Source organism: Anoplophora glabripennis, unplaced genomic scaffold (assembly GCF_000390285.2).
Source record: "Anoplophora glabripennis isolate ALB-LARVAE unplaced genomic scaffold, Agla_2.0 scaffold222, whole genome shotgun sequence".
In the NCBI taxonomy this organism is placed as follows: domain Eukaryota; kingdom Metazoa; phylum Arthropoda; class Insecta; order Coleoptera; family Cerambycidae; genus Anoplophora; species Anoplophora glabripennis.
The window spans coordinates 64,849-205,653 of record NW_019416366.1 but is presented as its reverse complement, the minus strand read 5'-3'; the positions used below and the strand labels follow the sequence as shown (position 1 = coordinate 205,653).

Below are 140,805 nucleotides of genomic sequence, written 5' to 3'. Positions count from 1 at the left end.
ACCATGGGGTAAACCAAATAAATTACTGGCTAAGTGTCTTTTTGGTAGTAGAAAATGTCAGGTTAATTTCAATATTGTAACTTGTTTAGTGCTTGTGAAAAAAATTGTTAAACAAATTTTATGTACCCCCTTTAAGGGGCTGTATCTTAACAAGGGATGTTCCAATGAAGTTTCTTTATATGAAAGATCCTATCTTTTTTTCGATGAGGAATCACCCCCTTAAATGTTTTACACTTATTTAGTTACACCCTGTATTTCCTGGACTATATTTTGATATTTTGCCCCATTCAAATACCTTAATATAAAAAAAGTAAATTGCAATGAAAAGAAAATTATGGATCACTCGGTACGCGAGACATGCACTCTTACATTGTTAACGGATTGTACCACTAGGTACTTCATCTTCTGTCATTTTGTACCAGAACTGGATCACGTCCATATTTAGATGGCCAGACGGAGACCTGAATAATGACTCAATCCGGCGCTATTGTCGGGACATAATCGAGCGTATAATTATTGATGTGTCCTTACGACGCAGCATGACCCAGTCGCGTAACACAATTTTACACCTACCCTTTGTGCCGCAATACAGGTTAATTTCAGCCTTCGCAGTTGACCTTACTCGGAGCTTGCTTCCTCGCTTAAACGATTCTTGCATCACGTCCTATCATTTCGAGCCACAAATCATATCTGTCGACGGTTAGTTTATAGGATGGATTCGTATTCAGTTATCGTCCCGTTTTTAATGAGACCGGTGTATTTATTGACCATATAAAGCGGTATTGGTGGTACTGGGGATAAAAACGCAGATAGACGGGTCACTTGCTACTGATTTCGCTACTAAGGTCGGATGATTCAGTCTTTTGCGTTACAGAATTTCGCGCGTTCTCAGAATTTTAGCCAGATCATACGTAAAGATTTATAACTAGGTTTACTTACGTACACTGGAAAAAAGTAATTGCTGTACGGATAGGCAATTTCGTTACATCCTTCATCGGAGAGGATTTTTTTCATATGCATTTTTTTACTTTTATCCTGAAATTTTTAAATTAAAATTAAGATAAGTAATTTTATAGACTAGGCGGGATCAGTTTCAAAACACCCATGTATGGATGTTTTCTATAGTATCGCTAATTTTTGTTTTAATGACTTCAAAATGATATAACAAAACATAATTTCAACACAGTTCAAAAACTATTCATTTTAGAGAAAAATTGAAAAAGAAAAAAAGATTCGTAATTAAATTTTACACATGATATATCTATTTTTAAATAAAAAATACAACACAATTACTGCAAATATAGCAAAAACAACAAAAAAGTGAAAAAAATTACAATATTTTTGCGATTTTTTTAAAAGTACTTATAGGTAGGATCTTCATACTTGGCCAAAAAAAATTGTAGTATAAATTTTCCTAAGATAATTTAAAAAATGTATTTATATAATTACCTATTGTTTGAACAAATTTTGAATGTTTAAACAAATTGAATACAATGTAGGGATTATATAAATTTGAGTAATATTCATTAATAGAATAAAGAAAAATACGAGAAAAGTAAATCAAACTAAAAAGTAGTAATTATCAATAGGTTAACAGGTCGATAATTAACAATAATTCGCATTTGAAAATGCGATATTTGGACTTTTCAGCTCGCGAGACACAGATTAAAAAAAAACATCAAAATCGGACCACTAGAAGCCGAGATAATCAAAATTTATGAAAATCCTACCTATAATGTAAGTACTTTTAAAAAAATCGCAAAAATATTGTAATTTTTTTCACATTTTTTTGTTATTTTTGCTATATTTGCAATAATTATGCTGTATTGTATATCATGTGTAAAATTTAATTACAAATCTTTTTTTCTTTTTAAATTTTTCTCTAAAATGGATAGTCTTTGAACTATGCTGAAAAAAAGAGAAAAAAAATGGAATTTTTTCCAATGTTTTCACTATTTGTTTAATAGTAAGTTTAGCACACGTTTTGAAGCGCCCGAGTAGTGAAATTATGTTTTGTTATCATTTTGGTGCCATTAAACCAAAAATTAGTGATACTATGTCTAGGTAGGTACACTAAAACAGATCCCGCCTGGTCTATTAAGTAATATTCAAGATGCGTTACATACAAAGTAATTAGGAATTTTTTAAAATAAGAAAATAATTTTTTTCCAGAACCGATTTATTTTGTTCAAAATAGGGAACTATTTTGAACAAAATAAATTGACTCAATACAGCTGTTTGAAAGGTATAAAAGCATGTCGGATTAAAGAATTGAAATTGTTGTTAACTTTTTTATTAAAAATTAAAAAATGCATATACCTATTTCTATGAAATTAAAGTTTACATCTTTTTGAGTAGCTTGAAAAAAAATTACAAAATTCATTTTTCAGCTTATGATTTTTTTAAATTTCTGAAATTATCCCTTAACTTCTAGCCTCCCTGACTGTCACTAGACCATTTCTATGTAATATTTTATGCTCTAAAACTTTTATAAGATTAGCTTTTACCCATTTTGAGTTATCTTAAAACCCCTTTATTTATCTTTTTTTACCCCTTGCCGGGAGTTGAAAAAAATTACTGTCGCTTATTGTTGTTATACAGGGTGATTCACAAATGGTGACCAAAAATGAAACCTCGTATTCTTTGGTGAATTTTAAGGGGAGTGTTTCTTATAAAGTTTTTATCTAGGACGTTTCGTTAAAAAGATACAGGGTGTTAAACTTTAAAAAATATTTTAAAAACTAGTAAGTGAAATAATTTGAAATTGGGCACATGTTTTATGTAAATATTGTCCAAAATCTGAGGACTTTTTCTAAAATTTACACGATCCAGTGGCGGAGATACAGGGTATCGGTGGCATATTTTTCTAAATAAAATAGTGCGCCACTGCTTTACATTAACAATCAGGATATTTTCGGATTCGTCTTTCAATTTTCTACAAATTACTACTCTTTTATGTTTTTCGAAAAAAACCTGATTTTCGAGTAAAACTTAAAAAACGAACTGAGAACACATTTCGACGTTCGAATAAAATGCCGTTTAAAATTACGTAGTAGGCTGCGATAGTAATTTTGATATTCTGAGCAGTTAAAAGAAAGAATAAATAATGCATCATATTAAAGCAACAATAAATTTCGAACAAATTACATTTTCGTTACTAAAAGATGTCGTGCCCGTGTTCGTGCAAACGGAGGTATTTTTGATTCATTCGAATAAAATAATTAAAATGATGACTATTGTTATTAATTTTTTTATTCGAATAAATAACCGGATGATTAGTGTTTGTCAGGTCATTTAAATAGAAGTGGTTTCAGTTGATTTTTTAAGTTTTACTCGAAAAGAAAGTAGTAATTTGTAGAAAATTGAAAGACGAATCCGAAAATACCATGATTGTCACCGTAAAGCAGTTATTATCAAAAGCGAAGTAAAATTATTGATATTTAAAATACGATAATAGTTTTAGGGTTGTTCGGCCGTCGTAAATGTACCTGGTAGTTGTAGACTTAATTGCACTTTCATAACCTTACAGCCCTTGCTGTTCTCGGGCTATGTTCTGTGGGGGCGTCTTTTTCGTTCCAGTTAACTGTGCCNAGAATCGTAGCCTGATCGTACGTAAAGATTTATAACTAGGTTTACGTACACTGGGAAAAAGTAAGTGCTGTACGGATAGGCAATTTCGTTACATCCTTCATCGGAGAGGATTTTTTTCGTATTCATTTTTTTACTTTTGTCCTGACTTCTTTAATAAAATTTTGGAGATAAGTATTTTAATTAATAGGTATTCAATGTGCGTGCAAAGTAAACAGGAATTTTAAAAAATAAAAACAAGAAAATGTTTTTTTTAGCAAAACCGATTTATTTTGTTTAAAATAGTCCCCTTTCGACACAATACAGCGATTTGAAAGGTCTAAAAGCATGTCGGATTATTAGGCGAGCGGTTCACCCCTAAAAAGGCATGAACCGACTAAATCTTTAAAACTTTTATATTATAAAGTGTACTTTTCTGATAATTTACATATTTTTTTTATATTTTTCGGCGTGGTCAGTCAATTATTACTAACAAAACAGTTGTAAAAAAAATACTCGCCGAATTTTAAAATGGACCAAAATAAATACTTTTTGTTTTTTTTACAAAAATTCGAAAAATGCATCGTTTTCGAGATATTTACAATTTAATGTGAAAAAAGTGACGTAATCGAATAACTTTCGGAATTTTTTTCTCAAAAACTACTGAACAGTTTTTAATTCTAAAAAAGTATAATAATCGGCAGATTTTCTACTTTAAGATATATTTTTTTGGTATGAGTCAATCATTTTATTGAAGGTCTAAAGCGAGTAAAAAAGTCTTTTAAAGAAAATTATGATAACACATACAACAACACAACAAATTTAAAGTTTCTTTCTAAATTTTTCTATAAGCGTACCTACATGCGTATGGATATCGAGCAACGTCTTTCTGCTATTATCAGGCGCAATAAGAGGTTATGATTAAGAACAAAAAAGTAAGGCGCTAATTTCGAAAAAACTTTTACTTTATACTTGACGAACAGGCTTGAGATTAATTATTTTTTTAGTATAATCAAATAGTATAATTTTTTTAAATATTGTAACATTAATTGTAATATAATTCTAATCATAAATATAATTTTTGCATTAAAAAAGCATACAAATAATTGCAAAAATTATAAAAAATAAAATTATAAAAATATTATAAAAATAAAATTATAAACTATTATAAATGTGGAAAAAATTATGGTTATTTCCGCATTAGCCGATTGAATCATTAAGTGTTATTGTTATATATCGATTAAAAATATTCTAAAAACTATGTTTATTGTAAATATAATCTAGTCCAAGATATTGTAAAAAGAAAAAAAGTGTTTCGCGCGCGTCGTAGCGCCACTGACACCACCATTTTGATGCGTATGTTTATCACGATTTTCTTTAAAAGACTGTTTTTTTACTCGCTTTAGACCTTCAATAAAATAATTGACCTATACCAAAAAATATATCTTAAAGTAGAAGATCTGCCGATTATTATGCTTTTTTTTATAATTAAACTCTGTTCAGTAGTTTTTGAGGAAAAAAATCCGAAAATTTGTCGATTTCGTCACTTTATTCATATTAAATTGTAAATATCTCGGAAACGAAGCATTTTTCGAATATTTGTCAAAGAACAAAAAGTGTTTATTTTGGTCCATTTTACAAAAACTGTTTTCAAAGCCATTCGGCGAGTAATTTTTTTACAACTTTTTTGTTTTAGACAATTGACTGACCACACCGAAAAATATAAAAAAAATATGTAAATTATCAGAAAAATACACTTTATAAAACAAAAAAAGTTTCATGCTGTAGGCTTTTGTTTTAAAAATTTAGAAGCATCTTAAATGTTTTTAAACGGTGTTTTCCAGATATCTGTGCAGTGTTTGATAATTGTTTGCAATGTGGTACTAATTTTTTTCCTCACGTTTGGCATTCAAAGTTCTGCACTGTAGTAGGTTCAATTATTTACAAATTATAATAAAAAAGGTGCCTTTTATACAAGCATTTCTTGGTTTCATATTCACATTTCCCTTCTGACTATTCTATTGTACTGTACCAAGCGACAAATAAATCGGTTGTTAAAATTAGCAAAAGAGAAGTAAAATTATTGACATTTAAAATACGATAATAGTTTTAGGGTTGTCCAACCGTGGTCAATGTACCTGGTAGTTGTAGACTTAATTGCACTTCCGTAACCTTTCAGCCCTTGTTGTTCTCGGGCTAGTTCTGTGGGGGCGTCTTTTTCGTTCCAGTTAACTGTGCCGTTTTGACAGTAGGAAACAAAATTAAATTATCATTCCACTTCATCGCTCATTTAAAATATTTAATTCATAAGGTTGTCAGACTAGCGTACAACTTGTTAANGACGGCCGATTATTAAACAAATTAGGTTGGTAGCGGCAAAAAAATACTGTCATAACCGGCAACCCGAGTACTTTCCCATATAAAAATATTTTATTTGTGGAAGTACGTTAAGTGCATAAAAAATATTGTCAAAAGTCAGTGGGTCGCTTGATTTTCGGCGAGCTGTGGCGCGGCGGAAGGGTGGAGTAAGCGAACGACAGCGAGTCTGAAGAAAATAACGATAATATTCATAGTCCTGCCGTTAAATAAGCGAAATTCGCATGAAAATAATATATTTGACAGTCTAACTCCGTTGTTTTCCAACGAATCTTGACGATTTTTTTTTACTTAAAGCTCTTTTTATAAGTTTTCCGAACATGTAATAATATATAACTATATCACGCTCGTGCGTCTTATATTTCATTTTGCAACTAAGGCTAAAAAATAAAAAAAATTTCCAGGTTGCAAATTTGAAATAAAAAAAATGATAGATTTCAATGTATTATCATGAAATCTACCATGAAAAAAATCAGTGCGATTGTGGAAGATCCTCGGGATCGTCCAGANTTCTCGGGCTAGTTCTGTGGGGGCGTCTTTTTCGTTCCAGTTAACTGTGCCGTTTTGACAGTAGGAAACAAAATTAAATTATCATTCCACTTCATCGCTCATTTAAAATATTTAATTCATAAGGTTGTCAAGCTATCGTACAACTTTACTTGTTAAGTTTAAAAATTACTAGACGAAAATAACTATTTATTTAGTTATTTCAAAACTTAAGTAAAGTAGTCAAATTATACAGCTGTATTAACTAACGGGAAAGATTACCAGAAAAAAAATAACGATAAAAAATTTCAATATTAAGGTAGAAAAATAAATATTTCAAGTAATGGTGGAGGCGCCGGTAAACACCAAATTTGCTATTTAACTTCTATTTTATTAAAAAAAAAACGTATTGGGAACGAGTTTCTGTTTATGTAAAATAGACAGATAATAATTGTTGTTAAAGTGGATTCTAAGTTTAAAAATATGTTTAGTAATAATGAACAAGAAGCCTGTTGGTTAAAATCCAATGAAATCTAAGATTCTTACAAGATAACAAATTGTAACTTTTCTCAACAATGTTTCCAATAGCGAATATCTTATGCTTAAGATACACTAGATAGAAACGAAAAACAATAAATACTGCTGACAATGAATTTTAATTCTATTTTAAGTGCTTCTTCCACTAGGAACTCGTTCGTATGGCGTTGAATATCAAGGACAAAGAAACAAGGTTGATCGTCATTATCAAAACCAAGACGAATACCAATAGAGTGTGTATTGTAAATTCAGAAAGAGAAGTAATATGATTAAGGATTGCATTTTATTTATTTTTCATTTCCCACCATGGTACATTGTAAATTTGTATTAAAATGTGAAATTGCTCACAGATATTTAAAATTTCGCCAACAGTTTACATTAAACATTTTTTTGCTTTGTAATAGTTCTAGAAAACAATACAAAAGGTGTAACATCGCATATATTCTTTTTTTGGCGATTTAAAGATTTCTGCTTTTCGAAAGAAATGATCCTCTGTCCTTTAGAATATAAATCGTATTTAAAATCGGAAAAGCAAAATGTATTCTGAAAGAAAAGTTTGTAATTTCATCTGCTACAACACTTTCTTATTTGGCTGTCTAAATATAGACATGATCCATTTACATGTTTACATATTTGGACGGCCTGTGATTAAAAATTTATATTAATACGTATTTGCAATCACAGCTTTGACATAATGAGATTTATTTGTTTATTAGGTAATCGTATCTGTGTCCCATAAAACTGATAACTGTGTGTTGCCAATTTAAATTAGTCTAAGTTAGGATAGGACACAAGTCTCGTAGATATTATGCGATATTTACACAAATTACACATCAAAATATAAAATACTATTATATAAATTATTTTGAGTTAGTATTAGTATTTTAAATTTTCACTAATAGTTTGAGATTATTTGAGAATAGTCAGATACTTTAATTTCCCACCAGTTTTCTTTGGTTGAACACCGTGAATGTACTTTTTTATGTTAATGTTAATGGACTTTGGTCCATTGTTATTCTTAGCATCCAATAGCTATGTCGATAAGCCTTTACGGCCATAATAAAACTTATTAACAGAGAAGTTATTCTTGCAATGAAATCAAATATGTATTATACTTACCTACTTGTTCTCTCGTTCTATTCTATATATAATAGTTTTTTTGAAGCTTTGGAATGTTAATCTGTTTTGAATTTTTGGAGACCCATGTTTTTTGTTTTTCCAAAAAAAATTTTTTGAATTCTGTGGCGACATGTCAAAATTTACATCGTTCCGAAAATTAAAATGTATATTTTTTTCAAGTTTCCTTCAATTTGACCCGAAATCCTAGCGAAACGTTTTTTTCAAAATGTGAAGAATTTCATCAGCTTTTACGTTTTTTTTTTCAGAATTCAAATTACTTTAAAACTATCTGAGATAAATGAGAAAAATGGAAAAAAGTATTTTTTTTCATGAAAATTGATTTTCTCAAAAATCCCACCTTTTTTTCACCAAATTTCTGTATGTTTTTCAAGGCCAAATAAATAGCTTATTTGGCCTTGAAAAACCGAGTGAGTTGCATAACTAAATTTGGAGATAGGGCATTGCTAATTCAATGGGAAACATCGCCTTAATGTTAAAAATGTTGTCACCGCCGTTCTTGGTGGTAGAAATTCGAAATATTTAGATACCATTTCATAAAGACAATATTTCTACACGTTTAAGCCTCATGTGCGTTATGTATAAGCTCGTATCATAATGATTTTAACTTTAACACGGGGAATCATTTGTGAACGTAGAAATGAGTAAAAGAATCAGTATAAAACATTCAACGAGTACAAATCTAAACATAAATAACTACAATAAAATAAAGTATATTATTTATTAATTACAGTAATTTACTCTTGTGAAATCAGTATGATAAGTGGCAATAATAGAATACAGTCAGTCACATATATTAGTCAAAGTTTTCAATAGTAATATTTTTGAAAACTGCAGAACTGCAGAAATATAACCTTTGCGAAACTGTATCTCCCGAATGGAGCTAGTTGGCATATTTCCGGCTAACAGATTGCTTATTTGGCCTTGAAAATCGTATCCAAATTTGGTGAAAATAGAAGATGGGGTATTTGAGAAAATCAATTTTGAAAAAAATGATATTTTTCCGTTTTTTAAAGCAGTTTGAATTCTGAAAAAAAAACAAGTAAAGCTGATAAAATTCTGCACATTTAGAAAAAAAAAGTTTCGATAGGATTATTTGGGCCAAAATGTCGGCCACTTGAAAAAAAAATATGCATTTTCATTTTCCGAATCACGATGTAAACCCTGACATGGCGCCACATAGGTCCAAAAATTTTTTCAGAAAAAACAAAAAAACATGGGTCTCATAAATTCAAAGTAGATTAACATCCCAAAGTTTAAAAAACAACGAAGAGGTCGTTTTTTTTGTTCGTTGAATCAATATGATCATATGAAAACTTCCATATATATCATTTAATCAAATATCCACAATTAAGCAAAAAAATCAACCGCTCTTTTGCAGCTGGAAAAATTAATGTATCGTAACTTAAAAAAAACATTATTTTTTATAAAAAATGTTATCCAAACCTATGTCGAACTTCGTTACAAGACCTCTGCTGATCCATCAAGGGATGGGAGCGAACATCGACCCTGGTACTTGCATTTCAGTAACCAGGATCGGAAGTTGCATTATACAGGATGTCCCGGTACTTGATACAAAAAAGTCGAGTACAAATAGATGAGGTCAAAATAATATAAGTTCTTCATATAATTTTTTTTCATACGGGCCTTCGTTAACAAGTTACGGGTCCTGAAAAGTGAAAATTAAAAAGTTATTTTTATTTACAGTCTCTAAACTATTAACCACGATGCAAATTTGGTGATCAATAACACATGCGTACAGCTTGTTTTTGATGTTATAAGTGGAATTTCATTATCCCTAAAACGCCAGGGACGGACTATACCCAATGGTTAACAACCCAACATTTTTGCATAGATGACAATCGCAATCTGCCTGTATCAAAAATAAGTTGTCTGAAGAATTTGCCAACNAAAATCCCACCTTTTTTTCACCAAATTTCTGTATGTTTTTCAAGGCCAAATAAATAGCTTATTTGGCCTTGAAAAACCGAGTGAGTTGCATAACTAAATTTGGAGATAGGGCATTGCTAATTCAATGGGAAACATCGCCTTAATGTTAAAAATGTTATCACCGCCGTTATTGGTGGCAAAAATTCGAAACATTTTTTTAGCCGAGCGTCAATATGCCAACTTACGGGAGATACGATTTCATAAAGACAATATTTCTACACGTTTAAGCCTCATGTGCGTTATGTATAAGCTTGTATCATAATAATTTTAACTTTAACACGGGAAATCATTTGTCAACGTAGAAATTAGTAAAAGAATCAGTATAAAACATTCAACGAGTATAAATCTAAACATAATAACTACAAATGAAATAAAGTATATTATTTATTAATTACAGTAATTTACTCTTGTGAAATCAGTATAATAAGTGGCAATAATAGAATACAGTCATTCACACATATTAGTCAAAGTTTTCAGTAGTAATACTTTTGAAAACTGCAGAACTGCAGAAATATAGACTTTGCGAAACTGTATATCCCAAATGGAGCAAGTTGGCATATTTCCGGCTAACAGATTGCTTATTTGGCCTTGAAAATCATATCCAAATTTGGTGAAAATAGAAGATGGGGTTTTTGAGAAAATCAGTTTTGAAAAACATGATTTTTTTCCGTTTTTTAAATTAATTTGAATTCTGAAAAAAAAAACAGGTAAAAGCTGATAAAACTCTACACATTTAGAAAAAAAAGTTTCGATAGGATTATTTGGGCCAAAATGACGATCACGATATAAAATGTAGCTGGAAAAAATAACAGTGTATCGTAACTTAAAGAAAACATTATTTTTTATGAAAAATGTTATCAAAACCTATGTCGAACTTCGTTACAAGACCTCTGCTGATCCATCAAGTGATGGGATCGAACATCGACCCTGGTACTTGTATTTCAGTAACCAGGTTCGGAAGTTGCATTATACAGGGTGTCCCGGTACTTGATACAGAAAAATCCAATACAAATAGATGAGGTCAAAATAATATCAGTTCTTCATATAATTTTTTTTCATACGGGCCTTCGGTAATAAGTTACGGGTCCTGAAAAGTGAAAATTAAAAAGTTATTTTTATTTACAGTCTCTAAACTATTAACTTCACCATGATGCAAATTTGGTGATCGATAACACATGCGTACAGCTTGTTTTTGATGTTGTAAGTGAAACTTCATTATGCCTAAAACGCCAGAGACGGACTATACCCAATGGTTAACAACCCAACATTTTTGCATAGATGACAATCGCAATCTGCCTGTATCAAAAATAAGTTGTCTGAAGAATTTGCCAACGATAATACCGTATTGGTTCAACTCGGTAAAATTAACAGTTTAGCAAATATTTGTGATTTTATGTCACAGTGCACATCAAGCGGCGCCTCCACCATTTTTTGTTTTTAATTCTTAATTGGACAAAATTACTAGGTTAGAACCGTACATATTTTTAAAAATAAGAGCCTAGCAAATCTTACTATCTGCTAATTTAATTTCCACTAACAAAATTCGACAAACACACTTTACACACAACACAAAACAGGAATAAGTTAAAATAAGTTAAAAAAATAATTTAGAAGAAAGAAAACTATCATAATTCATTTTCATTATAGGTTCTTTTCACCTCCACATACTTCCTAAGTCTACGAATGTTATTTGTTTGTACACGAAAAATAGTACAGTCATTGAAGCTGAAAATCAGCTGTAACCTCCGAATTCTTTGAAACTGCATGGATTTGCATGAAAATTTAGAATAAGGCTCATCTTAGGCTCAAGTTCAAAAGTGACATAAGCTCGATTGACGCTTTTNTTTTTTTCATACGGGCCTTCGGTAATAAGTTACGGGTCCTGAAAAGTGAAAATTAAAAAGTTATTTTTATTTACAGTCTCTAAACTATTAACTTCACCATGATGCAAATTTGGTGATCGATAACACATGCGTACAGCTTGTTTTTGATGTTGTAAGTGAAACTTCATTATGCCTAAAACGCCAGAGACGGACTATACCCAATGGTTAACAACCCAACATTTTTGCATAGATGACAATCGCAATCTGCCTGTATCAAAAATAAGTTGTCTGAAGAATTTGCCAACGATAATACCGTATTGGTTCAACTCGGTAAAATTAACAGTTTAGCAAATATTTGTGATTTTATGTCACAGTGCACATCAAGCGGCGCCTCCACCATTTTTTGTTTTTAATTCTTAATTGGACAAAATTACTAGGTTAGAACCGTACATATTTTTAAAAATAAGAGCCTAGCAAATCTTACTATCTGCTAATTTAATTTCCACTAACAAAATTCGACAAACACACTGTACACACAACACAAAACAGGAATAAGTTAAAATAAGTTAAAAAAATAATTTAGAAGAAAGAAAACTATCATAATTCATTTTCATTATAGGTTCTTTTCACCTCCACATACTTCCTAAGTCTACGAATGTTATTTGTTTGTACACGAAAAATAGTACAGTCATTGAAGCTGAAAATCAGCTGTAACCTCCGAATTCTTTGAAACTGCATGGATTTGCATGAAAATTTGGAATAAGGCTCATTTTAGGTTCAAGTTCAAAAGTGACATAAGCTCGATTGACGCTTTTTGTTTTTTAGGGGTAAAAACTACCCCTAAGTGAGAAAAATTTAAAAAATTAAATTTTAAGCATTTTATTGATAAAAATTTTGTTCAAGCACAAAGATTAATTAATATCCCATGTTCTCGAACATGTTTTATGATATATTTAATGTGTTCGAATTTAACTCTTAAAAACTACCCCTATGCAAAAAGTAATGATAAAAAATTACTTTTTTTAAGATTTGGAATGATTAAATCGTGCAATTATTTAAAATAAAAGTTACCTTATAGCTAATAAAAGAATTTTTCCCTTTCAACCCCTAAAAACCACCCCTGTATTGACAAAAATGATAAAAATTACTTTTTAAAAGCTTAGAATGCTTTAACGGTGCAATTATTTAAAATGAACATTCCCTCATTGCTTATGAAATAATTTGTATCTCATAACACTTTTCAACCCATATAAATCACCCCTGTGCTAAATAATGATAAAAAATTACGTTTTAAATCTTGGAATGCTATAATTGTGCAATAATTTAAAATAAAAATTCCCTTATTTTGTTTATGAAAGAATATTTTACTTTTGCCATTTTCAACTCTTATAAACTACCGTTTTACCAATATTAATGTAAAATATTTTTATTATAATAGATTTTTAAATTTAATCAATCATAAAAATAAAATTGCTACGCTGCATATAAATAATCACAATAAATTATTTTATTTATTTTATTTGTTATTTTATTTTTTATTTGTTATTTACATTTGTTATTTGTTATTTATATTTGTTATTTATTTATTTAAATTTAAATATAAAAATGTTTCACAAATATAATAATTCACTAAAGTTCACAATCATTAGAATTACTGTCTAAAAGCTCTTCTTGGTTGGTTTTTTTACCATAACTCGGTTAATTTTGAAGCTATAGTATCCTACAGAAAAGCATTTTAAAGATAATTTCAAGAGCTGTAAGATCGTTAGCATGTAAATCATTTTAAATCCATCGTTTTTTAAAGGGAACGGATCGAAGGGCTCAAGACAGCTCGTTTTTTCACTAAAATGGATACTTCAAGCGGCGATATCTCCTTTATTTTTTATGCTATAGGAATAAAAAAACAAAATATTTGTTGAAAAAAAAAGCTCCATTTTTGTTGCCTAACATTTTTTACGTATCTTTTATAGTTTTAGAGTTATTATATAAATAAATACGTTTTCAACTTTTACCGTACATTATTCAAAAAATACGCATTCTAAACCGGTCTAACTTCAGGATAGTATGAAAAACACTAAAACAAAACTAATTGTAAAGGGTCTACGATTAATTATGATGGAAATGGTACAGCGTTTACTTCTCATTTTTCCTTAAAAAATATGAGCAACCCATCTGTTTTTGACGATAACCTTCAATTTTGCTCTAATTAACTTTTATTAACTCATTTTGAAGGTCATTTTGAGTGCTACAAAAAACTCCTGGAGCGTTATACACGTAAAATTAATCCTCTTTCCGTTATTTAACGTTGAATACATCGATTCGAGTATTCCCTCCAAAACAAGTCCCCTTCCACTAACCATATTTCGCTTTGTATAGGACATACAACACTTTTAAAAAACGATTTCTTTGTTTATTTATAAGCTACATTTTTGTTCATTACACTTTTTTTTAAATAAAATGCGTAGTTTTTGAGTTATTCGCGAAAAATACTTTGAAAAAGTGTTTTTTACTCAAAATTCCAAGTTTTCAATAGTGAATAAAAAACTATTGAATTCTCGAAAAAATTCTTCGAATATTTTTTCTCAAAATTTGATTCTCTATCGATTTCCTAATGTTCATTGACCTCTTCTCTAACTATATGTCAAATTTTAAGTCGATCGGTTCAGTTTCAAAGACTTCGGAGGTGAAAAGCTTCAATGACTGTACTAAAAGCATTTCTGGAGTATGTCTAATATCGCAATGGAAATTAATTGTTTGTAGCAATTCATTCCTTGTCTGTACTGGGGTTGCGTACACTAATCTTTTCAATTATCCCCACAGGAAGAAGTCCATCGGGTTAATGTCTGGAGAACGTGGTGGCCATGAAATTGGGCCTTCTCTCCCAATCCAGTTATTATTAAACACAGTGGATAAATAATTTCGTACATGAATATTAAAATGAGGAGGAGCCCCATCTTGCACGAATCAAACGTTTTTTCGAGTGCCTGAATTTCGTCGAATAGTGGCTGCAAATTATTTTGTAAAAACTCCAAATAGCGATGTCGATTTAGACGTTCCTCAAAAACGTAAGGACCTATTAAATTATTACCCCAGAAATGCTTGTTCGTGTACAAACAAATAACATTCGTTAACGAAAAAATTTATATGAAGAGCTGATATTATTTTGACCTCATCTATTTGTTCTCAACTTTTTTGTGTCAAGTACCGGGGCACCCTGTAAAAAGCTCTTTAGAAATCAAATACTATTTATTATAAATAAATATGTTTCAATAAATTCAAATTTTTTGGCTTCTTGACTCCCGAGATAAGTGTCCCAGTACCACCGGCAATACATGGGGATCCCGGTAAAAATGCCGGTTCCCACCATCCACGAAAGGAAAATAAAAATGATGATACGTCAATATACTCGCGCGCTGCGCAAAATAAATGCAAGTATTACACTATTTCATATGATAATCCCGCTTACAAATTCTCAAAAATGTATTCAGCTTACGTCCGAGGAGTTGCCTAAAACCACTCCACGCAAATCCGATACCACGCCGTTGCATTTTTCCATCTAGATTCTGTATTATTTAATATTTATGAGTTATATAATCCCGCGACACACAATAGCGAATGCCTGAGTTATGCTCGCAATGGATTTTGCGTAACTCTTGCAAGAAAAAGCTTTACCAATACACACCTCTTACTTGTCAGATGGAGGCATTACGGGAATGTGTTAAGTCCGACTGCATTTGTCAGTTATGCGAGATAAAAATTAGATCTTTAGCAATAGACAGGTGCAGCGCCTAGCACGAGCATTTAACACAGGCCGGTCCATGGGATTTTGTCTTCTGACCTTGGCTGGTATCGTTGCTCAATGCAATCGGTGTAATGTAACCTCCGGCCAGGTCCGGAATCAGGATCCTGAACGAAAACTAGTCGAATGCGATGGGTTTAATGTATGTTTATTAGACATCACCGAGAATAATGCTGTTAAACGTTAATTTGCGTTGCACAAGGCCTTTCACGGTGTTTTGGCATGCTTATTAATATATTACTAGTTATGTTAAGATGTTTAATTGCTGTTTTTGAAGGATAGCTTCGTTTTCTTCCGGTTATATGAGAAATAGTTGGAAAGTACTGTTTAATAATTTCTATAGCAACAGGAGAAAGAACACCCGGGAGGTATTTTCCTTTCATTTGTTTCAGATAGATAGATATTTATGTGACTGCGATCATATTACAAATAAGTTACAGTCTGGGGAGAATTCCCACTGTATTTCAAGCAAAAATGTTCACGATAATGGTGCGTTTAGCAGAGAATGTACATAAAGGTTATAAACATAAATTCATATACATATTCTGACAGTCAAGCAGCAATTAAGGCCTTAGACACACAAAAGTTAAGTTCAAAACTTGTGTGGCAATGTTTACAAATGCTGATTGAATTGGGTACCACTAATGTAGTTCGATTTTGTTTGGTGCCAAGTCACAAAGGCATTGACGGAAATGAGGAAGCTGATGGACTTGCTAGTATGGGATGCGAAACAGATTTCATTGGTACGGAGCCCTTCTGTGGCATATCTCCCAGTGTCAGTGTCAGAACATGAAGTACTGGGCTTCGAGGCCAAGACAAAGCCATGTGAAGGAACTTATGGAGCGTCGTTTGCAGAAAACAACCAGGTTTGTAGATTGTCCTCAGTTTGGTCTGCAGGGGATGTAACTTGGAGGATGGAACTTCTCTGCATATCCTGGGAAAACCCTTTTAGAAACCTGAGGAGTTGAGAGAAATGTCGGTAATGCCGCGATGCCGCGATGCCGCGATGCTATGGGACTTGAATAGAATCTAACCACATAAAAAAAGACGAAGAAGAAGGAGATATTGCAAATATATTTGTAGCAAGTCACAATTCAAGAAGTTTAAAACAAACAATACGGGAAGTACCTACATTAAAAAATCCTTTAGTAAGTTCTATAAACAGTGGTTTTACATAAATGTGAAAAAAAAATGGCAAATAGAAAATAAAAAAGTTATATAAAAACTGTTATTATGTCTCACAGAAATACACACAAACAATGTGCCATACTAATCATTCAGATAAATATTACAACTTGATATTATTTAACCCCCTTATAGCAAACAAGGAAAATGGAAAAATTGCTATAAATAATCATCATAGTGATGCCAAATTTCTTTCGCTTATATTGAACGGTTTTTGAGAAAAATTGAAGAAACTGTCCCCCTTTAATGAATTGTAACTTTTTTGGGGAGGCTCCAATTAAAAAGATTTATGTGAAAGACCCCAATGAATGTAGTCTTCAATTTTTTATACACACTTATGCAACACCCTGTATATATAAAAAATATTGTTATCTGGACATGTTCAAGCTGCTATGTCTTTCTAAGCAATTATAATAGACCTCTAGTTCATTAGAATTTTTTGTGATAATTTTAGCCGATAAAAATACAATTAACAGTTGAATTAATTAATTTTAAAAGACAACCAAAGTTTGATGCACCGACACTGATCGCGTACTACTTCGTAGGTGGATACATAGAATTTTTTTATTTACTAATTAACGTGGCTAAATTAGGCGCTATTAGCTTTACATGTCTGCTTGGTCTTTATTACACACATTTCCATATATTAACATAATCAGAACACCAAATTATTTACGACTTCTAGGAAGTCGAAGTTGGTCATTTCAAATTCTTGGAAAAGTGTCTTGCGTTCTAAAATTTTATACAGGGTGTCCGAAAACTAAACCGAGCAACGAAGACAGTAAATTCTAGGGAAGAGTACCTTTTTAATCTAGAATACTGAATGAAGTTTTCGATTTTGATGTTAAAAATGACAAAAAGTCGAAGGTTAAAAAAATAATTTAAAATGTCAGCGGACCCTCCCAAATGTGACGCCTATGGTGATAATTAAAAGATCGTTTTTACATCAAAAGGCTGTCTTTATAAGAGTTAACACATAACCTAAGTTTGATCCTTCTGGATAAATAGTGATCTGAACAATTAAAAGACAATGTCAAAGGACTATCTTCAAACCTACCACCTTTAGGAAGCATTTTTGTATAAGACGATGTCAAATCGTTGTGAAATCATCTCTAGAATTTGCTGCCTTCGTTCTTCCTCTTCTTCTGCTTCTTCTTCCAAGTGGTTGGTCCTAATAAGTCCCATAGCACCGTGGCCTAGTTAGGCCTATTGTGCGTCCCACTACTAGTCCCATTGAGCAAGTAGATTTGTCCTTTTAACAAAGTCCAAAATCTTCCTTGCTGACACTTCTCTCAGTTCCTTGGGTTCCAAATAAGGTCTCCCCAGGAGCGTCATTCTACTACGTGCAAATCCCGGGCACTCGCCCAGGATATGCAGAGAAGTTTCATCCGCCGATTCACATCCTCGGCAGACCGGATTGTCTACAAGCTTTAGCTTATGTAGATGTTTCCTAAAGTGACAGTGTCCCGTTATGAGTTCTGTCACTCTCCTGAGCCGAATTTTGTTCAAGCTCAGTAAATCTTTTGCTCTTTCCTTCGAAGGATACTCCATGAGCTCCTTCGAATGGCTATGTCCTGGCCTTGAAGTCCAGTATTTCCTGTATTCTGTCTCAGTCCATTTGCCCAGAGCCCGCCCGACCACACTGGGAGATGTGCCACAGAAGAGCTCATGGCCAAAGAACTGTGTCTCGGATCATTTCCTAGCAAGTTCATCCGCTTTCTCGTTTCCACAAATGCCTTTGTGCCCTGGCACCCAACACAGTCTGACTGTATTAATGTTGGCCAGTTCAGCAGTAAACGATCCCACACCAGCTTTAAACTTATCTTGTGTACGCCTAAAGCTTTAATTGCAGCTTGACTATCAGAGAATATATTGCTGTCTTTTTTGTCGATGTAGTTTCCGGACACACTGTATAGTATTATGCAGCTTTTTTTTATGAACCACTGATGGAATTTCATACACATACATACCNTACGTTTATAACCTCTACGTACATTCTCTGCCAGACACGCCATTGTCGCGAAAATTTCTGCTTGGAATACGGTACGGAACTCCCCCAGACTGTAGCTTGCACTCCATCTGAGTCTGAGTCCATATATTCCTGCACCCGTCTCTCTAGTCGTTTTGGAGCCATCTGTAAACCATACTAGGCTCCACCTCCCATTTGCTTTGTGATCCTCTTTTTGCTGTCTTTTTTGTCGATGTAGTTTCCGGACACACTGTATAGTATTATGCAGCTTTTTTTTATGAACCACTGATGGAATTTCATACACATACATACCATCAGGTCTTCCGTGATTATACATTTTTTTTCTACAATTCGTCGTAGGGACAATTTTATTTAGAAGTCCCTCTCGAAAAAGAATCCTGCTTTCACCCAAGAGAGACACACTAATAGGACTTTTTATATTCAACTTCGGTTGTTGCCCGCTGATAATGTCCTCCGTTACATCGAGTTTGCTAAAAGTAACACTTATCAGTGTCGTCGGGTACCAGTTGGCCGGGGTCACTGACCATTTTTGGTATACAAAATAAACTTTTGCATTTTTATGCAGCGACCATATGCAAATGTACCGGTAACATATTTATCGAACACTTAAAAACTGACTTTATAATTGGTATCTGAGATTCAGGGGTTTCGGTAAATACAATGGCAGGTAAATACAATGGCAGGTAAATACAATTGCAAATTATCATGTTGTTATAAGAATAACCACAAAGATTCAGATTTGACAGTCTGACTTGGGAGAAATCTGAGTTGAGTTCAATTGTTTTTTTTTATTTTTGTAAATTGTTTTGTAACTCAAAATGATACTTATTTAACTGGAACGAAAAAGTTTTTGTTCTAGAACAAAAATCATACATTTTTTTGTTTGACTATTTGTGGTATGGTTGCTTTGATAACACAGGCTGACAAAAATTTTTTTGTCTTTAGATGAGACCTATCATTTCTTATAGATTTCGATGTGCTAAAACCAAAGAACCCCGCACAAAATCAATGGAAAATGCGCCTCAGTCGATTTTTCTTAATTTGCAGTATGTTGTAGTTTTTGACTTTCTTATCAAAAGTTGTCATGGGCCCAAAGTGACCTTATGAATAGTTGCAGAGATATAGAGGGGAGGAAGTTTGTGACTTTGGCTGTAGGACTGAGTAAGCTTCACGAAGTATCAAGTTGATCAGGTGATCTTATAGGACTAAGCTATCCCCGAATTCAGCTTCAGCGACCTCAAAAGCATACATACTTTCAGGTTAACATTCGTGAAAGGCCCTTTTTTTACTTTGACTTTGAAATGATCTTGACTTGACCTAAAAGTGACCTTGTAGGGCTAAGCTATCCACGAACTCAGTTCCCCCAAAAAAAACTTAAGTACGCACTGGTTGAAATTCAATATGTACAAGCCTTTTCTTTAGTTTGATCTTGAAATGACCTTGAATTGACTTAAAGGTGACCGTTAGGGTTACGCTATCTCCAGATTCAGATTATGCGAGCCCAAAAACCTATACACTCACTGGTCAAAATTCAATACAAGTCTTTTCTTCAGTTTGACCTTGAACCGACCTTTACGTGACCTCCAGGTGACCTTAGATAGCTAAGCTATCCCCGAATTCAGGTTCAGCGATCCCAAAAGTGTTGTACCTACTGGTCAAAATTCATTACATGCCTTAGTTTTTGAATCCATCAACTTGAAACTTCGTGAAGCTTACTCAGGCCTACAGCCAAAATCACATACTTTCCCCCTATTTATCTCTGAAATTATTCATAGAATCACTTTGGGCACATGACAACTTTTGATCAGAAATTCAAAAACTATAACATGTTGCAATTTCAGCAAAATCGACTGGGACCAATTTTCCACTGATTTTGTGCGGGGTTCTTTGTAGTGTAAATAAAATTCATCGTTTAGATTTTTTGTAATCGCAGGGACAAGTCGCTTATACAGGGTGATTCACAACTTATCCAAAAAAGTTTGGGAATAGATGCAGCAAGAGTAATGGAATCAATATCGTAAAAAAATTTTTTTGTAAAATCCTTATAGTTTCCGAGAAAAAAAAATATTGAAGTTATAGTACATTCAACCACTACATAGCTGGACAACTGTAGCCTCTACCATCATTCGCCACGTGGCCTCAGCGATTCGGATTTTGCAATCGTCGTTGAGATATTTACCTGTTATCTGTGGTGTTTACAATATATTTTTAATAGTGAGTGTCAAAAATGGTTTGCGTGTACTCGGAGTTGATGAATATCGTTTTAATTTATGGTGAAGCATTTGTGTTATGGCGAAACGAGACAACATTTGTGTTAGTTCGTAGAAACGGACCCAGATGTGTTTACACATTGGTGGAACAATTGTTGTAACATCGGGTATGTCAAATGATTTTATTATTTAAAAACACAAATTAATTTTATTAATTAATAAAGGCAAAAGCAGTTGAATTTGCCGATATAAAATAGGTGCGACAAAATTCTATTTACATATTTTTTTCCTTGCGAAAGTTTTTGTCCGTTTTTATCACACCGCCGTGCCGGTCGCATTGTGCTAGGTCAGGTTTTACAGTGGACCAGTTTCCAGTGCCGTGCAGAAGTGTATTTTTAAATCATTTTCGAACTGCCCTTTTTGATTTTTTCTTTACAAAATTGTATTTGTAAGGGTCCCCTGTACATCCAGATTTTTTTTTTTGGATAAGTTCTGAATCACCCGGTATATTGAATATGCAGTTATCTTTATCTTTGGTAAATATGAAGAATATGATATTAAGTGCATTTTTTCACCCAAAAAGAGAGTTTTAACGTTACTTGCAAAAAATATATGGTCATATTAAGGATGGGAATATTGTTCCATTCCTGTAAATATAATTACTTCATTTAATACATTAAAAAGTTACGCCTATATACAAGTACCTACCATATAACAAATTTCATTTAAATCGAAAATATTATAAAGTTATCTGAAAGAAACTAAAATTTTCGACCAAACCTGACACTATTAAACAAAGCAATATTGATTTCTTAGATGTTCTAATAATATAGTCTTATTTTGACCTCAGAATTTGTGGTAGTTCCATGTACTCGGAATATTGGAACACACTATTTATAAAAATATATAATTTTTATTTTGTTTTCTTAGTTACAATCTCTCAAAGATAACAAATGCTATTTGTGGCAATGGTAAACATTTATCCTTTCATATACCTACGCAACTAGAAAAACTAGTATATCTCAATGATCCAAGTCCGGCCCTGTCCTAGATCTAGCCCTGACGCAAGACTATCAGTTCAGCCCCGATTGAGCAAGACGCACATACACTTGTGTCACTAACTAGTAATAATAAACAGATATTCAATTTTTATAATCGCCTCGAACGCAACAGCCGTTTGTTTTATGAATCACTTCTTCATAATTTTTCTAAGACCTAGCGATACGTCACGTAGGTTGCGACAATACCGATTTGCCTTTGTTACCGGGTCAAAAGGTCGATTTTTGCTCAATGCAGGTTTGGGGAATTTTAAATATCCAAGACTTTAATGATAGTTAAATGGTTCGGTTAAACAGCGACGCTGCAAGAGACTGATTCTGATCGCCAAAACGGGAAATTACACGACCAGGAAATGACTCATGCACTAATTGAACTGTTTCTCCGGCTGTATGGCATGTGGTACCGTCTTGTTGAAACCAGATGTCGTCTACATCCACAAATTGGGCACAAAATTGGATTATCATGTCGCGATAGCGAGCACCATTAACTCTTATTGCCTGACTAGCCGTATTTTCGAAGAAGAATGGCCCGATGATGCTTCCAGTCCAAAAATCGCACCAAACATTGACACGTTGAAGATGCATTTGTTTCTTAACAATTCCTGGTGGATTTTCTGAACCCCAAATGCGACAAGTTTGTCGATTAACGAAGCTATCAAGATGAAAATGAGCCTCATCTCTGATGTTGATTTTGCTCGAAAAATCAGCATCCTCTTGTTGTTCCATAATCCATTCAATAAACTCTCTTCGCTCTGCCTGGTCAGTAGGTTTCAGTTCTTGAGTCAATTTAACCTTGCAAGCATGAAGATCCAAGTCTTTCGTGAGAATACGCTGTAGAGAGCTTTTCGGAATGTCCAATTCTTAAATGGCCATAAAACAAACAAAAATACCTTATTGCGACCATTTAAAAAAAAAATGTTTCATACAAAATTTGTAGGGTGAAAAGGGGTCTTTCGGAGCATCCTGATGGTGAGAGGCGAGGGGACTCACCGAAAACCCCCAATGGGAATAAAAAACTACTACGTCTACGTTATATATATAGTAACTATTTTTTACGTCTTCATTTTTGTCAAAGGCGATGAGAAAAGTATGTTTTTGTATTAATCATAAAATTGGACATATTATTATCATATTTCGTTTTTATTTTTGATTATTATTTATTACTATTTATTTATTTATTTATTTATTTATTTATTTACCATTTTACCAACTAATTGATCACAGTGGATTTACCATTAATAATTTTATACAAGGCATCAAATAACATTTTACTATCAAAAATTATTATACAACATTTCTAATTTCATTTTTGCGATTTAAAATTAAGTTAATACTATATTGATATTCAGGGTGTCCCGATATTCATGCAACAAAATTTGGTCATAGATTCTTAAGACAAATTTAGAGAACCCGTATTTTTTCTTTTTGCCAACTGGCCCCCTTTTTCGGAGTTACAGCCCCCTGAAATCTGCCCCTAAGAAGTCTTTTATATCTCAAAACCATGTTGTACGAGAATCACTAAATTTGAACAGGGGTTTTATGACATGTGGAATCTCACAGTGCTACGCTTTTTGGTGAGAAACCGCCTTAAGACACTTTTTCGTGGGCCTCCTTGTCTTTGGAACCAGAAAAATTTGGTCGCAAATTCGATTTTTTTAAACATTATTAGTTAGCTAGAAAGCCATTGAATTTAGGAACTTTTTGTCTCTTGATATTTGTTTCGTAAAACGCAGTTTTTGAGGAAAATGGCAAATCACGATATGCATTCGATCACATTTTGACATTTTTCTCGAAAACATTGCGTTTTACGAAAAAAGTATAAAGAGACAAAAAAGTTACTAAATTTAATGGCTTTCTAGTGGACTGGTAATTTTTAAGAAATTTAAATATGCGACCAATTTTATTTGGCTCCAAAGACAGGAGGGCCCACGATAAATTGTCTTAAAGGGGTTCCCCGCCAAAAAACGTAGCACCATCAGGTCCCACATGTCATAAAACCCTTGTGTACCAAATTTAGTGATTCGCGTACAACAAGGTTCTGAGATATACAAAAAAAGATTATTCTTAGGGGCGAACTTCAGGGGGCTGTAACTCCAAAAGAGGGGGCCACTTGGCAAAAATAAAAAATACGGGTCTCCTAAATTTGTCTTAAGAATCTGTGACCAAATTTTGTTGAATAATTTCCGGACACCCTGTAGGAAAGGTTATTTGATTTGAGTAAAAGTGATTCAAGTGAAGCATTTATCAATATTAATAAACAAATTATTGTTTTTACAAAAAATTACAAAAGCATCAAGATCATTCTGAACTTTTAGACAAATCAGTAGGTAACATCAGAAATAGGTAAAAATAGCTTAAAAACGTCAGCATGTCCTAACAAACTACAATAAGTAAGGCATTATTTTATTTTATTAATATAAATTATGAACATTAAAGGTCCAAATGCGATCCCTGAGGTACTCCTGAAGGTATCATCGTGAAATTTGACGTGAATCCATTAACTTAAACCACTGTGATCTGTCCGTTAGATAAGTTACTGAATATTGTTGATGTAATTCAATGCTCATATAACGTTATTTCCTGCAATATCAACAGTCAGAAATCTCATCTGTGGAGTAAGATATCTTCTTCATACCTAGATTTCTGGCATCGAAAAGTTTGGAAAACTTAACCATTTCACATGTAATGAACCCATAAGAAGCCATTTTTCTCAAACACCAAACATTCCAATAAGAAATAGTAACAGACCTTTTTGCTGTAGAACAAACAGCAATGTAAAAAAAAGTATATTCATTTTGAACAATTTTCAGAGGCGTAGAAATTATATTAAAAACCCATTCCGGACGGCTATTTTCACAATAATTTGTAAAATCGATAGAGCTTTTCATTCTACACTTCATACTAAATATAAAACAAATGACTTTCATGGTTTAAGAAAAAATAAATAAAACCCAAAAAAAAGTTTTTTCAAGAGCTTATTCATCTCTAAAAGGAAGCCTTTGGAAGAAAAAGTGTATTTGTACTTCAAAATGACATTAGTTTGACGAGATCTATCGATGGCTAAAGTCCTAATCATAANTTTGTCAATATTAATAAACAAATTATTGTTTTTACAAAAAATTACAAAAGCATCAAGATCATTCTGAACTTTTAGACAAATCAGTAGGTAACATCAGAAATAGGTAAAAATAGCTTAAAAACGTCAGCATGTCCTAACAAACTACAATAAGTAAGGCATTATTTTATTTTATTAATATAAATTATGAACATTAAAGGTCCAAATGCGATCCCTGAGGTACTCCTGAAGGTATCATCGTGAAATTTGACGTGAATCCATTAACTTAAACCACTGTGATCTGTACGTTAGATAAGACTTTAGTTACTGAATATTGTTGATGTAATTCAATGCTCATATAACGTTATTTCCTGCAATATCAACAGTCAGAAATCTCATCTGTGGAGTAAGATATCTTCTTCATACCTAGATTTCTGGCATCGAAAAGTTTGGAAAACTTAACCATTTCACATGTAATGAACCCATAAGAAGCCATTTTTCTCAAACACCAAACATTCCAATAAGAAATAGTAACAGACCTTTTTGCTGTAGAACAAACAGCAATGTAAAAAAAAGTATATTCATTTTGAACAATTTTCAGAGGCGTAGAAATTATATTAAAAACCCATTCCGGACGGCTATTTTCACAATAATTTGTAAAATCGATAGAGCTTTTCATTCTACACTTCATACTAAATATAAAACAAATGACTTTCATGGTTTAAGAAAAAATAAATAAAACCCAAAAAAAAGTTTTTTCAAGAGCTTATTCATCTCTAAAAGGAAGCCTTTGGAAGAAAAAGTGTATTTGTACTTCAAAATGACATTAGTTTGACGAGATCTATCGATGGCTAAAGTCCTAATCATAAAAGTGAATCACGCTGTATAAAAAAATAATCGAAATCGTAAGACGCACTAAAATTTCCAGATCAAATCTGCACACCCCCATAGAACACCAACAAATTTAACAGTTTCTTTTTCCTGTCTTGAGTAATTCACGAGACACCCTGAAATTCCATCGAATTTGCCTGATTCCGTACTTGGCAAACAACGCCTTCAACAACATTTTTGTTTATAATGCTTGTGCAACTTGCGGTGTTTTTTTTCACTATTAAGGGAGTGGGACATTTCAATCTCCGTTTGCTTTTGTCAAATAAACTGCGTTCAGGGCCACGCGGCAATTTCGCTGATAAAAAAAAACAAACGTGCGCAACAATTACGCCGATGCATTTATTAAACACTTTTTTCCGACGGAGCCGACTGGTGCTTTGTTAGCCGGCTTGTGCAATATCAAATATTTGTACACGGACAATGGAGTCACGACCGCGGGGCAAGTTTAAGGTGAACAGGGACTGTCCCGGGCTCCCTCTGACACGTTGACCTCTGCCTATTAACTTTTCATGGTCTTTATGCAACACCGTGGGGCTTGTTAGTAACTGGTGGAACGATTGTTGCAAAGGTGACAGGTGATTAGCTTTTTTGTGGACGCAACGAGCTGGTATTGGCGGACAATCGATGTTGCGAGTTCGCTTTGTTGCGAGGTTCCAGGCTTTCGCTCCGGTTACGAGGGAGGTTCAGAGATTAAGTGAAGCGTTCAAGTTAATTTGTGAATTTCACGACACTTAGAGAGTATGATAGTTCAATAAACATAGAAATCTAAATAAAAAATTAGATAAATTTGGAAGGAATACATTGAAGATGAATTTTTCGAAACAAAACGTCTTAATGTGGATCGGGCTGAGGCAATACAGTATTAGAGGTCATGAAGGCTTGCAAAAAATGTAATAAAATTTCCAGGGCCGTATTTAAAAAAATGTAGTTGATGGTCCTGGAAAGACGAAAGGTTACATATGAAAATTGATTATGCCAATCGGTAGATGGCAAAAAATTGGCATGAGAAATGTCTATTCGTTAGCGTCGTGTTCCTCAATTCATTATCATTATTTATTTTTTCCACTACTAGCCTATAAGCGCACCACTATCGATCGACCTATCTTTGACGCGTAAACTTAACTTCTATCTTTTTGACCTGGATGAATAATGATGATCTTGATTTATTAAGCAAGGTAAATAATGAAAACAACACTTCATAATTTTGACACTTGACAGTTATAGAAGAACCACAGCACGCAGAACATGGAGGTTATGAAACACGTTTTTAATAGATAGAAAATATCCAGAACATGTCAACAGATAACTATTATCATTTCCACGAACTTATCGGAAATAATAGTCAACTGTGCAATTGTGGCATGTCATATTGATGCCTGCTCTTCCAATGTTGAGCGACGTAGTAGTGGCACCAGCAGCATTATTAGTCTAAACGGTATCTGTTTCAAAGAGTCCATATTTGGGTGAATCGTATATCCACGGAGATTTTTGGCTTTTTGGCTTTCAAATATCACTCGAAATTAAAATTTTTCGATGCGCATAAAAAAACGTGGGCTTAACTTTTGGCGGCACAATATGTTAAAAAATAATCTAAGCATTAATCTAAGCACCCACTGTGAATTTTGCTAAATCCTTGTTTAATGTTTATGGAAACAAGGCCTAAACTCTATTAACCTTGTTTATCAGGATATTAATCTAACCACTGATTTTGTCATTTATATAATACTACATATTACATAACAGTAGTAGTAGTATTACATATGGATTTTGTACAGCATTGCTTTATAAGCTACGCTATCTAGTAGGAATCTAACAAGACACGGACCCATTTCTTGGTTGCTTATATTCGCCAAATCACAAAATAAAACGACTGTAGACTGTAGGTCCTTTTGTATCTTTTCAAAATCTCGAAATTTATGCTGCATGATTTAGTGCTGTTGAGTAGCAATTAATATACTCCTGCTAGTCCTGCTTGCACCTTGCATAATAAAATTCATATAAGTAACTAAATTTACTCATAATATGATAAAATTCTTGGAATTTATTTTCAAATCAACGTAGGTACTATGTTGGTAGCCATGCTATTATTGGCAATGTTGGCGATATTTGTTGCCAGTCAGCGTTGGACTGCCATCTGGTGTCAACCTATCGAGTACAGCCACGTCACTTAAAAATCGGTTATTGTACATCAGACTCAAACAAAAAGGCTTGAACCATGAATGCTTTTAGGCTTACCGGAGATTTAGCTCACTTAATAGCTATAATAATCCTTTTACAGAAGATATGGCATACCAGATCGNATTAATTACTAATTTTCGACATATTTTGAAAATAATTGTTGTTTAAACAATTTTAGAATATTTAAATAAATTTGTTTTTGATCTTTAATAAACAGTATATAAGTTTATGCACTTAGTTTTGATACAATAAAAAAATAAAGTTGACAATTAAAGGAAGTTTAAAGATAAATAATTATCGGACTGTCCAAAGACTAATAATTATTAACGATAGGCATTTGAAAATACGCTAATTGTATTTTTTTAAATCGCGAGACATCGATTTAAAAAAAAACCTTAAATTGGACCTCTAGAAGCTGAGATACTAAAAATTTTTAAGCGCGTCGCGGTTTTGAACTCGCCTATTCAATTTCGAGCAGGCCGAAGCGGCCGCGCTCTCTGTTTCCCCCATCACCACCACCCGTACGATTTTCTTGAATTTCTCGTTTGCATAAATGACTAATCACGTTTTACAGTAGGTTGCCAATGAAGAAAAGTATTGTAATCTTAGACCTGGTAAGTACTCGGAATACCAAAGGTATTTTTCGAAAAATTAGCCCGGATGTCCCAGTACATTTAGTGTAAATGACGATTAACTTTGATCGGCTGTAACTACGTAATTAATTGACCAATCGATCTGTTTTTTTTTAAAGAAGCGTTTTTCCAACAACTTTTAAAACCTATTTTAAAAAATTTGTTTGAATATTCACAAACTTATTCTAATTCATGTTTATAAGTACAAAATTCGACCAATGGTTAAACAAACGCCAGAGCTCTCCTAATTGACGGATTCAAATTGTTCAAAAAGCGTTTGAAAGCTTGAGAGACCTTCTATATGTGATTAAATTTTCAAGTATCCTTGGTTTTTGCTGTGCAAAATTTTGAAAATTTGCAAATTTGGATTGCAAAATTATTATGCAAAATCTATCGAACCGATTTTGATGAAATTTGGTGAGATGATTCTACATAATATGAAGTTTTTTTGAGCCAAGTATGAAAGACCTATACCCAATTACCCCAAAAAAAATCCCTAAAAAGTAATGTTTTTTAACCCCATAAGCATGATTAATTCGATTTGTAACTAGTCATATTTTGTAAAAATTTTAATTGCAAACATTTTTTCCTCTTCCATTTTTGCCTAAAATCGACTATTGAAAAGATATATAATTAAATAGGAAGAAAAATATTACATTGTTCGAATTTTTTTAACATATTGTGCCGCTAAAAGTTAAGCCTACGTTTTTTTTATGCGCATAGAAAAATTTTCATTTCTAGTGGTATTTGAAAGCCAAATAGCCAAAGATCTCCGTGGATATACGATTCACCCAAATATGGATTTTTTGAAACAGGTACGGTACGGTGAAACAGTACGGGTACGGGTTGGTAAGGGCCTAACGTCACTTAAAGGTTACTATAATTCAATAAACATAGAAATTTANTATCTTTTTGACCTGGATGAATAATGATGATCTTGATTTATTAAGCAAGGTAAATAATGAAAACAACACTTCATAATTTTGACACTTGACAGTTATAGAAGAACCACAGCACGCAGAACATGGAGGTTATGAAACACGTTTTTAATAGATAGAAAATATCCAGAACATGTCAACAGATAATTATTATTATTTCCACGAACTTATCGGAAATAATAGTCAACTGTGCAATTGTGGCATGTCATATTGATGCCTGCTCTTCCAATGTTGAGCGACGTAGTAGTGGCACCAGCAGCATTATTAGTCTAGACGGTATCTGTTTCAAAGAGTCCATATTTGGGTGAATCGTATATCCACGGAGATTTTTGGCTTTTTGGCTTTCAAATATCACCCGAAATTAAAATTTTTCTATGCGCATAAAAAATACGTGGGCTTAACTTTTGGCGGCACAGTATGTTAAAAAAATTCGAAAAATGTCATATTTTTCTTCCTATTTAATTATGTATCTTTTCAAGAGTTGATTTTAGGCGAAAATGGAAGAGGAAAAAAATGTTTGTAATTAAATTTTACAAAATATGACTAGTTACAAATCGAATGAATCATGATTATTATTGTAAAAGTCGAAAAAATCGCCAAAAATTGGGGTTAAAAAATATTATTTTTTAGGGAATTTTTTTGGGGAATTTTAAAGTTGTGTATAGGACCTTCATACTTGGCTGAAGAAAGGTTCATGTTATGTAGAATCATCACACCAAATTTCATCAAAATCGGTTCGATAGATTTTGCATAACAATTTTGCATCCAGATTTTGAAAAAAAAAATTTGGTGTGATGATTCTACATAATATGAAGTTTTTTGAGCCAAATATGAAAGACCTATACCCAATTACCCCAAAAAAATTCCCTAAAAAGTAATGTTTTTTAACCCCATAAGCATGATTCATTCGATTTGTAACTAGTCATATTTTGTAAAAATTTTAATTGCAAACATTTTTTCCTCTTCCATTTTTGCCTAAAATCGACTCTTGAAAAGATATATAATTACATAGGAAGAAAAATATGACATTTTCGAATTTTTTTAACATATTGTGCCGCTAAAAGTTAAGGCCACATTTTTTTTGCGCATAGAAAAATTTTCTAGTGATATTTGAAAGCCAAATAGCCAAAGATCTCCGTGGATATACGATTCACCCAAATATGGATTTTTTTAAACAGGTACGGTACGGTGAAACAGTACGGGTGCGGGTTGGTAAGGGCCTAACGTCACTTAAAGGTTACTATAATTCAATAAACATAGAAATTTAAATAAAAAATTTAGATAAATTTGGAGCGAATACATTGAAGATGAATTTTTCGAGACGAAACGTCTGAATGTGGATCGGGCTGAGGCAATACAGTATTGGAGGTCATGAAGACTTGCAAAAATATAATAAAATTTCCAGGGCCGTATTTAAAAAATATATCGAACCTCTTTTGGCGTCAAAATGTAGTTATTTTTATGCTCTTCAAACTAACCTATAAAAAGTTGTGTATAATATATTTTTGGCGACTTACTTCTATCGCAACGATTTTAACAATTTGTACATTGAAACTTATTGGAATCAGTTCTTCTAGGTTTATACTAGTGAAATGAAATTTTATTTTGCATTGTATTTATTTAATTTTCTAAAAATTGTTGTTTTTGGTTCTTTAATTTTTTGTATTATGTATTATCAAAACTAGACGTTCCCATTGATGGGATTTGGAAAAGGAATGTTTAATAAGTTTATTTTATAATTACTATTTTCATAGAACTAATTTCTATTGTGTTTATTTTGTCTCGTACTATATCACCGTTTTTTACCGTTTTTTATAGTTTTCTTCCCTGTTGTTTTTTATTTTGTTACTAAATACTAAAATTCGTGGTACGATTGAGACTTGGTGTCATTGACATTGTTTTATGGGAGTTTTTACAAGTAAACATGGGTTCACCTTACGATAAATGCAAGGAAACACCGGGCATAACTTTGGCGCCAGCAACGACGATATGCGTCGACTTCCTTCGTTTAACGTGGCTGTAAAAGTTATATTTGTATCGAAATTCGCTTACCCAAACGGTGGCCAGGAACCAGAAAAACTAGCTCAAATTTTTTACCTAAATTCATTATAAATTTACATATTTTAAAAAGTTTATAAGAAACATGCAGCTCAAAAATCCCTATACAGGATGTTCTAATGAGCCAAACGTCACCAATATTTTTCACTATGAAAATCAAAGGGGGTAGTTGAAACAAGACTGTCGAAAAATTTAGAGTAATATAGAAAAAATTGATTTGAAATGAATGTATATTTTATTAAACCTGTATTACTTTTTTAATTAGAAGAAACATTTGTCTATAAAATTTTACAATTAGATTAATCTCATCTCACAGCAAAACGCTGATCTCAAAATCGAATATACTCACATCAAAAACTATTCTATTTCAACTATCTTCATTCTGGTGTTCTTAAGATTCTTCTCGCGTTGCCTCTGAATCTTATCAGCCAATTCTTGGGCAACAACGTTGTTAGGGTCTCTGCGAATCACAAAATTGACGCATTCCATAGCTTCTTCGTACATCTTCAAACCCTCCAGAGCTTCTGCCTTTCTCAGGCGAGCTTTCAAGTTGCCACTGTCACTCGCAAGGACTTTGTCACAATCATCTATAGCGTTCTTGTATTTTTTCAATTTGACGTAAGTGACAGCTCTGTTGTTTAGGTTGTCAACTGACGGTTTCGCGAGGACGCTGTGGGTGTAGCAGTGGAGGGCTTCGTCATAGTCTCCCTCTTTGAAGAATTCGTTGCCCTTCTCTTTCTCGCGGTTGGCTTCAAAGATTGCCTCGGCTTCAGTACCAAATTTGTTGAAAATGACTCCCCTTCTCTTAGGTTTCTCTTCTGTGGCAGCTTTTCTTTTGTTCTCTTCCTCCAAATCCATTTTTAGTATTTCCGTGTCTGGGTCATACTTGTCCCAAGCAGAATAATCTGTAGATTTAATTCTCTTGTCGATATTCTTTGTATCTTTATCGTCGCAGAAGCTTTCTTTGTACTCTCTAACTTTTGACTCACATTCGACGGTATTCGCCTTCCTCTTCTCTAGTTCATTGTTGTGTTTAGAAATATCCGTCATCCAGGATTCTAGGTCGTTGTAAATTTCGTTCATTTCATCTTTAACTAGGTCATTTTTGTTCATTACTGGTTCGTTTTTTCTTAACAGTATGCTTTTAGGTTTGATTACCTCCAATCGTTCTTCCGCCGCTTGTTTCAGATGAGGAAAATATCCTTCTTCTCCTGATTTAAGGACGTGTAGGATTTTCTCCAACTCCTTGCCATCGGTACATTTCTCTATGTACTCGTATTCGAAGTTTTGTATGGGAATCCTGTATTTTGACAGTAACGATTCTTTTACGGGGAGTCTGCAGGACTCCTCGTCTTCTACTAGTTTGGATAGATCGTCTACGGTGGACATTGCGATTATTTCTCACTGTTTGTCTTCAAAACTGTTGCAATCACTGACGTCTTGTCGCGACATAATATTCGAAACTATAGTAACCGTCTCGACGCTAGTATTGATTTAACAACCTTAAAAAGTCTAGGGAACCTCCCGAGAGAAAGCGAATGCTTTGTGGCAAATAGAAAGATATTACATATTCATTTATTTTAAAGGATGCCATTTGTACCTATACATATTTTGTTGGAATATTGACAGTTATTCAAATAAATTGCCAACGACATGTTTTATAAAGTTCTACAATTTTGTCAGGTTTCAAAAAAAATTAAGGAGCCTCGAAAGAGTAGAGAAAAATTTTGTTTTTGTTTTTTTTTCTTTAAATATGTAGAAAGCTGCAAATTTGAAATTACTTACATTTTCAATAGTGTTTTGTATACTAGAGATTTTTAACGACTTTATATATAGAAATATGTAGGATTTAAATCGGGTGTTTGAGGAGGCCAAAACTAATATCACGGTCTATTTAACAATTTCAATATGCTTTAAATATTGTGCTGTGTCATTAAAATGGACAGGACTCCTATCATGCATAAAACAAAACTGAACTGTCGATCGAATCGTCGCGAAAAATATTAGTAATAAAAAATATATGAAAATGTACATACATATTTGCATTTTTTCCTAAAATAGAGATGTTCACACATTTGCAATCGAGTTTTACTTCTAACTTTAAAATATATGATAATATGAAGATATTAAAAAATTATGAATATTTTTTTATTTGCAACTCGATGTTATAATTTCATTGTTTATGTTCAACTTAAAAGAGCACTTTTTCTATTCGCTGTTACATTGTGTGAGCCTCCTATCATGACGACCAAAACAGATAAAAGTGATACTACTGAAACAAAAAAAGTTAAAGCACTTAACATATAACAGGTAAAAGAGCTTCATCACTAGTTGGTGGTCCGTTCCGCAAAGTGACGTCACAGACACTAGTATCGTTTGCTAGTCTTGTTAACTTCGATGTTTTTATTTTCAGTTTGTTAAAAACAAGACAAATTTCAATCATTTTGACGTGTTTCTATTTCTTTAAAACTACAATTTTTTTTTTATTTTAATTGAAAAATATTGTCAACAAACGTATTGTTGGACTCATCGTTCTTAAAAAATCGTCTCGTGTAAACCAGGCTATAGGATATTACGAACATTTATCATTTATAAGACCTATCTCATTTGTTTTACTTGTTTGGAATCTTTTGGATACCTCCCAGAACATCCAAAATGATAAATTGGATTTTATATCGTTCATTAAAATTATCTTCCCATACAAGTTTTATTTTCATTTTTTTAATTTCAGAAGTAGTTATTGAAAAACGATTCGGACAAAGCTTCTTTCAAACTATTCCACGCTTTGATAAGAGAGGAGACAGACAGTCTTTTAGATAATGGCCCAATTTTGAATCGTTAATGGGGTTATATCTAGCTAAACACTTAAAAGTCTGTGGTATACTGGTACCTTTTTGATGTTGAAATGAAATATTTTATCGTTTCTAGACAGCTATAAATTTTAAAGTGAAATTTAAAAGGCAGAATAACGTATTTAAAACTACATTTTTTAAATTCTCTCACAAAAACTAAAAATAAATATTTTCGATTGTATTTGAATATAATTTCTTTCGATGTTTCTCAGCATTTTTTAACGCCGCAGCCATTGCGATCTAATTTTGAAATCAAATAATTTTTTTTTCATTTTCCGAACCAACACAGAACAATAGCCATTAGACATAGAAAGATCTTACTATTTCCCCATTTTAATTAGGATTACTTCTTCAGGTGGCTTACCTAGGAATGGATTTAAGATAGACAAATATTAAAAGAACAAAATATTTAAAAAGCACGGTAACATTAGAAAAAATTACATTTTGGTGTAGAAATTCTGTTTAATAATGGGACACTTATAGTCCAAGCGGTAAAGCATTCGGGCGTTTGTATTTGTCATCTGTTCTGTTGTACAGAGAAATCCCAAATATTATGTAGAATAAGAATCCGAGTTTGCCAATTCCAAAATAAAAATCAGGGCGGGAATGGGGAGACGCAGAGTAGCTGCGCATGGGTTTCAAAATGCGTATGCGCGATAAAAGATGTCTTTTCTCCGGAAGTAGTATTACCACTTATCAAGACGATTTTTTTAAATTTTGATGACAGAAAAAGGAATATGTCATCAAAAATCAATAAAATCAATAATTTTTGCACGAATTTTGAGTTTAAAGAATTATGCCACTTTCGTTTGCTTATAAAAAATAGTTATATTATTCCCGCTCTGCCGAGAAATCTCAGTGACCACGGTACCTTGCTTGATTTTTCTTTCATTAAGCTTTTATCTGCCGAAAATGCACTAAACGGATATTGAAAGTACTTGCAATTAGCTAGAAAAACATATATTTTTTTCTCGACTTTACGATTACATAAGCTATAAATTATTATTAACTATACGCTTCTATATTTCTGAATCTACTCAGTAGAAGGCTGTATATTGGGCTAAAAAGCAAGGAGTTACGACGTAGTTTTTATGTGTGCAAGATTTTGTCGATTGTATAGAAAATTTCCTGGGAAATAAATAATTGTTTAAGTATAGAGTAAAATGTTGAAAAATTAAAAAAAATCTAAATGGTTATAAAAATGCAAAAATAGGTATTTTTAATATTGATCATTGTTTATTTTTAAAAAATTGTGTGCCCTTTCTAAACCTTAATTTAAACCCACGGTACGCAATAAACTCTTTAAATTTTTCTTAATTAATAATCCTGTCAATCGAAAACCACTCTATCGATCGTTGCAAAATTTTAGGGTAGAATTAACAAATGTTTTAGTATTTGTTCACAAAGTTTCATCAATATTTATAAACATTTACTTATTTTAAAAATTGTTCCAAATATACATTCGATTTTACTATTTTTCACGCATTGTTAATGCAAAATTTAACTTTTTTTATGCGGAGTTGTAACTTTATAGAAAATCGTCAAATAAACAGAAAATAAAGAATGACTTTTTTTATTTAGGGCTTACATTCAATGTTACATGGAAAAATATGTCGAAAAACGGGCCATTTTTCGTTCTTTTTGTATGTTTCTTGTTCCCCTGAATTTAGCAATGGTTGTTTCGAATAGGCAAACTCGGATTCTTATTCTACGTAATATTTGATATTCTTCTTTACAACAAAATAGATGACTTCAAGTACAAACGCCAAAGCCTACTTTTACTGCTCTATCGCCTGGACTATTACTACCTGTTTACCACGTCACTGGTGATTATAGAGAAATTATGTCACCACAAGACATATATAATTTGGTTTCGTTAGTTCTTATGTATTTTGTATTTTAGATATCACGAAAACAGTAAAAAAATAAATTCGACACTGTTTTGGACTTTTCTACGAATGAATAAATATCGAACACAATAGTCAGTTACCAACGAAACAATCGTCTATAGTAGGATTGTATTCGATGCAAAGTAGAGCAAAAAGTTGTCGGTCTTTTATCAAAGGAAAATCGTGTCATCATTTTTAGGAGGCGTAAGATAAATCATTTCAAATTTAAAATGAAATTCAATGTAAAGTCTGAAATACCGCTGCATACGCACTGTGTTCTGGTAGTAGCTGTAGTCGCCCAGGTGCATCGAGTGTACGAACTGGTCGGTTATACGTCAAATACTAACCTGGCGAGCTTTGCCGTCAATTAGAGAGCGCTTCCAAAAAACAAGTAAACAATAGTGGCGCGTACAGAGGTAAAATGTGGTACATATGTGGAATTTAGGAAACAAATTGATTTATAATAAATTACATTTAAAATAAATAGTTTATGAGAATAAAGGAATTTTTGTAGGAACAAGAGTGCCAGACCTGAACTGATCCTCTCGTCCCTTCATAATGTATAAAGAAATTATTCAATTTGTAAAACCCTTAAAAGCGTACTTCATTGGTTCCCTTGACAGGCAATGATTTATTACTTTGCATCGAATATGATCCTACTATAGTCTCTAGTAACTGACGTCATGAATCTTAACCTTGTGTATAGGTACATTTCGTAGCCTCACATCGGTTGAACATTTTCAAATGATCAAAACTGCCTTATTTTTTGAAATATTTGACAAGACCATTTTTTATTGCACATTGATTTCAATTAAATACAAAAATAGCCGAACCTGGCTATTGCTTTACGCGAATTAATTTGTGAACTTATTTCTAATATGTTTTTTTTTTTAATGAAGAATTTTTTTCGCGCTCTCTTGCGGTACTTTGCGCTCACTTTTAAAGAAGCGCCTACTTTTCATGGCGCGCCCACAGATTAAAAAACACAGGATTTAATCAGAATTTAACAAATTCGTGAGACAGAATGAACCTAAATATCCTGGGGCAGATATCAGGGGCAGTTGTTTCACACAATTTGGCCGCGTGTGCAGGTACCCACGGAAATAGTCTAGCCTCTGTTCTGCATCTTTCACACACACACACACACTTAGCTCGAGCGGAAGTTGCAGCCGACTATCTTAAGTTCATTAACAAAATTAATACGGTTTAATTTTTCCAAGAACAAGCGCCTCTAATTACAGTAAATCACGTAAGCCACAAGACAGGACGTAATTAAAATCGTATCTCTGTGTATTATTGTAATTCTCCCAGCGGAGTGTAACAATTTTTCGAAGGCAACGTACTCCCGGCTCTCATATTTATTAATATCCAGCTCGGGCTATAATTGTAGGAATAATAGTAAGTAATTCTCTTTGTTAGAAATCTTGTTGGTTTATGGTGATTGCAGTTAATCGTGTTCCGAGCGGAGTCTCGCCGGATTTATGGGGGTTAGACTGGGAGGCGTAGATACGGGGGGTCCTCGATAAGTTCAGATGAAGTAATCTTTACAAAAATTGTGTACAATTTACACAATTTTTGAAGAGTTCAGTTTATTTCACTTGAAATCATTGAGGTGAAGTTGATATTAATAAAAAATGTGTTATACTATTATGTGTTACACAATAAAAGCAAATATTAATTTTAATCGTAAAAAAAGTTTAATTTATTATTTATTACTATTACCCGCAATCAAGTGATCAACCCTGAACAGTTTAAATTTGAGCAGAATCCGATCCTGAAACGAATATTTACTTGGGGTAGCGGAGGCTAGCTTCCTGTGATCAGTTAAAAACCTGTATTGATCCAGCGTAGCAAAGCCACAGCGGATCGAACTTTGTAACCCTTCAGATATTTGAATAACTGCACAACTTTGCAAATAATGAATAAACTAAGGATATTGACTGTAACTTTTTAACCTCAAAGTGTCCTAATGAAACCTTGATAATTTTAAAACGCTGCGATTTTTTTTCTAGTGCCCGGAATGTTTAAATTTGTCGTTTTGCTTAAAACCAGTGTAATAAGTAATTGTTCACTTTTTTTCATTTTTTAAAGTTTATGCAATATTTTATCTTTTTTCTTACCAACATTTTCACTTTTTTATCAAAAACCCATAATTACGACTTATAGAGAATACTTTGCAGTTTTCAAAACCCTGCTTGGATTTTTAGTACGACCATTATTTCCCGAGTAATTGATTGCTAAAGTCAAAAATGATTTTTTTTTCTTTGATCGACGATAATTCAGCAACAAATAATCGTACAAGGCTCCGGAACCGCTCAAATGAAAGAGAATTAAAGTATCTAAAAGAGCTTTAGTCTTTTTAACAGAACCAAAAATTTACAATATTTTTTCCATTGATTTTCCTTATGATTACTCAAAAACTTCTGCCGCTAAAAAATTTTAAACTGCAGATGTGAAAACTAGACACTTGAAGCTTCAATTTCCTTTTTTTTTGTATTCTCTCTACGACGATTTTCCTACAGCTCTTTGAAAATAACCCAAAATTAATTAAATACATTTCTGTGACTGGTGTATGTTATAAGTTCATGTAATTTGTTACACTGAGGTTTTAAGTAATGCTGTATACAAAAATATTATGTTCCTATTACAAATTCATGATATGACATTTTTACTTAAAAAATCCGAAAATTAAAAAAATCACAAAAAAATCGGAGTAGAGTATATATTACCTTTTGAATCATGGCAATGAATGATATCATTGTGCCAATATTTATCCTTTTTATTTGGTCTCAAAATTGAAGAGTTTAAAATTTCTGCAAAATAGTGAATGGTAGTTTGATGTTACACATGTTTAGTATAAAAACCATAACGCGACACGTATGCTCATGGTATCATTTTAATTGCTTTTTATAAATATTTCAATGTGGATAGTAAAAAAAATACACTTAAGATTTGGCAAAAGGAATTAACATTTCATTAATTCTTCAAATGGTTATTTATGATCTTACAACTGTCTTTCTTTGTTCAAATGCAAGCAATTTCAGTAACGAGTTTTCAGCTAAATAAAATTTTTGTTGACCTCCATGTCTAAGTTTTTAAAAACCCGCACGATGCTTTAAATGGGCCTCTAAATCGCAATTTTGGCCAACTTGAATGAATTTTTTATATAAGTTAGCTTGAGGTATATAATAACAATAAGTGACAGTATTTTTTTTCAACCCCCGGCGAGGGATGAAAAAAAATAGAATAAAGGGTTTTTTCAAGATAACTCAAAAGGGGTAAGAGCAAAAGCTAGAAAAAAAGTTTCGTATAAAAGTTGTAGCGAATTCCACATAAAAATCGTCTATTGACTTTTTCTTGTCCTATTAAACTTAACAGAGATAGGGAGGCTAGAAGTTAAGGGATGATTTCAGAGATTAAAAAAAAAATAAATTTATAATCATAACACTCAGAAAAATTAATGAGTTTTATAATTTTTTTTTCAATCTACTCTAAAAAAATGTAAACTATCTTTTCAGGGAAATATTTGTTTAATATTTAATAAAGAGATATATTCAATATTTCAATTTTTTAATAGTTAATTTTAATAATTTAACAACACTAAAACAATTTTGTTTGTATACCATTCGATATAGCGAACGAAATAACATATCTGTCATAGGCATGTCAGTTGTCCACGACTTCGGTACCATGAGTGCGACAAAGCGAACGTGATTTTTTTTCTTTGTCGTGGCAGTGTCGTAGAGCTAACTAAAATTCAAAAGGTAAGAAGGTAAATAAATTGTATCCGTCTAAAAAACAGAGAAAAATAAAATTTCGAAAGCAACTCTTCATTATTTTGAATAACACAGGTCAACATTCAGTTTGAAAAAAAATCACCGTATTCTACCTAGGTACCCAGGGGTTTTTGTGGTCGCTGATTCTGATGCTGAGGTGGGTTAAGCTTTATCCCGGCAGGTTCAAGATCATTTGAAGGTCAATCTAAGAGAAGGTGGTGGAAAAATTGTTAAAAAATTCATACATAGGTTTTTTGGGCCTCTGAGTTTGAATCCGAAGTCGGTTGACCACTATCACCCCATGTTCAAGGTCGTTTGAAGGTTGAAGTAAGAATAGGAGGTGAAAATGTTGGAAAAATTTTTTACGAATTTTACGTTTATCTGTCTGCTTCTTACCTGCACATCTGTTTGTTTGCTTGTTAGTCTGTATTTATGGTCCGCCTGTATCTTCCTGTAGATCTACCTGACATCCTGCCTTTCTACCTGTCTTTCTGTTGGTATAATTTTGTCTGTCTATGACAAATGACTAAATATTTCTAACTGTCTGTTTTTCTGCCATCCTCTGTGTTCAAATCCTGTAACTTAACCAGAAACCACGTGTGTGAATATGGGTGACTTGACTGACTTGGCAGACGAATTTACGTAAGCTCAAAATAACTTAAAAAACACTACAATCAAATTCACACCAAATTTTAGTAATTCACATTAAACAACTATACACTGTAAAAAAATCGATGTGAGTGAAAGCAATAAAGGTACGGAGTAAATCCATTGAGCGAAATTATTGAGTACATTTTCACTCAATATTAGGCATTTTGATCATTTTACTAATTCATTTGTGATTATATTTAAACTAAAACTGGGTACTTTCACTGAAATATAGGTACTCCTTAAATAAATACTTCACGTAAACTCGTATTTGGTGCACTTGTACCTAAATCAGAGTAAATGTCCTCATTACTAACTGAGTTTAACTGTATATTAATTTCGAGTAATTTATTGCTTTTGTAATCTCGACCACAGTTAATAGGGGCCCGTTAGATGCTCCAGAAAAGCGTGATCGCCAGAAGAACAGGCCTTAGCTGGCGGCGGCGGGTCTCAGCTGGTGGGTCTCAGCCAGGGCAGGAGGAAGTGAATTAATTTCAACACTGCATATCCTAATTAATTATTTATGAGTGATTTATTTTTGCACTCAATATTTAGTTAATTAAAAACGAAGTCGGACTAAAAAATGACTCAATTAAATTTAAGTCATATTTTGTCCAGTTACCCAGGGTTTTTACCTCCGAATTCTTTATAACTGAACCGATTGACGTGAAATTTTGACTGAATGTGGGGAATGCTTCAAGGAACAAAACTTATATAGTGCCGAAATGTGCTTTTGTCCTGGGGGTGGTTCCCACCCCTTCTTGGGGGTGGACATTTTTACGCCCAAAATAACCACAGGAATCGATAGAGGAGTCAATTCTAAGTAACAAATGTTATATAAAGTTTTTTGGATAATCCAATATTTTCCGAGTAATTCGTCATCGAAAATGTTGATTTTTTACTGAAAAAGTGCTTGTTTTCGGACAGTTTCTTGAAAATAGCTTAACGAAAGAGTTGTAGTGAACAAAAAGAAAGGTAATAAAAAACAAATCTAATGGCATTATTTTGTTTTTCTTTAATTGCAATATAAACCGACTTATGGATTTTTAAACATTATTATATGTTATAGCTAAAAACTAAATTGGAACCGGTTAACGTTAAATAACGCCAAAACCATAAATATTAGGAAAAAAACTGTTTGAACCTTTTTTAAAGTACTTTGAAAAACCTTTAAAATGTGCTATTTTAAAACTCTTTAGAATCAAAATTAACGGAAATATGATCGAAATAACATGATAGTCTCATTTTTTTAAAGAAAAAATTACTAAACAAATCAGTGCCTTTGGTGACAGAATTAAAAGCAATCCATTTACAGATTTCTTCATTTATGTTCTAAGAATATGTTCTGGGTCTTTGGCTGACTTACAAAGCATGATTTCGAAAAAAAAACTTAATTTTTGAATATGTTAATTATTCAAATTTTAAAAAAAAATCGATTTTTACGTTGTAACTTAAAAATTAAAGGGTGTACGAAAAAATACAAGAGTAAAAAAATTTAGCTTTATTTTTGCTGATGATTTTGCTTATTTTTATTATTCCTCTAAAATTAATATTAATCGAGATATCGCCATTTTAAGTTATCATATGAATGAGAGAACCACCCTCTTCGAGCCCTTTAAACCCTTCAAACTTAAAAATGAAGGGCTTAAAAAAGATCAACTCAACAATTCACGTAGCCCTTACAATTCCCTGCAAAATGAGCCTTTGTGCGATTAAAAATCTTATAGGTGATAATTTTAAGAAAATACATATAAATATATAAATAAATGTAAAGGGTAATTTTTAAGGGTTGAAAAGTTGCAATCGATTCAAAATTATTTTATCAGAAGGGAATAAATGTTGATTTAACACGAGTACACATTTAAAATGTTTCTACTCTTTCAATAAAATTTTTTCATTTTATTTTCGAAAGAAGGGGTATTTTTCAAGGGTTGAAAAGTTGCAATCGATAAAAAAAATTTTTTAATCAAGAAATCAATTTCAATTTGATAAGAATGCATGATTAAAACGTTTCAAGTTGAAAAAAAATTTTTTATATTATTTTCATTCAAAGGGGTGGTTTTTAAAGGTTTTTCCGGGTTGAAAATTTGGGATACTTTACGTTTCATGTTAGATAGCACATGAAATTACTCATACTGCATAAATAAAAAAGATTTGGTTACATAAAATGCTTAAATTTGTATTTTTTCTTTTTTTTCCAATAAGGGGTGGTTTTCACCCCTTAAGAACAAAAAGCACACCTAGCGCATATATAAGTTTTGAAGTGGGGGGTAAGATGAGCCTAATTCTAAATTTTGAGAAAAATCAATGCAGTAATAAAAAATTCGGAGGTATTACTATGTTTTCAGCTACAGTAACTGGGCTAATTAGAGAAAAAGTCAACTCTAAATTGGTTTTATATACTCAGAATAGAGTTAAAAGTCGCTCAATTGATAGTTAGCAGTAACTCGGATTTGAGTTAAACTCACTAATTTCTGATGCAATAGTTTCACTCACAATCAGTTGTACTCATACTAATAGAGTGAAAATTTCACTCATCGCGTGTGGACAGAAATTGATACAATATTGAGTAAAATTGATTGAAATTTGAGTGAATTGTGTTTACATGTACTAATCGTATGAAAATACCTACTGTATATGTATGTCCTCTTTATAGAAGGTTTTAAACAGTGCAGTTAGGAAAATACTATCCAACCGTATGTGATATTTTTTTACTCTATTTCCTGTTTGGATTAATTTCCTTATTAATGTTCCAAGTTTCAAAAATAATCGTAGATAGTCTTGATATCATTATCATTATTTGCGCTTTATAAAAGTTCTATTCATTATGCTTTTGAAATTCTAATCATATTTAATACAGTTTTTAATCTTATGGCGAAATTTTTATTGTTACGTGATTTCGGCACGTATACCTCAGTCAGGTGTTGAAATTAATAAGGCAAAAATAATGATAATTTAGTACTACTTTAGATATCGCAGATAAAAATCTTGTTCGAATATAAACAATGTGAAAGATTCATCTACTTTTGAGTAGGTACAACAGAGAAAAATAAATAATAATAATAAAGTCACTAGAAAGGGAAAAATAAATGTAAAGCCAAATCTTTAATAGTTTTTCTATCTGTACAGCGTTTGACGTAATAAAAATTAAATTCCCAAGAACTTCTATAATAAAGAGTCTTAGGTACATCAAAAACATATGCTTTCTTAAGTAAATATAAATTTTATTTATTTTTATTTTATGAATAAAAATCAGATAATTAATCACAGTTTTGTTATTCATTCTTATTGTTTCCATGGTGATGAAACAATTCTATTTATTATTTTTACACACGTTTTGAACATACGCTGATAATAGTAGGTCATGTGATTTCTACCCTCACTTGTCATGCTTTGTTAAAGTAATTTCCGCAAGTGCAAGGAGCCGATGCTCCTTACTCATGTGCGCAGTTTTTTTTATATATTTTCTATACTTTTCACAGTCTAATGTCATAATTGCCCTTTTAATCGAAATTATATGGTTTTATTACATTTAAATATTATCAAGAATGAAATTTCTTTGTTTTGTATACAAAGAGCGTTCCATAGTAAACATGACTTTTTAGAGATAAGAACAACAAAAAGTTATTTTGGCAAACCGATTTATTTTATTCAAAATAATCCCCTTTCGATAGCGATTTGCATGGTCTAAAACAATTCTTTTGGATGTCTGCTACATCCAAAAAACGTCGTCCTTTTATGGGCAAATGCATTTTTCCGAAAAGGTAAAAGTCGCGCGGTGCCAAATCAGGCGAATACGGGGGATTGGTTGACAGTTAAATGCGACATTTAGTCAAAAAATAGGTCACAAGTGTAGATCGATGGCCAATTTGACAGAAAGTCTGATACGACAAAAAGCGCCAAAAAATAGAAATTTGCAAATATCTGTAAAAGTAGTAACTGCAACCATAACAATGATTATATAGCTTGAAAGGAAATTTCAATCTGCATACGACAGAGTAAAAAAAATACAGTGTTCCATTTAAGTTAACAAAGTTATTTATAGCTGTTTGAAGTTATCAAAATGTAACAGCAACAATGAAACACCTAGTATTAAATGTTTTAACTTGTTGGTACCATAATTTAGCGTTATCTATGCCTTTTAGATGTACCATAAATTCGGCTGATATCACGCTCCTTAAAAGAGTTACTAGCATCTCCGCGAACCCTAGCATCTGTTAAATTTTTCCTTTAAAAATTAATATCTCAAACTTTACAACTCCTAAGGAATTTTTAATAAAGTGACCCTCAAATTTCAGGTAGAATCCGAAAATGCAATAATATATAGGGTGTCCCATTTAAAATAACTAATTTGGTGTCGACTTCCGGTATAACCAAATGTGCTGGAAAGTTCTAGATATTTTAATTGTGTTTGCCTTAAGGACATTAAAATGTTGCCAAATTTTCAAATTTTTCGGAGCAGTACTTTCCTAGATATCGATCGACGCAGTCCGCGGTTGGACACCCTGTATATTTGTGATAATTCATAATGTTACGAAATTATTCATGGGTAAATACTAAAATTATTTTACTTTAAAAGAAATTGCTGAAAATATGTGCTTATAGATATAACAAGTGTTCAAAGTTTGCATATTTACTTAAATGAAAAGCAAAAAATTTATCTAACGTCGCATTTTAATCCCAATTAGTATACAAGGACTTAACCTATGGCGAAACTGCCATGTCGTTTTTACACGTATATCGCGAAATATAGGTACAAAAATGTTAAGCAACAGTTTCAAAATACTTGCCATAATTTAGCATTACCGGTTATCTTATCTCAGGTAAAAATCTTGTTTATATTTAAACAATCACATTCTCGGTCATTTGTAGAAGATTAACTCTAATTTTATAATCAAGATTAAAAAATAAACAAACCATAATTTGACGTCATACAATAGTATTCAGCAGAACTGCTAGATCGTGGGATTGTGGAATTTTGAACAAATTCTCGTTTTAAAAAAATATGAGTACCTATATTCCACCTTTGGAAGTGTATAGTTCTTGAGTAATTTCTCGAGAGAATTTGTAAGTTTGAAGATTTATTTACGTAGCGTGCTACAAAATAAAATAAACAGATCAAGTATTATTTTAAGAACACTTTCTATATACACGAAGAAAACTGTGTATTAAAATCATGTATCAAAAAACACGTTTTAGTGCAACATAATTTTTAGATAGGTGAAAAAATTGAACTGCAGACACCAATTTTGTGTTATATGAACAGGGATATGTGAGAACTGTTAGATTGTGTATATTAGATTTTCAAAAATAGGTATTTCTATTGGCAATTACCTGCGTCGGAAAAGTAAATAAACTGTCAAAATTTTACAAGTGCAATGGAATAGAGTTTAACATTGGCTTAAAATGTAAACCATTGAAGACAGAATCCAGTTTTTTCCGTGTATTCGATTACTTTTTATACATTTTATAAATTCTTTGCTATTGTTGTTTAATTTTCTGCAAACTGAGACACAAAATTCGAAAGGTACGTAAAATCTTTAGACTGTATACATCACTCCGTAAATAGTTGCATGACAGCGCTGTGTAATCCGGTTAGGGCATATTGTTCCATTGTCTGGAAACGACTCAGTGGTTTTGTTTACAATTTTCGTGATTATTCATTCATTGTCGCCCGCTGGGCAGTGTTGCGCACTTCGGTTGGCCAAGCGATAGACTGCATACAAATTTCAGGATGTCCAACGTCCACCCATTGTGCAGTCACCAATTTGTCACAAAGTGTAAATATTTTCCGTGAGTCATTATTTTCTGACTTGGGTGACAACTTTGTTTGAGGATTGCTACAGACGGATACACCCAGTTCATAAATCACGGACATTTATGAAATAATAGACCTCTTTCTTTAGTTAATATACACAAAAAATAAGAAATTAGTACGAATCACACTTGTTTTGTTGCTCATGAATTGTGTTTGTGGCATTGTAGACGGTCCGAACTAGGTTCCGTTCGCTATTAATTGATAGAGCGCTATATATTTATATTGCCCGACATTTTATTTAAATTCGCTTCTGTTCTGAATCGGGGAAATGTAAATTATCCATAATAACATGCTACATACGAGTACAATTGCAATAATTACTAAAATTTGTTTACTATCGATGCTAGTTCGTACTTGTTCGAATTGAATTTGGAATATTTTATAGGAATATTTATGGACATTCATTTTAAAAATAGCCAATAAAATCAGGAAATGATATATTTCAGAATACTATACAGAATTCGTACAGTATTCTTAAAGTGAAGAAAATGACGAAATTGCGGATATCTGTTTAATTTGCCTAAAAAGTAAACGAATATTGGTTATTGAATACATTATTCAGTAATCTCCGGAAATCTGAATGATTTAGTGTTTAGTATTTAGAAAAAGTTTGTGAATATGTTCATGTTAATGAATACCGATTATCAGTATTCATATTCACGAATACGGTGTATTCACGAACATTGTTCTATTCTATTCTAATTTAAAAATAGTCAGTAAAATTAGGAAATAATGAACTTTTTTGTAAATATGCAGAATATAAGAATTCGTACAGTATTTATAAAGTGCAGAAAATGACGGAGGCGCTGATGTCGGTTAAATTTCGAATTGCATAAAAAGTTAACGAATATTAGTTATTAAATACATTATTCAGTAAATCCATATCTCCAAAAATCTGAATAATGAATACACTTTTTAATATTTACAAAAAAAATATAAATATATTCATGTTAATGGATACGAATACTAAACATTACTTAGTATTCATATTCACGAAACATTGTTCTATTCTTTTTTAAAAATTGTTAAATAAAATGAGAAAATAATGTACTGATTTTGTAAATATGCAGAATACAAGAATTCGTACAGCATTTAAAAAGTGAAGAAAATGACGGAGGCGCGGATATCGATTTAATTTAGAGTTGCGTAAAAGTAAACGAATATTGGTTATTGAATACATTATTCAGTAATTTCCGGAAATCTGAGTAATGAATACAGTATTTAATATTTACAAAACATTTATGAATATATTCGTGTTAATGGATAGAAATGGTAAACATTATTCAGTATTCATTAACGAATACGATGTATTCACGAACATTGTTCTATTCTGTTCTATTAAAGTAGTCAATAAAATTTGGAAGGAATGTACTTTTTTGTAAATATGCAGAATATACAGAATTCGTGCAGTATTTATAAAGTGAAGAAAATGACGGATGTAGGTTTAATTTAGAGTTGTGTAAAAAGTAAACGTTATCAGTATTCATACTCACGAATACGGTGTATTCACAAATATTGTTATATTGTATTCTATTTTAAAAGTAGTCAATAAAATCAGGAAATAATGTATTTTTTTTTCTAAATGTGCTGAATATGAAAATTCGTACAGCATTTATGATGTGACTAAAATGACGGAAGCGCAGATCTCGGTTTAATTTAGAGTTGTGTAAAAAGTAACCGAATATTGGTTATTGATTCCATTATTCAATAATCTTCGGACATCTGAATAATGAATACAATATTTAGTATTTACAAAAAGTTTATGAATATGTTCATGTTAATGAATATGGATGCTAAACATTATTAACGAATACGGTGTATTCACAAACATGTTCTATTAAACTGTGAATACGAGAAATATTAATTCAGTTTTCAAGATATCTCTGACCTTGTTTTAAGTAGAATACTTATCGTATATGTTTTTACATTAGTAACGAGTACAATTTTAATAAAAGCATGTAACTCACCCTACAGCTAAACTGGTTTTCATGCATATTTGATTTATTGTTAAAATATTGACAGCTAAATTGATTACCTTAACACCCATTAGATATACCTCATGGTATAATTCGCATATTGTTTTGTAATTTGTAGTTGCATATAGGTAAGTAATATTATTCAGTAAATTATTGATAGAAAACTCATTTTTAAAATATGTATAATGGTGTATAATTACAAAATATTGATTACTGTCAATTCGTGATTACTTATTATCCATAAAAACAAAAGTCTTGAATAATTTTGATGAATATTTATGTTTATTCATTTTCGTATTAGCGAATACAAATTTTTAAGTTTAATTCTAGTTCAAATTAAAATATACTTTCTTTTTTTTGAAGCTTTCAATTGTAAAAATGGTCAAATTATATTAAATGTAAAAAAGCTATAATCGCGATAAAAGGCTTAAACAAAAAACAGAAAATTTCATAAATGTGAAATTTTGAACAATATGTTTAATTTTTCTTTTGCCAATTTTTATTTAGCATTTTTTATTTATATCATTTACAATTCATATGTTCGTCGACTTCATCAATTATTTACAAAAATTTGTATTCTCTGACGTTGAGAGGTATTACATTTCAAAGATTACGTTTCAAATGTAACTAATATCCTTGTAATAACAAAGTATGAAAACATAACTTCTTATTCCTCAGGTTTCTTGGTACTGAAATTAAAATAAAGGTGTAAGCTTATTTTAAAAATTTATTTAAATAAAGGGAGCACCTTGAATCCAATAATGTATTTAAGGGTTTTACGTATCTATTTTATTTAAAAAAAGTATCATGTTCCTTTAGACTAAGATAAAATTAAATAAATAAATCGATTGTACTTGTCCACCAAATAAAAACACCCTATACACTTTTACACTTAGAAATAGAAATAGCAAATCTGATAATAATGAAGTATGAAATAGGTATTAACTCTTTTATATTATTTATTATGAGAGATATAAAACGTTGAAAATAGTTATCGTTTTATTACTAGGTAATATAACTGAATTTTCTGCATTCATATTTTATAATATAATAATCACAAACCGTCTTTATTGCGGTATACGTCCATTATACGTAAACATAATAGAATAAAACGTCTATTAATTTTTATGTGGCTCAGCCGTACAGAACGTACAAAACTCGTAAAGTTTTTCTATCAGTAATAACCCTAAGCGATTAGCGATAAGTCTATTTAATACCTCATTAAATGTTTCCTGTCCTAGTTAGGACAAAATAGTACAAGGGGGACCCTTGTGTAGCACCATTAACGAGGTCAACAAGGGGTCGTAACAAGAGGGGTAGAATAACTACGTCTACCATAACCCACGTTAAATTTTATTTGGATCTGATTTGGAAATATTACAGATATAAACTTTTTTAAGTAGGTCAACCCTTTCTGTTGCGTTTTGTTATAATATTTTTTGCTGCCAAATAAAAAATATGGAGGGTGGATGCAATGTTGAAAAAGATTTATAGGGGTGTGTACTGAATTCTTCTTCAATTTTTTATCATTGGGAGAGGACCTAAAATTGTAGATTCCCATGAGTTAAAATTTATAATAACAAGTAATAAAGGATCATATAAGTGTCAGTAAACGATTTTATTGCTTGCTATTGCTTTTATTTGTAGTTTTTTAAGGATGCTCTTTGTCAGTAGATGCCATAGTTATTCTTTGTGCCAGTAGAATGGACCAGTGACAAATAAGATACTGTGACAAGGTAAATAAATTTTTGTTCTATTATAAAACAGTTGGATACCAATTTAAAATTATATTAAATTAAATGATTCTCTGATTTAACTGCGTGTGTTACAAATAGAAACCTTTTAGTTTAGATTGGGATTCAAAGATTTCAAATTTATGTTTTTAAAGACATTGAAAAGTTAATATATGGATTTGTATCTTATTAAGATACCATGAAATAATTTTTCTAACCCAAATAAGCAACAGAATTTTAAAATCCCGAAAATGCTATTATTACTGAAACGTTTGGTAAATTCTTGGTTCTCTCGATTTTTCGGGTGCTCTGATATATTATTTGGTAGTGTAACGGAAAACGTAATATATTTAATATAATCTTGACGAAGAATATAGTGACAAAATAGATAGTATTCTAGTAAAGTGGCATCGTGACATATCCGAAGAGACCCATTTTATCACGTAAAAATGAGTTCTTTCCCGAGAAGACTTTTACAACGGAATCTGCCAGAAGGCTTACTGCAAGTCAATGGAAGGCAAACAGCGAAATCTATTTAAAATTGGATATGTTTGTGGAAGAGGGTAAGGCACCTTTAACGGTAATAGAATTTAATGTTCTGCCATCGAAATAAGCTCATAGTTTATCATAAAAATAGTAAAAAAAAAATAATGAAATTATATATTTATTACCTATCCTACCAGTTTGTTTTTGCAATAATCATCCTACTTCGAGATACGGTAAATAAGAAATAATGGTAAATGTGCGCTTTAATACTGTAAATTGTAATGGTTTCCGTTTTCTTGTAGTCTCACAGCTATCGTAAGTAACTTATCAAGCAACGACGATGAGTACATTTATATATTTATTTACATACAACATTGAATGCACCTCAACACATGACTGGGTGAACAACCTAACTTTATTTTCAAACAGTTATCGATAAGAAAGGCTGTTTGTTTTTACCTTACGAGCAATTGTCTCAGCGAAAACATCGCGATTTTTCTCAATTCAACGTCATTGTGCAGCTTTTCTTAGTTCCTGCTCGTACAAATGACTATGCAAATATTGTACAAGTGCAGATTGGTATCGGGAGCATTTGTCTGCCGTCATAACGTGCTTTGTCTTGTGTAAAAATAGTAGGCCGTGTTAAGAGCGACGACTACCATCTGGCTGAGGCACAGATAGATGGACTGCGATTACATATCGCTGACCTTTCATGCCGCGTCGGGTTTCAACCCCATATATCATTTTTGAGGAAACAGCCTAAGTGATTTTGGGCCCTTAAGCGTGCTGTCGGTTGACACGTGTTGTTGCTTCAGTGCCAGGGGGTAAATCTTTCGGTGATGTACGCCTGAAATTTTAATGGTTGCAACCCTAATGCTTTCCTTAATGTACCGGAAACAAAAAATTGGTATCAGTCCGCAAGTGTGGGCGCAAAAGATTGACTTCATTAAGTATAATGGTTAAAATAGAACTTAATTTGTTGTACAAATTCTTGATTAATATACAGGATGATTCGTATGTTATAAATTCTGGAGATTGTTCTTTAATTAATTTAGATCANTTATCACTTATAAGAACTTAAGGTGCATTTTTCTAAAAAAAATTGTTATGTAAGACATCGAAATTTTCACACCGTTGTTTAGATAATTATCACTGTCATCAATTTCGAACGAAAAAAATATGCGTTGTCATTTAAAAAAAAATTATGTCATCGCTGCCGTAAGTGGATTATCGAAAAAAAATTTTTCCACATAACAAGGTGCCCTGGATCAAATAAAAATCGACGGGACTCACCGTTTCTCGAAAAAAAAATTGTTTAACGAAAATATTAATTTTATGCAGAACTTTTTTACCACGCTGTATAAAAAAGTTAGTATTTTTATAGATTTCAGTACCTAAAACCTTGATGGTTTGATCGCTTTTTGCACCTGTTTATTCGTTTTATTGCGGCGTCTTTGAAAATACCCAGGTGGTATGACATAACATTCCTATTATTTGATAAGCTTTAGATTATTCAGTTATTAAATGTTTGAAATTATGTGGAAAACACTATTTATATTAAAGAATACGGCGCCCTTAATTTCAATGCTTGGCAAAATTAACACAATTTTATGTTATACAGGCTAATTCCATCTCATAGGACAATTTCCAACATCTTCAGACTGAAAGCCTCGTTACTGATTGTTCTGTTTATAAATAGGTGTTTTACTATTTTATATAAGCAACAAAGCAACAAATGTTATTCAATTCGTATAATTTTGCAAGAACTGGTAAGTTATAGTTTTTCCGAAGTCAGTTGAGCATGTATAGAAACGCCTAGCAATAAAATGTAATAAGATTCATAAGCGCCCCTAAAAAAGTTTTCTGCTAAAGGTTAAAAATTGTAATAATTTGTATATAATGTGTAGAAAATTTCTATTATATGTTCATTTGGTTAACAACGTATTTTAATTATTTATGTCCTCAAACAATTTTATTATATTGATGGTAAATTTCGTTTTGTGCTGTTTCAAAAGGTCTCCAAAATGCCATGTTGTAATAATATTAGTAAACAAAATATCCCACTTATTTCTCTCTTTAGCAATCGTAATATGAATGATTAATAGAAGGTGCCTATAATAAATTAAAATTACCTGAATCACGCCAAATTCCGCATTGCTGCACTGCACTGTTAGACAATTTGTCAACCACTTGTCAACAGCTGAGATTTATTGCCTAATCGTCCAGTTCGGCTGTCTGTGTACGCCGTTTGCCCGAGCGCGCATTCTTCAACTGAGCGTATATATTTCTACCACGTTTAATTCGTAAATGGGTATGGCTAAATAAATATGGGAACAAGTTTTTCAAATATTTCAATGCCGAGTTGCTGCGTTAACGACTGAACCTGGTACATACTGCCAACCTCTTGGTTCTTCAATTGAGATCGGAAAGACTATACCTATGTTTTAATAATTTCTATAATTTCTTTTGTGTATATATGTATTAAAACATAATTAAAGCTAGAAACAATTCAGAAACAATTGTTTCTTGTTCCTGCAAAAACAACTGAAAAAGAGGCTTTCAAATATATCTGAAAAGTTGACGAAAAAACACCGATTGGCGAAACTTGGACTATAAATTTAAAAATAAAATTTCATTGAATTGGTATACATTTTTATCACATTGGACACTGTTAAGAACACCTGAATTTCGACGCCACTGAGTAATTTGGAAATTGGATATGTACATTTTTGTCTTCCATTTTACTGGAAGAATGAGTTGTTTTATATTTTTTTCTTAGAAAAATAAATGCATTTAACCAATTTTAAAAATTTTCAGTAGAATTGAAATTGTAGGGTAATTAGGAACAGTATCTCTGCTGCACTGGTTGGAATCTATACCATCTTAACGAAATGTTGCTTTTAATTAATTATATCGCTCGAAGTTTCGTCTATCTAAATCGAACATCTTCAGAGATATTTGAACAAATATATTTTTTCTAGTGGTCTAAACCCTCAATTGCGATTTTACTCTTCTCAAGAAAACACACTGTAGCAACTGGATTGTTTTTTTTTAATACCCTGTGCTTTGTTTAAAGTCCTGATGTGATACATTTTTTGTTTTAGATTGAAATGTACATATTTAATGTTCAAGATATCTAATCTATTAGATCTTTATTGTATTTAACTTTGTTTTGAATGCTATTTTTATTGCTTGTACACAAATAAACATATTAAAGGCAGATAAAGATTAACCTTGTAAAGTTCAATCTTCAATTATATGTGTGAGAATATTATATTACATTCCTTCAAGGATAATAGAGCACCCTACTGACTGATCCTTATCGTTGTGCATTATTTCAGGCGTCCCCCGTGGGTCTTATTTGGGCCCTTTTATTATTCTTGGCGCGTATTAATGACATTATTCACTATAGGTAAAACTCTGGATTTTCATATTTTAGGTATTCCACTTTTTTAAATTCTGCTTGGGTATATGTAAGGAAATATAATAAAACAAAGGATTAATATAAAAATTGTTTATTATGAACAACAGCATAACATACTAACGATGATCTTCTCTCACAAATGCGAAGCTATGTACACTGACTTACACGATATCCAACTAACAATCTTACACATAATTTAGGAAACGAAATATACAACGACGTTATGTACATGATCAGTTCAAAAAATATACAGTGGGGTCAAATTTTCGCGAACCTGACCGAGAGATCACAATACTAATAATTCCGTCTAGAGCATCACGACATCGATAATAATTAAAACTGTACATGTATAAACTAATTACACTTTAAAGATAAATAAAATGGCATTGTTAAGGTAAGTTCGGATAGAAAATTATGTTTATTATCTGGTCAGTAACAAAATTAACAAACTCATCTGGCAGTGAACGACACACGAAATAATAAACATAACGATTTGGCCCTTAACTTTTCGCAGGAATTAAATCGGCAACATTTATTTATTGACATTTTTCTGGACGTCGCAACGTACCGACAACGTATCGGTTGCGTGTCGAACCTCAGCCTGGGCAACCTCGAAGATGTTATTTGTAAAAGTTGTTCTATTAGTTATTTGCTTGTGATATGCCGGGATTTGAAATATATACTTATTTTCGCAACATAAATCGACATTGACCCGATATCGAGAGAAAGGATTCACTTTACGTTTGGCGCTCGACGTGGGTGTAAAGTATAGTCGAATTATATTGAGAAATAAAAAAAAATAAACGAAGTAATGCAAAATAAATGTGGCCGACTTGATTTCGAACTTCGTCACCCCCTTACCAACCCAAGATAAATTAATTAACAGAACTAACAATTCAGTCTTTGTCTTTTATTTCCTAAAATTACACCGTGATGCTTTCGAACTCATTCAGTCCAAACCAATCGTACGTAAACAAGTAACCATGAGATTGAATTTAAAACGATAATATCAGCGAAAAAATGTACTTGAAGTAGAGATGAGGCAACAAAAGCTTTTAAGCGGAGATATACACAAGGGGAAAAACAACAAAACGAATAAATAAAAACAGGCTAAAAACTCTTGTTGCGAAACCCGTCTAAATGTGATAAACAACAACGTATAACAATACCACAATATTTAGGTACTTAGAATCTAGGTGAATGGCTTCAGTTTCCTTAAAAACTAGAACACAGCACATTGTTTGCACGTCGTCCCGAAAATTTCTTCGAAAATTTTTGGAACTAGTCGTAGAAGCTACATTCGGGCACCAGCTGGTCGCAGGCCCTGGAGGACCAGTCTCTGTCCTCCTTGGCCAGCCAGGGGTGGTAGAGGATGTCTTCTGATGTGAGCCGCTCGGAAGGCTCTCTCCTTAAAAGGGATCGGATGAGACATCTGGCCCTGGATGAAAGACACTCTGGGATGACGAAGTGACCTCTGGATATCTTGGCGAATAAAGATGCGTGCTCGGAATCGTTGAAGGGGTATCTAGAACAAAAGAAAATATTATTAAATATCGTTTAGTCCAATTAATAGTTCATGTATGGTTTGCCTTATATAGCCCTAGCTGTTTAAAAAATATATAAAATGTTTATAGTCGTTCGAAATTTAATACACGCAACTGCTTCTTGCATTTTGATCACGTCTCTTGATAAATTCTTCGTCACATGTTGATTATACAGCACATTTTGCCTTACAATGCATTGTTTCTTTGTCTCGTTTTTGTGGCAAACGTGAATAAACCTGCCCTATGTCGTAAAACTTCAAATATTTAAGTATATATACATACAACTTTAACTGGGGGTCAGTTTTTTATATAATACTAACCCGAAATGATCATTTTTTACATGAAATCAATATATATGATATAATTTGCTTATTTAAACAATATTTCTGAGTACTATTGTGAAAAAAGTATGTAACCCGCAAAAAAATTATCGTACAACATTTGAGGAAAATATTTTCTTCTTTCAAGAAAATTATTTATTTATTTAAATAGGTTCTTTAAATTTCTGCCCAGAAATATAATTTCTGACTTTAAAAATAGGCAGCATTTAAAATAAATATTTGATACTTACGGTACAAAATTGAATAGTTTTGAACAAATGATTGTATGTTTATACTTATTTTAAGAATATATTTGGATATATGTATTGCTCAGTAATAAAAAATATTTTGTCTCAAACTCACAACACCTAGTACAACAACTAGAATCGTTCGTAAGTTTAACCAATCATACATAGGTCGGTTTGGGACTTATTGATGGTCCTTACACCTACGCCATTCTGTGACCTGCTACAATTTTCTTTCAAGAAAACATAAGTTTGATTATAATATGCTACATTTATCTTGAATAATTCCTACATTAATACTAAATTTTAAATAGGTATATATATTTTAAGGAACGGGTAGTTTTGAAACAAATATGTTTGCAGTTTATAAACCAAACTGTAAGAGATATTGTGACTAAAGTCCCAGATAATAAATTTTAAAATTTTAAAAGATTTGAATTAAATTATATATATTTACAAATGATATAAATTCTAAAAAAAAATATAGATTACAGCAAATATTTCACATAGTTTGACGAAAGTATATACATTTGAATAGAATAAAATAACATTTACGACAAATAATTCCAACTATGTGCTCATTTGATCCAAATACTTTTTTTCAGTGTACGTAACAAGAAAAATGAGATTTGACTATGTAATCTGTATAGTTACGGTTAGAGTTTGAGGTTACAGTAGCCGGTATAAAATTATGAAAAGAAGGTTTATAAAAGAAAAAAAGTTTTTATGACGGAATTTTCAGAAAAAAACCATGATTCTAACAGTCAAAGATAGCTTCCATAAAATTCCCATTCAAAGCTATTTTACTGGGAAAAATGGTTTCTAATGGTAGAAATTTGTATTTTTATTTATTCTTTAGAAAGCATTTTCAAGCCTTTGATGCAGTTATTTTCTAAAAACAGCTCAAAAAACAGAGCATAACGTTGCTGCTACATTGTGTCGCGGAAAGAGATGAATTAAACTTTCAATAAAACAAGAAAACTACGGCCTAGACAAGTTGGTATTGTTTTGTTATAAAAATGATGAAACCCCTGACAATGGGTGTCCCAAATCTAACACAGGATTTGAATTGTGCGCCATTTTCGTTTCGAAGAGTTGGCAGCACTGTACAGGATCACATGTTTGTAAACACGTCGCGCATGGGCGAGTAAATATTGTGCGAATTCAATACAAATACGGAGAGTGTGTAGCTGAGACTGTGCGCAAATTACGTGGAATTTTCTGTAGAAGGAACGCCTCGAATGAAACAACTGTGAATAAATTAGTTGCTATTGAATAAACAGGTTCGGTTGCAAATGATAAAAAAATCAGGCCGGCCTCGTACTGGCCCTTCAGCTGAACTATTGCTACGGTGAAATCCACAGTTTATTCTGGTCAAATGAATACCATTTGTGAATTAAAAGCAGAAATTCCGAGAGTTATCAACGAAATTTAGATGCAGGTAAGCTAAAGCGTGATACAGAATTTTTTTAAAAGAACTCTAGTCATCTGATGGATACCCTCTTTCATATGTTGTCTTAATGTTTGTTGGTTGTTAATTTTGTATGTTCTCAACAAGGGACCAAACATTGTTTATACGAAAATTAAGCCATTTTTATTGATTATATCTGTAAATTATAGACTTAAAGTTAGCACGAACATCATTGTTGCAGGTACCTTATTTGGGATGCCCTGTAGGCGAACTTAAACGTTTAGCATATTGCCGCGACAATTTTGACAAAGCCAATGAAACTTGAGGTTGGATCTACCGATAGCACGAAACTGTTGAATTAATAGCCGAATATTAACTAATCCAGGAAAGGTGCGAGTCAAAAAAAAAAAACCGACCGAATAAATAATTTATAAAAATGTAAAACATCTAATGGACTATAAACGTTGCGTTTTAACCCCTCGATGATGACTTCCGATAAATGTAATGCGAAATAACACTTCCGGCCCGTAAAGACGATTTTCGTGGTGAAAAAGAACGTTATTCGTCCTCGTTTCTTTATTTCCCAAGCTATGATGCGTAACGGATGCAACATATGTCGCATCGAAATTATAGGGAGTCGGAACGTCGTACAGGTGAACCTCTTTCTTTTCTTATTAAACGCGTGGTATGCAACAGTTGGCTCATTAAAGCGAGGGGGTAGGGGGAGACTCGAAGCCATATGCCGGGGACTGTGGCAAGCCAGCCATTGTTTTCCCTTGTCAAATCGGCGAATTTTTAGCAACAGTCATCACCGAGCCTTTAGAATTTATTGCTTTTACTCGAATATTTCCTATTTTCCACCGATAAGTACACAAAGGATGATTTAATAGACTGAAAGCTGATGTCAGATCAGGATTATGTGGAGATTGAAGTGGTACTTCANTTTTTAAAATATGTATAATGGTGTATAATTACAAAATATTGATTACTGTCAATTCGTGATTACTGTCCATAAAAACAAAAGTCTTGAATAATTTTGATGAATATTTATGTTTATTCATTTTCGTATTAGCGAATACAAATTTTTAAGTTTAATTCTAGTTCAAATTAAAATATACTTTCTTTTTTTTGAAGCTTTCAATTGTAAAAATGGTCAAATTATATTAAATGTAAAAAAGCTATAATCGCGATAAAAGGCTTAAACAAAAAACAGAAAATTTCATAAATGTGAAATTTTGAACAATATGTTTAATTTTTCTTTTGCCAATTTTTATTTAGCATTTTTTATTTATCTCATTTACAATTCATATGTTCGTCGACTTCATCAATTATTTACAAAAATTTGTATTCTCTGACGTTGAGAGGTATTACATTTCAAAGATTACGTTTCAAATGTAACTAATATCCTTGTAATAACAAAGTATGAAAACATAACTTCTTATTCCTCAGGTTTCTTGGTACTGAAATTAAAATAAGGTGTAAGCATATTTTAAACATTTATTTAAATAAAGGGAGCACCTTGAATCCAATAATGTATTTAAGGGTTTTACGTATCTATTTTATTTAAAAAAAGTATCATGTTCCTTTAGACTAAGATAAAATTAAATAAATAAATCGATTGTACTTGTCCACCAAATAAAAACACCCTATACACTTTTACACTTAGAAATAGAAATAGCAAATCTGATAATAATGAAGTATGAAATAGGTATTAACTCTTTTATATTATTTATTATGAGAGATATAAAACGTTGAAAATAGTTATCGTTTTATTACTAGGTAATATAACTGAATTTTCTGCATTCATATTTTATAATATAATAATCACAAACCGTCTTTATTGCGGTATACGTCCATTATACGTAAACATAATAGAATAAAACGTCTATTAATTTTTATGTGGCTCAGCCGTACAGAACGTACAAAACTCGTAAAGTTTTTCTATCAGTAATAACCCTAAGCGATTAGCGATAAGTCTATTTAATACCTCATTAAATGTTTCCTGTCCTAGTTAGGACAAAATAGTACAAGGGGGACCCTTGTGTAGCACCATTAACGAGGTCAACAAGGGGTCGTAACAAGAGGGGTAGAATAACTACGTCTACCATAACCCACGTTAAATTTTATTTGGATCTGATTTGGAAATATTACACCCTACGGTTTAGCTGCATTGAAAGGAAGCTTGGTATAGATATAAACTTTTTTAAGTAGGTCAACCCTTTCTGTTGCGTTTTGTTATAATATTTTTTGCTGCCAAATAAAAAATATGGAGGGTGGATGCAATGTTGAAAAAGATTTATAGGGGTGTGTACTGAATTCTTCTTCAATTTTTTATCATTGGGAGAGGACCTAAAATTGTAGATTCCCATGAGTTAAAATTTATAATAACCAGTAATAAAGGATCATATAAGTGTCAGTAAACGATTTTATTGCTTGCTATTGCTTTTATTTGTAGTTTTTTAAGGATGCTCTTTGTCAGTAGATGCCATAGTTATTCTTTGTGCCAGTAGAATGGACCAGTGACAAATAAGATACTGTGACAAGGTAAATAAATTTTTGTTCTATTATAAAACAGTTGGATACCAATTTAAAATTATATTAAATTAAATGATTCTCTGATCTAACTGCGTGTGTTACAAATGGAAACCTTTTAGTTTAGATTGGGATTCAAAGATTTCAAATTTATGTTTTTAAAGACATTGAAAAGTTAATATATGGATTTGTATCTTATTAAGATACCATGAAATAATTTTTCTAACCCAAATAAGCAACAGAATTTTAAAATCCCGAAAATACTATTATTACTGAAACGTTTGGTAAATTCTTGGTTCTCTCGATTTTTCGGGTGCTCTGATATATTTGGTAGTGTAACGGAAAACGTAATATATTTAATATAATCTTGACGAAGAATATAGTGACAAAATAGATAGTATTCTAGTAAAGTGGCATCGTGACATATCCGAAGAGACCTATTTTATCACATAAAAAGGAGTTCTTTTCCGAGAAGACTTTTACAACGGAATCTGCCAGAAGGCTTACTGCAAGTCAATGGAAGGCAAACAGCGAAATCTATTTAAAATTGGATCTGTTTGTGGAAGAGGGTAAGGCATTTTTAACGGTAATAGAATTTAATGTTCTGCCATCGAAATAAGCTCATAGTTTATCATAAAAATAGTAAAAAAAAAATAATGAAATTATATATTTATTACCTATCCTACCAGTTTGTTTTTGCAATAATCATCCTACTTCGAGATACGGTAAATAAGAAATAATGGTAAATGTGCGCTTTAATACTGTAAATTGTAATGGTTTCCGTTTTCTTGTAGTCTCACAGCTATCGTAAGTAACTTATCAAGCAACGACGATGAGTACATTTATATATTTATTTACATACAACATTGAATGCACCTCAACACATGACTGGGTGAACAACCTAACTTTGTTTTCAAACAGTTATCGATAAGAAAGGCTGTTTGTTTTTACCTTACGAGCAATTGTCTCAGCGAAAACATCGCGATTTTTCTCAATTCAACGTCATTGTGCAGCTTTTCTTAGTTCCTGCTCGTACAAATGACTATGCAAATATTGTACAAGTGCAGATTGGTATCGGGAGCATTTGTCTGCCGTCATAACGTGCTTTGTCTTGTGTAAAAATAGTAGGCCGTGTTAAGAGCGACGACTACCATCTGGCTGAGGCACAGATAGATGGACTGCGATTACATATCGCTGACCTTTCATGCCGCGTCGGGTTTCAACCCCATATATCATTTTTGAGGAAACAGCCTAAGTGATTTTGGGCCCTTAAGCGTGCTGTCGGTTGACACGTGTTGTTGCTTCAGTGCCAGGGGGTAAATCTTTCGGTGATGTACGCCTGAAATTTTAATGGTTGCAACCCTAATGCTTTCCTTAATGTACCGAAAACAAAAAATTGGTATCAGTCCGCAACTGTGGGCGCAAAAGATTGACTAAAGTGAAGTTTCATTAAGTATAATGGTTAAAATAGAACTTAATTTGTTGTACAAATTCTTGATTAATATACAGGATGATTCGTATGTTATAAATTCTGGAGATTGTTCTTTAATTAATTTAGATCAAAAAAACAAACGAAGAATGTAAAATTGGTTTTGGAAATACAAGGTTTTGAAGTATAAAAAATACCAGAATATTTACAATGTCGGAAATCATTTTTTTTGATAAGTAGAATGTATTAATAGTAAACATGTGCAATAATCAAAACTGTTGAAACTGACTTATTGAGAATTTCTGACCACTAAGATAAAAGGACGTAAATTGTTGTGGTTGTAGATAGCTCGCCATCAGTCTTTTGTCACAGAAAACCTGCTAGTTTAATTTTAGGTTATAATTAGTTTTGCGTCTGTTTTTATTGCTGAAACGTGTCACTTTTATTGTTTAATTTTCGTGCAGAATCATTAGTGAATTCACCCTTATGTGAAGTCATGTATTTTTCTAGATTTTTATTTTTAACTGTATTTTTTTCTTGTGAAAAAAGTTTGTCTGGTACCTATGTATATGTGTTTGTGTTAATAAGAAAAAAACAGTAAAATTGCCCTTCAATACAGTAACAATGAATTGCAATAAATTGCAATGTACAGTCAGTCGAGCTATCTATCGAATCAGCGGTTTTAAAAATGTTTCTTCTTTTATCGTGGAATTCAGGCATATCTTGTCCAAGTTTATAAACACTCTGCATATTATATTTAGAAACTACAAAAACTCTTAAGGTGGCCATATCCCTGGCCGAGAAATACTCAAAATTTTGGCGTTTTTAGGTACTGAAATCTTGAAAAGTAAAATGTGTAGAATAAAAGTAAGCACAAAAATAAAATTCTTGATGTCCTGTCTATTCATTGTTACTATTTAAATTTACTCAAATAAAATAATAACTAAAAAAAAGCGTTTGTAAAACATGCATTTGCTGTGATCCTAACACCACATTTTAAGAATGTGGTGTTAGACTATGCAAGTAAATGTTTTAAGAATATTTACATGTGGAGTTATATACAGCGTGGTAAAAAAGTTCTGCATAAAATTCATATTTTCATTAAACAATTTTTTTTCGAAAAACGGTGAGACCCGTCGATTTTTATTTGATCCAGGGCACCTTGTTATGTGGAAAATTTTTTTTTTTCGATAATCCACTTACGGCAGCAATGACATAATTTTTTTTTTAAATGACAACGCATATTTTTTTCGTTCGAAATTGATGACAGTGATAATTATCTAAACAACGGTGTGAAAATTTCAATGTCTTACATGACAATTTTTTTTAGAAAAATGTACCTTAAGTTTTGAATATACAATAATTTGCTGTTTAGGGATCAAATGCCTTAGAAAAAAATTTATTCGGCAGAAAGCATTTCAGATAACTTAAGTTGCAACTGGTGTTATGTAATTATTTGCGGAATTATTCATCAGATATTGTCAGGATCCTGATTAAACTGCAAAATTTAGAACCAAGTTCAACCGCACAAAATCCAAATAGTATGTAGCAAATTAAGGTCGACTTTTTGTCTTCGAGTTCGCCGATAAATTCCTCAAAAAAAAAANATAGGAAAGTTTTCGAGTAAATGACGATTGAATGTTAGAAAACGTAAATTTTATTCATTAAAAAAATAACAATTCCTATGTCAAGCAAATACAATTCATTAAGTTTTCTACCTAAATTAAGTGTTCAATATGCAAGTCTGTGTAGAAATTCTTCTTGCACATGAATTATTTCTGGGGTAACTCTGTGTATTTCATCTATAATACAATTTTGGAGTTCTTCTAAATTATGTGGTCTATTAACGTACACTTTGGACTTTAAGTAGCCCCATAAGATGTAGTCCAGGGGTGTAAGATCTGGGGATCTCGCGGGCCATTCTATCGGTCTTCGTCTGCCAATCCACCTCCTAGGAAGACAATTATCCAGAAAATCTCGAACAGGGCGCGCATATTGCGGAGGTACACCATCTTGCTGAAACCATATGGTGTCATTAGAAATATCAGGGTCATTATCGTTAGGAAAAATTACTGCAAACGCTGGAGCAAGGTCACTTTGTAAAAACTCTATATATCTTTCTCCTGTAAGGGTTCCTTCAAAGAAGAAAGGCCCTACTATTCTGTTGTCAACTATTCCAGCCCACACATTTAATTTCTGTGGGTGTTGGGTATGTGTCTCTGCCATCCAATGAGGATTTTCCCGATTCCAATACCTGCAAGTTTGACGGTTCACTATACCATTGAGACAAAACGGGGCCTCGTCTGAAAAAAGTATTTGTCGGTATAAATCTCTATTTACTTGACATAAATCCATCATAATTTCAGAAGAGTGTAAGCAGGCGGTTGGGATCGTTTTCATCGAGTTCCTGCACAAATTGAATTTTGTAGGGATGATATTTTTCCTCCCTCGGGATACGTAGCACTGTGGTCTGACTAATTTCATTGTTTAATGCAACCAATCGTGAAGTATTATGAGGATCATTTACCATACTTATGAAAATGTTCTGTTTGTGATCTTCACTAACGCTTGGACGTCCAGATTTTGGAATATCTACAACATTGCCAGTTTTTCTAAATTTAGATTCTATCTTACCGACTGCTGATTGGCTGATATGGCGATCTGGATGTTTTTCATTAAATAAATCGCAAACTTCCTGCTGCGTTCTAGTCTTATCCCCGCATCCGATAAGAATTAAAATTTCAATTGTTTGTGTGATAGTTAAATGTGCCATAATACTTTAAATTCAACAATAATTTTTATATCGCTTACAATACTTAGAAAGTCGGTATCACAGTGACACTTTGTAAAGATTTACACCTACGTGATCCATAAAGGACTTCAGGCATTTCGAAAAACTAAATTTGATAACGTTTTTGCTTTATTTTAATTGATTTGGAATTTCTAATATTCAATCGTCATTTACTCGAAAACTTTCCTATGTAAGATTTTAATACTATCGGATAGACAATGAAACGATCTTTCAGAATCTAGAAAAAAAATAGGGGGTTGCTATTTAAAAAAATATCTATGACGTCATTACTCGAAAACAAATGACGGTTGAAAATCGTCTTTTATGCTAAAATATGTATTTTTTAAATTAAAAATCGACCTGTTCGAGGATTTCTCCCAAAAAAAATTTGTTTCGTTTGTGCTGAATTTATTCCATACTTTAGGCGCGTATTGTATAAGAAATAATAAGCATTGGTCATTTGCACTCAACTACGTTTACAATTTTTGCAAAAATCTGATGTTATAATAAGGTTTTGATTCAAGATTTGCATTGTACTGCCAATAGATACTTATTACGATTGGAACTATAGTATCTTTATCATGTACCAGATTCAGTTCATCAACTCGATAAGTAGAACACATATACTGGGAGCTTTGTTTGCTTCAACAGAAACCATATCTTTTGGAACAAATTAAAGAAATTTTGATGATCCGTGTACTCTGTAGAGGCTAGAAAGACACAGTTGACACACAGCGACATTCAAGAACTATAGCAATAATCGAAACTTCAGCAAATTTAAAAAGACAAAAAATGCAATGTTCTTAGTATCGAATATGTTAGCAAGATTAGAAAATGTTCATATAATGATTCATACTTATTTTTATTTTGTGCAGATACCTGTTACCTACTCTGAAGAGTATTAATAAACACTGATATTGCGGTTTTAACCAATCTGGAATAGATACCGCGTTAACACGCTATTTACGTCTTGGTCTAGCGGTGAGAGAAATCTCAGTTTTTGCCCAAGCACAACTGTTTAGAATTAGACCATTTTTAAGGAGGATGCTTCCTACTTCGAGTTTTTCCTAACACCGCGCTCGGTTTCCGTAACGAGTGGGAAAGAGATGCGAACCACCCGTCCGTATCCCCTTAAGAATGAAATATAAGGAAGAATAATTCTTAGGCTTCACGGTTGGATTACCATAAAAAGTCGGTATATTACAGGCAGTGATTTTTTATCATGTTTAGTTACGCTCCGTGAGCCGCACTCAATTTTATAATCGGGCCTTGAACTTCTGAGCTTTGGATTTGTCGATTTTATTTATTATTGGGACAAAGGGATTTCGTAAACGGATACGCGATTGACCGCAGACCGAGAGGTAGCGCGAGACGCTGGCTGCGCTAATGTTTTTCGCCATTTAAGGACATCTCCGTAGGACTGGATCTGCACGTGGTCGAGACACGTGTCCTTACTCTTTATTCATCAGCTCGATTTTCATATGCATCGCGGTTTCGTGCAAGACGTGAGTCGTTCTCCACCGCCATATATGTACCTCGAACCGTAATATCCATCGGAATAATCACAAAAAATAAATTGAATTGCTTCTTTAAAAAGTCTATGTAATCTGTTATTGGGCTTGGACAAAACAGAAATCGATTTCATTGTTTGAGAACATCAAGTAACTGAGGATCTGGATATTTCTCAAACGTAAATTTTACTAATGTTTCCATTTTAAGTTTTCACTAATGTTTCGACTTTATAAACCGTCAACGCTGATATACGCAACTGTTAGGGAGAACATTGTTAACATTGCGTCTTATACATTTAAATATACCGGTTCTGACACTAAAATTTTTGTTAATGTTTCGATTTATATAATTGTCACACCTATACAATTCTAAAGAAATCGTGATTTATGGTAAAACATAAGTAAGATTTTTACTTATGTTTCTAATCTTTCGACATGCCAATGATGTGTGTCGTGTATGAATTATATAGATTTATGTGAAAAAAAATTACTATTGTTTCAAACTTTAAATTTTCAGTATTAACATATTATGTAATTCCTAAAAGAGAGCTTTGTTAACATTATATCCGGGAAAATTGTGAATGACGTTTCAAATCATGTCTCCAGAAACTTTCTTAACATTTTATCCGTTACTGGAATAAATCAATTTTATTAATGTTTGGCTTTTAAAATCTTCGAAACTATATAGTATGAATTAGTCTTAAAAAAGAATTGTTTTTTTAACTAATGTTTCGAATCGTAAAATTTTCAGAATTCGCATAGGTATATACAATTCTTCAAAAAGGGGTTTGGTTCGTTAACATTTTTTGCCTTATATGTTAATGGAATTGAAAATATTTACAATGTGTCAATTTTCGAAATTTTCAGAACTAACATATACATTTCCTGGGGAAAAATGTTGATAAATAACATTGTAAACGAAGATACGAGCTATCGTTTCTGATAAAAAAATATGTATCCACCAAATTCTCCGTAGAATTATTGTTATCAAGTTATTTCTGTTAGGCTAGGTTGCTAGGATGGAAATCTTCATAATTTGCATATCCAACTACTAAGAATAGAAAGCTTCTTCTCTTATACAGGGTGTTTCAGAAAGACCTCCCGTAAATTAAGGGGGTGATAGTACGACAAAAAATAAGAATTTTTTGTCTTATGAACTATATGTATATCTCCTCTTGTTTTCGAGATACAGAGCGACAAAATAACACTTTTTAAATAGAATTTTTACGAAAATTTCCAAACGGTGCGAAATATTTTTATGAAATTTGGTATTCCGGAGTTTTTAAGGACGCCAAATACGCTGCTCTTATTTTTTGGATATTTCATAGAGAGCGCTAGTCACGCTACATTCCTATTATATTTTAGGTTCAAATTTTTTTGAGATTAGGTTTTCGGGCTCCAATTTCTAATGTACAATTTTATTTTCTAAAAATATTATACTCTTGTTAGAACTTCCTAATGTGGACGGCTTTCGAGAAAAAAGGCTCTTAATTGAACTCTTACAATATTATAGTGAATACAGTTTTCCCAAAGTAGGCTTATGTCAAAACATATTGGTGGATGTCTCATAAACAACGCATACATTCTCAGTAATATTTTAAACTCTATTAACTTTATATCAAAATTTTAGTGACGGTAATTAGCCATTACTAACTACAGTCACTAAGAATCACTAAAATTTTGATATAAGGTTAATTAGAGCTTAAAGTACACATTACTAAGAATGTATGCGTTGTTTATGAGACATCCATCAATATGTTTTGACATAAGCCTACTTTGAGAAAAGTATTATTTTCTACACCGTAATATTGTAAGAGTTCAATTGAAAGTCTTTTTTCTCGAAAACCGTCCACATTAGGAAGTTCTAATAAAAGCACTTTATTTTTAGAAAATAAAATTGTACATTAGAAACTGGAACCTGAATGCTAAAAAACCTAACCTTAAAAAAATTAGAACCTAAAATGTAATAAGGAATGTAGCGTAACTAATGCCCTCTATGAAATTTCCAAAAAATAATTAGACTAGCTTATTTGGTGTCCTTAAAAACCACGGAATACCAAATTTCATAAATATATTTCGCACCGTTTGGAAATTTTCGTAAAAATTCTATTGAAAAAATTTTATTTTGTCACTCTGTATCTCGAAAACAAGAGGAGATAGACATATAGTTCATAGGATAAAAAATTCTTTTTTTTTGTCATACTATCACACCCTGAGGGAGGTCTTTCTGAAACACTGTATATACGAATAATGTTTCTGAACTCAAATTTTACCAGTTTCGAATCATATAATCTTCAGAATTCCCATATACAATCTTGAGAAAAATGTTTGTTAATATCTCCTGGAATTAAAAATTTTACTAATGTTTCGACTTTTAAAATCTAAGAGCATAGTTAAGTTATTGTGGCTGATCCATACGAAATTATCGTTCCTGAGACAAAAATTTTTACTAATTTAAACTCTTCAGAATTAGCTTATACAACTACTAAAAGAGAGCTCTGTATCCGATGCATATGAATTATCATTTTTCAAACTAAAATTTTTTGCTGATGTTTCGAATCGTAAAATTTTCAAAATTTGCATGTACAATTCTAAGAAAAAGCTGTTGTTATATATTTCTGGATTAAAAATTTTACCAATGTTTAGATTTTTTAAATCTCTAGACCAGCACACTTTTCTCCCCACTGTTAAACATCGTATGCGATACATAGGTACAAATTATCGTTTCTGCGACTTTTATCTCTTAAAATATGCAATATTAGAGTTCCGCTTGCGCGAAAACAGCGGTTGCTGGTCTCGGCACTTCCCGCGAGCAAACATTAATTCCGTAATGCCTGTCATTACGCAACGGCACCCGTCCCGCGGCCTAAAGAGTACAACAAAAATCGCGCACGCCGATAGTATATTTTATAAGAACACGCGTGCACCTGCCGCCGCTCAGTTTTGTTTCTTTTCTTCGAACCCCCATGCCACCAGCTACTGTCCGGAGATGTGGGGCAGGTGAAATGTCGGTTCGTAAAAAATTATCTCCATCTCCCGAGGCCTGAAAGGGTGCCCAGAGACAGGTGAAATCGGAGGCCAGCGGCACCAAAAAGCTTACGTAATACGAATTCGAGTCACTTCTAATTATTGTCCCATTGCTTTGGGTTTCATTTAAACGCGCTGTGACAGTGATTTTCGTGAGTTAGGTAATACCCAGAAACGGTAAAAGTCCGGAAAAAGCTCCTCGAAGACAAAGCGGAACGTTCTTAAATTCACAACTTGTGGAGCGCATATTATTATTTTCCTTTTTGACACGCCACGTCTGGTTTTTTGTTTTCGAACAACTAATCGATTAGAAATTTTAATGTAACTGTATTTGCGTACTTATAAAGTCACAGTTCTGTGTCTTCACCATTGCGGTCAAATTCTTGTTATTATGATGAGAGTAAAAATATTATCGACAACTCAATAATCTCAAATCAAAATGCCAGGAACTGTTAATCACAAGTGGGTAAAAATGTAATATAACAGGATCTAAATCGTTCCTAAATCAAATTTTATACCAAGTATGAATGCTACGGTTAATATCCGTTCTGACTGATATTGAATTATTTGACCGTTTCAAGAATATTTTTTTGCTCATTTTGGTCAATATTTATTTATTTATTTATTTATTTATTTAAAGTACAATGTCCAACGGGACAGATCCCAGTTACAGGACAAGGTCGTACACACAATTTAAAATATACATTTAATATAAACAAACACAACAGGCAGTAATTAGAGTAGGAACAAAAATCCAATAAATAAACCAACCAATAACAAAACATGACAGGAAATATACTAAATAAACATTAAAATAGATAAATGCAAAAATACAGATCAAATTAAGCAAATAATTTCTTAATAAAATCAATTGAATGAAAAAATATATCAAGTCGATCTTCATACATTTGGTAATTAGTGATCATTTGATGGAGAGGGGATGCTGCAAGAATATTAGTACGAGCAGTTGGCAACTGCAATACGGAACTCGATCTAGAGTTTAATCTAGGAACGCGATATAAAATTTGAGACACCAGAGAAGGCGCATTCAGGGAATTGTTGACGATATTGTGCAGAAAGATCAGAGAGTGCATAATGCGCCTCCGCTGCAAACTAATTAAGTCGAAAGTGGACAACAAAATATCCTCTGGAATGCCACGAACCGGATAGATACCAAAACTGATAAAATGCAAAGTCTTCACGTATCTCCGCTGTACTTTCTCCAACTGAGTTATATGGATGTTATAAATTGGGCTCCACACAATAGAGGCATACTCAAGCTTGCAGCGAACAAAACAATTGAACAGTGTATTCAATGTACGCGTGTTGCGAAAATCCTTAGAATTACGCAAGATAAAACCCAGGTTTTTAAATGCAGATTCAGTTATTGCTTGAATATGCGCGTCAAATGATAGATTACCACAAAATGTCACGCCAAGGTCATTGAATTGCGAGACTCTATTTAAAATAGTATTATCTAGAAGGTAATCAAAATGTAGAACATTTTTCCGGCGGCTATAGGACATAGTATTACATTTACTGATGTTTAAAGGTAAATGATTGTCCTGACACCAACGGTGTAATTTAGTTAAGTTATCCTGTAATCTATAACAATCAGATATTGACATAATCTCAATAAACAATTTAAGGTCATCCGCATACATTAGATAATTAATGTCAAATAGTTCAGTTAAGTCATTCATGAATATAATAAAAAATAAGGGCCCCAGTATGGACCCCTGAGGAACGCCTGACAATTGCGGAAACTTATCTGATTGGAAGCCTCGATATTGAACAAATTGAAAACGGTTGGCAAAGTAGGAGCGAAACACATTTAAGAGATCATCAGATACACCCACTGAATGTAATTTATAAATCAGCAAATCATGGTTAAGGCGATCAAATGCCTTCGAAAAATCAGTATATATCACGTCCACCTGACCACCCCTATCCAGCACCTCGGAAATATATTGTACCTTGTTGGCTAAGTTTGTCGTCGTTGATCGTCCCTTAACAAAACCATGCTGAAATTGAGATATATATTTTTCCACATGAGAGTACAAGTGATTGTGAATGACTAATTCGAAAATTTTTGAAAAATTACTTATAATTGCAATGGGCCTGTAATTCATTATATTATTTTTGTGACCTTTTTTATAGATGGGACATATTCTAGAAAGTTTCCATAATTCTGGAAATACACCAGACTTGAGAATGGTATTAAAAATTATTTTCAACGGTTTAGCAAAAATTATTCCACAATCTTTTACCAAGAAGGCAGGTACTAAATCAGGGCCCATAGTAGAGTTACCTTTAATTTTTTTGATGGCACGTATAATATCATCTTCAGATATTTCAGGAATGCGTAGTACCTAAGTCATGATTTACAATATTATCACAGTTGGACAATATCCAATAAAGTAAATATAATTATTAACGAAATATATTTTTATGATACATATTGCTATTTATACAGTTTTCAAAATGTATTCGTGTTTGTTTCAATTTAATTCTAACATAGAATTCATAGGGAAAAAGAAGTCTTATTCTTCGTGAACACTGTGTTCAATGCATAGTGAATTATCGCTTTAGAATCTTGGTTTTCACTAATGTTTCACAACCTAGCATATATTCCTCAAGAAACAGCATTATTATTTTGTTTATATTATACAGGGTGATTCACAAATGGTGACCAAAAACGGAACCTCGTATTCTTTGGTGAATTTTAACGCTTCGTTAATAAGATACAGTGTTACACTTCAAAAAATATTTTTAATTTTATTAAATAATTTAAAAACTAGTAAGGGAAATAATTTGAAACTGGGCACAAGTATTTATGTAAACATTGTCCAAAATCTGAGGGCTTCTCCTAAAATTTACATGCTCCAGTGGCGTAGGTATCGGTGGCATATTTTTCTAAATAAAATAGTACGCTACTGCTTTACGGTAACAACCATGATATTTTCGGATTCGTGTTTCAATTTTCTATAAATTAGAAAAAGCCCTCAGATTTTGGACAATGTTTACATAAATACATGTACCCAATTTCAAATTATTTCATTTTTGGTCACTATTTGTGAATCACCCTGTAGGTATATAAGTACATTTATGTTTCTTCTAATAATTTTTCAATTTATTTTAAAATTTCAGCCAAAACATTTGCTAGTCCTAAGAAAACGATACATTGACATTTTTACTAATGTTTTGAACTGTAAAATCTTCAGAATTAGCATATACCTAACTCTTAAGAAAGAATACTGCCAACTTTATATCTACTAATTTTTTATTAACAAAGAATATAACGTAATGTTATATTTTGAATTATCGGAAGTCCCATATATGAACATTTTGGGGACCTCCAGTGCACGCACGCATCTCATGCGAGCCTACCTGTTCACGCAGCGCTTTTTTCGGGCAGGTGCAGATTTTTAAGGGTTTATCGGACTTCGGTTTGATTCTTTTACTATTTGGAATCCGACGGGACATTAATTAGGGCAGGTGGCTCGTATGTTAAGATTTTTTGTGCCCCAGAGACGCGCCCGTCCACAGTTCGATAGTCCGGATTTTTTATGATTCCTCGGTCCATTGACTCCGGCTTACGAATAGCTTACGTCTTAAAAAAAGTGTTGATGGAAGCAGATGAATGAGAAGTCTAGTAATTATTTTTTTGTAAATCGATCTGGGTCCGGCTAGTAGAGTAGCTCAATCGGACTAAGACGTCCTTAATTGGTTTTACTCGTATAACTATAGTTGATGGATGGGACGAGCAGATCAATTTGTAGTTAAAGGGAACCGACCTTTTACTTTTGTTGATATATTATCAATGTTTACTGTAATTGACATATCTAGGTTTGTGTAAGAAAAAATTAATCAAAAATGTAGTACAGAGCACGAACGTCTACATAAATTTGCAAGGATATCAAGAAACCTACCTTCCAACTAGCATCGTATACAGGATGACACCCAGAGACCACATATCCGCTGCTTTTCCGGAATAATGTGCCCCGGCCTTTAGGATTTCCGGGCTGACATAGGCAGGACAACCCCTCTTGTCGTGAAGCCAATCACTATCCGGTTCCTCTAAAACCACGGCATCCTCTAAGGACTCTAACTTCAGTTCCGTTCTGAAACCAAAAGGAAGGAAACGTAAATATGCATTCGAAACTATATAAAAAAATACATGAAAATGCATGCAACAAAACAATTGTAAAGTTACTGTTCCTATTAACAATAATAGCAGAGAAATAAGCAAAAAGGATTATAAATCAATTGGAAAAGCTTATCCGCATCTAATCATTGGGTTATTTCTAACACAGGTGCTTGTCCCAGCGCTATTTTCTCAATGTACGCCACTGCAGTTACCAAATATGAGCATCGAGGTCAGGGAATCTTGCTAAATGACATATGAACCAATAATTTAATTGATTTCTTCAGCTATGTAAATTTAATAAATATTTTCACTTATAATCTCCCTAGTGCTTGAATTATTTCCGGAAATTTTTTCGAAGGAACGCATTTTTTGAAAATTTTCCCGAGCCGCAGACGAGGGAAAATTTTCTAGAAAAATGCGTGATTGAGGAAAAATTTCCGGACATTAATTCAAGGACGTGGGGGATTCGGTAAGAAAATTTTACAACCAAAATTAATTTAAAAAATTTGACATGTTTCATTTTGAAACTTATTTCGCCAAAATAAAGTTGGCTTGACAGGTAGACATTGTTTTACCTTTGCAATACAATTCACTTAGTATTACTAAAATAGAAGGAAAGTAAGTATTTGTAGAAATGCGATGTCTATGACAGTTTATTAATGATCCTTAATAAACACAAAAAACAGCACATTACATTCACTAGTAATAAAAAAGGCATTTAATTGTTGAATTCAGATACTTATGTTTGCAGTATAATTCACTTAGTATTACTAAAATAGAAGGAAAGTAAGTTTTTGTGGAAAACCGATGTCTATGGCAATATATCAATGATTCTTAAAAAATCATAACTGCAATCAAGTAGGCTTAGGCTTGTGATGTCAAAATCGTCTTCGTTATACGTCACGTTGTCAGTCATTTTCTCTAGCTTCTAATTGTTTACAATTAAATCATGGCAGTGAACAACCAAAAAACTAATTTAAATCCATACAGTCTATGTAATTCTTGCACCAAAATAGGGGACATTCTTATGTCTCGTAAAAATTTAAAGTATTTGCCATATTTACTGAAAAAAAACTGTAAGTCCGCATCAAGAAAACCCTATTCGCAGCTATTCAAAAAATTTTGGAGGAAGATATCCCATCTTTTTTACGTAAAACCATGGCTCAGCAGAACAAAATTTCATCAAATTATTACATATATTTTATGAAACATAGACATCTGATGGAAATGAAAAATAAAGGTAATAATTATGCTCCTCGTTACTCTCCGTTGCGAAGAGAAGAGTTCCAGCCAAAATTTCAGAAACATTTAGCGTTAATAGAAGAAATGTCGGAACAAATATTTGGTAAATAATTATTTGTATCTATTTATTATTTTAAAATAAATAAAATCATTACAAAGCAAAATTCTGGATAGGGACTGATTTTTGAACCATACGATAGCTGACAAAAAAAAATCCACTTATTAATTTTGTTTGCCAAGCTTGGCAGGAGGAAAAAAATTTCCGAAAAATTTGAAGGTTGCCATGGGCAACTGTCGAAATTACAGTATGTATTTGGCTTAAAATGACAGGTGTAAAATTTTCAGTCAAAGTAACTTTTACAGTTAAGGACATAATTAATATCTTCAACAGAAAAAAATCGTTCATTATCTGAACCTTCGTAGCTGTAATCAAAAACAGCATTTTAAGTCGTTCTTGCAATTATCTTTTCCAGCCTTTGAGCAAAAAAACGGACGGTGAATTTCGTATATGAATTATCCCATGAAGTTCAACAGTCATTAAAAAAACATTAATACGCTTTTCCTCTTTCCTGCACACTACGATAATTATTACGGGGCATCTTCATTACGGTCTTTCTGTATGAGGATATGATGCAGTCGGATATGGTTTAATTCAGAAACACAAAACGCGCGACAATTTTGTGTTGATAATTCTTGACCTGTAATATTTATTTGGATATTTCTTGTATTTTCGAAATGAGCTATATCTGGCGTTGCCACAATTTCCGAAACCGTGTATCTGAGTTAACGAGGTGCAGTTGCCAGATCTTGCCCAACGTTATTAGTGAAACAGTGACGTGAACGTTTCAACACCGTGTTGCGGCATCACCCTTAAGTACAGATCCAGTGTTGTGCAGACGAACTGAATCGGCAGTTATTGCAATCTGACAGGCTTAATTATTTATCTTCTGATATTTTGTGGTGTTCATATTTTGCGAAACAGCACGCCTAAACGGGCCTGTCTTGCGTTAGACTCTTGAATATTAACAAAATGGACTCGTAATTCTAAATGGGTACGTTTTGAAACCTGTATGTTTTCGTTTTGTAATTTATTTACAATGTTACCACACGGTTTATTAACTAACATAAATTTATTAATTATAAACCGACTGATTTTACAACGTTATTTAGATAATGCGCACGTTTAGGTAATTCGGTTTCTATATACAGGGCGGTCAGATAACGCGTGACCCAGGGGCCGCTGCCCGATGCGCTATTTGCAACTTTACAAACATATTACGCCGTGCTTGGGCAAGTAGAGCAACTTGTTTGAACGCCGAGCGGTGGACCTGTATCGTGCGTGTGCAAAAAATTGTTACGTAAACAAAACGCGGACAACAAGCTTGTTTATTTCTTAATTTGGTGTTTTTTTGCTTGACTTCTGAAGACGTAACTAGCTTTAAGGACGATGTCCCGTTAGGCTAGAAGAATTTATAGATAACAGCCGGAGATTCGGACGAGAACCTGTCTTTTTTAAGGTCAAGATGTAGCGTAAATAAAAAAAGATGGTTTATACAGGTAAAAGATTTATAACTTTTTCTATGGCGTAGGGGAAATACATCAAAAACTGTCATTTCGAAAATGGCATTATAGTCCAGACGGTACCTGTTTCAAAAAGGCCATATTTTTTGCTTTTTAGCTTTCAAATATCTCTAGAAATGAAAATTTTTCTATGCGCATAAAAAAACGAGGGCCTTTTGGCGGTACAATATGTCAAAAATAATTCGAAAAATGTCGTATTTTTCTTCCTATTTAATAATGTATCTTTTCAGGAGTTGAAATAAAAGAGGAAAAAAATGTTTGTAATTAAATTTTTTCGCCGCTCTCTCTCTCTGCTTCCCCCACGACCACCACCCGTACGATTTTCTTGAATTTCTCGCTTGCATAAATAACTTTAAACACGTTTTAAAGTAGGTTGCCAATTAAAAAAAGTATTGCAAACTTAGACCTGGTAAGTACTCGGAATACCAAAGGTATTTTTAGAAGAATTAGCCCGGATGTCCCAGTACATTTTGTGTAAATGACGGTTAACTTTGGTCGGCTATAACCACGTTATTAATTGACCAATCGATCTGTTTTTTTTTAAGAAGCGTCTTTCCAATAACTTTTAAAACCTGCTTTAAAAAATTTGATTTGATTGAATATTCAAAGTTATTCTAATTCTTGTTTATAAGTACAAAAATTCGACCTATGTTTAAACATGCGCCAAAGGGGCCTCATTGACGGATTCAAATTGTTCAAAAAGCGTTTGAAAACTTGAGAGCCCTTCTATATGTGATTATATTTTCAAGTATCTAAGCACCTTGGTTTTTGCTGTGCAAAATTATGAAAATTTGCAATTTTTTTTTCAAAATCTGGATTGCAAAATTATTATGCAATATCTATCGTACCGGTTTTGATTAAATTTGGTGTGATGATTCTGCATAACATGAAGTTTTCTTGAGCCAACTATGAAGGTCCTATACCCAATTTAAAGAGCCCAAAAAAATTCCCCAAAAAGTAATGTTTTTTAACCCCAATTTTGGCGATTTTTTCGATTTTTACAGTAATAATCATGATTCATTCGATTTGTAACTAGTCATATTTTGTAAAAAAATTAATTATAAAATTTTTTTTCCTCTTCCATTTTCGCCTAAAAACAACTCTTGAAAAGATACATAATTAATTAGAAAGGAAAATATGACATTTTTCGAATTTTTTTAACATGCTGCCAAAAATTAAGCCCACGTTGTTTTCTATCCGCATAGAAAAATTTTAATTTTTAGTGATATTTGAAAGCCAAAAAGCCAAAAGTCTTCGTGGATATACGATTCACCCAAACCAAAACAGATACCGCCTAGTCTATTATTTATTTTAAGCCATTAGTATTTTTTTTGTATTATTTGAGTTTTTATGCGCTATAGGTGAATTAAAGGCATAGTTTTATAAATATTTTGGTAATTTCAGGGAAAAGGTTTTTGGAAATTTAAAGGGTTAAACCCAAGAATTAACATTATCGACAATTGGATGTTTGCCACTCTTTTAAAGAAATTTCCATAAAATAAATAATACAACTATTATAACTATTACGTGGACTTAGGCTTGCCAGATCTCCGGGTTTGACCCGGGGTCTTCGGGTTTTGATGGTACATCTTCGGGCTCCGGGTTAACGCCCTACCCTTGAAATCCATATCCCCGGGTCACATATTTCCTGAATTTTTTTTTTACATCGATTTGTCCGATTGCAGAACCTTTTTTTTTAGAGATCGATTTCTTCGTAAACAATTTGACTCCCAGATTTTCTAAAGACCTTTTTTTTTAGGCATCAGTTTCTCCGGGTCTGTCATGAAATAGATCTGGTAACCCTACGTGGACTACATGCTCCAACAATATTAAGTAAATGTTTCAGGAAAAATATTTATTATCTTAATACATTTATAATAATATAGTAAAACTTTATGTCGTCAATTTTTTCTGAACCTATTTGGACAGTTTTTCTTATAATGGCAATTCAGGACTGGAATTCGACTAATAAAGGCATTGAAAAAGTCGGTACACCTGACGACAAGTGATGTAGGTAATAAATTAGGAGGAACAATGGCGCAGATTAAGTTCAGAGAAGAACGGTCTTTGTTTTATCAAAATTTCCATGTCGTATCATTGTGCGAAATCGCTTTATTGCGCAAATACCGCGTTGATAACGCGTTTAGCGTAAGTACTTTTAAGTACCCCGAGATACCATCTGAGTGATGTGTAGCAATCCAAATTGGGGCTTTCGCAAGATCGCCAATAAAATTCGCTAATAGCAAAATAAATAGATTAACCTAATTGTGCCGGGAGAGGGAGATACAACAGCGTTATCATGACCCGCAAAAATTGCACCGCAAAAAAACTCGTCGAACGAGTGGCGCAAAAAAGCAGTCCGCATATCCCGCATGTCGTCTTTTTGCTGACCTCCGTGAGATGCCTCCGCAAGAAACAAATTCGCACTCTAGCTCGGCTTTTTGGCTGGACGGAGGGTCAACTACCGCTGGGAGGTGGGGCGGCCATTGCCGAGGTATATACGTAACACGTAAAATGGTGAAAAAAACGCAATTATGTTACATTACGTGGCTGTTGCAAGGAGGTTTTGTTTGAGCATTGCCACAGTTTTGTAATAATAAATGATGTAAAACCTGTACACACGAAACGGTGGGCCGCGGGCGAGATAGGCGATCTGTGCAATAGCGGTGGGCGTTGAGTTTCAGGCTACATTTATTTAGCAAACGCGTCGTGTCAAAATAAATACAGCCAAGGCGACGGAAAAAATAGGGCCATTGCATCGAGACCAGAGCTTGACAAATTTCATCGATCTGGGAGAGAGGGCACGCCTGACTTATAAATAAACCACAGGTGTTCTTGAAATAGTTAACGAATGCAACTGCATAAAATTGATCCTAGCGATCGTAGTTCCTACCAGTTTAATGAATCGTTCTATTTTAAATTTAGACGGGTAAAGCTCCACAAAGTTCAAATCATCAAGATGTATTGGTATCTTGTTCAGTCAGTCGATGAAAGACTTTTGACCTACTGTATGCACATCATTTGAAATTGTTTTGGATAGATACATACCCCCTGTATAAAATTCATTGACATTTGCACAATTGCTACAATTCTTAAGGATCAAACTTTGGGCCACTGTAATATTCTTTATTAATTAATGATCTCTGTTGTTTGCTGACGACCAGAAGAGAGAAGACTCAACTACTGTCAAAAGATTAAGGATACAACTATATATAGCGTGTCCTATTATAGAGCTACAGTTGTGTGGACTTGTTGAGAAGGCTTCACATCCAATTTAATGAATCATTTCTTTTGTTTTCAACTTGGGCATCGAAAGACCTTCGACTTGTCGTATGCAGACAATTTTACATTACTTTGAATTGTTTCGAAATCTTAACGTCCGGTAAGTATTTTGTTTAATAAGGATCAAACTTTGGACCATGGAAATATCCCTCATTAATTTATGATCTTCGACCTGCTGTAAGTTGTAAAGCCATTACTGACTCGACTCCTACTAATTTTGCCAGGATTAAAACGTGTGCTATTAGATTTAGTAGATTAAGCAATCTAAGGATACAATTATATCCATTAAAGACTGCAATGCGCATATCAATCATAGATTCATAACTGTATAATTTTTTTTAGAAACTCTACATATTCGATTCAATGAATTATTTCTTTTGTTTCCAATTGGGATATCTAAAGTTCCGCAAAGTTCAAATCTGAGGCCAGTCTACTTTGCTGAATTAATGAAATACTTTCGACTATCGTACATAGACGATGTCAAATGAATTAACACAATTTCTGTCCAAACCATGTACAGTTCTACATAAACCAGACTTGATCATTCCAGTATTTATAATCTATAAATCTTTGACGTGCTGTATCATACTGAAATCTTCAGTTGTTCCGCAAGACACAAGGAACTAATTATTCTCATTCCTAATAGACTTAGAGAATAAAAACATGTGAGGCAAACATAGTGAAGACTGTAATTTTATAATAGCTGTTTTACATTGACAATTTATTGATGAATAAATTGACAAAGTTCTTCATGAATTAATTCACGAATTTATTGGTAAACAGTGTGGTTTTACACAGATACAGACTTTGTCAAGTTTTTTAACGCATGAATCAGTTCTACCAATCAAAGAAGCAAATAAATTTCAAAAATGTCACCTTTCCACTCATAATTGTAGTGATACAACAGCTGTATCGTTTTGACACATATTATATAAATATTAGTGTTTGTAAGTAACAAATCAGTAAAAACAATGCAAAACTAGTACGACGCCACACAATTATTTACATATTCCAATATCATAACCTCAATACTGATCTGAGACTGGAAATCTGTTGGGTTGGTACTTCCGAATTTCACGAAGAAATTGACGAAAATTAGAACATGTTCTAATTCGTCAAGAACTTGATGAATAAATTCATGAAGTTATTTGACAGCAGATTTGGTGCATTACACTTGTCCAATTTCTTGATGAAGCAACTTCATGAATTAATTGATCAATAAATTGTCAATGTAAAACATCTATAAAGAAATTTTGCAATAAGGAACTGAAAATTGTTCAGTATACACCGAAGACACAGTAGATTACCGAATCCAAAACATTTGTCTAATCTACCGCATTAAAAAAAGGTCGAACAACATCAAAGTCTACGTGCCAATTTTCATTCGCGAAATGCTATTGTGGGAATGTGCAAAAAATAAATATACTTTTATTTTTTTATTTGGCAAGGTACAATGAGGACGTTAGATAACGAATTGGTGGCCAACTTCCGAAAACATTCGTACAAATTGATGCGTTGCCAGGAAACGTTCGAACAGAAATTTGCACAAAAGAGTTTTGTTTATCCCTTCAACTCTATTCCTGATGCGTTATTGTTATTTATAAGACGGCGAGCTACATGGTTTCAATAAAAACAGTACGGGAAGGAGAAAGACCTGCAATGAAGCAATATTATTACACGACTGCAAAGTGCAAAATACCCCTACTCGACGTTTCATTGTGACACGTAATCATCAATTATAATCGAGCATCTATACGAAATAATCACGTATTCATTGTTTACCGCTCTCGTCTTGGAGAGCTTCGCACGGGAGGTTACCAAAGATACCGTTAATTAGTAGAATAGTAGTGGAATGTTTGTAGAAATCCTAGGCCGGTTAGTAGAAATGTAGTACAAATACATAACACATTTTGCAGTACCTCCATAGGTGTCAACGAACTCGGCTTTCTGTCTACCACATTTCACACATTTCTTTTCGCGTTGCGCCACAGCACCGACTTTCTTCAGGTATCTGGCCCATTCATTTCCACCACGCCGCCCCGCGCGGTTACGTAGATCCGCGTTCTGGTCGGGGCGATTTTTTCAACGCGAACTATTGGCCTTATTCTCGAGAAATCCGCGTACGCGTTTTGGAATGGGCCGTGTCGCAAGGCGCACATTAATCCAACTTTCCATTGCGGGTATTTTTCCTTATACTTGACGTGCGAGTACTGCCATGGGTCGCGAAATTTCTTGAGGAATCTAACACCGGGTTACTCACCTCGGTTCAAATCGTGATCCGAATCGACAAATTTTGTCAAAGTGACCCGAGCAGTACAAAAGGGGAATTTTAAGAAGTGTAACTGTTTTGGCCGGTCTTGAATTCCACGTTAAAATATGCCAGTGCGATAGTTAGTATCAGTCATTGCGTATGCATGTAGATGTCGCCGAGCAATAAACAAAATGATTAGTATAGGCTTAAAAATAATTTAAAAGTCGAAATTTGACTTTAAAAAGTTAAACAACTGCAATTAAAACCTGAGGAACGCCACTGGAACTGTCGTAATGATATCTTTAATTGTGACATTCGAAAAAAATAACTGCGACACGTTTTTGCAATAGTTTTTCGAGGAAACCATTACTTAAATCTTTATCTTTGAAAACAACAGTCTTTATTTTCATTTCGTGTCAGTAATGGCTGTTCCTAATAATTAGCTGCAGTTTAGAGGTGTTTAAATGAAAAACATAATGATAATATTTTTCTTTTAAACTATAAACTATTCATGTTTTCCTTCTTTCGTGATGTACACAGGGTGTAAGAAGACTGCCCTTACTTCAGTATAAGATAGAGTACCTAATCATAAATGAACAAAAAAGTTAAATTAAAATATTACAGGGGCTTAAGATTAACAGTTTTCAAAATACAGCGAGTATTAATACCATTACAACGTGGCACCAGTGCTTAATTTAGTGCTACACAGCTGATGCACACCAAGTGTGCACGCGACAGACTTGTCCTACGGAATAATAAAAATGTGAAACAACTGTTATCGTGAAACATTTAGTAAATTTCAAGACAATTAATTGTTTTCCAGTTTTTAAATAAATAAAATAAAATGTATCGATTTTGTAATACGAAGATAGCGTTGTGCTTAAATTTTAGGTCGAATTTTAGTAATCTCTTAAAACAGGAACTTTTAATCAAATTATGAATTTGAAAACTATGTAATTAATGTACCCACGTCTTCCAAATAATCGAATCCATTGTCACATTGCTAGATATGAATTTTATCGAATTCTAAATTTATTACAAGGCTAATTATTTTTTAGAATTAAGCATAAGGAAGTTCGAATCGAAAAAAATCGAATTTTTGTACATCAAATTGGAGATTTTGATAATTTTTTCTCGGAAATGGTTCAGTTTAGGACCCATGTCATATTTTTTGTTTATTTTAATGTGTTCTCTCGTCTGTTAAGGCAGTCAAACTTTAACACCCTGTATATTGATAATTTACTGACATGTTGCAAAATAAAAACTTTACTTATAATGAAATTTAAGACGACATGATTTGTAACATCATTACCGACAAAATAGACAAATATTTCCATAATTGAACATAATTGAACAAAGTTATCACGTAATTGGAGGTAAAATGGCAATAAACATTGAGGAATATGGCAACGACAAAGTCATGGAAAAGGACGTATTATCCAATCATACATATTCCCCCATTTTACCATATCTTTACAGTTCTTAAAGATCTCTATGGTCTACGAGTTATCAGTTAAGTATTTAAAATATTTCATGTAAATCACCCTACATTAAAAAAGAAACAATTGTCGGTCTTAAAATCCAAGAAATATGATTCTGAAAAGAAAACGCTAGGAGATTCTAAAAAAATTGAAAACTAGCCAAATTTGCGTAAACAAACAAATATATGCGACACCAACTATTAACGTAGTGACGAACAAAGGAAAAAAGCGATTATTCAAATTTCGTTGCCAAAAATATGTGGACGATCATTTCGCAGACACCAAACCCATCTGAAACACAAGGATTCTTGTTTACATCGTAACAGGACGTTTTCACCCACGTGTTTGGGACACCTTATAAAGCTGTCGTTTTCGCCGCCTTGACTAACAATTTATAAATAAAACGCCTTGCGAGCAAAGACTGCAAATATCCGTGAATCACTCGGCGAAAATAAAACTGCCCACTGAAAAAAACAGGACCAATTTAACATCCTTACAAACAGTGTATCGTATAATGTTTTATTTACGTCATAAAAAAAATGAATTAAATCGTTAGCGCGAGAGACCTTCCGTTGTTGAGTGAACCAGGAAATGAAACAAGGACCTCGAGGAGGAGCCATTCGTTAAGGATATTACCACAACACGCGGTATCTGGCTTCTGCTGCAGATCCGCCTGCATTTCCTGAATAGATAAAAACGTCACGTGAACGCTTTAGGGATATAAATAGCACTGGAAACACCGACAGACAATAACGGTCTTTGAGGTCGATAATTGTGGAAGGATAATAGTCGCGGCAATAGTTTTTTTTAAGCGTTTACTAGGTATTTGCTTAAAATATCCCTTTTAAGTAGTACTTCTACGAATACGTGCGGTTTTTCAAATGCAAATGAATGATAACCAGGCATCAACACAATTTATAACAACATATTTCCATACAGCTGATAAGAGGTGAGATAAGAGATAAAAATTGGCGTTATTAAAACATGACCAAGTCACAAAATTGTTAATTCATTGGAAACAATATGTGCCGTATCGCATCCGCCTTAGCAAGATGTGTATTAAATTTTTATGTCTTTACTGACATCAAGATTAGGTAAGATAAGGGGGATCAGCTGTTTGAAGTATTCGGGAATTCCTGAATTCGATGAATTGAAAATTGCTGTAAAAAATATTCCTTATAATTTTTACGATGAATCCAATGAGTCACCGCGAATTTGAAAAATATTGGAATGATGCAAACAAATGATGCAACAAACGCGAACTTTTGAATGTAGTCGTAACTTAAATTGTCTCTTTGCTTCAAGAGAAACAGACATATTGATGCAATAGTTGTACTTGTGACTCTTTTTGTGCGATTTGATATTTGTTCGAGATAATTCGCCCGACCATTAAATCTGAAATTGCATCGATAAAAACGGCGGACTTTCTACCTAGAATACCGATATTAGAAACTGACGAATTATGCAAAATGGAAAAAGTAAGGGAGAACGGTAAACAACTTTTATGAAAAGCGAACAAACGTAACACACTTAATCATGCATAATGTTTGGAATCTATCAAAATTACACAACTCTTTTTCCGGGGCTTTTGACTTTTGCGGCCGTTCATCGACCCAGGCTGGAGAAAGCACCGCACCGAGAGCGCACCGACGAAAGCCATGCCATTTCTTCACGATTATTGCAAAACCCCTGGCTATTAACATCTCGTTATTATGATGAGATGTGTGTACTTTTATGGCGAAACGGAGATTGCTCGGCTGTAAAAGCGAGGGAAAGACGCCTCTCTCTGGCGCAACGCCACATTCAGGTGTGGGCAGGCGATCGAAAAAAATAAACTTTTCACCTCACTTTTGAAACTAAAACAGCGATTTTCTCATGTCCAGGAGATTAAACGGTTGTAATAAATATAACAATACTTGCTGGTGCAACACCACACTGAAAAGTAGTTTAAAATCAATATTTTCATCTCACTTTTGAAATTCGGCATTAATTTTAACTATTTAATTTAACAAAAGTATCAAGACTAGGAGATTGCTGACAAAATTAATTTTTTGCCACGGTTTGGAATCTAGGCCATTGTAAATAACAAAGTAAAAAATAAAGTTGAGCTGTAAAAGCAAAGGACAAGATCTAGGATAACAGCACATTCAAAGGTATAAGATTGGAAACATATTTTTACTGCAGTTTTTAAACTTAGGCATTTATTTTTAATAAAATGAGCATCCTTTCAATTCCCAGCAGATAGTAGTCCAGTGAATCAAGGGTTTCCCCTCCCTGAAACTTGGACTGTAGAAAATAGCTCAAGAAACAAAAGTTATATAGTTCCGATGAGCGCTTTTGCCCAGGGGGTGGAACCTTCTAGGGGTGAAAAATAAAATATTGAAAATAACCCCAGGAATCGATAAAGCAATTAATATCTTATGAACATTTTTCGATGTCAATATTTTCTGAGTTATTTGTGACAGAAAATGTACATTTTTTTATTAAAAAAGACGTTTTTCAGTAGTTTTTCACGAATATCTCGGAAAATAGACATTCTATGAAAAAAAAACCTCGCGAAGAAAATGAAACTTACAGAGAAGGAAAAAAAATTAGTTATTTTTCATTTATGTAGGTGCAATAGGTGCGATACGGCTGGTTGAAGATAATTGCATGTCCGCCAGAAACCAAATTGGAAGCATTTAACGTAAAATAACTAAAAAAAATATTTTTCAAGGAAAATGCACAGAATAGTTTTTAAAGTACTTTAATCTTTAAAATGAACTTGACTTTAAGTCATTAGCATTGAAATTAACAGAGTTATGATCAAAATAAAACTGATAATTTGCTTTTTCGGAAAAAAAATCAGTACAAAAACTGATGAATTTTTCACGAAATTAAAATTAAAGGTAATACTTCTCCAATTTACTTATTTTATGTGCTAACAATTACAAGTTTAAGCGGTTTAGAATACATATTTTTGAAAATATTACGTACTGATCGAACAATTTTTTTTTAATTCCAAATAGAATAACTAATTTTTGAAAATAACTTTAAAAGTAAAAAAGATACAAAAAATATTCAAGAGTACAAAAGTTGAGATTTGTTTTCACATAATATTTAGTTTTTTTTTTATTTGTGTAGGATAAAAATTAACAGAGATGTCGCTGCTACAAGTTTGCTGTTGAAGACGAAGGTCATGTTTTTCAAACCTTTAACCTCAAAAATCTCAAAAATAACGCTTTAAAAAATATTCAGTTTTACAGTACTTTTAGCTGCTTTTGTGTAAAATCGTTTTTGGATCGTCTTAATAGCTTTAAAATTAAGGAAGTTATCGTTAAAAAACCAACGGTACCTTACCGCTTCAATTTTCGGAGCGTATTAATATTTTGGTTATCCACAACTTTGGAGCATTCTATATACATAGAATACCTGGTGGTGGTGGTTTTTAAGGGTTAAAGCAACGCGATAAAATATAAATTGTATTATAAACATGTAAAATAATCCTGTTTGTACTACCAAATCATTTCAAACTGTTAAAAACTATTTTTTTTAATATTTAGTTATTAGGGGTAGTTTTTTAAGGGTTGAAATATTGTAATAAATTTTTTATAATACCATAAACTATTGAAAAGATTTCTATCTATAATGTATGTGTTATAAAAATATNATGCACAGAATAGTTTTTAAAGTACTTTAATCTTTAAAATGAACTTGACTTTAAGTCATTAGCATTGAAATTAACAGAGTTATGATCAAAATAAAACTGATAATTTGCTTTTTCGGAAAAAAAATCAGTACAAAAACTGATGAATTTTTCACGAGATTAAAATTAAAGGTAATGTAGGCTTTTTAATGTTTGTCTAGGGTTTTAATTAATAATACAATACACAGCTTCATGTGAATAACAGTAGTAACAATTTTTCGAGAAGGAGTATTCGTCTTTACACCTTCCTCGTCGTCTCTCAATTTTTGTCTCACAACAGCAAATTATATATTAGGCGATATTAAGTAAACGCACAATAATATTATGGATATGAAATTAATAATTCTACAGAATCATCAAAACGTCAAAAAACTCTGTTGACAGTCAACAACTACGATACATATCTACACTAATACTTCTAAAATTTACTTATTTTATGTGCTAACAATATATTATACAAGTTTAAGCGGTTTAGAATGAATATTTTTGAAAATATTACGTACTGATTGAACATTTTTTTTTAATTCCAAATAGAATAACTAATTTTTGAAAATAACTTTAAAAGTAAAAAAGATACGAAAAATATTCAAGAGTACAAAAGTTTAGATTTGTTTTCACAGAATATTTTGTGTTTTTTTATTTGTGTAGGATAAAAACTAACAGAGATGTCGCTGCTACAAGTTTGCAGTTGAAGGCGAAGGTCATGTTTTTCAAACCCTTTAAGTTCAAAAATCTCAAAAATAACGCTTTAAAAATATTCAATTTTACAGTACTTTTAGTTGTCGAAATTTTCCGTAAAATCGTTTTTGGATCGTCTTAATAGTTTTACAACTAAGGAAGTTATCGTTAAAAAAACCAACGGTACCTTATCGGTTAAATTTTCGGAGTATATCAACATTTTGGTTATCCACAACTTTGGAGCATTCTATAGTTACATAGAATACCTACACCGTTTTCCTTTAATCTTTTAATAATTCTACTTATCAACTTTAACTGTATAAAATTGTTTTTATTTGTATAATGAAGGATGATTTTTAAGAAACCCAGTGATCTGATAAACACAGAAAATATAGGAAGGCATTATAATTCATTCTAAATAATTTAAAAGCCATTTTTTTTATATTTTGTCATTGGTGGTGGTTTTTAAGGGTTAAAACAACGCGATAAATTATAAATTGTATTATAAACAAGTAAAATAATCCTGTTTGTACTATCAAATCATTTCAAACTGTTAAAAACTATTTTTTTAATATTTAGTTATTAGGGGTAGTTTTTAAGGGTTGAAATATTGTAATAAATTTTTTATAATACCATAAACTATTGAAAAGATTTCTATCTATAATGTATGTGTTATAAAAATATTGTAAGGTCAAATAAACTATTAATTTTATATTTTTATCAGTAAGGGTGGTTTTTAAGGGTTGAAACTTTACAAAAAAAAGGTAAATTATAACCCACAATATAAAACAATATTTATTCTATATTTTAAGATACGATTTTAGTCTCCCCTAAAAATAAGAAGCGCATATCAAGCATATTCAACTTTTCATCTACAGAGAGAAATACGCTTAATTTCAAGTTTCCATAAAAATTGGATCTATCCGAAAGTATTCGGAGGTTTTAGTCTATTTTTCTCTTCGTTCCCTGGACTATATTTATTTTTAATAAAATGAGCATCCTTACAATTTCCCAAGACTTTCCAAAAAGTGATTTTGTATATTTAGTAGTGTTTTGAAGTTGATGTACTACTAGATTCTTCATAAACAACGTAAACCTTAGGGAAAACTTGAATGTAAAGTTTGCCAACAACTGTTTATTGGCCATTTTTATGCGTTTCTAAGGTCACTCATCAAAGAGGTTTAGTGATTTATAAATATTCAAAGAATTCGATGAATGATTTCGACATTGAACTGAGAGAAATTTGTTGAAACAGTTGCTACCTAGTGAATAAGGCATATGGCAGGTGTGTATCTTAGAACAGACATATCCTTTTGGGACGCTCTGATGATTGTGTACTTGAGAAAACTACTACACATAAGGTTGGGCTGGATCAATTTGGTGTCCAATCTTTGCGCGGAAGTCCAAGTAGCGCCAAAGTGGAGGACAAAGGCACACTTCCGCGCAGAGATAATGCTCCCCATTCAGCCTTGCCGCCTACGATGTGCCGCGTCAAGTGTACCAAGCCACTTCCGCATATTGGGCGACTCTTACTACGAGGAGCGCGCGCATAGCTGGTTCAATGCACCACTTGCAGAATTAGAAATTGTGCATTCTGGGAGGAGGCGCGTCGCTTCTCGCGGCGCCTGTACGGGGTGTCTCGATTTTACGCGAGAAACACGGAAGAGAAGGTAGAATGGGTGTAGAGTTTGTTGACCAAGTCGTATCGAAAGTTCAAGCGCTCCTACCATCACAAAACACTTTGAACATATATATACTACAACTTTTTGGCAAATTTCCTCGCATTGTAGCTTTCAAATATGTCACTATACACGTTTTGCTACATGTAATAATGAAGAAATAAATGATATTGATCATAGATTGCATTGCAGCAATTGAAAATAGTTAAAACTTATTTCAAGTTAGATTTATGGTCATATCTAACGAAGTCTTGATTCGAATTCCTTCAGTTTTAGCTAATCATTTCGATACTCGACCACAAAAGGTTGTGGAACAGTTGGAAATTTCTTAAATGAGTCGCAATATTATCTCTCATATTAAGAAAGAAGTAAAACGGAGGCAAATTGCACAGTGATCTGTTTTCCTCCATTTTATTATCTATGCAGTCAATGGCATGTCGTTCTCTGCCCTCAGAATTATCGGTAACTACGAAATATGTTCGCTTCTCTTTCAAAAATTTAATCAATTTATTACGAAATCTTCAATATTTTTGCTTCTCTTTCGAAAACTTAGTTTATTGTTAAGATCTTCGGGTACGTTCGCTTCTCTTTAGAAAATTTAACAAATTTGCAAAGATCGCGGATATTTTCGCTTCTTTTTCGAAAGGTTTACTAATTTATTACGAAACATCCAATGTTTTGGATCGATCGCCTGTCGAAAATTTCATCAATTTATTATGAAATCTTCAAAATTTAATCTGTTTTGAAGATCTTGCACATTTTCGCTTCTCTTTTGAAAATGTACTGATCTCTTGGATAGTTCTGCTTTTCTTCCGAGATTTTAATCATTTTATGACGAAAACATCCAATTTTTTTGCTTCTCTTTCGAAAATTTCTTCTGTATATTAGCTATTAAAACATCTTGAATATTTTTGTTTTTCTTTCGAAAATTTAGTTTATTATTAAGATCTTCGGAAAAGAGAAGTGAACATCACTTCTCTTTTGAAAATTTAACAAATTTGCAAAGATCGCGAATATTTTCGCTTCTCTTTCGAAAATTCTAGCAATTTATTACGAAAACATCCAATCTTTTGGATCGCCTGTCGAAAATTTTATCAATTTATTACGACATATTCAAAATTTAATCTGTTTTTGAAGTTACTGGACGCTTTTTCTTCTCTTTTGACAATTTACTGATCTCTTAGATATTTCGGATTTTCTTTCGAGATTTTAATCATATTCTGACGAAAACATCCAATGTTTTTGCTTCTCTTTCGAAAATTTCTTGTGTATATTAGCTATTAAAACATCTTGAATATTTTTGCTTCTCTTTCGAAAATTTAACAAATTTGCAAAGATCGCGAATATTTTCGTTTTTCTTTCGAAAATTCTAGCAATTTATTACGAAAACATCCAATCTTTTGGATCGCCTGTCGAAAATTTTATCAATTTATTACGAAATCTTCAAAATTTAATCTACTTCTGAAGATCTTGCACGTTTTCGCTTCTCTTTTGAAAATTTACTGATCTCTTGGATATTTCGGCTTTTCTTCCGAGATTTTAATCATTTTATCACGAAAACATCAGAGAAGCAAATTTTATTGCTTCTCTTTCGAAAATTTCTTCTGTATATTAGCTTGAATATTTTTGCTACTCTTTCGAAAACATAGTTTATTGTTAAAATCTTCGAGTATGTTCGCTTCTCTTTAGAAAATTTAACAAATATGCAAAGATCGCGAATATTTTCGCTTCTCTTTCGAAAATTTTACCAATTTATCACGAAAACTTCTAATCTTTGGATCGTCTGTCGAAAATTTTATCATTTTATTACAAAATCTTCAAAATTTAATCTGTTTTTGAAGATCCTGGACGTTTTCGCTTCTCTTTCGAAAATTTACTGACTTCTTGGATATTTCGATTTTTCTTCCGAGATTTTAATCACTTTATGACGAAAACGAAAACATCCAATTGTTTTGCTTCTCTTTCGAAAATTTCTTCTGTATATTAGCTATTAAAACATCTTGAATATTTTTGCTTCTCTTTCGAAAATGTAACCAATAATTTTACTGATTAAAGTAAATTCTAGAGATTTCCCAAAATTTTGCAGCAATTTCAGCTTCGTTTCGAGTGTCCACCATGTACTGGAGCCTTGGCAAATCATATTAAACGACCGATTGCGGGGTTACACCCAAGTAATGGTCAGGTTGGGCCGATTCGAGGTGTGGGCCCGCATTTAGCATGGGCGTGTTGATATTGACTTGGTCAATTACACGATCTCTTTCTGGTTACCCACTTCGGAACGATTTAACCGTTCGAGCTTTCCATAAATACGGATATGGTAAATGGTGGCGGCTCCGGAAAAAAAAGCAACGGTGGGTCGACGATCGTGGGTAATATAAACATCATGAAAATGGCGAAAGAAACGTGTAAATTACTGTTATGCCGAGACAGGTTAATAATATCGGTAAGGATATGGAGACTGGTATAATGAACCGGTCACCGTGGATAAAAATATGTATTAAGGACGTGAAAAATTGAGAAGTGAAGATTATTTCGTGTTGGTCCGAGTTTTGCTGATATTTAAATGAAAGACGTTGCAAGATATCTCGATATAGCTGAATTGGAAGGCACATCCAAAAAAAAAAAATTAGGAAAAAAATTCAACATAAATATACTGGCCAATTTTCAATGTAGAAGAAATTGGTCAAAATTAAAAATAATACTTACAATTTTTAAAAGATGTAAAGATTTATTGATTAAATTCTATCATTTTTCATTTATTTTGACAAAATTTAAATTCTTATTGAGTCAATGTCATTAAAAAATAAAAAAATATCACAACTTTACCAGTTTTATTACTGAAGTAATTATAAACTTCCATAATAATTTGACGAAAGAAATAATAATTACTTTTGTATACCGTTATTTTTTAACGCTATTAAAGTCAAAAAATTTAAAAAATAAATATTTGATATAGTGCGGTAGTAATTTTTCCTCGAGAAATTTTTTAAGTGTCTCGTGATTTATTTCTATTCTTTAGTTCATCAAATTCAATGAAAAAAATTATTAGTTCGTTGATATTTATTTTTAGAGGTCGCTCGAAAACATTTTAGGTACACTACTTTTATAGTTAAAATAATTATGAGCGATCTTTAGAAATTAAAATATCGATTTGAAATTTTCAGAATCGAGATTTTTTTCAACCTAGAAAATGAGAAAATAACGAGAAAAAAATTTAAAAAAAATCAATTTTTGACGATTTTGTAAATTTTTAAAAATCTTGAGCGACCTCTAAAAAAATTTTTTTTGAGCTCATTTTTTTCTTAAAACATGATAAACTAACATATTTTCACAAGAGACACGAAAAAAAAATATTAGTTTTTTTTTGGGCCACCCTATTATTCATAATAAAAATATCAGTCCATCTGAGACAAAAGTAAAGGCGTAACGGAACATGGGCGTAGCTAGGGGGCCTACCCCAGAAAAAATCCAATAATATAATTTTTCTCATATCGGTGAGTCGCTGACTGCGTTTTTTTTTATATAGAGTCAAACAAAAGAGTGCTTAAATTTTGAAATATTAGGTATATCGGTAAGTCGTTGATTGCTTGTTTTTTTTTATAGGTTTCCATAGACTTGCAGCTGGTCCTACGCCCATGTAAAATGTAAAGGAAATCAACAGGAGGACTTAGCAGGAATTCATTGATTATTACTATCAGTTATATGATGCAGGATATACCTATCTAGAACTGGATTTAATGAACAATAACAATTGACAGTAGCGATGTTAATGGAAGAGAAGAAAACTCACTGCGACCGCCGGTGCTTTTTAGAGGCTCGGAATGTCACTCGGCTAACCCTTTCACTTGCCGATCGGGTTGTGCTACCACCACGACCGGCAGTTTCTAAACCCGGCAGATTGGGCAAGCGTCGGCCGGAGTTACGTGCGCAACTGAATATTTTTGCAAATTTTACAGGTGCAACAACGGCACGGCGACGGCGAAAGAGAGTGCAACGGCCTATTACGGAAGAAAACTGCATAATGGTACTGAAATATCGGTCAAATAATTTATTACCGTACTGCGGACCGGTTATGCAAAACGTATTGCACAAAATATGTAATATACAAATATGTAATGCCTCGGGTTTATTGTCTCTATACTCGATTGGTGTTGCCCAATAGACTCGCGGGATTAGTGTGTTAGATAAGCGAGAATTTGTACACACCGACAGGAAACTCATAATTGGGCTGCGCAACCCGACGTTTCGACGAACGACTTCGCAGGTTTGTTCACGATGTTTTATCTCGCCGTTATCGGTATTTATTGTTTTATAAAAATAACAAAATCTCGATGATTCCTCGAAGTGGGCCATGACCACAGCGTTACAACAGCAACACTTGCAACACCCTTTGAAAATTGTAACATGTACGGGAATAGAAAAAAACAGAACAACATCTTGTCGGTAAAAATAACGAAAATCGAATAATACAAGAAAATTCAGAAACTAATCACAAATACATTTGTAATAAATATATTTTAATCAGAATATACAGGGTGTCCTGGTACCTGATACAAAAAAATTCAAGTACTAATAGATGAGGTCAAAATAATATCAGTTCGTTATATAATTTTTTTTCATACGGGCCTTCGTTAACAAGTTACGGGACCTCAAAAGTGAAAATTACAGTTATTTTAGTTATTTAAAAGTTATTTTTGTCTCTAAACCATTAACTTTAGCATGATGCAAATTTGGTGATCGATAACACATGCGTACCGCTTGTTTTTGATGGTGTAACTTCATTATGCCCAGAACGCCAGGGACGGACTATACCCAATAGTTAACAACCCAGAATTTTTGCATAGATGTCTATCGCAATCTGCCTGTTTCAAAAATAAGTTCCCTGAAGAATTTCCCAACGCTAATACCCTCTTGGTTCAACTCGGTAAAATTAAGAGTTTAGGAAATATTTGTGATTTTATGTCATAGTGCATATCGAGAGGCGCCTCCACCATTTTTTGTTTTTAATTTTTAATTGGACATATTTACTATCTTAGGGCCGTACATATTTTTAAAATGAGGACCTAGAAAATCTTACTGTCTGTTAATGTAATTTTCACTAACATAATTATACATACACACTTTACTCATAACACAAAATACAAAAACAAGACAAGAATAAGTTGAAGTTAAAAAATTATTTAAAAGAAAGAAAATTATCAAAATACTTTCCGATATGGGCACCTTCCATCTCCACACACTTCCTAAGACTACGAATGTTATTTGTTTGCACACGAAAAAGCATTTCTGGGGTAATAATTTAATAGGTCCGTACGTTTTTGAGGAACGTCTGAATGGGTATCGATATCTGGAGTTTTTGCAAAATAATTTGCAGCCACTATTAGACGATGTTCCATTAGACACCCAAAGAAACGTTTGGTTCATGCACGATGAAGCTCTTCCCCATTTCAACATTGATGTACGAAATTATTTATCCCTTGTATTTAACAATAAATCGATTGAGAGAGGAGGTCCAATTTCATGGCCACCACGTTCTGCAGACTTTAACCCGATGGACTTCTTCCGTCGGGACACTTGAAAAGGTTAGTGTATGCCCCAGTACAGATAAGGGATGAGTTGCTACAAATAATTAATTTCCATTGCGATAATATTAGTCATACCCCAGAAATGCTTTTTCCTGTACAAACAAAAAACATTCGTAGACTTAGGAAGTGTGTGGAGGTGGAATGTGCTCATATTGAAAATGTATTTTGATAGTTTTCTTTCTTTTAAAGTATTTTTTAAGTTATTTTAACTTATTGTTTTGTTTTTCTATTTTGTGTTTTGTGTGTGTTTTGATATTATTTTGACCCATCTATTTGTACTCGACTTTTTTGTAACAAGTACCGTGACACCCTGTATTTCAATTTACTAAAATTACCACGTCTGTTACTGAAGCACCACCACTAGATGTCATCGCTTATATCTCACGGATAGTGGTTCACTGCGATATAATTAAATTTGAAAGCTGATAGGTCTGCAATTGCAGATAATACTATTACATTTTTAGTACTTATATATTGCATTGGCTTGGAGTAAATAAACCGTTAATTGTTTCAACAAAATTAGCTTACTTCAAGTATACCATATTGAGAACAATTTTTCCAATATCGCAAGGAATCATCTCGCCTCATTTTTTTTTTTTGGAATTTGTTATTACAAATTCTCCATTTGGGGTCACAACTTATCAAATTGTAATAGCAATAACCTTACACAGCGTTCTGTTATCATTAGCTTGTTTACCACCGATCGCCTTGCGACATCTGGAAATTGGGAAACAAAAATTTATATACAATAGTACATAAAGGATAACTACGCCTACATCGACACTGTGGTGTCCTATATAGAGTTGCAACAGATTCATAGGTGTAAATTAGCAATTTTAATAGGTTTTATTGAGATCAAGGCAAGGATTCAGTTCTTATGTGTAAACGATACAGATAGAGAAAAAAATCGGCGGGGGTAATGTAATACTCTGCCATTTGATAATGTAGGACAAGTACGAGGAGGTTTGAAAAAAATATATTTCGTAGAACTAGACAAGTAGGTGTACGTATAGTAAAAATATAAGGAGAATCGTTTTCAGTCCTGAGAAAAGAAAATAATACGTAATATAAAAAGTCATTATTTATTTATAAAGACTTTTCATTTTATTATTTTTTAAGCCAATAATTTCCTTATGTGGACTTCAAGGAAGATGTATAAATATTTTGTCCCCAATTTTTATTGTTTTTTTTTATTTATTAATGTAATTACGGCACGTGCAATAAAATAAAAGTGTCTTTGTTGCTTAAATAGTACGTTTAAATAAACAAAAACCATTTTTACGTCCTTCTCGCACCTACGCCACTGGCGACAATTCACTGGCAGCAAATCTTTCAGTAAACAGAATGAATAACAGCCGGCCGACCCTGGGATCGACGATGCAATAAAAAAAAACTCAAATTGGGTCGTAAGATTACATTGCAGCAATACGCAAAATTTACCAATAAGCATATCCGAATCGCGTCGGAACTACAACTTTTTTCCATCTCTCTCTGTCTCCCGCGTCCAGCTCCGCGCGGATCGACGGACGTGCCTCTACTTCCAATACGAGAACCTCGAGCACAGTCCTTAACCTACTTGCCGTGTGAACTAACTTGCATTTTGTTAGACTTGGCCTTCTTTTTAATAAAATGCTTGGTTTTAAGGTTATTTGCGGTTCTTTCTTTTTACACGCCTGCGACTTCAATCAACGCGCGATTTTACTGTTTACAGAACAGTTCTTTAGGAAATTGGAAACGAAAGGTGCTGGCGCATCTTCGCTGTTGCAGAATGAGTAAACTGCAGGTATTTTACCTTGCACAAACTGGGTGTTTCGTCACTTTTATCTAACACCTCATTACGAATGCGGCAAAAAATACAGCTCGCTGTAACGCCAAAATCGGTTGTGAATCATTTTCACCGTTACAGGTTATGCTGCTGATTGTACAAAATTTTGCGTGTAGAAATGGTGACTCACAATGTTACATGTTGGATTTTTACGAGATACCAAACCGTTGTTTTCTTCGAAATTGGCATATTGTAAATGAGGATAAAAAGGTTTGTGTTTTCCAATGACCTTTTAATTATTTTTCAACTATAACCGTCTTTGCAAAACCTAATAGTCCACGGGCCCACGTACAAAGAAAAAAATGATTACCAGCAAGCTGTAACTTTGCGTGCAGCTTAAGTTTGACGAGTCTCCCAAGATTTGACTATGAGGAAAATTCAACAGTGGCAAGTTTTCCCGTGATTTTCAGGAAAACATGTCAATCTGGCATAGACATGGAATGTTATGACCAGCACTTTTTTTTTAGTTTAAATGAAAGATATATTCTTNGTTTTTATTTTTTTCTCTAATAGTTAAAATGTATAACACAATAATATACTTGTCCGCCAAAAAGTTTGGAAAATTTGCCTTAAAATTGGGAGAAATAACTATTTTTGTGGTACCTAATGTTCATTCCGCTATAAAATAATTAATTTTTTTGTGAAACAATAAAGAAGAATAAATAAGAAAATTATCTTGTTAACAGGAGCAACAGAAATTGAAATTCATAAATAATTATGTCTTAACTAATTTAATTAATCTCCATCAAAATGATTTCTTTGTTCAAAAAACTTATATGTACATTTTATTTTATAAACTATTGTAACTATTTTATAAAAAATGGTAACTGTACAATGAATGCATACATTTTTGCTTGTTTTTTTAAATTAAAATTTGCAATCTTGTTTTGACAAATAGTTTACACATAGTTTTGTTCTTGAAAAAGTGGAGTATATCAATTATTTTATTTTCGTCCAAACTTAAGAAACTTCACCGCTAAATTAATAATAGGCCAAATATCTCGAAAACGGTGCGAGACAGCTAGTTTTATAAAGTGTAGCTTTTTTGTGCAAAAAAAAGCTGCAAAATAAGAATTTGATACCAAAGATGAGATACCTTAAAGTATAAAAAAGTTATGTCGTTTTTAACACATTCAATCTACTGCAGCTAGCGCCCTCTATGAACTTTAACCAAAATTCCTCTACTTAAAGAACTCCTAACCTCAAAATTTTGAGAGGATATTTGCATCTGTTAAGGAATAAATAAAAAAAACTAAAATAATATTTTCCATTTAACACCCTGTATCTCTTTAACTATCAACTTTTGGACTAAGGTAAGTTCTGCCAAATCGCAATATTTTTGCTTCGAGAATCTACCCATGAATTTTGACCTATTACCTCGGGACCACCCTGTATACAAATTTTTTATAAATGTATAAAAAATAAATTTAAATTAGTCATATTTATTTTGAAATTTGAGAAATTTAAACAATTTTTTTTTATTCGTATATTTTTTTTATTAAATATAAATTTTTCTTCTACATCATGCGTAAGTATTGAAACCGCAAAATTTTATAGTTTAATTCTGTCGGAAAAGCAAAAAAACCGATAATTTTGTCGGACAATTAAATTCTCAGATTAATATTACATTTTTTTTAATAATGACGCTTTTGTCCGACAGCTGGTTATCACCAACCATGTTGTCGTTAAGTCGACATCTTCGGGGCGTCGGACTGCAAAAACTTCTCAAGAATTTTGTCGGACAATAAGATACTTTCAATTTAAATCTTATTACCAAACCCTCCCAGAAAAATCAGCTTGCTGGTTGTCACCAACCATAATGTCACCAAATCGACATATTTGGGGTGGGAGACAAACTCAAAATACCAATATTTTTGTCGGACAAACTCTTTGGGGGTTTAAAAAAAATATATTTTTCATTTAAACTTAAAAAAAAGTGCCGGTCATAACATTGCATGTTTATGCCCGATTGACATGTTTTCCTGAAAGTCACGGGAAAACTTACCACTGTTGAATTCTCCTCATAGTCAAATCTTGGGAGACTCGTGCACGCAAAGTTACAGCTTGCTGGTAATCATTTTTTTTGTACGTGGGCCTGTGGACTATAATACCAATTCAGAAATACATAGAAACAACTCTTAATTGATGTTGAACTAGAAAATAGTATTTAACTCTCATCTTAGTTTTAACAAAGAAATGGGCCTATTTTCATCCAAACATGGTTTTTCACCACCAATAATTCGAAGAAGAAACATATGATTACATATTGCAAAGTATACTAATAACAAATGTAACAAAACGTTAGTTAACTCATACCTAGTTTCTACGAGAGTATTAACAAATATCTTGTAATAACGATTTTGACACATTCAACCTTCCTCATTGAACCCATGTAGCAATTGGAACAATGCTTCACAATTACGTAGTAAACATAACGTAGGAGGCACTGATAATCGAACAGTCGCCTAAATAAGTCCAAACTCCATTATCGACGTTCATATCCGCTACCTCTAAACTGCAGGCGCTTTGAAATCAAGCTGGGAGGATCAAATTACAGGGCACCGAGCTTTTTGAGTCGCGTGGCAGATGTCGATGAACACTTGGCCCAAGGGAACAAACAAAACCTCTTTTTACTACCTTGGCGCATCTCGAGATTAAGCAGCGTTTATCTTAAGGGCATTAAGCCGAGTTTTTTTGGGGCCAGGTAGAAAGGAAATCAAGGCAGATGTTTAGCGAGACTATGCTCGCATGTATTCATTATTCCCGTCTTGATTTCGGTCGTTTGTTACGGACAGGAAACATGTGGACAGTTCGGAGAGGGCGTAATTAGTTTGGAAAGAAACAGGCCCCTTCGCAGATGAATCAGTTCCGAGTTACCTAACAAAAACCGCGACAAAACAAGTTAAACTTTGTCATTTGAAATTATTGTAATTGCAATTCTGAGAGTCGCTCCAGACTGTCATGTATGGAAATAGAATTTTATGACAGTTGCATAAGTACATAATTAGTGGTCTGGGATTACACTCGAACAAAACAAAACGTAAATGCAAAGCTTACTACATTTAGCTGGAACAAAGGTGACACGTGAAATGTGGAAACCCACTTGCAGAAATTTCTGTAGAAGTGACACGTAATAAGACCTAATTATCTCGTAATTGTCATTCTCTTAACTAACTTGTAGTACTGTTGTTTCTAGGGAAATATCTAATCTGCTTAAAAGATCTATGCTAAAGCCCCAGTAAAAATTTAGTTTTGTTGTGAAGTAAATCAAGTTTACTTTATTTAGCAGTCCCGTATCGCATCAGGAGGTTCAAGCAACAATCAAGGAATAAGGCATCGCCGTTCTGTGTGTTATTTTCAGAGTAAACACCAGAAACGTCAACTCTTGCACAAACAAAGCTGCTCAACATGAATTTATGGCAGATGTGCAAAATCGAAACCTTCGAAGTGACGGAGAGTACAGTGGACCTGATGTGGCGTGGGTGTCGATCTTTGCATCCACCTCAGGAGACTACGACTGGCCCGCCGGGGCCCATCTGCTTTTTGTGTGCGAGCACAAAGACCGAATCTGCTGCAATAAAGCCCATTGTAGGTGTACGTCGCACACCTGGACATATCACGAAAATGGACCTTTTTCTTCTTATGCGGTAAAAAGTGGTCCAGGCAACTACTGTGAACGAGCGATTCCGAAAACCAGGTGACACGCGCCTCGAGCAGCGACTTCAGAGACTCGAATCCCAGTGCAGGTGGGGCCGGGTACGCTTAAAACACAATATTCCGGTTTGAGGTTATGAAACAAGTCGATTACTGATGCAACGCAATTATTTCGACACTAATCTCGTGAGATAGACACAACTGCGTGCTTAATTCGAGTCCAATTACATATTATTAGAACCGATTCGACCCGTTCGATCTTCATGGTTGGCGAGTCGCAAATTTTCCAGGCGCAGGTCGCGTTTTCATCGCAGGAAACGGCGTAGTTGGCGTTGGTCGAGGCGAAAAACTGTGTTGCATCATGCTTCGGGATAATTTATAATACCAACTGAAACGATTAACATTCATAAATATGTGGACTTCATCGCAACTACCCATGTTACAAAAATTCGAATGTTAATCATTGAAAAACTAAAGAGTTTGATGCAAAAACCGGTTAAAATATTTAGTAACTAATTCCCTTTTGTTTTGATTCAATATTAATTCTTAAATATAGAATCACTTTTGAATACCCGATTTTTGCGTCATATTTTGACTCCAAACTTATCTTAATGAATGTTAACAACTGGTATATACTTTTGCGTTAAAACATTGTTTTCTGTATCAATAAAATTACTTCTAAAACTTTTTTAAAGTGAACAAAAGAGTCCATAATCCGTATATCCTGATGTACACACAAAGTAATACTTTTTTGATGCGGTGAAAGAGTATTCAAAGAGTATCAATACAATTAATAAAGGTATGGGAGTAAGCAGCTTACTTATTATCAAAAGGCCTTCCCACATCACTAAAACTACAGCAGAATTACGTAAAAACTTATTCCATGTAACCTTATTATAACAGGGTATTCTTAATTTTAAGGGGTTTATAGTTCATGCTGAAATAATGTATTCACAAATTCACTCTATAAAGAATGATTTATAACAGAGATATTTACAGTTGAAGTATAAGATTTTTGATGCCGGTTTTGAAATTATGAATCATGCACTCGTAATACCGCGTGGAAGTAAAACGGTGCTTGCCATCATTTCTGGCGTCATCCCCTTTAACATTCTAATAATCGTTTTTACTCTAAATTCTGGTTGGAGTTTTTGGTGGATGGGTGTTAAGTGTTAGTGTAAGCTTGTTGCTATTTGAATAAACTTTGTTAGTATGTAGTGATAAACATTTTTGTTAAAATGGCAAGGTAATAGCGAGCTTATATGCTTCCTCAAAGCATTTCGATTTTATAGGGAGTACTATCCTAATAGGATATATCCTAGGCCCTGAAGATTTGTTTATCTCGTTTTGCGAGCCCATGATTATAGAAAACTACAAGATACGTCTCACGAGTTTGACTAAATTGTATGTGATGAAGAAGAAATGCTCATCACTATCGAGTCAATGACTAGCACCAAACCAATTTCTCGTGAAACAGTAAAGTTTCGAAAACTACAGGAGGACGAACTATACAGGGTGATTCACAACTTATCCAAAAAAATTTGGGAATAGATGTGTCAAGAAAAATGGAGTCAATAGGTATCGTAAAAAAATTTTGTAAAACCTTTATAGTTTCCCAGAAAAAAATTTGTTGAAGTTGTAGTATTTACAGCCCTTACATCGCCGGGCTACTGTAGTTTCTAGCGTCAGTCGCGTTGTACGCTGTACGCAATACGCTGTCGCTCCACTTGGCCCTAGGCGATTCCGATTTTAGTATTAACGTTTTTGCGATAGTGTTTACATTAGTTTTTCAAGTGTCAAAAATGGCTTACGTGGAGTTGGAGGATATCATTTTAATTCATGGTGAAGCATTGGCCCGTATGTGTTTACACGTGTTTGGGCAAAATTTTGAACAGTTGTTGTTACATCAGGTATGTCAAATTATTTTATTATTTAAAACCACAAATTAATTTTATCAATTAATAATAGCAATAGCGGCAAAAGCAGTTGAATTTGCTGATATAAAATAGGTGTTATAAAATTTTATTTATTTCTTTCCTTGGGATAGAAATTCTTTTAATTTTTTGTCCGTTCATTTTTTATTACACTTTGTCGCCGTGCCGGTCGCCGACTGCATGATTTGCCTTGCGTCAGGTCAAGTTTTACAGTGGACCAGTTTCCAGTGCCGCGCAGGAGTGTATTTTTAAATCATGTTCCAACTGCTCTTTTTGATTTTTTTTACAAAACTGTATTTGTAATAGTCACCTGTACATTCAAAATTTTTTTTTGGATAAGTTCTGAGTCACCCTGTATATCACATTCATTGAGTACAAGGATCGCACTTTTTAACGCGGACTTTCAGTTAATTACTCACAAAAACCAAAAACCAACATCAAATTGACAATAGTTTAATCAAGATGATCAAGTGTTCTAAATCTTCGGCTGGAAAGATCATGTTCTACCTTTGCTGAGACGGGAATTGATTTACTTTGGAAGATACAGTGTGAAGAAGAAGAAGAGGAGGAGGAGCAATTTTGGTAATGGTGATGAATATGAACGAATCTCTTAAAACGTTCTTTCCAATAAAAATTTGGAAACTGAAGCATTAAATTTTGCGGCAAATTGTAAACAAATGAATAACATCATATTTTAAGAACGGCCATTTTTTGTTGGCTTAAAAATAGATAAGTAATATTTCTGTTTTTTATATTTAGATTTGTCCAATTAAAAAATGTTTCTACACAGTTTTCCAAGTATTTGGGACACTGTGTATCCGTAAGCATCTCTACAACACATTGCTCTTCAAGTGTTCAAGTCCCTCTCCGGTTTTAACGTCTCCGCGTCAATAACAACAAACTTCTCACCTTTAGCATTTCTGCAATTTCTTTCTGAGTGGGTAAACACGGACTGACCCGGTTTAAATGTCAACAAATCTGTTTTCTCTTCACGGTTCAAGTCGCCGAGAGAATTCCGAATTTAGCTGCTGCTCTCCACTTTGCATCGCCGCCAGTTTTTTCCCTTTGAACTTGTCAAGTCAAGGCCGACCTGACCATTGTGCCAAGTGGCTTTTGTGCCCGATCGAACAAAGAGGCTTCGAACCTTGAATGGCTGTGCCGAGCTACTCTGTTTCGGTGAATGGGGACAATTCCACGATTTTAATTCAGGCGGATTCTGTTTTGCTCGTTAAAACTGAACCGCGCGCGAACAGGTAAATTTTACTGCGGGACCATTGAGAGTTACGACCACTACAGAAATATCGTAGCAGAAGACAGGTTTTATGGAGGACGCAGTTACTGTCTGCAAGTAACTTAATATTCATATTTTATAGCTGGTAAACGCTGTCATTACATGGGCATGTCCGGAGGAGGAGAAGAGTTAAGTTACTTCTAAAATTGCATAATAAGAAATAAGATGTAAAAAAAAACAATTAAAGTGGTATAAAATTTCACATTCGTGAATAAAATTACAACTGCCCAATAGCAAAAACCATTTACAAGGAAATTACACAAAAATTAAAACAACCGATGTTATACAGGGTGTTTCATAATAGTATGTCTTTATTCAGGGGGCAAATCTGCGCATGATTTTAAGTAAAAACGTTCATATAAACTTATGTCCGTAAATGTCCTTCGTTACCATGACACAGGATGTTAAAGTTCCAATAATTTTTCTGTTTTTTCTTTGTATCTTCCATAATTTTTGAGATATGTACCTCAAATTTGGAACATAGGCTAACTTAGATTACCTGCATCATTAGCCGCATCTAATAAATATTAACTATTTTTTAATCAATTAATGATACAGGATAACAAAGAATAAACAAGGCTAATTAATACATTTCAAAAGTCATCGGTTGATGTTTTAAAAAGTCGTTACTATTTAGTTAAAAAGAAATAACTAATCAACAACTACAATAAAGCAAACAGTATTATGTATAAAATAAAACGTTTGAAATATTAATTCTAAATTGTACACTAAACGTAAGTTTTGGAAAGAGAAACAATAAGTTAACTTTGACATAAGAAGGTGCATTTTCATAATTTAGCGAGTTACAAGAAATTATTTTTTATTTTTTTGCTCGAAAACAGCAGCAGATACGAAAACATTGCAAAAAACAAAAAAGTGACCAGGGAATTAAACCCTTGTTCTAGAAAAATCCAATGGCGTATCGGAAGAAAGTTCGCGAAGATGAAAGGAGGCCCAACCCCAGAAAAAGTATCACCCTGTAGATCGTGACAACTATTAGGTAGGGCTAATGATGCAGGTAATCTAAATTAGCCTACGTTCCATATTATTTGAGCTACATATTTCAAAAACTGTGGGAGATACAAAGAAAAAACAGAAAAATTATTGAAACTAACATCCTGTACTACGGTACCTAACCAAGCATTCACGGACTTATATGAACTTTTTTACTTAAAATCATACGCAGATTCACCCTCCTCAATAAAGACATGCTTTTATGAAACACCCTGTATATAAAGGCAAAATAATAAGAGAAAAGACAGTAAAAATATACATTAAGAGAAATACAAAGACAAATAAAAAGAAGAAAACAACAAACATGTACTAGGAGAAGAGAACATAAATACTGATCTTCAATTCAAGTCTGTTTGTGTCAAGATTTCAGGATAATCAGTTTCACTATTCACAGAGAAAAACAGAAGTGTCAAGACTGTCAACCTTGTTATCGATTGATAGCAAGTCATGGGGATGTCCTACAGGTGGATAAAATACATTTGATTTAAAATAAACGTGATCTAAATGTATTTATGATACCAGACTATAAACAAATTAAATAAATATTAGTCTGGACGATCCCGAGCATCTTCCACAATCGCACTGATTTTTTTCATAGTAGATTTCATACTAATATATTGAAGTCATAATTTTTTTTTTAAATTTCAAATTTGCAACCTGGAAAGTTTTTATATTTTTTAGCCTTAGTTGCAAAATGAAATATGCGACGCACGCGCGTGATATAGTTATATATTATTACATATTCGGAAAGTTTATGAAAAGAGCTTTAAGTTAAAAAAAATCGTCAAGATTCGTTGAAAAACAGCAGAGTTACGGACTGTGACGAAGGAATCTTGACGATTTTTTTTACTTAAAGCTCTATTCATAAGCTTTCCGAATATGTAATAATATATAACTATATCACGCTCGTGCGTCGTATATTTCACTTTGCAACTAAGGCTAAAAAATAAAAAAAAATTCTAGGTTGCAAATATGAAATTAAAAAAAAAATGATAGATTTCAATGTATTATTATGAAATCTACCATGAAAAAAATCAGTGCGATTGTGGAAGATCCTCGGGATCGTCCAGACTAATAATTAGTTAATTTGTTTATAAGGCCATAACTTGTAAACTATTCAACTTACCGATTCCAGATTTCGTGTGAGTTATTAGACAGTGATAAGGAATGAGAGGATGCGATGCCAAAACGTTCTGGTAATAATAACGCAGTTTATAAATGTTTAATTCAAAAGTCATAAATAAACTTCTTCTGTTTATAACTTTTGATCTAATCAATATTTTTTGACGCTCGAGGGCTAGTTTTGTAGGTCTTTTGAAGACGAAAAAAAAGTACTTTACTGTTTTCTCGTGGAAATGAACGGAAAAAAGTTATAAGCGAAAAACGTGAATTTACGTAAAAATTATACAATTAACCACCCTGTAAACAATCTTCCCCCCATTTTTATGACTGTGGAAACTAATATGTTATTGTACATGATATTTAGTATCTATAGTGGTAAATTCAGCTTGTCGAAACAAAAAGTCGCCTCCAACTCTATATTTCCGGTTTATATTTGAGCACGATTTGAAAATATTAATATCGTAAAAGTTCTCGGAAAAATGTAGCTATTACTTTAACATACTAATTCTCAATACCACAACAGATGTGAAAAATTTTTTTCAAATTTTTTCATCGAGATCGTATTAGCAAAACACCCTGTACAACAGCAGTTGATCTCTCCGACAGTGATCAAAGTCCCTCTCCCGGTCGAATAACACATACGGATGACCCCACGACATCGGATATCAACTATCACGAGCGCCGTTCTTTTTTTATGCGGCAGGATGTCGGGCCGTTCGGAACGTTAATCCTTTTTTAGCCATTTCCTGTCGTGTGCCGGCGCTCGCCCCTTGTCGCGAATTAAGGCTTAAATTACACCCGAGTTATTCATTCACCGTCTCCCATCCTCGTCTACGACTCGGCCAGTTTCGCACAGGCGCTATATATAGAGTAACAACGCCTGTGCCGTATCGATTTTTTCGCACGTAGCGGAAATACGTGTTCACAGACTCTGGCCTCTGACGTCAATACCCGCGACTTGACATCGCATTTCCGGCTGGGCCATTCTACCGTCCGAATCTAGCCGGATCCGGTCGATAGGCGGGGGCTGTTCACTATTGGAATCGCTAATAGAACGGACGGTAAGCCGTTTGGAACCACTTCCGGAACACGGATAAGAAAGAAACGTCCGTAGAAAATCCTGGTGGTACGGTTCTTAAAATCGCCGTGATATTTATAATAATTTGTTTTTCCACAAGGTCAGGTTGCGAAACGGCTATTATTCTCGATGTATATGTGTGGTGTGTAATTTGGATCGTTTCCTTCTCGGTTTATTTACATAAGGATTTCGCAACTTCGTAAGCACTATTATTTACTATATACACGCTGCGAAGACGTAAGGTCAGACTAAATGAGATGCTGCGCAAACAAGGCATATCAATTATTTGCACAATGGGCAGCTCAATCTGCGAATATATCGAAAAAGTTCTTGCCAGACTGTTAGCTATTAGATCATATAACGTCTGAAACCACAAAACAAGCCCACACTTAACTATAGTAGGATCGTATTCGATGCAAAGTATAGCAAAAAGTTGTCTTTCTTTTATCAAAGGAAAATCGTGTCATCATTTTTAGGAGGCGTAAGATAAATCATTTCAAATTTAAAATGAAAGTCAATGTAAAGTCTGAAATACCGCTGCATACGCACTGTGTTCTGGTAGTAGCTGTAGTCGCCCAGGTGCATCGAGTGTACGAACTGGTCGGTTATACGTCAAATACTAACCTGGCGAGCTTTGCCGTCAATTAGAGAGCGCTTCCAAAAAACAAGTAAACAACAGTGGCGCGTAAAATGTAGTACATATGTGGAATTTAGGAAACAAATTGGATTTATAATAAATTACATTTAAAATAAATAGTTTATGAGATTAAAGGAATTTTTGTAGGAACAAGGATGCCAGACCTGAACTGATCCCCTCGTCTCTTCATAATGTATAAAGAAATTATTCAATTTGTAAAACCCTTAAAAGCGTACTTCATTGGTTCCCTTGACAGGCAATGATTTATTACTTTGCATCGAATATGATCCTACTATATGTACATCTTAAAAACTGATTATTACAGACCATTACCAAGAAGAAAAGAAGGCCATAACATTGGACTTGGGATGTCACAATGCCACACAATGAAAAATGGGATCTTATGTACAATTTTAGCAAATTATAAAATTTTACACTCACGTGTATAAAGGTTACACATCATTGTGTCATATCATCATAGCATGATACATAATTTTCTCTTTGAAATGGATAAGTTTGATCAGGAAGTTGGAATATTAGTTGCTATATAGCATGTTATAAATAAATAAGCGTAAGTAAATGATAAATGAGCGTATAGGCAACCAATGATAAACATATTGATGGATTAAACCTGCAATTGGTCTCATTGCAACCAGTTTACTTGAGCAAATGAGCCCAAGTCTTCTTATTCTGCTGTCATAGAGAAGCAGGCGCTATTTGTTGTCAAGTCGAAGCTCGAACAGAAATGGATACGTAAATACAGATTTGCATACATTTGACCGTAGCAAAATAACAATTAGACATTTTAAGATTTTATCAATTCATTCAGGGTCTTTCTATTCCATCTGTTATGTTGAATAATTTCTTTCATTTTTAATTTAATATCCGTTTCTTGTTTTAATTTTTTTATTTCATTGGGCATTTCTGTCATTGAAAAGAAATAAAGACAAAAAGACAGTCAAAGGGTTGATTTTGACCTTACCACAAATATATCTTCTAATGAATGTTGGATAATTGTTCACGATTATACTGTACCAAGACAAGTTATTAGTTTGGAAAACTCGTCTGTTTTCATTCTCAAAACCATAATTATAATAACTGACAGTCAAGTGTGAAGTTTTTTCCAGTTATTTTTATGTGAGTTTCTAGAACGAGAAAAGAGACATTTTTGAAGCATTAACGACTTGTCATGTGTTACACTGTACAATCGTGAACGATTGTCTACTTTTTAGTGTGAGATATTTGTGGTTAGGCAAAACCAAATTTATAAAATCAAACATTTGACTAATCCTCTTGACTTAAGAGGTAATTATTTAAAATTTGTTTTTGGTTTCAAAGTGACAGAAACGCCCAATTAAAAAAGAAGAGAATAAACAAACATGCCACATGTTTGTCAGTGTCTAACCTTACGTGGCGCTCATTGTGCGGCACACACGATTCATTGTAGTCAGAATACTTTCTAGCATTCATCATTGCACATCTTTTAAAATTTTTACTCATCACGTTACGTTTGAAAAGCTGTAAAAAAATTCACAAACAAAGATTCAGAAGTGCAACGTCGAAAGAAGTAAAAATCGAGTTTGCAAGGCCAATATCAGTTATTTTTTAAACTTAGAGTATCACTATTTTAAACTTATTGTAAATTTTGCTGGTACTAAATAAAAATTATTAAGATTTATTTGTATATGGAATTTTTTTGGATAGATTTGTTGAAACTTTTGCAAATTCTCGCCTATACGGCCCTGCACCATATAATGTCAAAACATACGTACGACGTAGGAGTTGTTATCGAAAAATTGGCGCAGGTAAACAAGACGAGTGTGTAATTAACAACAGAGATATTTGGGATCTCGAAACACGGCCGACTTTAGACAAATGGATTTTGCAATAGGACGATGATGAGATACAGCAAAATAAACCTCGTTTAACAGCCAAATGAATTTACTAATCTCTAGTTCAGTATGAAATTAAGCAATTGCTGTTTTATTTATATACCGTTCGCTTTCAAGACCGTTTCAAAACCCCAGTCGCTTGTTTCACAAACGAATGCCATTTTAACGTGGGTACGGCTGAATGTTTGCAACATTTCCTTACTTCAGCGAAGCCTGAAAATGAAAAAGGGCAGATCTGGTTCCCCGCACGCTCCGACCGCCGGGACAAGAAAATTACCTCATACTTTAACGCAAAAATCTAGTAAAAATGTCACGAAAACGACAGTTAGCGAGTAACAAAAATGTCGAGGCCGCCGACTTTATAAAACTATTGGAAATTTCTGAACCAGTCCAAAACAAAATGAATAAATTAACTTCACACAATCATTGTCTGTCGACATAGTTCTTGTTACGAATGAATTTCTAATAAATTTAATAAAGGGTATCATTAAGAGTTGCAAGACATATGCCTGTAGGATTTTACGAAACAACCGGGCAAAAACTGCTAAATTTTCATTGCTAAACGGATCTAGTGAATGTTAAGAAATCAATAATTACCAATGAGGCAACTCATTAAATCCTTGACTAAAATATACCCGTTCCTTGGCTGGCGGCCAGTATGATTAACGCTTTTAAAATTCACAGAAGGTCAAGTTTAAAGGTCGGTAAAAATCGACAAGTAATCTAGCCACGGTTGATAACACCGCCCCCAAAAAAGCAGATGTTGAAATGTGACCAATAATCGAAAAACAACAGAACGGACATTTCCAGTTCAAAGAACGTATCAATATACCAAGTTTTTCTACGCAAATACGGAAAAAGTTTGCCATTACACTATAACCAACCGCAAAGGTCACGAAATATTACAAATTAATTACGTAAATTGCGTCAAAGCCTCAAAGCTAAGAAAAACAACAAAGTTACGAAACACTTCTAAAGTGTAAAACAAAGAAATTCTCTGAGCCACCCCTGCAGAAACAAAAATAAAACGCCAGCTATACAATCAATTGACTCACTCAGCCAAGTAACAGATTTGCTAAATTACGAATAGCGCTTCGAAGAACACGCATCACGAAAATTAAATCATTTATACGGACAATCGTTGAGTAAGCCCGCCGACCGCGGCTACCTATCTTGAAAAAGTGTCGAAACCGCTTCGCGACATCGTTTCGAAAACCGCACGTCCAATACATAAACCACAGAAATGTTATCAACAGGAGTTATCAGCGCCTGGCATTTCCAAAAAGCACCTTTTGGGTGCGCCCATCTTTCACAAGAATGTATAAATCTTCGCGAAACAATGGCAGAATTTCCTCATACCGAGCGCAACAACAGATTTCCAAACACCCGAACACGACCGTTGCGGCATGGAGTTGCATCGCGTTTCATCAGTCTCCCAAATCGTCCTTTTCCTCTGCAACACGTCGCCGAAGGCCAGGGGTTCAGCCAATTCCCCAGATTAAGATCTAGTTAGCCAAACAATCCATCCAACTAGGATTAAAAGTTGTTAAAATTGCAAAGGTATGTCAGTGCGTATCATAAGCGTACAAGTGGGAGAGACGTACTATTATTTTCAAATCTCAGTTATTCCAATAAATGTTTTTAAAAATGAAATTGTGCGAATGTTAGTAGTAGTCAATCTGAAATTAAAAGTAGTCGTAAACGAGCGGTTTTAACAGATCAAGAACGTGGTATGATAATGTGTATGTGCGGATATGTGCGGTGAGTGAAATGGAAATGCGCAGTTCCTTAACAAAAGTGTGTGTCTGAAGTGTTTATCATGCGTTGAAAAGTGGCGAAAGTGAAAAGCGTAAAAGCGAAACACGTAGCACGAAAAAAAAAGAGAAATTTACAATACTTTGTTTTAAAAGTGAATTTCCAGCATTAAAGAAAATTTACATTGCAATCGCAGAAGGCGAAGACACGTCTACGTACTCGTAGATTGCTCCGATTGCCATAGATAAAGCGCCTTACTGCAGTAGACGAAGAATCGCCAACTTCTGCATGGAAAGAAAAAATCATGGAATGGTTGAATGAAAAATATATCGATATAAAGGTACGATGTTAAAAGAACAATTATTAGCAGTTGCACGAGGAGAAAAAGCTAAATACATAAAATATGTACTGGATCAAATGGATCAAGCTAGCATGTTACACTTCTTCAATTGCCACCTTATCACTGTGACCTGAACCCCATTGATCTAATTTGGGGGAACCTAAAAATTACATGGCACGAAATAATACTAGTTTTAAACTAGGAGATGTACAAATATTGCAAGAGGCAATCGGGTAACAGCGGAGACATGGATATCAAAAGAACAACGAATGTAAGACCTCGATGTAACAGTAGAGGATATAATAGAATCACTATAGAAGAGGTACCTTCGGAAGGTAGCAGTGATAGCGTTAGTGACAGTGATAGCGACAACTGTAATCAGCAATTACTAATTTTACTAATGTAATGTTTTTACAAGTTGCAATCTATCGGTTTGCTCAATAACACAAATTCAAAGCATATGAGGAGCGACAAAAAATACTTTTAATTAAATCTTGGTGTTACAAACCATATTGAAGTGTTTGGAAGCATAATTTTTTAATTATTCTTCCGAGCACTGGACATGGAAGAACTCAAAACTGATCCAATAAGTCGCAGGTAACAACCCCGAATTCTCTTATGAACAGTTTTCTTTTTCTTCTCTCTAAAACATCAGCGATGGCTACGAGCGTTCAATCATTCGTTCGATTAGGATTTAGTTGACTGAGTATCCTCCATACGAGCGAGTACACGTGTCTAAAAATTGAGCAACGCGTTTATGATTACTTCATCGCGGCAGCGGTTTAGAATGTCTATTAATATCATTATTACATTCTTAGCGGGCGTGGCCTCCTCGTCAATAACGCACCGGTACGCCGGGCGCTACTCCGTTGTTTCTCATTGTTGTTGTTGCCCAAATCCACCGGAAGTCGAACTTCCAGCTGCGCAGAGCGGATGTTCATCGACACATCTTTTGTGCCCATCTGATGGATACACGCCCAGCCGCAAAATTGATATTGCCTCTTTCACGGCGAGTTTGCGGCGAGATGCCTCCCCGGCGGAGTTGCCAGGTCTCCAGAACCAGATTTAGCCTCAAATTTACTTGCAGAGCAGAATAAATCATCAGAAATGCAGGCGATGCGTCTTAAATTGGTCAATTATTACTTTTATCTTGTGATAGAAAATTTTTACTTTTAAATAAAGAAGAGAAAAATCACAGGTACATCACGTCGCACCTTAGATCCGTTGTACCATTTCATTAGTTTCAGTTTTCACCACGGAATTTGAGAAAACAAACAAGATAAGTTTTTCTCAGTTTCAAATGTACACCCTGTAAATGCTTAAGGAGGTACATCGGGGTCCGAGGGAAGTGAGAAGCGCAGGGGGGATCCTATGTTTTTCTTATGGGACTAAAACCCGCTGCCAATTTGAAAAACTTAAATTCTATTTAAGTAGTTTTAAATTATATTTAATGAACGCATAAAGACTATGTAGATGTGGCAACAGCGCTAATAATTGACTAGCAGTTGTACACACTGCGAACCTACAGACCTCGGACATCGGAGATATTGTGCGTCAAATTTGGGTAAAGATGCGTACGCTTTCAAAATGTATTTGTGTGTAAACTATTATACTAATTCAATATATAGCAAATATATCGTATTATCCTCGCGAAGATTTGTATCCTTTATTTAAAATACGTAAATCATGTGAACTGGTAAAACAACGAGAATTATGTTAATTTAGTTCTAAAGAAATGAAATGACCCTCGCGCCCATCTCTCGTCCAAGTCAAAGAAAATGGATGCAATTTTGAAGGTTCTGTGATAGAAATTACATTATTACTCACTGTTCGTGTTTTTCATCTCTATTTTAGTAATGTTACAAAAGTTTTGCAACTACATATAACTAATTTTTTAGATATAAAGTTTGCTGAGAAATATTTGTTCCTTTGTTATTCCGTACAAATGCTTTTATCTTAAGTATTACTAATTATATTAATCAAGTAAAGAAAACTTTATGTAACCCTAAATAATGCTGGGTACGGATTACGATGTTTTTATAAACCATTAAATATATTAAAAGGATTTATCAACTGTATTTTTTATTCCAATAAATATATCACAGCTTCCTAGTCTTCTTTAATTAATCTAGTTTTTTAAAAACATAAAAAATCATCTGTTGTGGATAATTTATTGTTGATAACAATGTACATGGGATTTAGGAAAAATGTATATGTTTGAAATCAATTTCGTTTCTATCAAGTCTTTCAAATGTATTACCTCCTTGCTCAGCTGATTGCGACGTTGCCACATTAATCCTCAAGTCAGACAGAAATGCAATCATTGGTTTCTGTTTCTAATTAATACAGCTCTACTATGTACAAAACTTACATTAGTTTTACATCAAAAATAAGATAATATTGGTGTACTATCTATAGAAAAGTTTTGTTTCACAATTTTTTCATTTTTTTCTTAGTTATGGGCAAAAAAGAGCCACACCGTCCATCTTCGCCATATAAACCTAAGTTAAAATGAACAACTTTCAACAACAATATCTCAAAATCTAGATTAAAAAAAAAATTCAAAAAAAATGACGCACAGAGGGAGTACTGGATAATACGTTATATAAATTTCAAGTACATCTGTGCATTTGAGTAAACCCGATGTACCTCCTTAATAGCTAAAAGTAGTTTGAATATAATTTAAGGCAAAACATTGTTATCGCAGCATTTTAAAAACGTCAAAAAAATATGTGTCCTTTTCAAATTTCAAGTAAATATTTTAACCAGTGTGGAAAACTATGTATTTTTAAAAAGACTTTTTGTTGTATTTTGCTGGTAGTAATAAATAGTATCTGTTCATAGTACTGCATTTTTTTCTCCAGTTCTGAGGCGAGACGCGACGATCCGGCAACGCGGCCTTCCCGTTTTTTACCTGAATTGAACGAGTTGGCCGAAAGAACGAGTTTATTTTTAATTTCAGACTTGCACGGTAACAAAGAAGAGGAGGAGAGGTAGAGCGGCGTATGCTGAAAACAGGAAGCCGTGCTCATTGCGAAATTGTGAACTCGACCTCTTTTTTAGAGAACAATACCGCGAGCTCCCATGACGATGATGCGGCGGAATCGTCGATAGTCGTTCCCTTCGAGCACAAAGGAAGAACAAAGACAGTTTTAATATGGTGTATTGTTTAGATTTCGTGACTTTCTAGCAGCGGGATCAGAGCCGGCTTCAGGTTCAACTTGCCCATGCCATAACGCCGTTCATGGCAAATAAAAACATATTTTGACATAGTATTTAAAGATGCTTTAAAAAATCTCCAATGTTTCCAAAGAAAGAAATTTGAAAGTTTGGTAATTTTTTAAGCACGAATCCCTGAAGTTCTCTATTTATTGGTCCATTTCCGATATTTAAGAAAATCGAAAGTGGGGCACTTTTTCCAATAAACTAATCCCAAAGGAATTGAAAGCACTAGCTAATAAAGAAATTAGAACATATTCAAAAGAGACAAAAACTCACCTTTGGGGGTCAGCGAACACGAACTTCCTCAGTTTCAGGTCCCTGAGGACGATGCCGTTCTCGTGGCACACCTGGACGGTCTCGGCGATCTGCTTGAAGAGCCTCTTCGCCTCCGATTCCCTAAGCCTCTTCCTCGACCTCACGTACGAATGCAGGTCTCCGTGAGCCTTAGGAAACACCAGGTAGAGGTAACGATTCCTGGCTATCACCTCGTGCAGGGAGGACACCCTTGGGTGAAAGTCCAGGCGATAGTGGGCGGACACTAGGGAATGGCTGTCGCGGGAGACAATCTGAAAGAGAAGTATTCCTCATTTTTCCACACTACAGAGATTGGTAAATATAACAGTTGTTGATTAAGTAATGAAAAAGTCCCAGTATTCCAAAACGCATGTGTTGTCTTTCTTTTAAGTACATAAAAATAGCTTTGTTGAGAAATTGGTATTGTAATGAATTTAAGTCATGTTTTATTAATATTTCTCGGAAATCTCATTGTGAATAGTAAATCCAGTCACCAGGTATTTAAAACAAAAGAACGGACGCCAAGTCAACTGCGTTTAGTGCTAAAAATAGCACGTGTTGCATTCTTGATTACAAATCGTTTAAATCCAAGTCTTTTTTTTCAGTTTTTGGATTGGAACCTTGAAACTAAATAGTCCTGTTTTAGATACCCAGTAGTGATGGAGAGGTGCTGGAATTTGACATTCCTAATTATTTCCTGTTATTTTTTATTAGTCCAATCAGTTGGTGCTCAAGAAGGGGGTTGCCTGTGAAGTTTTAGGGGAGTTTTGAAAATTGGTATATTTATAGATTTTGACGTGCTCTTTCCGAATTTTTAATTTGCCACCTCTTTTTTTTCCGGAAGTAGCTGCTATATTGGAAAAATGGCGCTCCAAAACAGTTTTTTGACGATATTTCCTTTCTGACTCACTTTACGGTGAAAATAGTTATGTAATAAATTAAACTAGAGAACATTTCCTATAATTTATGTATTAACCTTTTTTCTGTGAAATGAATTGTTTCGGCGTACGAGCGCCGCAAAATCTACTCCCACAGGCGTATTGGCCAACAAACTTATTTCTACAACACCATGAGGTAGAATTCCTGGCTCGTTTTTTTTTAGTGGTATTCCCAGTAGGCCTAATCCACATGTGATGCACTGTTGACTAAATTTAGTGCATTCTCCTTCGCTTCGCTATCCCTGATGGACCAGGTTTTGCGAGTTCTTCGTCTTCAGAACTGAGCAAATTCTCACGGATAGGAAGTTCAGGACCTTCATTCTCGATTTCGTTGAAGGTTTGCTGAAGAATTGTCTCCGTATCTTCCTCTTCACCAGTGTCTTGCAGATCAACATCCGAATTGTCGTAGGTACCTACCACTGCAATTCGCGCAGATAACGTAGCACTTTAGTCCAGCCTTTCTGCATCCACAGGCTCCCCAACATCTTTTTTTACATTTACAAGAAATTAGTTTTAGTAATTTTGCTGGAGCTGGGGGCTTAAGTGTGGTGGCAGGAATTAGACCATTCTTGCATTTTTTCTCTCTTACTCTACTCTATACCACTTCTGAACCTGGTGATAGGTTCGGAACGAATGTTGTCGTGCTGCTGCTTCTGTTAATACATAAATTATAGGAAATGTTCTCTAGTTTAATTTATTACATAACTATTTTCACCGTAAAGTGAGTCGGAAAGGAAATATCGTCGAAAAACTGTTTTGGAGCGCCATTTTTCCAATATGGTGACTACTTCCGCAAAAAAAAGAGGTGGTAAAGTAAAAATTCGGAAATAACACGTTAAAATCTATAAATATACCAATTTTCAAGACTCCCCTGAAACTTCACAGGCAAAACTTCCAACTGATTGGACTATATGTACATTCAATTATTTGGTAACATAAGCAATGATAATCGTGTGACCCTATGTCAATGCCAATATAAATAGTCATAGGGTCGAATCCTAAGGCATTGTTATTGAAATGTGACATCTGATTTGCGTAATATTTCGCAGATATTCTATTTAACATAGATACGTGGAATTATGATCAGATTAATTTTCGCCGACCCAGCTTCTCTCACGTAGCTTCTCTTATCACAGATAAAAACTAAAAATACCAGATATATTTGCAGTGAAACCAAGAAAAGAATAGAGCAATACTATTTCAAAATTGATTTTAATGTGTACAGCAATATAGGAAGTTGCATTGGCAAATTTCGTCACTACTAGGGCTGTGTCCGCTTTTGTGCGCAATATTGGCCTTGTTGTCTCTTTCTCCCCGATAGATGGAGAAATGTCAGGTAGTTCGTGAGAAAATTAACATTAACGTGTCACGAACCAATACAATTTACATCTTTCCACGACTGTAATTATTTATTTCACAAATTTACCTCATACACAGGGCATGGCGTATAATACTGTGTTTATTTTAATTAAATGAATTTTGCTGTGGGTCACAGGGATCAAGGCGCTGCATAGGAAAGTCGTAACATTTCTATTTTTTTTAACCGGCCACGCTTGACAGATCACATGCAGGTAATGGAAATCGGTGATCGGATATTAGTATTTCATAACGTTTAAAAGTAAAGGGTTGGAATTATGTAAATGAGTTTTTTATATATGAAAAATGTATATAACAAATTTGTAAAACAAATTTTCATCAAAAATAAAAAAATTAGCCTAGTTTAATGTCCAAGGATTGTACATTGTAACCACTTTAAACTTTAAAAAAAATTCTCTCAATAATGTCCACACGCTATTGAGTTAAATTTTCACTCTATTAGTATGAGTACAACTGAGTGAAATTATTGCATCAGAAATGAGTGAGTTTTACTCAAATCTGAGTTGCTGCTAACTATCAATTGAGCGACTTTTGACTCTATTCTGAGTATATAAAAGAGTTGACTTTTTCTCTACTACGATTTAAATTTAACTATTATTGAGTCATTTTTACGCAGACTTGGTTTTTAATTAACTAAATATTGACTGCAAAAATAAATGATGATGAATTAGAATATACACTGTCGAAATTAATTCATTTCGCGGGGCCTCCTCCTGTCCTGGCTGAGATCCACCAGCTGAGACCCGCCGCCACTGTAGTCGAGATTACAGAAGTAATATGCAAGTGGTGGCATCTTCATGGCGCCATTCAAATTACTCGAAATTAATATACGTTTAATCTCAGTCAGTAATGAGGACATTTACTCTGATCTAGGTACAAGTGCACCAAATACGAGTTTAGGTGAAGAATTTATTTAAGGAGTACTCAGTTTTACAGTTAGTTTAAATATAATCACAAATGAGTGAAATGATCAAAATGCTCAATATTGAGTGAAAATGTACTCAATCATTTCACTAAATAGATTCACTCCGAACCTTTATTGCTTTCACCCAGACCGAATTTTTTAAAGTGTATATTCTCTTTAAATTTTAATTTAAATATCATCGTATTAAAGTCATAAATTACTAAGTTGCCACAGTGGTTTCTACACAGATGTTTTAGAGACAATATTTTAGGTCTCGATTAAAAAAATTGGTTAACTGATGGACGAATAGATTATCATATCCTATATTGTACGTTACAGATACGTAAGTATAGGAATAATTTAACTATCCCTTTATTTAACCAAATATTATCCTCGACCCAATATATCATTGTTTTTAATTATTGTAATCAAACCATTGTATTTAAACATAATTTCCAACAAAATAGTATTAACGGACACTTGTTCAGCACTACACGCCATACACCACGCCACGAGATGACCTAATGGGGAGGATGGGAATAGACAAAGACAACGCACGACAACCATAGAATGGGGTGGGGTAGACATAATGAGGACATTTACTCCGATTTATCTAATTATTTCACGGGATATTTTAGTGAAAATGCTCAATATTGAGTGAAAATGTACTCAATAATTTTACTCAATGAATTCACTCACACCACTTTTTGACAGTGTACATACCCTTTCAGTTTGTAGTTTCGTTAGACCCAAATATGTCACAATATTAACTTGTTTTCGAGCTACACAGAATTCTTTATCGGTGACCAAATTTGTTTGTTTATATTTGGCAACATATATCACAAGTTTATCAGTTACCGAGTTACCTTGCTTTTTATCTCCGTGAATTATCGGAGCCGTAAGTAGGCCTCTAAAACCCTATCGTTTTTCGCTAATGGGGGTTAAGGTGGGTCAATCACTAATTAACAATTAATACTGGTAACCTTTGCCGCAAATTAACGCCAACCTTGATTTTTAGCGTTGCGCAAGCCAGCGCACAATCCTATTAAGCCCAGATGTGTAGTAATTGAATATATCATTTACATACTGCCACCGAGTATTGCCAATAAGTCATATTGTGGATGTAAAAAACTCGTATAGTTGCTACCTGTTGAAATAACAATTTATCCGTTTCGAAACCAGATAGGTTCGGCTCAGGCGCATGCCTTATAAGGCCTACTGTTATCGCAACTACAACTATATTATTAGATCATACATAGTTTATGCTGAAAACAGTAATTCAGCTTAAAGAAAAGGAAAGACACTGTCTATAACTTGCAACTTTACTGTTTATCATTCCATTCTTTGTATTCTCAATATAAATACTTCACCTTGCAGGCTGTTACATCATAATTATTGAGCAATGCAATTTATTAAGCGAAATTAAAATATTAATTTGTCGCATTTCTATGTCGAGGATAAATAAATCTGTAATTTATTCCTAAGGCGTAAAGGTCTCACCTCTTGACACCAAATCGATTTTATTTTGATAAAATTCTAACGCGGATTCACAGTTTGCTTTAACCCTCAAGCTGATGGCAGGAGTGAAGCGGGGGACGGAGTATGCCGATTTTATTATTTGTAAGTTGACAGTCCTTGTCATGTATATAGGTATGCACTATCGGTCGTACAGTTGACTGCTTTAACCTATAAAATGTCAGATGAAGAACGAAGTCAGTAGAAAGGAAAATTTGTGACCAAAAGAAAGTATGTGTGCTTGAAAATTAGTAAAGAAAATAGCAAAAGCAGGAAAAAGCTGTTGAGGAGAATATTGTGGAGCCAGAACCTCCGCACACCGTACGAGGGCATCAACTAATCGACAAAGCATGCACTGCTCTTTTTGCAAAGAAATTTTAGGCATTTTAAAATGTCTACAAACTGTGATCACGAAATGATTTACGTGGAAAAGTTAAAAATAATACGAAATTGGCAGCATTTTTTCGTAGCACCCTATGTTCCTTAATCCTCGTGTGCAAGAGCGTTGTCAAAGCGTCTTAATTGCTATCGCCTTTAATTGTGATTTTAAGGGAAATAAATCCGAGATTTATTATTCGCAGTTCACAGAAATTATATCGAAATTATATGTAATTAATATCCGCACGCTTGCAACATGATGCAACGCGAAATTCAATTCCGATTAAAAACCATAAAACAACCGAAGGATAGAGAAAGGAATTGCACCTTATTCATTCGCGAAACTTATGATTAATTCTTTTTCAACTGATCTGGCGTGATCTGATCTAAACTTATTGCGTCTATTGGTGCGAAAGGAAAGGGCCTTCAAAATTCACAGACTAGAATTAATAAACATTCTCAGAACTAATGACGTGCATATTGTTAATTATCATGGTATTCACAAAGTTGCACAACGCCTTAATTAAAAAAAAATAATACACTTCCTCTAAAGACGAGGAAGAGTACGTAGAAAAATACATACAACACGAAATNTAGCACTGTATTTTTTTCTCCAGTTCTGAGGCGAGACGCGACGATCCGGCAACGTGGCCTTCCCGTTTTTTACCTGAATTGAACGAGTTGGCCGAAAGAACGAGTTTATTTTTAATTTCAGACTTGCACGGTAACAAAGAAGAGGAGGAGAGGTAGAGCGGCGTATGCTGAAAACAGGAAGCCGTGCTCATTGCGAAATTGTGAACTCGACCTCTTTTTTAGAGAACAATACCGCGAGCTCCCATGACGATGATGCGGCGGAATCGTCGATAGTCGTTCCCTTCGAGCACAAAGGAAGAACAAAGACAGTTTTAATATGGTGTATTGTTTAGATTTCGTGACTTTCTAGCAGCGGGATCAGAGCCGGCTTCAGGTTCAACTTGCCCATGCCATAACGCCGTTCATGGCAAATAAAAACATATTTTGACATAGTATTTAAAGATGCTTTAAAAAATCTCCAATGTTTCCAAAGAAAGAAATTTGAAAGTTTGGTAATTTTTTAAGCACGAATTCCTGAAGTCCTCTATTTATTGGTCCATTTCCGATATTTAAGAAAATCGAAAGTGGGGCACTTTTTCCAATAAACTAATCCCAAAGGAATTGAAAGCACTAGCTAATAAAGAAATTAGAACATATTCAAAAGAGACAAAAACTCACCTTTGGGGGTCAGCGAACACGAACTTCCTCAGCTTCAGGTCCCTGAGGACGATGCCGTTCTCGTGGCACACCTGGACGGTCTCGGCGATCTGCTTGAAGAGTCTCTTCGCTTCCGATTCCCTAAGCCTCTTCCTCGACCTCACGTACGAATGCAGGTCTCCGTGAGCCTTAGGGAACACCAGGTATAGGTAACGATTCCTGGCTATCACCTCGTGCAGGGAGGACACCCTTGGGTGAAAGTCCAGGCGATAGTGGGCGGACACTAGGGAATGGCTGTCGCGGGAGACAATCTGAAAGAGAAGTATTCCTCATTTTCCCACACTACTTACAAAAGGTAAAAACAAAAGTTGTTGATTAAGTAATGAAAAAATCCCAGTATTCCAAAACGCATGTGTTGTCTTTCTTTTAAGTACATAAAAATAGCTTTGTTGAGAAATTGGTATTGCAATGAATCTAAGTCATGTTTTATTAATATTTCTCGGAAATCTCATTGTGAATAGTAAATCCAGTCACCAGGTATTTAAAACAAAAGAACGGACGCCAAGTCAACTGCGTTTAGTGCTAAAGATAGCATGTGTTGCATTCTTAATTACAAATCGTTTAAATCCAAGTCTTTTTTTTTTCAGTTTTTGGATTGGAACCTTGAAACTCGGCCATATATATTTAATAGTTCTGTAATAATAGTGATAGAGAGGTGCTGGAATGCGGTATTCCTAATTATTTCCTATTATTTTTTATGTTCATTCAATTATTTGGTAACCCAAGCAATGAAAATCGTGTGACCCTATGTCAATGCCAATATAACTAGTCGTAGGGTCGAATCCTAAGGCATTGTTATTGAAATGTGACATCTGATTTGCGTAATATTTCGCAGGTATTCTATTTAACATAGATACGTGGAATTATGATCAGATCAATTTTTGCCGACCCAGCTTCTCTCACGTAGCTTCTCTTATCACAGATAAAAACTAAAAATACCAGATATATTTGCAGTGAAACCGAGAAAAGAATAGAGCAATACTATTTCAAAATTGATTTTAATGTGTACAGCAATATAGGAAGTTGCATTGGCAAATTTCGTCACTACTAGGGCTGTGTCCGCTTTTGTGCGCAATATTGGCCTTGTTGTCTCTTTCTCCCCGATAGATGGAGAAATGTCAGGTAGTTCGTGAGAAAATTAACATTAACGTGTCACGAACCAATACAATTTACATCTTTCCACGACTGTAATTATTTATTTCACAAATTTACCTCATACACAGGGCATGGCGTATAATACTGTGTTTATTTTAATTAAATGAATTTTGCTGTGGGTCACAGGGATCAAGGCGCTGCATAGGAAAGTCGTAACATTTCTATTTTTTTTAACCGGCCACGCTTGACAGATCACATGCAGGTAATGGAAATCGGTNCGGAAAGGAAATATCGTCGAAAAACTGTTTTGGAGCGCCATTTTTCCAATATGGTGACTACTTCCGCAAAAAAAAGAGGTGGTAAAGTAAAAATTCGGAAATAACACGTTAAAATCTATAAATATACCAATTTTCAAGACTCCCCTGAAACTTCACAGGCAAAACTTCCAACTGATTGGACTATATGTACATTCAATTATTTGGTAACATAAGCAATGATAATCGTGTGACCCTATGTCAATGCCAATATAAATAGTCATAGGGTCGAATCCTAAGGCATTGTTATTGAAATGTGACATCTGATTTGCGTAATATTTCGCAGATATTCTATTTAACATAGATACGTGGAATTATGATCAGATTAATTTTCGCCGACCCAGCTTCTCTCACGTAGCTTCTCTTATCACAGATAAAAACTAAAAATACCAGATATATTTGCAGTGAAACCGAGAAAAGAATAGAGCAATACTATTTCAAAATTGATTTTAATGTGTACAGCAATATAGGAAGTTGCATTGGCAAATTTCGTCACTACTAGGGCTGTGTCCGCTTTTGTGCGCAATATTGGCCTTGTTGTCTCTTTCTCCCCGATAGATGGAGAAATGTCAGGTAGTTCGTGAGAAAATTAACATTAACGTGTCACGAACCAATACAATTTACATCTTTCCACGACTGTAATTATTTATTTCACAAATTTACCTCATACACAGGGCATGGCGTATAATACTGTGTTTATTTTAATTAAATGAATTTTGCTGTGGGTCACAGGGATCAAGGCGCTGCATAGGAAAGTCGTAACATTTCTATTTTTTTTAACCGGCCACGCTTGACAGATCACATGCAGGTAATGGAAATCGGTGATCGGATATTAGTATTTCATAACGTTTAAAAGTAAAGGGTTGGAATTATGTAAATGAGTTTTTTATATATGAAAAATGTATATAACAAATTTGTAAAACAAATTTTCATCAAAAATAAAAAAATTAGCCTAGTTTAATGTCCAAGGATTGTACATTGTAACCACTTTAAACTTTAAAAAAAATTCTCTCAATAATGTCCACACGCTATTGAGTTAAATTTTCACTCTATTAGTATGAGTACAACTGAGTGAAATTATTGCATCAGAAATGAGTGAGTTTTACTCAAATCTGAGTTGCTGCTAACTATCAATTGAGCGACTTTTGACTCTATTCTGAGTATATAAAACCAATTTAGAGTTGACTTTTTCTCTACTACGATTTAAATTTAACTATTATTGAGTCATTTTTACGCAGACTTGGTTTTTAATTAACTAAATATTGACTGCAAAAATAAATGATGATGAATTAGAATATACACTGTCGAAATTAATTCATTTCGCGGGGCCTCCTCCTGTCCTGGCTGAGATCCACCAGCTGAGACCCGCCGCCACTGTAGTCGAGATTACAGAAGTAATATGCAAGTGGTGGCATCTTCATGGCGCCATTCAAATTACTCGAAATTAATATACGTTTAATCTCAGTCAGTAATGAGGACATTTACTCTGATCTAGGTACAAGTGCACCAAATACGAGTTTAGGTGAAGAATTTATTTAAGGAGTACTCAGTTTTACAGTTAGTTTAAATATAATCACAAATGAGTGAAATGATCAAAATGCTCAATATTGAGTGAAAATGTACTCAATCATTTCACTAAATAGATTCACTCCGAACCTTTATTGCTTTCACCCAGACCGAATTTTTTAAAGTGTATATTCTCTTTAAATTTTAATTTAAATATCATCGTATTAAAGTCATAAATTACTAAGTTGCCACAGTGGTTTCTACACAGATGTTTTAGAGACAATATTTTAGGTCTCGATTAAAAAAATTGGTTAACTGATGGACGAATAGATTATCATATCCTATATTGTACGTTACAGATACGTAAGTATAGGAATAATTTAACTATCCCTTTATTTAACCAAATATTATCCTCGACCCAATATATCATTGTTTTTAATTATTGTAATCAAACCATTGTATTTAAACATAATTTCCAACAAAATAGTATTAACGGACACTTGTTCAGCACTACACGCCATACACCACGCCACGAGATGACCTAATGGGGAGGATGGGAATAGACAAAGACAACGCACGACAACCATAGAATGGGGTGGGGTAGACATAATGAGGACATTTACTCCGATTTATCTAATTATTTCACGGGATATTTTAGTGAAAATGCTCAATATTGAGTGAAAATGTACTCAATAATTTTACTCAATGAATTCACTCACACCACTTTTTGACAGTGTACATACCCTTTCAGTTTGTAGTTTCGTTAGACCCAAATATGTCACAATATTAACTTGTTTTCGAGCTACACAGAATTCTTTATCGGTGACCAAATTTGTTTGTTTATATTTGGCAACATATATCACAAGTTTATCAGTTACCGAGTTACCTTGCTTTTTATCTCCGTGAATTATCGGAGCCGTAAGTAGGCCTCTAAAACCCTATCGTTTTTCGCTAATGGGGGTTAAGGTGGGTCAATCACTAATTAACAATTAATACTGGTAACCTTTGCCGCAAATTAACGCCAACCTTGATTTTTAGCGTTGCGCAAGCCAGCGCACAATCCTATTAAGCCCAGATGTGTAGTAATTGAATATATCATTTACATACTGCCACCGAGTATTGCCAATAAGTCATATTGTGGCTGTAAAAAACTCGTATAGTTGCTACCTGTTGAAATAACAATTTATCCGTTTCGAAACCAGATAGGTTCGGCTCAGGCGCATGCCTTATAAGGCCTACTGTTATCGCAACTACAACTATATTATTAGATCATACATAGTTTATGCTGAAAACAGTAATTCAGCTTAAAGAAAAGGAAAGACACTGTCTATAACTTGCAACTTTACTGTTTATCATTCCATTCTTTGTATTCTCAATATAAATACTTCACCTTGCAGGCTGTTACATCATAATTATTGAGCAATGCAATTTATTAAGCGAAATTAAAATATTAATTTGTCGCATTTCTATGTCGAGGATAAATAAATCTGTAATTTATTCCTAAGGCGTAAAGGTCTCACCTCTTGACACCAAATCGATTTTATTTTGATAAAATTCTAACGCGGATTCGCAGTTTGCCTTAACCCTCAAGCTGATGGCAAAAGTTAACTTAGAGCGTTTAGGAGTGAAGCGGGAGACGGGAGACCCTATGTTTACAACAGCGTACGAGTATGCCGATTTTATTATTTGACAGTCCTTTGTAAGTTGACAGTCCTTGTCATGTATATAGGTATGCACTATCGGTCGTACAGTTGACTGCTTTAACCTATAAAATGTCAGATGAAGAACGGAGTCAGTAGAAAGGAAAATTTGTGACCAAAAGAAAGTATGAGTGCTTGAGAATTAGTAAAGAAAATAACAAAAGCAGGAAAAAGCTGTTGAAGAGAATATTGTGGAGCCAGAACCTCCGCACACCGTACGAGGGCATCAACTAATCGACAAAGCATGCACTGCTCTTTTTGCAAAGAAATTTTAGGCATTTTAAAATGTCTACAAACTGTGATCACGAAATGATTTACGTGGAAAAGTTAAAAATAATACGAAATTGGCAGCATTTTTTCGTAGCACCCTATGTTCCTTAATCCTCGTGTGCAAGAGCGTTGTTAAAGCGTCTTAATTGCTATCGCCTTTAATTGTGATTTTAAGGGAAATAAATCCGAGATTTATTATTCGCAGTTCACAGAAATTATATCGAAATTATATGTAATTAATATCCGCACGCTTGCAACATGATGCAACGCGAAATTCAATTCCGATTAAAAACCATAAAACAACCGAAGGATAGAGAAAGGAATCGCACCTTATTCATTCGCGAAACTTGTGATTAATTCTTTTTCAACTGATCTGGCGTGATCTGATCTAAACTTATTGCGTCTATTGGTGCGAAAGGAAAGGGCCTTCAAAATTCACAGACTAGAATTAATAAACATTCTCAGAACTAATGACGTGCATATTGTTAATTATCATGGTATTCACAAAGTTGCACAACGCCTTAATTAAAAAAAAATAATACACTTCCAAAGACGAGGAAGAGTACGTAGAAAAATACATACAACACGAAATATACCAATGATTTTTTTTATGCAACGCTACTGGCGCTTCTACTGCGTTGCAAGCACATTACATGCACGAAGTCATTTGGCTACGTATAAAAATTAGACAGCACGTGTGACATTTTCAAGGCCGGCTAGATGTACAATCCCGTCACGTGATTTTCATTAATAACTCGTCAGCTATTTACCGATTTGGGGATTTTACACAGAACGTGTCGACTTGATACATTAAAACTGTACCCATACGCCGTTCTTTGTCCGCGCCACCATTACGCATTCAAGGCCTCCTTTGAAATTCATGAACGCGAAAGGTGAATGTCAAATTTAGTCAATAGTATTAAAATAGGTGTTGTAAACGACTTATTTTAAATAATTTACGAACGTCTGTTCGTCGGATACGTGGCATTTGGAATTCGTAAATCGCTTACTAACTAATGAGGTGTTCTGTTAACCAAAAACGTATGCGATATGATTAACTGGCATGAATAAGTACAAGCCGAGCACAAATCGGCAACCTTTTGAATAAACAAACGACCGTTCCAACGCGACGTGACGAAATACTCGGGTTTTAAAGGTAATTCGAGAATAACATAATCGTTATGAAATAGCTGTGTACTTTTATGACACAGTAAACGAATTAAACTGCGTCTTAGAGTACCCGGTTTTTCTACTCGACGTTACATCGATTATTTACTTAAATCGAGTCGGCTTTGGAAGATATTTACAAACAAATGAATGGGCGAGCTCCTTTTTTTCACCACACGCAAGTAAATAGGAGTTGGCTACCGAATAAACATTTCAATTATGATGTCGAGACGAAAAAAAAACCGATGCCTAATAACGCAGTGGCGTCACGAAACGCGTCACTTGGTTACCATGGCAACGCAGATCTTTACTGTGGGCGGCCAGTAGAATATGAAAACTGAAGGGTATAAAAAGGAGGCATTTAAATTTCTTTTGGTAATAGAAATCTCGATACATTTCGGTATATTTGTTTTGTTTTTAATGGCCAACAAAATGTCCGAATCCAAGCAGAAATAAGCTATAATTGTTGCCAAGATCTCAGCGGCGATAAAATGAATGGAATAATTACTAAACGGACTCCAATTGTCAACATGCAACAGCAGTAGCGTCAAACAGTGGAATTTTTGCAATTTCAGACAGAGACAAATGTGTGGAAGTCAGTATTTTAAAGTCCATGATAGTTATGGAATCGTACAATCAATAGTTCTGACCAAGTCATATCATTTAACGATATCTAGGTGCATTATCAAAGGCCAACTGCGATGGAGAGGGAAGTTGCATTTGATGGTAAACAATTACAAGAGATTAACAGATTAGAGATTATACTTGAAAACATTTTGTTTTACAATGAGAAGGTCAACCTCTTATGTTCGAATCAGGTAACTCATGAAAAATCAAATTAACAATTTAGTAGTCTGGCAGAAATAATAAGAGAGAAACAGTTGCTTCCAATTAATTCCCTTCGTCTTGGCAAACATTTTATTTTGAATTGGACAAAGGAACATTGGCTCAAGTTGAAATAACTACACACTTAAATTTATTTCATTGTCAGTTGAGTGAGTTAGTAAGAACTATTTATTGTATAAATCTTTTATATTTTCGTAATAGTCGTCCTCCCCTCGTCGTTCTCATGGTCCACCCTTCGCCACGCATTAATTTAACTAAAACTACTGCGTACTAGTTTCGAGCTGGTCCAGATCGCAGTCGGCCAAACAGGTTCAGCGAAGATCCGCGGACTTGAACTCTGGGAATTTTCATCACGAACCCAGTTTAATATCGCGACCTTCCGACCTCTCTCAAGTTTCTGCATTCCTTATGCGACGATTAATTTATTTAATGTGGGAAATCGGGGGAAATACTGAAATATATGCACCCCATCCCCGATGGGGTTGGGATTTTTATAGCCGCTCCCGATATTTGCATATCATCGATTGTTGGGCGCAAACAGCAATTCTGTGATTATAAAATTTCTATTTAAATCCTGAAGGGTCGGGCAAATAACCCTTCGACGTTTTTAATCCGCAGCCCCTCACAGTTGAGGCTTTTATAGTCCATATTTTCCGTTTTCTTGGTAAAAAATCGCTGCGTTTCTATCGAGAATTGTACATTATATTGATAATCGTAATTGCCACTGGAGACGTCTGTAAAGGGTTTAGACGTTTAAAGCCCTTTTTATTGTTACGCTAACATTGTTTGTCTCCCCTCTCTGTCTGGTAGAAAGAGTGAAAGCAGCGCTTAGGACGGGCAAGTTTCGAAAGGCAGGTAAAAAGTGCGAGGAGCAAGCGGTTTTTAATATTTCGGGCTAGTCGATTGCACCTATTACGAAACGCTTTTTGTCGACTTAATTACTTGCCTTGACTTTCTAATTTTACTGAAGAAATTGTTGATTAGCCAGAGGAGATAGCTATTAAACCAAAATATTGGAAAGTGGCACGATTTAGTATAAATACTTTTTCTGTGATAACTACAGAAGTTACATCATTGATGAAAGTCTGTCTAAATACGTGAAGCATGTTTTTGTGTTTTGGTATTTAAAATATGCTGTAAACCTTTCAAAATATTAACTAAAATATTCGACAAGATCAAAGTGGAGATGATGCAATTGTGATTTGTTTCCACGACAGCTCGCGACATTTCAAATCGACTACAATCATAATTTGTTTAGGCAATTGTAATCTTCTTTTATTTTTGTTTCGCTAATTGCCAATTATAATTTTGTACGGTCAAACGTCATACACGATTTTTATTCGAGTAATGACGTAAACGTTTCCGACATTAGTAATTATATTGCCTTTATATGGCTGCAATTTTCGGAAAGTCGGTTGCACAAGCTGACATGAGCGCATTCGCCAAAAGTAAGGCCAGTGCTAACAAAACTTTATGACGGATATAATCTATTCACAAGAAATTACAACACAAAAAAATCTGTACGTAAACAACTTTTGTTTTTGGGTATAAAATTTCACGAGGGGTATTTAAATGCGGCTTGCTTAAAATCGCATTGGCCTAGGTTAGTGCAGGTTACACAAAGGGACCTTTTGATCTTTATTAGGGGGACCTTGGGTGGTGTTTGCAAGTGTCGCAACAGGGCCCTTATCCGAGGCGGTATTTGCACCTCTCCTACGAATTTTTTCGAGGCGTTATCAAGCGACAACAAATATTGATAGACGGCATACCTTACAGACCAACTCCTCGTGCGTGTTGATGTCGACGCACCGATACAGCGAACTGCCCTCAACTTGCTCGAACAGCTGGTACTTATCCGCTATGACGGAGCTCTGGAAATCCCTCTCGCCCTGGTTGGGGCACTGGGGGGCGCCTTGGTCCCGGTCGGAGGTCACCCTCGGCACCCTGCATTCGACATCCCGCGGGTGGGAAATGCGGAATTTCTTTATCACATCGCCCCCCGGGATGGTCGCCTCCACGGCTGACTTGTCCACCACCCGAGCACTAGGTAATACCTCTTGGATGTTTTGCATTTTGTTTTCGCACACTCTCACGCACTTGCACTTAATAATAAAAATTTGTTACAGTCACTTAGATTAAGAATTTGTTAAGGTCTCTTACGGCACTAACTTGAATGGATGCTCTGGAAAAGAAAAAAAAAATAAGTCTTGACATGTGTCAAATTGCGGGAGTGTAAGGCGTTGCGAATGGCGTATACATTGCGGCAACCGCGTGCGTTACGATATTTCGCAAATTATTATGTATAACAATTATTAAAATTGCCCAATTTGTTTGGCGATTACTAAAACATTTACATTGCATTTACTTTGCACAACCAGCTGTAAGCGTTGCTCAAAATAAAATTAAAACCGTATTCCCGTTATTAATTAAGAGAACCGTGGTGTAATTCCCTCCGATGTTGGCTCACATCAGCGGGATAAACAATCGATAGGACTCGAAACGTCGCCGCGTATCCTTTGTTCGGCGGGCACAAAAGGAAATGTCACAAAAGTTAGACAAGGTCCCGAGCGCGGTTGCGAAACGCCAAATCCAAAAGTCAACCATCGAAAGGTCGAAAAAATGAACAACGAGCGTCGACATTGGCGGAATCACTCACCTTGTCGAAAGTCCTGGAGAGAGAAGATCCTTGGAAGTCAAAAAAATAACAGTTTCATAATAAACGGCGAATGTAAAAAAAAATCAAAATTGATGCAGCACTGAACTGTCGCGTTCTCACAGTGGTCAAGCGCACAACACCAGTGTCATCGCGCCACTGACTGAAATTGGTGCTGCCGTAAAATCTGAAATCCATTTTACTACTTGCCTGCGTGCGTAGAATGGGGGGGCCGCCGCGCAAGCGCACGGTCCTGAGCTTTCCGGCGTCCCAAGCTGCCTCGACGGGCCGCGGGACATGTGCTTTTCAGATTTCTACCTGAGCTTGGGGCAAGGTGTACGGAGCGTCTGCCGCCCACCGCATCCACCCTCCTCTACAAACATACTGAGTACATACACATGGGTGGACCGCCTTAGATTTTCGAAGGGAGAGATTTTCCACAATTCTATACAATCTGTCCCAGGGTGGGTGCCTTGTAGACGTTTTTATTGTTGATTTTTCAAGAGAAAGTTATTCTTGATAAAAAGTTTTGCTTATCTCGGGAAGCCATTGGCAGTAATCAAATATGTAATAAAACATACAGGGCGTCCAAAAAATTTCAAAATATGAAATTTTCCCCAAGCAAAGTGCCTTTCATTTTTGTTTTCGTTAAAAACTGTTTTTAACGAAGTGGTTCGAGAACTAAAATACAGGGTTTAATTTTATTTTGGCAGAAAATTTAGAGTTCAGAAGAAAACTAATATTTCAATAAGACGGATGCCTTGCACATTTCACACTTCTAGTGAGAAACTAGCTAGACGTTCACTTCCCGAACAAGTGGATCGGACGATATGGACCAATACATTGGCCTGCACGGACACTCGACTTGTCCCCATTAGATTATTTCGGGTTATTGCCATTCTCAAACTATTTGAGATCCAACCTTGAAATTTTAATATGATATTCTTGAAGGTATAAAATGCAAAAGAAAATTTAATTTCCTGGAAATGTCACACTGGTATAGCCCCTTATGTCGTACCATGAAAAAATATTTTTTCAAATAACTTTAAAACAGTTTGAGTCGGACTCCTCAGTTGATATAACTCTTTAAATATATCACTAAGTATGTAAATAAATGACACATGGTATCTTCTTTGGTAATATTATTGAAATTCATTCATTCAAAATGGTGAAAATTGTTCTACGTTAATTGTTGAATAGGCGAGTAAAATGAAGTATGTAACAAGTCTTGAAATTTGCCTGGAGACATGAAAATTGACAGGTTCTATTATTTGTTTACAGTAAGTTTGGCCATGAATTAATTTACAAAAAGTCATGCGGATATAGGTTTGTGATTTACAAAGTAATTAAATGAACTTATTAAGAAAATCGGGCTGTGTAGACTAATAGCTGGATAGATTTCGTTCTTTTTATAATGAAGATATTTAAAGAAACATTTTTGTATTCTCTCCGACTCATTAATATTTTAAACTAGGGGCAACATAATGCAAGCGTAACAGATCTGATCTGATTGAAGTCCAATGACATGAACTGAATTGCATTTAGATTAAAGATAGATATAATAAATAATAGTTCGGAAAAAAAATTGGGGAAAAACAGTTAAATTTAAACTCGAAATAAAAATACTGGTTAAAATATCTTTCCACTTAAAATCTCCTTGAATAAATGGATATGCAAATGATACCTACATTATAACAAGATTTGCATATTCAAGATCCGGATACCCTTAAATCTCAGACTAGTCGATATTAAGCACATTGTAACAAAATATAAATATAATATTCTATTTAAAACAACAAAATGTTCTCTGGAAATTAAAAAACAACATTGAAAGTGTGTTTTAACCAAAATTCAACGTAAAAGCAAGCACTCAAAATAAACTTTGTTTAAATTAGAGTCCAGGCCTGACTCTGAGTCTTTTGAATCTTCTAATTCCAACTAACTCAATATGTATGTTCTTGGTCATTTCAAGCATATTCCAATTCTTCATCAGCTTCTTCTAAAAGCGAACATGATTACTTTTCGTATGAATCATACAAATCTTTTGACGCTGCAGAAAAAGGTGATGGTGAATTTTCCAAACAAGAAAATCACTGTGAGAAAAACTAGTAATTTATGTCTTTGTCATAGTAAACGTATAATTTTTAAATAATTATTTCCTTGGTTAGTTATTTGAATTTCCTTATACAATCACTTCTCTCTCTGTTAGGATATTTTACTTTGAGTCAAGATTTACCTGTATTACTCAAAGTCTATGGCAGATATCCAAAATTTCACAAAAGGTGCGAAAAATTATAAAAAAAAATCTATTGCTGAAAGTAAATTAGATAATACTTATTGTTAGTACGTGTAAAAATATTAATAGGTTGTCCAAAGGGTGGAGATTCCAAAAAATAACACCCTGTTTGTCATTCTCTTACACTCCCTATCAATATATTACACTCAAACAAATAAAGACTAAACCAAGAAGTCTCTAGCTCAAACCGTTTTAAAGTTATATGAAAAAGAGATATTTTCTTGATGTAATTTAAACACCCAGTTTCTTGTAAACGGTTCAGTTTTCGGAATACGTTTATATAATAGGCAATTTATTGTCAGTTGTACCCGTGTACCGACAGTTTTTAAACATTATGTGCTCATGTTTCGAATACCAAGCAAATAAATATTTCGAAACATTGTTATCAGGTGTCTCGTAAGATACACCATCATTTTTGTCCGATTTTAAAAACTAGATGATTGGGGTTAACAGCTGTTAAAATAGTGCAAATTGATATTAACTTTACATCATTTTTTTCAGCGCCTATCTTACCTACAAGCGTTGTAATTTTGTTTAATGGAACTCTATGCACAATAGTTATTGTTTGCACGATTGTTTTGCCCTCCAGTCGATACTTAACAATATAAGCAACTGGTGCAATAGGAATAACTTGTTGCTCAGTGTTAACAAATGTGGTATTATCACGTTTCTATTTAATCAAAATATTATTGTTTTTAACTACAATCTAGACACGTCAGTATTATCAGAGGTCCAAAATTTCCAGAAAAATTAAGCAGCGCATTTTTTTTTCTTGAAAACTTGATTGATATGAAACTAAAGAAATTATTTTGTTAAAATCCAGGATAGGTATAAAGGATTATGTTCTTGCTGCGTAAGGAATTGAAATAAGATAACCAAGGAAATAATATACAAATTTTGTTATAATGTATAGTTTTCCTACTCTAATCGACTCCAAACTCGCTTTTACTGTTCGTGTGTGATCAATTTGACTAACGATAAAACTTTATGTTCATAATAATTACAATATCCTCGATATGTTCACAATTTTAATGCAATTATATGACTTTTTTGCATAATTATGCCTATTAAGACTTATTACCCTTTATCTGCTGCTAATATTTTGATAAATATGTTAATAACTTGAAGAGAATACTAGATATTTCCTTAAATATCTTCACAATAAAAAGAAAGTTTATTCAGCTTGATTTCGTTAATAAGTTTTCAACTAATTTCCTCGTAGACCACAGAAGTACGTTTAATTGTACATTTTTGTATAAATTAATTCATGGTCAAACCTATTGTAAACGAATATTAGAAATAGAAAATTTCCACGAACCCAAGCAAACAAGTCTTACTACTTCATTTTTTTACTCGCCTACTTAAAAAATTAATGTAAAACAATTTTCACCATAGCTTTGAATGTAAATGGTACTTCGTCGAATTGATATGTTCACCCACAACCTAACATACTTAAAAACTTCGCATTTGCAACTATTTCATATATATTCGTTTCTTTCATGCTTTTAAAAAGAATAATATCAACCTTGAATAATATCGATACCATTTAAATCTACAAAAAATTGATACAGAAATATATTAATTTGTTCTAAGATAGATAAAGGGCTTTATTTGAGCAACAGAAGCATATTTAATGAAGTGCGATACAGCGTGCTATATAATTATAGGTTTTTTAATAATACTAGGTTTCTTATCAGAAATCCGTTCTTCGAAAATTTACCTAATTCCCATTCTGAGATTTCTAAATATATACAAATAGAATTATCCAAACTAATCACAAATTGATCCTAAATTTTGCAATATGGCGAAATAACTATTTTCACAATGAAAATGCAGTGCCTTGTTAATTTCATCGTATTATATCTGTAATATTAAAACATATGGTTACACTATACAGGGTGTATTTAAATGGAGGAGCACAAATGATACCAGAGATTCCTTGGGTAAAAGTAAGTCGATTTAACCTAACATACCTTTATCCCAAGTCGCATAATAAAAAAGATACGGGGTGTCAAAGTGAAAAATAAAGAATGGTTTTTCCTTAATAATTTCTATAATATTAGGCAGAAATGTTTCAAATTTTCAACAGAGATTTTCTTTGAGGAGATATTTTTAATTTCATAAATTAGTGTTACGGATCTCCACGAATACCAAGGTTCGAGTTGCTTAAATAAATAAAAAAATCGAGTAGGTAACTGTCATTTGATAATAGTTGTAAATTGCAATTTTGAAGTATCAGTTTAAAGTGTTAATTGATTTTAGTCACTATTTACCTGCGTCCTAGATATTAAATAGTTTTGGAATTGAATAAAATAACAAATTATGTATACTAATGACGAGTATGTCGATATGTTGCAAGTATTTTTTGAATGTTACAAGAACTGTGCTGCTGATGTACGACTTTTATCATGTCAGTTATCCCAATCGTCGTGTTCCTGCTAGAAAAGCTTTTGCGGCGGTAGAAAGAAGACTTCGAGGAAACGGACACATTCAACATCGTTCTGAAGGTACTGGCAGAAGACGTCTTATTCGCGATGTAGAACTTGAAGTTATTTTAATCGTAGAATTGGATTTTTTTATACTATCAGCCAATTTTTTTCTTAAATTATTTATTGACTGTTGTTAAGTGACTCTTGGTTTTAGTTTTGCTCTTTTTTCTAATAATTATTATTAAACTAACAATAAATAAATATTTTGTAATATTTTTTCACCTGAACTGTTATTTCATATGAGATTTCTTTAATGCAGGGTTTAAATAATTTCACAAGCACATGAAAATGTGTTTTTTAATATAGACACCGAAAAAACAATTAAAAAACAATTAATAGAAAATATGCAACAAGTGTATTCACACATGCTAAAATAATACGCAAAAAGAGTAAAGTAAATTTAAAACAGGAAAAATAATGTTGTCTCAGTTGATTCCTGCGCCCCCTTTTGGTCGAATTTTAAAATACAGATACACAACTAATAAGTACTGTGAGGCAATGCGTTCTGAATTTAATAACAAAAGTGTCTGTTTGTACCTTGGTATTCGTGGGGGTACAAATCCGTAACACTAATTTATGGAATTAAAAATATCTCCTCAATGGTTGGCGTTAGCCATTTTTAATAAGTATACCTTTCTTGTTCAAAATAGTCCAATATTTCATATTTTGCTGCTGAAAGTTGTATACGGGGGTTGACAAAAAAATTACTACATATTCAATGCATAACGTTGCCTGCAGAGGGCGCCTCGTACTCGACACTCAAAAATCATTATTATATTATTTTTCCCATCATTAAAAAACCTCTCTGTTGAAAATTTGAAACATTTCTGACTAAAATTATAGAAATTATTAAGGAAAAACCATTTTTTATTTTTCACTTTGTCACCCCGTATCTTTTTTATAATGCACTTGGGATATAGGTATGTTAGGTTAAAACGACTTACTTTAACCCAGGAATCTCTGGTATCATTTGTGCCCCTCCATTTAAATACACCCTGTATTTCTATTCTAGCTGTAATATTTATTTTAATACATTCTGTGGCCATCAGTATGGCGACCACTTCAGGAAACACTAAAATAAATTTTAGGTGTGGCATAATTTTGTTCGTGAACATTTTAAAATTATTTTCGTTCTATATTTGTACATAAAAATGGTTGAAGTATATCTTAAGAGTTTTAGATTTAAAGTAAAATATTACCGAAAAAATAATTGTATGCATTTTCAAGGATGCAAATTGAAACTAGCACCTTCGCCAGAAACTCATGTTAATTTAAAAATTTAGATAAGCAAAATCTGCTGTGTCGTCGTTCTGCGAACTTAAAATTGATAATAATTAATTCCATAAATGTACTGCATATTTACTTTAAAAAAAAAGTTCAATTCGGCACTTTGAACTTTCCCTAATGCAGCCAAATTCAAATTACAACACTATTCTATTTTTTACGTAGAATATTCTTCTGAAACCATACATATATCCTAGATTTGTCGGCATAAAACCTTTGAACAACAAATCTATTAAAGGAAACGCAACATTATAACAGATGTTCCGCTGTTAGATTGACCGTAAAATAGAATTAAAGCTCGTATATATTAAAATTTATCATTCCTAACATCTGGAGGAGATTTGGAGATATAAATGTTGGCATTGCCATTACTGGATCTAGCGAAACAATGGGAATAGTTGTCTGTGTTTATTTAATATTACTAAACTTAATTACCTTTGAAGTAAAAGTAGTTGGTGACACTTCAGTTGTTGTTAGTGGAGATGAGATGGCTTTACTAATCTCGACTAAGACCTCAAGTCACGTAGCAGTACTTGAGAGTTGCACAAAAGGAAGGTAGCGTCATGTTGTGAAATGTTGTTTTGTTTGAATGTGCAATAGCACTACAGTTAGGATACAACTAGTAAACACGTTTACAAATAGAAAATAAATAGATATATAAATCATACCTTTGTTTCAATCCAAAATGTTTTGCTATTGTGAGAACTGATTATTATAATAACCAATTTTTGTTACTTGAATTCTTTGCGTCAAAATTTAGAAAATACGTTAGTTAAATTAAGAATAAGATAGCGATCAAACAATTCTTTTTCCATTTTTGCAAAAAGTTGATATACATATATTTCTAATAATAACAACTTACTTTTTTACATTATGAAGGTGTTTTTTTGCATATGTACTATTTGTGATTAATGGAGACCGACTTTAGTATGGAGAGATAGAACGAATATCATTTTAGAGTCAACCAGTTGTTCTGAAATAATGTTTTTTCATCTAATAGTCCAGTCACTGAAGGCAAAAATAAGGTAAAAGCTCCCAATTTTTTCGGATAGCATGGATTTTCCTGAAAATTTGCATACAAGCTCATCTGACCCTCCACTTCAAAAGTTATATTGTCTAGATGTGTGCTTTTTCTATTTGGGGGTGAAAACTACCCTTGTAGGAAAAAAATGCGAAAATCGCAGATTTACGTATTTTAAAGATTCAATTCATGTTCAAATACAATGTGTCCGGAAATTCATGCAACAAAATTTGGTCATAGATTCTTAAGACAAATTTAGAGAACCCGTATTTTTTCTTTTTGCCAACTGGCCCGCTCTTTCGGAGTTACAGCCCCCTGAAATCTCCCCTAAGAAGTCTTTTTTATCTCTCAAAACCATGTTGTACGAGAATCACTAAATTTGGTACACAGGGGTTTTATGACATGTGGAATCTCACAGTGCTACTCTTTGTGGCTAGAAACCCCCTTAAGACACTTTTTCGTGGAACCCTTGTCTTTGGAACCAGAAAAATTTGGTCACAAATTTGATTTTTTTTTTAATTATTAGTTAACTAGAAAGCCATTGAATTTAGAAACTTTTTTGTCTCTTAATATTTGTTTCGTAAAATGCAATGTTTTTGAGGAAAATGGCGAATCAAGATATGCATTCGATCACATTTTGACATTTTTCTCGAAAACATTGCGTTTTACGAAAAAAGTATAAAGTGACAAAAAGTTTCTAAATTTAATGGTTTTCTAGTGGACTGATAATTTTTTAGAAATTTAAATATGCTACCAAATTTTTTGGCTCCAAAGTCAAGGGGGCCCACGAAAAATTGTCTTAAGGGGGTTCTCCGCCAAAAAACGTAGCACCATCAGATTCCACATGTCATATAACCCCAGTGTGCCAAATTTAGTGATTCTCGTACAACAGGGTTCTGGGATATAAAAAAAAGATTATTCTTAGGGGCGGACTTCAGGGGGCTGTAACTCCGAAAGAGGGGGTCACTTGGCAAAAATAAAAAATACCAAATACTAAAGCAACGTTGCGCAACTTTTTTGTAATTTATCTAACTTTGTATTTCTTTCCGCCTTCGAAATTTCCAGTGTCCATCCTTAGTGGGGAAGATAAAACATATCAAGTGATTAAAATATTTCTCCGCTATAAGAGACAAAAACTATGCCATGATTTTTGCACGTAGTTCATAAGCCAAAACATTGTTATGAAATGTTGATATTAAAGCGTTTGACCCACAGCATTTTCCGCGATAAACTTGAAGTAGCACCAAAAGTGACTCACTTAAATTTTATAGAGGGAAAAATACGGGCACGGAAAATTCCTATTAAAAAAATTGCGCGTCAAAAATAAAACGGCTAGTTATAGGTATACAATTTCGATTGCGGGAGCAGTAATATTTCGAGGTATAGTCAGCAGTTTGCTAATTATTTAAGCAATAACAATGATATTGGTAATAAAAACGTAGTTTTATGTTGCAAAAAATAAACACTGGCAATAGCAAATAGCTATCATAAGTGAGTTACGTGAACATACAAAATTATAATGAAACGGATGTGTTTACAAAATCCGATATTACGCACACCAAATGCACTTTACACATTCGAGATAGCAGTTTAATAATAATTGTACACAATGAAACGAAAAATTTAAAGCGGACTGTTTATTACAGAAATTATTTTCAAAAATTACTACAGGATGTTTAATTTCGTTAACTTTTTTATTACTTTTTCTTAATAGCTTTTGCATACACTACATTTTTTATGGTTTTACGTCAATATATGTATTTGCAATGAATAGTTCATTAATTTTTATTTAACAGTTTGCTAATAACACATATTTTCTAGACATAAACGACTACGTATAATAGAGAAATAAAATATTCATGAATAAATTATTATATAATTATTAAGTACTAAGGAATATCGGCGATGCGGTAATTAAAAATGCATAGGGTGTAGAATAATTTCTAACTTAATTGTAGAAAATTGTTTTAAATAAAGGATTCTGAAAATTCATTACAAGTTGGGAGAGCCTGTAGCTGAGACTGTGCGCTGATTACGTGGATTTTTCGGAATCCGTATTTTTCATTATTAAAAAGAATGATAGACAACAAAAATGTAGCTTTTTTAAATATTTTGTTTTTTTATTATTCCTACCGCATAAAAAATAAAGGAGATACCGCCGCTTGAAATATCCATTTTAGTGAAAAAACGACCTGTTTCGAGCCCTTCGATCCTTTCCCTTTAAAAAAACGAAGGACTTAAAAGGTTTTATACAGGGTGTCCCGTAAAGTATGTTACAAACTTTGAGTGGTGATAGTACATAAAAAAATATGACTAAAAACTCTAATAAACATAACCTCTTAAACGCACCGTTTTGAAGTTATAGGCCTTAAAAGGTGCAACTACAAAAGTAGTTTTTGTGACGTAACTCTTTGTTGGAAAAAGAAAACATAATGAAATTTTCAGGGACTAGTCAGCTTTAGGAAGCCAATAAATAATGTGGATATTAATAAAATTGAGAAAGCGGAAGGGTGTTTTTTTATCACCCTGTATCCTATTTTTGGCCAAAAAAAGTTTTTCTGCAAATATACAGCAAATATCAGATTTTTAGAAAGACCATTGAATTTAGAAATTTTTTTGTCTCTTGCATTTTTTATGTAAAATGATTAGTTTTCTAATAAATTTACAAAATGCAAAGGGAGTTTACTCACCGCTAGGTGTTAAATTTGACGTATTCAAAAAGTAGGCGCCTGTCACTTTTAACATAGTTGACATTTGTTACCATATTTTAATCGTGTCTGTTGACGAATTATTAATTGGTAACAAATG

At 33.4% G+C, this 140,805-nt stretch overlaps 2 protein-coding genes across 2 annotated transcripts; both read right to left on the bottom strand.

The window, feature by feature from the left end:
• Nucleotides 1–32,227: 32,227 nt before the first annotated feature.
• Nucleotides 32,228–33,259, bottom strand: LOC108907294 (sperm-associated antigen 1). The gene has a single exon (XM_018710917.1). The coding sequence runs from the start codon at nucleotides 33,257–33,259 to the stop codon at nucleotides 32,228–32,230; it is 1,032 nt and encodes a 343-aa protein (XP_018566433.1).
• A 21,288-nt stretch (nucleotides 33,260–54,547) lies between these two features.
• On the bottom strand, nucleotides 54,548–131,062 carry LOC108907303 (tribbles homolog 2). The gene is made up of 5 exons (XM_018710926.1): nucleotides 130,911–131,062; nucleotides 130,024–130,436; nucleotides 121,318–121,607; nucleotides 73,215–73,406; nucleotides 54,548–55,997 (listed from the first exon to the last, which is right to left on the bottom strand). The coding sequence occupies exons 2-5, from the start codon at nucleotides 130,324–130,326 to the stop codon at nucleotides 55,754–55,756; spliced, it is 1,029 nt and encodes a 342-aa protein (XP_018566442.1). The 5' UTR covers nucleotides 130,327–130,436; nucleotides 130,911–131,062; the 3' UTR covers nucleotides 54,548–55,753.
• Nucleotides 131,063–140,805: the final 9,743 nt, after the last annotated feature.

Bases quoted from the DNA above. Each gene is read 5' to 3' on its own strand.
- LOC108907294 (XM_018710917.1), bottom strand. From the start codon at position 33,259: ATGTCCACCGTAGACGATCTATCCAAACTAGTAGAAGACGAGGAGTCC.
- LOC108907303 (XM_018710926.1), bottom strand. From the start codon at position 130,326: ATGCAAAACATCCAAGAGGTATTACCTAGTGCTCGGGTGGTGGACAAG. The intron at 121,608-130,023 runs GTATGCCGTCTA...CTTCTCTTTCAG, and splicing joins ACGAGGAGTTGGTCTGTAAG to ATTGTCTCCCGCGACAGCCA. The intron at 55,998-73,214 runs GTAGGTTTCTTG...CTTTTGTTCTAG, and splicing joins TATACGATGCTAGTTGGAAG to ATACCCCTTCAACGATTCCG.